Genomic DNA, 138859 nt, shown 5'->3' on the forward strand with positions numbered 1-138859 from the left:
TATTTTGCTAAAAGTTAGTCAGAAGGGTTTTGTTAAAAGCCCTTGTAAACGTAGTAGAATCGATAGACTCCCACGCCTTGATGGCACGCTTGATGGTTTCCAGCCTTTTCTCTTTTGCAGTCTTTTTCGGTCGTTTTTCATCTTCTTTTAGTGGGGGCGGTCGTTCTTCCATCCACAACGCCTTCAACTTGGCCTTTAAAGAACCCATGATGCCGACATCGAGCGGCTGACAGACCGATGTTGAGATTTTAGGCAGCGGCTGGAGGTGGGTCAGCATTTCGTCGGCCAAAACCTCCGCCGACTCCTCAGAGACATGGCAGTCCAGGTTATCAACGAGCAGAACCGAGGGCTCAGAAATGTGAATGTACAGCAAGGATCTGAGATAGAACAGCCAAACACGGCCATCCATCCCAGCCTTCTTTTGAACTGTGTACACGTGACCTGTAATATAGTAAAAACAACCAAATACTTTAAATTAATATATTCCATGCATAAAAAAAATAAAATGTGTACCTTTTGGGTAAGTTGGAAGCTCAGTTTGTTCGATAGTGCCGCCTGGCTCGCCTCGAACAATGAAAAGCAATGGCAATTTTCTGCCGTCTGCACATACCGTGCACACGGCAGTTAGCCTAGCAGAGTGCTTCTGCTCGGCTGTAATTGAAGCCGGCTTTCCCTTCTCAGAAAGCATTTTCGACGGCGGCATATCGAAGTAGATTCCCGTTTCATCCGTGTTGAACACAATACTAACCTCGTATCCGACGTACTTTGACTTAAACATCTCCGCAAATTCGTCGCGAAGCGCAACGAGATCGGAAAGTTTCTCCTATGCAAAACAAGACAACAATTTACACATAACAGCGTCAACTACACAAAGTAAGAGCACATATTACGTTTTAATGGCAAAAGACTACGATTTAGCAGCATAAGTACAGTTTAAGAGCATATTACCTTGAGACCGCTGGGAGTTCGCTGGACGAACCCGTGGCGATACGCGAAGCGCCTAAGCAGCCTAAGCAGAGACTCGCGGCGGGCGTCCTTCATGAACGTGATGAGCTCGCCGCTAAACGGCACCCTCTCAGGACGCCGTGGTGCGCGCGAGAGGGTTTTCTCGCTCCTCTCGTACGCGAAGATGCTCTCCTCGTCCTTCCTCCAGTCGTTCAGAGTCCAGCGCGGGATTCCCTCGGACCGAGCAGCCTCTCGTTCAGTCTTGCCCTTTATTGCCTGCAGTACAACTCATTTCTTCTTGATGGTGTGGTTCTTACGATGTCGCTTCGTCAGCACTACACCTGCCGATATCAGTTCCGATACAGCTACAAGCTGCGAGGGCGAGGCATTAGCCGTGTCCGGGGGCTCCTCCGTCGTGCTGGCTGCCTCCATTTTACTGACTCGTCTCCACAAATTTACATTTTTCAAGACCAACGACTATTGGTTATAAATATTATTTAGGAATCATTTCATTGGCTAAATATTTTGTTGCGCTGTATCTCTGTTCATAGCAGTGACAGGTGGCAGTTAGGTTGTCGGCAGTTGCATTCTGTCCGTTGCTGTAATCCAGTACATAATATGTACATATTATTGGGGCGAAGCTCATGGACTCTGTTTTATGGATTTGTGTGTGGTACATTACTCTGATTTCCATTCTGGTTTACGTTTTTACGAAGGGACTTATCAGTTTTGAGAATGGGTTAGGTGTACAGTTTAGAATCTTGTCTACAAGAGGACGTGTTTTCAAAAAAAACTATGTTTACGAACATTGTGGAGTGGGACACTTTGCTGAAAATGTTGTACCCTTGCGCCAGCTGAACCGTCGACAGTGACCAAATGACGGTAACGCAAGGTTCGAAGTTAATAAACAGGAAAACACGCCTTCACTATAGGGGTCCGCGGAAATGCCTTAAATCGCTAAGTTTAGCACAATTGAAGGTCTGTTAAGACCGCTTAATATGACCTGATTTAGCGAAAAAAACTGCAATCCTTAATATATCTCGTAAAAACGGCGCTGCGTAAGAAGTAGGTGTAAAAGTCTGCGGCAGCGACCGTCGCACTACTACGACTGAGGTGCAACCTGCTCCAGGGAGGAGAGGTTGCGGCGGAGTACTGCCTGTGTGTGTAGTAGTAGTAAACGTGGTCTCGCGTTCATTACGCTAGTTAAGAGTCAACTTATTGAGCCTCCTGGCTAGTGTAGCGTTCGCATACGTCAGATCTCTCTCTTCTGAAGGTGTGTAGGCGAGGAGGGACTGGATAAGTCGTCTCCAATTCCTTCGGGTCTTGTGCGTGACAGCGTAATAGATAAAGATCGGCAGCTCGTCGGAGGTGGTAGTTGTCGGGAAGGGTTCGGAGGTCGGCATTGAGGACCACAGGGAGCGTGGCGCGTTGACGGCCGCGGAACCTGCGGCTTTGGCTTGGCGCGAAGTATTCCTGTGCGTGTAGGCCCGCCATTTCCACCGCAACAGCACCCTGCATCAGCGAATGATTAGACCCATTAGAGAATGGTATATGGCTTGAGCGACGAGAGTAACTCGATAGTAGGAGACACTCTTCCTTGGTTACGCGCAGCGACTCCTTCTGCGTAGCACTAGACTCCAGTAGCTGTAGACAGATAGGCAGCGAAGAAGGTTTGCGCTTGAGTTGGTAATTTGCAAAGTGAGGTCTTTATTTATCAGTCAGTGGTGTTGTGTTGCACTGAGGGGAACCCCCAAGGTGAAAACCCCTCTTGGTCCCAGTAGACACTACAGGCTACTTCATGTAGCAGGGAGCGACCTTGAGCTTCAGGGTGACGCCTCGTCCCCAATCTTCTTCGGCCTTCCTTGCTCCCCATGTCCACAGCCTTAAACTCACAACCTTCACTCTCTCCTCCTTTCTGCACTTGAACCTCAACTAACTGTCACATGCAGTTTGCATACTCGAATGCAGTGATACACTTGCATTCACTATACCAACGCAGCCACAACCAAAGTGACCATCTTGCTCAACCGTTGCTGCCACTTCGCCCACGACAGCCAGCTCCCGTACCAAACAGGATCACGGTCGAACTCCAGACCACCAACGGGTAGAGTCTCGTACTCCCACTTCACTTGGTAGTGGTGTTCATGAAAATGTGAATGCAATCATTCGCCCACCTGAGGCCGTTACGGCGAGGACAGGAACGGCTACATGTCAATGTCCATGACATCGTCCGTCATCACCGCCAACGCTTGCGTTTCACTCGGCACTGCCACCCAGGCTGCCTTTGTATTCTCCACACTGAGGCCATCTCGTAGTTCATTGAAACGCGTAGGCCCCATAGCCTTCGTGAAAATGTCAGCCAGATTATTCGTTGTTGGAACATACAACATCTTCAGCCTTCCTGCATCCACGTGCTCTGCAATGTATCGAATCACTTTGGCATAGTTTCGCAAGCGGTCTGAGTTGCCATTATTCTCGATCGCTTTCAGAGTGCTTTGGTTGTCACAGAAGAGGGTTGTTTCAATCGTCTGCTTGACGCCCAACTCCTTCAGCATGTCTTGTGTCCACAGCACCACTTCCGTGCACGCATAGACAGCAAACAGCTCCGAGCTGCACGTATGCGTCGTCACATTATCCTGCTTCTTGCTCCTCCAGTCAAAAGCACAACCATTGAACTTAATGACGAAGCCGGTCACGGACTTGCTGGTCTCCGGGCAGCGTGCATGGTCAGCATCTGCAAATGCCTCCAGCTGCAACGGTCCCTCTTGGGCACGGTAAACCAAACCATAGTCCTTCGTAGTCAGTGCATATCGCACAACTCGTTGTGCTGCACGATAATTCTCACGAGTATAGGCATTTGCATACCGTCCCAGGTTGCGCACGGCATTCGCCAAGTCTGGGCGCGTGCATGCAACCAGGTATTGCAGTGAGCCCACGATCTCACGATAGGGAAGTCTCGGATCATTGATCTTTGTCAAGTCGTTCTCTACGGGTATAGTTGGGTCATGGTGCATCTGAGGGGACGAAGCTGGACGAGCATCAGCCAGTTTGAATCGCTTCGCCATGCGTTCAATGTATGCTGTCTGAACCATCGTAATCATACGACCAGGCTCATATGACACTTCCATGCCCAAAAGGTGCTTCACCCGACCGAGAACTTTCACCTCAAACTTCGCAGCCAACAGCTTGATCACAATCTTGTAGTCGTCAGGCTTGGCGGCAATGACGATGTCATCCACGTACACCGTGAGAAAGACCACCCCTTTCACGCCCATTCTCCAGAATACACCGACATCAAACGCGCACTGCTTAAATCCTAGCTCCAGAAGAAATTTCTTTAGCATATCACTCCAGATTCTAGAAGCCTGCTTGAGGCCGTACAGACCCTTGAGTAGCTTGCACACTCGTCCCGATCCGTCGTCGTAACCATCTGGTTGCTCCATGTAGATGTTCACATCCGTCAGCTCACCATTTAAGAAAGCTGTCACGAAGTCAATGTGTCTCAGATCCAAGCAATACTTGAGCGCAAGAATCATCACCAGCCTCACGGACTCGATACGTACTACAGGAGAATAGGTTGCAAGATAATCAATCCCATATTTCTGCATAAATCCTTTCACTGCCAATCTTGCCTTTAATCTTTCCACGAAACCCTTCTCGTTCCTCTTCACCACCAGCACCCATAGACACTTCAATATGTTGATGGGGTTGAATTTCGTTGACTTTGGCCTTGGCACTAGTACCCATGTTCCGTTCCGCATCTGTGAGTTGTACTCCTTGTCCATAGCTTCTTTCCAGTCCGCAGCGTGAGGCGAAGCCATTGCATCATGTACACTTGTCGGGTTTAATATCTCATTGACCACCCCAATCATCATACACTGCATCAGAGTCGCAGCCATCACGAATGTGTGTGGGCTGTACCGCGAATTCGGTTTCCGTTGACGCGTCGAACGTCTCGTTGACACTGGAGCCCGTCGACGCTGGTGGGTATCATTTCGTCCGGCTGGCGAGGCAGTAGAAGTTGATGCTGGTCCACTCAGGGCACTTGGCCCTGTAGTGCCAACAGTGCTTGAAAGCTCAACACGTACTTCATTTCCATTATCATCGTCGGTCGTGTTTGTGCTCCCACTAAAACCAGCTTCCTCCATTTCCACGTCATCGTCTTCATCCATAGAGTCATCACTGTATGCGTCCATATGCATATTTTCTGAGGCGTCCGAAGCAAGGTGCTTTTCCTCCAAATCTCCCCCCTCAATTGCGGAAGGATGATACGCAGTAGGATTTATAGGAATGGGAACGTAAGGAATCTCCGTAGGCAATTGAATCCGCTTGCTGAAATAGCGCCTGTCGATAAGTTTTTGCACGTAGTCAGGGTGTACCGACTTGCTCTCATCCAACTCCAAATTGCGGCTGACCACCATGTCACCTGTATCCAAGTCCAGCATCCGGAAGCCATTGGTGTACAGCGAAAATCCTAGCATTAACACCGGGCGTGAACGACGTTGAAGCTTATGCGATCGCTTCACAGAAGGGATGAAGCAGTATCCGGTACATCCACACACGAACAAATGCTTCACGTCTGGCTTCTTGCCCTCATACATCTCATACGGCGTCTTGTTCTTTAGCGCTTTCGTTCCACTCATGTTGTCCACTGTCACGACGTACATCAGGATATCGCCCCACAGACAGAACGGTAGTCCACTTGCTTCGTGTATGGCCCGCACTTTTGCCATTAGCTTCCCGTTCATCTTCTCAACAAGACAGTTTTCCTCGGGGGTATATGCGTTCGTAGTCAGGAGTTCAATACCATGATCATGCAAGAAGTTGACTAGTACCGTGTTGATAAAGTCACCTCCTTGGTCGCACGAAAAGGTCCTCACTGGGTAGCGTTTCTCCACCTTTCGCACTACTTGTATTGCATTGGCGGACGCTTGACTTTTCGCCTGTAACAGAAATGCCCATGTGAACCTCGAAGCCTCATCATGTACGAGCTGGAAGTACTTGGCCTTTCATGGTGTTTCGATCCCAACATAGCATACGTCGGACATCAGTCGAGCACCAACGTCTTTTTGACGCTTCCCTTGATGACGTCGATAAGCCATGCGCTTCTGCTTTGTAAGACGACACGCATGACACTTAATTGGCTTGTTGAAGTCACTCGCTGTCACTCTTGTTAGCCCTTCCACCATGTGTAGTTCAGCCATCTTCTTCAGTGCAGGTCCGTTGAGGTGAGCAAAGCGCATGTGCCATCTTAGAATTCTGTCCTCCGTGGTTACTGGCACCACCATGCACAATCTCGCTTCGACTGGTTCAACAATCTGGGCCATTAGCCAGAAATGTGCACCGCGACGCTCAAGTAATAGTCGATCTCCACCTTTGGTAAGGATCATGTTCCGCTTGTCCGGGTCGGCTTCATCAGTAAATGAAGGCATCCAGCCGTCTTGTTCCAACTTGTATTGACACAAGATATTGGTAGTTCCTTTGGGTGCGAAGCGCGAATGCTTCAACTGGATCGGTGGAGCAGCATTCGACTCATTATTCCCGACCTTGGCGCGAATCACCACTTTGCCAAAAGGTTTCCCTTTGCTGATACCACCTTCCCAGTCTTGAAAATGCGTGTCATCTTGATTGAAAGATAAGAAAGCACGCTCTTCAGTACACACATGAGTTGCAGCTCCCGAGTCCATCATCCAGGGTCCGTACGACATTGGCATTGCCACGGCATCCTTTACCTCTGCCACCATACCAATCCGTTCAACAGGGTGATCGTTGACCACCTGTACCATCTTCATTGATCCACCATCGCCACTAGCTGATGCAGGAGTAAAAGAATCTTCACCTTTCTTCTTTTGCTGTGCCAAATAGCCATAACACTCGTGGCGAAGATGACCCTTCTTTTTGCAGAACCAGCACTTCTTGTTACTGGTCTTAGCCTTTTTGTTGTTGCCAGGTTGGTCGCCGTTGCCTCGCTTCCGATTCTTTTCCGAAAGTCGTTGCTGATATGGTTGCTTTTGGGCAGACATTATCTTCGTCGCACCAGCAGTAGAAGGATCCTCTTTATTGTGTTCATGGGCCTTGTCCGTCTCCGCCTCCCCACGCAATGTGTTGAGTACACCGTCCAAGGTAACCGGTTGGCCGCCCGGTTGCTTCTGGTTGAAGATTCTCACGACATTGCGGTGAGTCTCTTCCACCCCTTGGAGTATGATGTTCACCATCTCTTTGTCAGGTATCAGCTCATTCATGTTCTCCAACTGGCGCCGAATGTCCTCCACATTATCCAACCACTGCTCCATATTACCGCCGAGAGTGAATGTGCTCGTGTACAGCTCGCGTCGCAATCGAATCACACTGGAGAAGGCCCGCTTGGTCTTGTCGGCCTCGAAGGCCCGCCACATTTCAAAGCCAGACTCAAACTTGCACACCTTCCGCGAGTCTTTCTGCAGGAGACCTCGCAGCAACGCATCACACACAAACGTATTCTTATCCTCGTAGATCTGCTGTCGGGCTGCATCATTAGGGTCAGGCTGGATACAACCACTAACAATACCCCAGCACTCTCGCTGTGTTAGGTATGAGCGTAGTTGTGCCTTGAACAAATCAAATCCGCCATCTTCCGTGTACTGCGGTGGCTTGTTAGTCCCCCGAAGCTTCGTTCGAGTGCCGCCTGCATGGACGCATACGGCGCCTTGCTGCACTCCAACAGCTTGTTGTACACCGACAGTACCTTGACCACCACCACCAGCAGAATGTCTGCCACCAGCTGCCCCTCCACTGCTTCCTCCTTGCTGTCCTACACCGGACATCTTCACTCGACTCTCCACCAGAAAGCTTTTTCAAGAAAGATACTTTACGTTGAAGCCTAGTTGTGCTTTGGGCTCATAACCTAGGAGACACTCTTCCTTGGTTACGCGCAGCGACTCCTTCTGCGTAGCACTAGACTCCAGTAGCTGTAGACAGATAGGCAGCGAAGAAGGTTTGCGCTTGAGTTGGTAATTTGCAAAGTGAGGTCTTTATTTATCAGTCAGTGGTGTTGTGTTGCACTGAGGGGAACCCCCAAGGTGAAAACCCCTCTTGGCCCCAGTAGACACTACAGGCTACTTCATGTAGCAGGGAGCGACCTTGAGCTTCAGGGTGACGCCTCGTCCCCAATCTTCTTCGGCCTTCCTTGCTCCCCATGTCCACAGCCTTAAACTCACAACCTTCACTCTCTCCTCCTTTCTGCACTTGAACCTCAACTAACTGTCACATGCAGTTTGCATACTCGAATGCAGTGATACACTTGCATTCACTATACCAACGCAGCCACAACCAAAGTGACCATCTTGCTCAACCGTTGCTGCCACTTCGCCCACGACAGCCAGCTCCCGTACCAAACAGGATCACGGTCGAACTCCAGACCACCAACGGGTAGAGTCTCGTAGATAGCAGCCGCGGTAGATCCCGAGTGCTCTTGCGTCACGCGACACCGTATCACGCTACAGCCACATATTACAAAACACGCACCACTAAGCTGTTCGCCGCCCCCTCGTTTGACAGACTGTTGACTGTGCGTGTCGTCATCATCTTCGCCATGGCGGCGATGATGTTCCAAACGTGAGGAGGCGTCGCCAAAAAGATGTGTCCACATATTTTGAGGTGTCGCCCCATCAAGCAACACGTATTATGCTTTGCAATGCGTTTGTCGTTTTCACCTAGTGATTTGCCCGAGTTATAATATCTGGCGCCCGATATAAAAACAGATGGTCATTAAATCCACCAAGTTATAATCGCCAGCCTCGATATCGATATCGATTTACGCTATCTGTGGTCGAATTGCCGATCCAAAAACGCCATTCGGGCCGATTTATTTTAAATCGCGATGGCTGTGTACGGATTATAATGCCGCGCTTTATATATATAAAATATGCAATTGGACACGTACATCTGGACACTTGACGAGTGGTCGGCAGATCGCGCTGCTGATCTGTCGAAGCACCGCAGTTTCCGAAAACCTTCACCTTGCACAAGTGCAGCATGTACTCTCTCGACCACCGTTGGCGAGCCGTTTTTCTTATGCATGTGTATGGAATATGTATGCAGTATGTTAGTGATATATTTGGGCCTAACGTGCGAACACTGCAACGTTGGTACAAGTTGTTTTTGACCGATGGTGTGGTTGATGAAGGAGATCGAACTAACCGCTCGTCGCGTTGGCCGAACGACGTGGTAACCCGTGTTCGAAAGTACGTGAAAGCCCACCCTACATTTTATTTAGAGGAGCTACAGCAGTACATACGAAACGCTTTTCCTAAAGTAAAATGGTAGCGTAGTATCGACATGCGGTCTTACATGGCGGAGTGCAGCTCGCGCGACAGACAAGCGGAAAGCCCAGCGATACAAGAGCCGCTAGTGCACTCACAAACGAAGCTAACGAGCCATCAAACACGTTCAACAGATTAATATTAGAGTCGCAAGGGCCGGAGACACACTAAGTTTCAGTATGGTAGCGTAGTATCGACATGCGGTCTTACATGGCGGAGTGCAGCTCGCGCGACAGACAAGCGGAAAGCCCAGCGATACAAGAGCCGCTAGTGCACTCACAAACGAAGCTAACGAGCCATCAAACACGTTCAACAGATTAATATTAGAGTCGCAAGGGCCGGAGACACACTAAGTTTCAGTATGGTAGTGTAGTATCGACATGCGGTCTTACATGGCGGAGTGCAGCTTGCGCGACAGACAAGCGGAAAGCCCAGTGATACAGGAGCCGCTAGTGCACTCACAGACGAAGCTAACGAGCCGTTAAACACGTCCAACAGAGCCGTACCGGAGCAACAGTAGCCGGCGACGTTACCTCGGTGTCCTGAGAACCAACGATGCGCCCGTTATGTTAAGTAGGAAGAGGTGGTGCGACTTACCTACGCCTGGAGATCGATTTACTACCGTCTCGCATTTTTATGTCTTCGAATTATTTTATCTCAGAGATCGATCTAAGCCCTAAATCCGAGCGACAAAATATCTGCAAACCACAATATTCGTGATGCTCCACTAGTGTACTGGATTATGGAAATTGCTTATTGGCTCCAATTGAAAATTATTCCTTTTGTCATGGTTTTGCGCTGAAAACGGATATTGCAATAAATTCCGGTAAAATACTGTAGCTGCACGATTGGCTAAAAATGAAGACGTGATATGATTGGCTAGCCACTCGATTGGTGCCACTTCCAGAGCATTACCAGAGCTGCTGGAAGACATGGATACCCTGACGACCGACGCAGACGCCACGGCGCCTCGCCTGCCCTACGTCATCTATGAGGGCGACACGGTCATCTGCCAGACCAGCGACGGTCGTATGTTCTTCCAGGCCGTCACGAAGGACGAGTACGGCGGCACACACCAACCATATTTTAAATACTGCTTAACCGCGGGACCCGCTAACTTGCAGCACTGTTGTGTTCACGCAGATCCATCCGCGTCGGCAAGAAAGTGGCGAGCCTCAAACCTGTCGTTGGCTCGTTCTACGGGTAAATGTCTTCTAGCTGTTGCAGTTGGGTTTCTCGTTTAACACTCTCTAACCTGGTGATGGCATGTTATTTAATTGTTGCCAACAGCGCCATTTTTGAGGAGCAGAACAAGAAGCTGGTGAAGGTGACTGGAGGTCTATTCCCCGATCCAGTGGCTCCAGGTACGGCAAATTTTTCATGGTGACAATAATTATTGCATGAACCGCTGACGGTATTGGTTATTTGACTTGCAGAGACTGGAGAGGGCTTCGTGCCCGATGGAGACAACCGCCACTACGCCGACACCAACTCGGCCCAGACCTTGAAGCAGACGGACATCGGCGAGCTCCGCGAACAGGGCGCGACCGGCAAGGAGATTATCCAGAAATTGGTGGAAAACAGCTCCACGTGGGAAACCAAGACCGAGTTCTCGAAACAGAAATACCTCAAGAAGAAACAGCAGAAGTACATGCCGCGCGTGCGGTTCTTGCGCTGCACGGCCGAGTCGCTGTGTCGCACCTACCGGTTGAAGAATCCGGCCAAGATCTGCAACCTCCGGGAGGACTCGCTGGGCCAGATTCTCGTCTACGCCAACATTTTCGCCGGCGGCCAGGTTCTGGCGGTGGACACTTGCATGGGTCTAGTGGCCGGTGCAATTGCGGAGCGGCAAGGTGGATCCGGGCGAATCATTTGTCCGTACGAGGGCCAGCAGCCGGCTGCCGATATCCTGCGTCGCTTTAACTTCGGTACGACAAACTCCAATTTGGTGGAATTTGTTTCCGTGTCTCACTGTTAGTCTTGTATCTATGTGCAGACAAGCGCACGTTGGAGTCCATCCACTACTTGCCGTTCAAGCAAGTGCGGATGCTGGAGTTGGTACGGCGTTCTTCTGACTCGCAGGAATGCTGTACAATTCTTCGAGTCCTAATGGCGCGGTGTCGATTATTTTTTGCCATTGCAGAAGGAAGAAGAGGTAGTGGAGCCGCCAAAGGTTGCTAGGGATGGGTTGACGCCGGAGGAGCGTGAGCGACTCGCAGCAGAACGCGCTAAGAACTTCACGCCTCAGCAGCAGAAGCGCTACGCCGAAAAGAAGGCGCGTCGCGCGGAAACCAAGATTAGCCGACAGTCGCCGTCGACGATCCGCCAGTGGGCTCGTGAGAAGTCGGACAGCTTGGTAATCGCGGCGAACTACGACCCGGAGGAGGTGTTGATGGCGCTGCTGCCGTACTTGGGCCGGTCGAAGCCGTTTGTGGTTTACTCCGAGTTCCTCGAGGTGAGCTTTTCTGTCAGACCTCAATGCATCCACCTGAGGCACCAGTTAACTAATCAATGTGTTGTTCATGTTTGGGACTCCAGCCCTTGACGCGGACGTTCGCCACGCTCCAGAAGATGGAGGCCATCATCGACCTCCAGCTGAACGAAACGTGGACGCGTGAGAACCAGGTGCTCCCTGGCCGGACCCACCCGGAGATGAACATGAGCGCTTGCAGCGGCTACCTACTCTCAGGAATCAAGATCCTCGACATTCCGCCTCTTGGAGAATCAGCAAACGTCTCTGAAAGTGCTTCTGCAGACATCACTGAAAACGAGCAGGCAGGTTCTACCGAGTCTGATGGGTCTCCTGCCAAGAAAAGGCTCAAGACTGAGTCGAGTTAGATATACTTTCTCGAGCACGATGCACCTCACTCCTTTAAGCCAAGGCTGGACAAGATGCGGTTGACGAAAATCGGACACCCAGGACAAGACTGCTGCGTCTTGGCGAGCAAAGGTGCTAGCCCATCACTAATAGAGATGAAGAGGCCATGCTTACTTCTGGTTCAGCGCGTAGTGATCTCTTTGCCATCTAATCGTGAATGCAACGGAGCGAGTTGAGACGGGAACAAATCAAAGAGTTCACCGGTCGGAATAAAATCACTTCGCAGTAAGCTGAGATTCATATAACGAGTCCACAACACCTGACGCACATGTCGTTCATACTCCACTCGGCCTCTAGCAACTTCGAGCAGCGGCAATCTTGTCACGGATGCAGCTTGAGCTGAGAGTACTGCTCTCCGTGCGGCGGCACGCAAAGATGTGAAGCTTGGGCAGCCCGCGCTCCACGCGGATGCTGTTGATCTTGGCAGCGCCCGCCAGCGTTTCAGTGGACACGACCATAGCCGCCGGTTCCGGGATCACGATGGCCGGGCCGAAAGGGTCTTCGATCGTCACAACGTCCACGACGAGCTGCGGGTTGAGGAAGGTCAGGTAGGCGCGCACGGCGTCCTTCCTCCTCTCCAGGGGCTGCACCAGCTCTGCGTGCGACTTCTTCTTGAGCATACTGTCGGCCGTGATGCCCACCAGGACGCGGCGCGCGCAGATGCTCACGGCCAGCGACAGCAGCTTCTTGTGGCCGTTGTGCAGGTGGTCGAAGGTGCCGCCCAGGATCACCAGGTCGCGCGGCGTCAGGTCCGCGTGCTCGTTCTCGAAGTAGCTGACGTCGGCCGCCAGCCGCCGCTCCACGTGCATGGCCAGCGGGTGGTACGTGACCGCGAACAGCCCGTCGCGCTCGAAGCGCTGCGCGTTCAGGCGCTGCACGTCCACGAGCGCGTCCTCGCCGAGCACGGCGTTGAGCTCGGGCAGCAGCAGCAGCTGCTCCCACGTGGGGCTATCGGGCGACACGCCGCCGCCCACGACGCGGACGTCCAGCAGCGGCTTGTCCAGCGCGCAGGCGACGTCCCAGGCCATGCCGTAGAGCTCGCTCACGTAGTTGAGCACCTCGTGCCTGTCGCGGCCCGACACGAACACCAGCAGCGTCTGCGCCACCAGCGCCGCCGCCTGCTCCAGCAGCACGTCGTTCTTCACCAGGTCCCGGAAGTTCTGCGGCACGTGCACGCGCAGCAGCCCCACGCGCACGCTCGGGCCGCCGGAAGGGGAGCGCCCGGCGGCGACGCGCCTGTGCAGCGCGGACACCCCCACCACGGCTGCGATGCCCGCCGCGACCGCGAGCGCCGTGCTGGCCCCGGAGAGCACGGGCGCGCCGCCCGCGACGCCCGCCGGCAGCTTGGGCAGCTGCAGCTTCTTCTCCATCAAGCGGCTCCCGAGATTGGGTCGAAGCGTCGGAATGGGTCCAGATGGGCGGTTAAAAGGGTGTGTTTGACCTTTCTTGGGTATGTGGGTGTAGTAATGGGTAGTCACGCCCATTCCAGTTGAAGTGACACCACTGACTGCGTGAGGCAGCAATTTGTTGCGCCAACGAAAGTTGGCTCGAGTGCATCCATATCTGGATCGGTTGCGGTGACGACGGATTCCAGCCCGACAAACAGGAGCTGATTCAAATCGCCTTCAACTTGCTCAAACAGGTGCTTCAACCTGTTTGCTTCAACCAGTTCGCCAGTTTGCTAAACCACCTTTACTCTGGCATTTTGCGTGCGCCGACGCTGTTGTCGTGTGTGCACTGTACTTGCGTACTACATAACATGTAGAACCAGCATTCGGGCGTCATTTGTGACCACATTCTGCGATCCCGGTCTCGGGATCGAGATGGCCTCGGCATTCGTTTGACCTCACAGCGACGATTCGAATCCTGAGCAAGCAAACATTACGCTGTGGCTGTCACGACTGCGATGCCGCGTCTCGGTTCCGGTGCTCCCATCCGGGACTTCATCGTGCTGGCGGCCAATTTCACCGCTAATCGCCATGTTGAGCGGGGCCCGCCGCAGACAAACCGCTTGGTGGTGCCGCGCCACCGAGCTGTGAACGAACGATCAGCGTGATCGCCGCGGACGGACACTCGGAGATTGGCGTGGTAGTCGGCGCTGGAGATGCTTCTAGGTGACGAGGCAGCGGATGACCAAGCAAGACGCCGCGGCGAGATCGGCAAGCGCGAGCGAAGCCAACTCGCGCGGCCTGCACCATCTGAGTTCATTGCAGGGGATCTGATTCGCCCACGTCGGCACCCGTCATGGTGGTCAACGGCAATGAGTCGGACGAGAGCCGGAGCGATATATTAGCGAGAGTCTCATCAGCGGAACGGTCAAGTCGCGCATGGCGAAATGCGATGCGTGCCTGCAGGTGGAAGGATGTGGGCTCGAAGCGGACATCGGACTGCAACATCAACATCAACGCTTTGCGGCACCGGCGCCGCCGTCCTGGAACGAAATGCGTGCGCCCATTCCGCAGTGGAGTCCACTGCCGCTCGCTGCGCGTTGCCGGTGCTTTGGCGGCGAGCGGCATGAAGGGAACGCGCCCACCTCATGATAGATTCGGCTCGACGAGGATGCGCCGGCCCTGGCAGCGCATCCTCCTACCGCGGCACGGAAGCGCCGGGGCCTCGCCTCGATCGGACGCGCGCTGGAGCCCTCCCGCGAACCCCATCCTCGCAGGTCTGGCATCGGGTAGCCCTCGCTCCTCGGCTGCAGGAAGAAATCCGTGCGCGCAACGCGGCACTTGCCTGCGTAACGTTAGTCGCACCTCAATAATCGTGCCATACAAAACCCAAGTCATCTGCGCGAAAAGAGCAGGTTTTCGTCGACGGACGGCGCATCCTTCCTACGAGGATGCGCCTGCGGATGACTGCGACGAGTATGCAGCAGATCCCGCCGTGGCACGGCGCCGCTCGCCGCTTTCGGTAGTTGCCGCATATGCAGCGGTCACTTGCCCGTGTCCACCTGCGAGCTCGCTCACCTTGCAGGGGGTAAATGTGAACAATCTGCCGGGGATGTTTAACCGAGAAAATAAAATCGACACTCGAAATCGCCTCGCAAGTTGCCGTATCTTTTCTGCCGTCGCACGGTATCAGTAAAACAACTTCAGTTTGAAGCGAGTTGCACCCCTTCGCTGGTTTCGCAACCGTATCGGCACGAGGAGCTCCATAACTCGCAGGCCGCAGTGCGTCGGTAGATGCCGGCACTGTGTGCCTGCCTTCATGCCGTCGAGGCCTGCGTTTACATTTCCGATTGCCTGCCAGGTGCTCGCGTGGGTAGGCGTCCGTCAGCTGGCCAACATGTGAGCCGTGTGGGTTGGCCTCCGCGCAGGCGAGAGAAGCGGCTCCTTCATCAGGCCTCGGGTGGTCCATCACCTTCACAGCAAAGACGCGTCAAACGGAGCCGCTCGGCAGACTCACCCTCAGCAATAGAGACGGACGAACACAAGTCTCCCGAAGTGCGCTCCTTTTGAGCGCCCGCTGCACTCCGCTCACTCTCCAATTCGCCGTCGAAGCCGCAGTGGGCGCACTCCAATTCGCGCAGTCCAGTCGAAGCAGCAACCATGGAGGCCCAGCCCACGTTCATGCAGAACGTCCTGCGCACCAAGCCGCTGGCCGTCATCAAGGCGGAGGAGGCCGCCGAGGAACTTCCCCGCCAGCTCGGGCTCTTTGACCTGGTGTGCATCGGTGTGGGCGGCACAGTCGGCAGCGGCGTGTTCTCCACGACGGGCGAGATCATCTCGGGCACGGCCGGCCCCGCCGCCTTCGTCAGCTGGGTCATCGCCGGCGTCGTGTGCTGCATCAACGCGCTCGCCTACATGGAGCTGGTGACCCGCGTGCCGTCCTCGGGCAGCACGTACGCCTACTCGTTCTACGCTCTCGGCGAGCTGCCGGCCGTGGTCGCGGCCTGGCTGCTGACGCTCGAGTACGGCATCTCCGGCTCCGGTGTGGCCCGCAGCTGGGCCTCCAAGGTGCAGGAGTGGCTCGTGGAGGAGCACCCGGAGCACACGTACCAGTGGCTCAACGAGGACTACACCAACCTGCTCGGCGCCGTGCTCATGGCGCTCTGCGTGGGCGTGCTGCTCATGGGCGTGCGCTTCGGCAAGCTGTTCGTCAACACCATCACGTCCGTCAAGGTTATCGTCGTGCTCTTCATCATTATCGCGGGCTTCGTCTACATGGACCCGAGCAACCTGTCGCCGTTCGTGCCGCCTCGCCAGGACGTGGACGGCACCATGGCGTTCGGCACGCAGGGCATCATCACCGGCGCGTCGTCGGCCTTCTTCGGATACATCGGCTTCGACGAGGTCTGCTGTCTCGCCGCCGAGGCCAAGAACCCCAAGAAGATCATGCCGCTCGCCGTCATCAGCGTGGTGCTCGGTACGATGTTCCTGTCGTGCTTCGCATCGCTGGTGCTGTCGGGCATGATCCCGTACCAGCAGGCCGAGAGCTTCGGCGCGGGTTTCGATTACCAGGGCCAGAACTGGGCCGCCCAGATCGTGCGCGCCGGTGAGACCTGCACCATGCCCGTGGTGGTGCTGGTCAGCTTCCTCGCCCAGCCGCGCCTGAACTACGCGCTGTCGTGCGACGGCCTCATGCCGCGCATCTTCGCCAAGGTCGACGACAAGGGCAACCTGTTCGCCAACACGCTCATCTCGGGCATCTTCTTCACTGCGGTGGCCTTCGTCGTGCCGTTCAACACCCTCTGGGACATCGTGAGCTTCGGCATCCTGCTGTCCTTCAACATGTCCATGTCGTCGCTGCTCATGGTGCGCATGCGCAAGGAGTCGCCGTCGCTGGCCCCGAAGCTCATCGGTCTCCTGGTGGCGTTCGCCTGGCTGGCCGCCTTCTTCTACCAGATCGGCTACTCGAACCAGAGCCACACGTGGTGCCTCGTCCTGGGCATCATCTTCCTCGTGCTCACGGTCGTCGTGTGCGTCGTCATGTTCTTCAAGTGCCCGCAGGAGGCCGCGAGCGGCGACAACTTCACGGCGCCGCTCGTGCCGTTCCTCCCCACCGTCGCCATCCTGGCCAACTTCTACCTGGCCGCGCAGATCAGTTACACTGGCATCTACACGAGCTGCGCGTGGCTGGCGGCGAGTGTCATCTTCTACTTCTGCTACGGCTACAAGCACTCGGCCGGCCGCACGGGCTGGAGCGCGCTCATGAGTCTGCCGCGCGACTCCACCATGCGCTCGCCCATGATCTCCGACAAGAAGCAGCTCCAGGAGTAGAGCGCGCCCTCCCTTAATCGTAAATACAGTTCTGTTAGCATGTTATCCATACCTTGAAGTTGTCCCCCATCCATCCGCTCACACGTCACAGATTTCAGCTAAGTGCGACTTTTTTCCCGGCAAAAAGCAAAAAAAAAACTTTTTCACTTGACCTTTTCGTCGAATCTGCACCATGTCGAGCATCGAGAAGCTGTCGATCCGCGGCATCCGCAGCTTCAGCCCGAACCGCGAGGAGATCGTCGAGTTCTACCACCCGCTGACGGTGCTGCTGGGCGACAACGGCTGCGGCAAGACCACGGTGATCGAGTGCCTCAAGCTGGCGACCACGGGCGGGCTGCCGCCGGGCGCGCGCAGCGGCCAGAGCCTCGTGCACGACCCCAAGATCGCGGGCACCAACGAGGTCAAGGCCAGCGTGCGCCTGCGCTTCCGCAACCGCGCGGGCAAGGCCATGGTGGTGCAGCGCTCGTTCCAGGTGCGCCAGACCAAGAAGAACCTGACGTTCAAGGCGCTGGACGGCGTCATCCGCGTGGTGAACGAGCTGGGCGAGAAGGTGTCGCTGAGCCACAAGTGCGGCGAGCTGGACCAGCACATCCCGGACATGCTGGGCGTGTCCAAGGCCATCCTGGAGAGCGTCATCTTCTGCCACCAGGAGGAGTCCAACTGGCCGCTCAAGGAGGGCGCCGAGCTCAAGAAGCGCTTCGACAACATCTTCGAGTCGGCCAGGTACACCAAGGCCCTGGAGGCCATCCGCAAGCTCAAGAAGGCCCGGCTGGACAACGCCAAGGACTACAAGAGGGACCTGGACGTGCTCACGGTCAACATGAAGACGGCCGAGAACATCCGCGAGAAGATCGAGCTGGCACAGGAGAAGCTGCGCGAGGCCACGGAGGAGGGCCAGCAGGCCGAGGACAAGATCGCGCAGGCGGAGGTCACGCTCAAGGAGCTGCAGCAGCTGCAGGAGGAGGTCCGGAGGCTGCACGGCCAGCTGCAGAGGCGCCAGGACGAGGTGGTCACCAAGGAGCAGAGCGTGCGCAGCGCCTACGGGAAGATCGAGAACATCATGAGCGACACGGACGAGGAGCTGCAAGGGTTCTTGAACGACTATGACGCCATTATTGATGACCACCGCAGGGCGTTCAGCAGACTGCGGGAGCAGGAGGAGAGGCTGCAGGCGGAGCAGAACAAGGCCAAGGAGGAGTACGTCGCACTGCGTGCGTCGAAAGCGCGCGTGGAAACGAATATCGACATGTACCAGAAAATGATCGCCGACCTGATTGATTTGGCGGCGAAGTTGGGCACCAAGTATCGCTTCCACCTGCAGCCGCTGTCGTCTCAGCAGGACGATATCTCGGCATTTGTGGCGGAGTTCAGGAATGTTGTGAAGGACAAGCAAGAAGCAGTGAACGCACTGGACGCGAAGCAACGACAGGAGGATGATAAGCTGACCACGGAGTTGTCAGAGCTAACCTCGCAAGTGAAGCATCTGAGAGACGATCTGAATACAAAGACCCGGAACCTCGAGACACTCAACCAAGATAAGAGGGTCATTGCGAATCGGCTGAGAGAGCTCGGTGGCGCTGGCCTCCACTCCCAGCGCGAGGCAGAAGAAATGAGTACTCAAGTCGCCGAAGCGGAGAAAACATTGGAGGACTACAAGCAGAAGAACGACGTAATGGCTTTAAAGAACGAGATCCAAGGCTTCAATCGGCAGGTTAACGATATCAACAACGTAATCGACGAGCTGGGACAACAAATTAGCCAGCTACGTCTTTACGCGCACAAAAACTCCGAGCTCGAGTTCAAGCGCAATGATTACCTCAAAAAGAAAGAAGCCTTTCAGGCCATCCTAAGCGAAAAGGTCGCAGATTTTGAGGAAATCCTTGAGGGTGGCGAAAAGCCAAAAGACCGAGACTCACTTATGTCGGCGGTTGGTCGCATTGATAACCTTATTGCAGAGCGTAAGCGGGGTTGCGATACGAAGAAATATGAACTATCGGCAGCCGAGAAACGCCTGATGGAAAACACCACATCATCCAAGCTTGCCGAAAAGGAGTTGGACTCTTTGCGCCACAAGAAGAATGAGCTGGAGAGGCAACACATGACTGGATTGAAAGCACTCCTCGACAAGGTTATTCCCGGTGAAGATCTGAGGAATGCTGAGCTCGGAGTGAAGGAGGCAGAGCAGGCATATGGTGATGCGAAAGACAAGGTTGTGCGTCGCAAGAACATGGTAATGTTCCTCAACATTTACAAGAAGAAAGGAATCAAGGATCACTGTTGCCCGCTGTGCGAGCGTGATATGACTCCTGAGGAAGAACAGGCTTTCGAATCGATACTGAGTGAAAAGACGGACGACGGGAAAGTTGCTGACAAAATCAAGAAAGCCGAAGACCTGGAAAAGTCGACGCTTGAAACGCTGACGGGGATTAAGCAGAAGATGCCAAGCTGGCGTAAGTGGCTGGAGCTGGAGGCCACGATTCCTCAGAAGGTAACGGATCTGGAGGAGATTTATGCATCTCAAAAATCACTGGAAATTGACGTCCAGGACAAGAAAGCAGCACTTGAGTTGGCCCAAGAAAAGTTCGATGATGCAAAGGTAGCAAAGACGGAGCTTGACAACTTGCGCAAATCTGCTGACGAGCTTCACGTATCTGACACGAGTATTTCGAGAGAGGAAGAGCGCATGAAGGCAAGTCAAGGCATGGGCGGCCAATCGCTGTCAGATGTGGAAGCAGAAAAAGATACGAAACAGGCTGAGCTTCAGGAGCTCAATCGTCAGGTTCAGCGCAAGCAACGAGAGCTGGATCACATTAGTGAAATGCAGCAGCAGTTGCAAAACGATCTGCACAACCGACGGGAAGAGAAGCTCCGGATGGAGACTCAGCGCAAAGAATATGACGAAGCTGTGAAAGAGCAAAACAGATTGCGTGAACAAGAAAAGACTTTGAAGGATGCCTGCTCTAAGCTCAAAAAGTCGGAGCCCGAGTTAGAGCGTGAAGCTCGCTCGAAAACGACGGAACGTGAGATGCGCCGTGCCGAGGCAAGAGAGCAAATGCGGGTTCAACGGACAGAACTTCAAGAGCGCCAAGGCGATTTCCGTGTGTTCAGCGATAAATGCAAGCAGGTTCAACGTGGAGAGCTGGAGAAGTTGGAACGGGAAGTTCAAACACTAAGTGACAATATCGCGCATACTAAGCAGCGGGAGGATACAGCAAACCAATCGCTGGCAGATCTGGCACCCCAGATGAAGAGTGCAGAGAAGAATCTCAGTGAGAATGAAATCGTCAAGCGGCATATCCAGGACAACCTGGACTACCGTGCGCTCCAAAAGGAACTGGAGAAGATGCGCGCTGAGGTTGAAGATCTTAAGGCGCATGTCGGGAACCTTCCAAGCCTGGAGGATGTGAACGACCGAGTCGAATCAGCTAGTATGGGATTGATTGCAGCAAAGGAGTCACGTGCTGTAGTGACAGGAAAGAAGCAGCAGTTGATGGCGCAGATTCGCGAGAATAAGGTCGAGCTTCGCGTGCCGAGTTTGAAGGATGTCGAAGAGAAGTACCGACACAAGCTGATTCAGTTTGAAACCACGCAAATGGCTGTGGCAGACCTAGATCGCTATTTCAAGGCGCTAGACGAGTCCCTGTTGCAGTATCACTCGAAGAAGGTGGAAGAGATCAACACGATCATTCGTTCGTTGTGGCAGATCACGTACAAGGGGCAAGATATTGACACAATTGAGCTGGTGAGTGGACAAGAACAAGGTGTGACTGCGAAGGCTGCACGCTCGTATGACTACCGCGTCGTCATGAAGAAGGCCGGCGCAACGATTGATATGCGTGGCCGCTGTAGTGCTGGACAAAAGGTCTTGGCAGCTTTGGTCATCCGTTTGGCTCTAGCTGAAACTTTCTGTTTGAACTGCGGCATCTTGGCACTGGACGAACCCACAACGAATCTCGATACCGAAAACAAGTTCGGCCTTGCGCAGGCGATCACAGAGTACGTAGTGCGTCCGAGTGGTTGCAAAGCATTTCCTCGCCATCTAACGTGTGTTGTTTCAGTATTTTGAACGCGCGCTCGCAGCAGCAAAACTTCCAGCTTGTCTGCATCACGCACGACGAAGAATTCGTGCAGATGCTCAGCCGCACGCAGACAATGGACGGCACGCGTCCAGAATTCTACTGGCGCATCTCGAGAGAGGACATGTACGATCAGTGTTGAGTTGTCGATGTGTTGTTTTGCAATGCTGACTTGCTGTTTTTCTCTCTCTCTCTCTCGCATGTGCAGTGGTGGCAACCGCTTTGTGAGCAAGATCGAGCGCCGCGAGTGGGAGGAGGGCATCTAATTGTCCGCTTAGCAACTGTCAAAGCAGCGTGCTCCACGATACTGGACCTATGACACGTTGCTCTCAATGGTGGTGCATTTCGTATTGACTAGCCTGCTATTTCCTACAAAGCATTCGCTATCTTTGTTAATCATCTAACGAACGAAACTTCTATCTAGCATTCGCAAGCTTATTTGCTCGCCTTCGCATCAAGCTTCTGCTTTAACTGAAGCTGCACATCGAGGTTGCTGCTCTGTTTGAGCAGCTCACGAACTGCCATAGTCGCATACGAGGAAGGGCCCAACTGGAATTCGAGGCACAACGCACGGGACTTGCCATCGGGGATGGAGGCTTGAGCAGCGCGGCCTGAGAGTCGGTCAACGTCCGTTTCCAACAGCGGCACGGTCGGGTCGTTGAACCGCTTGAGCTCATGCTTCACGTCTACAGGCTTCCTGAGAACGTGGCGGTAGGAGCCTGGAAGATGGTACTCGGAGTTGGTTGCGCGCTCCAGAGCTTGAAAGTCCACGCCATCCGCCTTCAAGATCTCTTCATAACGCTGCTTCAGCGCGTTCTCCGGGTATGTGATGCTGTAGCCCGGCAGCGGAAGGACAACATCACAGATGCTGTACTGGCTTAAGTTTTCGGCAGTGACAGTGGTAACATTGGCCTCGGGGCGAGAGGCTTCAGCGGATGTGCGGGGCTTCTTGTTAGCGGGACCAGCTTCATCCTCGTCGTCATCCGCACCGCCGATCTCATTGTCATCAACATACTCCTCGGTCATCTTGTCATGCGGAATCACGAGATCGCCCACCACGGGCATCTCCCTTGAGAACTCCGTCAAGCGCTCGCTTGCGATAGTGTTCCAGACGTAGCTCTGGTACGAATGCGTGTACATCATACGGAGGTGACGCGGGATACCTTGGATAGCAGTGGCGTACGACGTCAGACCGTGCGCACGGAGTCCTTGCAGTACAGCACGCTCAGCGATCAGGTATGGAGGAAGTGCCTTCAGCGCAGCGCCAACATCTTGGTTGTCCTGGAAGGCCTGACGGGCTTCGCGAATCTTGGTCGCATCGCCCTCCTGCGGAGACAACAGCAAGTCCACCACACGCTTGTGGTCGCGCTGTAAGATAGCGCGTCCGATTTCGTGGGTAGCGATGGCCTTGGTGCCGAATCGCTGCAGGCCGAAGTAGTTGATGAAGCCATGCTCGCTCCAGCTCTGAACCGCCTCGTGGATCTTGTCGTCCGAAATGGTTTCGTCGTCAGGCAGGTCGCGGATAGCCAGCGAGAAGCGGTTGCCACGCAGGTCGCCAAGGTTAAGACGATCAGGTACATACTTGGCATCACCCACGAGGAAGTTGAACGAGTCGAGCTCGCGACCAGCGCGGTTGAGCGTCTCCAGCTTCTCCTTCGATCCGCGGTACACCGTGCAGAGCTGGGTGGTGATGCCGCGCTTGTCCTTCGTGCCAGCGTAGGTGAAGTTCGCCACGTTCGTGTTCATCGCCTTGGCGAGCTGCATCATGATGCTGTTGGTCTCCATGTTGCGCTTGTACAGCACGAACTGCAAGTAGTCGGGGCGGTTCTTGGGCCAAGGCGCGCGCGCGTTGTTGCCGCCGCGCTGGTCCATGTCCTTCCGCTTCTTGCCGCCCACCATGACGCGCCGGATCCTGATCACCGACACGCCGTCGCCGTTGTTGGTCGTGTCGGACACGACAATGCCGCTGCCGAACTTGCGTACCACCTCGTGCACGGCCGCGCGCGTGTCCTTGGCCTCGATGGGCGGGAAGAAGAAGGCCGCCTCCGCCTCCTTCTTCTCGTCCGCCGGCTTGGGCTCCACCTCCAGCTTGTGCTCGTCCGCCGCCTTGTTCTTGTTGACGGTGTTCGCCAGCCGCTTGGCCTCGTCCTGCTGCACCTGCGCGTCGATCAGCTTGAGCATGAACTCCTGCAGTCTGTCGGCCGTGTCCTGGCCGCAGACGTCGGCCACGGCCGCCCCGAGCCTCTGCACGTCCTCCCGCTCCTGCTTGAGCGCGCGCGCCCTCTTGTTGGCGTTGAACAGGCCCAGCAGGCGGCCGGCCAGCTTGCCCACCAGCGCGTGCACGGGGGCGGGCACGTCCATCTTGTCGTTGGCCGCGTCGTTCAGCAGCGCGAAGAGCCGGTGCTTGAACAGCTCGCTCACCTTCTGCGGCTTGGCGGCGGGGGCGAAGCGCCGCACGTCCGAGAGCGCCGCCACGCGCCCGTCCAGCGCCACCTCGCGCACCACGAAGTCCGAGTAGCGCTGCTTGGTGGCGCCGTGGAAGCCGCCCACCTCTGGCCGCAGGAAGCGCCGGATGCCCACCACCGACTCGTCCACGCTGCACGCCGAGCCGTCGTTGTAGCCGGCGGCGCGGAAGTCCGGGCCGTCGTGGCGCCGTCCGCCGCCGCGGCCTCCGCGTCCCCCGCGTCCCCCCCGACGGCCGCCGCCGCCGCCGCGGGACGAGTAACGCGCAGAGCCCCGACCCATCGCAGACTGCCGCACAGCACGGAGCAGCAGCGTCGTCGTCGTCGTAGGTGGTGGAGCAGATAATGAGCGGATCCGCTGGTGGAGCGGACGCAGTGGACGCATTTTTGAGTGGCTGTCGGCTAAAGTACGATATTCTCAGGCGGAATCATTACTAGTTGAAGGAACTGCGACGTGTGAGAACGAGATGTGGACTCCGGTGCTGCTCGGCGGGGCGATCGCGGCCGGCGCGTGGCTGCTGCTGCGTCCGCTGGCGCAGTATCGCGGGAGCGGCGGGCTCTCCGACGTCCCCACGCTGTCGCTGCTGCGGTTCAGCTGGCAGGTGCAGCTGCAGTCGCTGGTGCTGTGGCTCTCCGGGGTCTCGCGCAGTCTCCCGACGATCCCGGACGTCGAGCAATTAGCCGGCACAGTGCTGCGCGTGCTGGGGAACAACCCCAGCCGCATGACGCTCAGAGGCACCAACGTGTACATGGTGGGGGCTGGGTCCACACGGCTGCTGGTCGACTCCAGCGACGGCAACGCCGTTTTCGTGCAGACGCTGCTGGAAGTGTGCGACCGCCATGGGGTGGAGGAGATCTCGGATTTACTGGTGACTCACGGCCACCTGGACCACGTCGGGGGCCTGCTGCAGCTGAAGAAGAGGTTCCCCGGCATGAAGGTGTGGAAGTATTTGCCTAGTGCAGGGAAGGAGGGTGACGGGGACGGAGATCGGCGGCTGAGACTCAGCAACCAGGAGAGTCGACGACTCGGGATTCGAGCGCTGCAAGACGGGCAGGAATTTCGGGTGCCAGGTACTACGGCGGGGGTGATGAGGACGCTGTACACTCCGGGACACTGCACCGACCACGTCTGCTTCCTACTGGATGGAGTGGAGGAGCTTGACGCCCCCGTGCTGTTCTCGGGAGACTGCGTGTTGGGATTCGGCAGCTGCGTGTTTGACTCGCTGGCGGATCTTATGAAGTCGCTGACCAAGTTGAAGGCTTGCGGTGCTGCCACGATTTACCCTGGGCATGGCCCGGTAGTGAAGGACGCGCCTGCCAAGATCCTCGAGTACATTACGCACCGCCAGCAGCGCGAGGACGAGGTGCTGGACGTGCTCAAGAAACACAACGATCGCCAGGAAGGGTTATCGATGTCGGAAATCGTGGATGAAGTATATGAGCCACTACCGTACTTCCTGCAGTTCTCCGCCAGGAAGGCCGTCGACAAGCACCTCCAGAAGCTCCTCACGGAACACCGAGTCCGGCAGGCTCGTCGAGCGGGGTGGTTCCAGGCCGCAACGTACAGTTTGAGCTAAGTTGCCATGAAAACGCAAGCATCAAGAGGTGTTTTTGTGGTGATATTTGGCTTATAGTGATGGCAGCTCTGACGAGCAAAATAAATGACGCATGGAACCTGGTTTGCTACTTGACAAACGCATATGTACAACCGCGGAACGTGCTCGTTCCGATTCAGCTTCCACGCAGGGTCTGGATCAGTTTATGAGTGAGTGCTGCTGAGTTGGCGTGCCAGCTTGAGGTTGTCCTGGATCTGCTGTCGGGACTGCTCGGCGATAAGGTTCATTTTGATGATTTGCGTCATCAGTGAGTCCGTGGAAGCGTCTATGCTGGTGCGCTCATAAGACACGGGGCTGTTCAAGTTCCCGCCGTAAGAACCAGCGCTGGGGATTGACCGAGTCCGGGTCAACGGCGTCTCCGAGTCACGGCCCCTATAATAGTTTTCCTCTGGGCTGGGTGGCGGCGATCGGCTGTGGCGGCGTTGAAGATAGGCACCATCCATGCTGCGACTACTCTTCTGCGGCACAGGGCCATCGTAGATAGTTACTGCAGGCATTGACGACGAAGCAGCCTTCACGTAGTCGCTGTGAGTCGGTCGCCCCGGGTGCTTTGGAAGAGGAGCAGCAGCTCCTCCCGACTGCGTATAATAGGGAGCTTCCTCTTCCTGGTCCTGGCCATTCACGCCAATTTGAGGCTGCGGGATCGCGCGGAATGAACCGCTGCTGCTGCTGTGGCTGCTCGTCACGGATGTGGCCTTATGACGGAACCGGTGGTCGTCCCCGCTGTCGTCCGTGAGCCGACTCGTCGCTCTGCCGCGCGAGCTCATAAAGCTGCTCTGAGAGCTCTCTGGGCCGGTCAGGGACGCGGCGGCGTACTCGACGAGGTTTTGCACGCTCTCCGGGGCGCGCAGATCCACCTGGTGAATCAACCGGATACACTTCTTACAGAACAGCTCGTGGTGCGGCACGCGAAAGTCGTGAAAGCTGAGCACGCGTACTTTCGCGACGCAGCTCGAGCATGTGAGACGGTGGCAAACGGCGCACTGTTTGGACGAGCTGAGGAACCCGGACGCCTTGGCGTGGCACACCTCGCACTTCTTGTGCGTGATGAAGGGGCGCACCGAGTGCTTGCCGGCCTCCACGAGCGCCGTGGCGATGACCGCGTGGGCCACGGGCATGGCCAGCTCGATGCGCAGCCAGAGCTCGGCCGACTTGATGTCGGCCACCCAGTCCACGACCTTGCCCCCAGCATCGTTCTTGCCGCGCATGTAGACCTTGACACCGCCGCTCTTGTTGCGCTTGTACAGGTAGCAGATAGAGAACTTGGCGCGCACGCACTCGTTGAAGGTGGGGCACGTGGGCAGCTCCACGGACTCGGTGAGCGTGTAGCCGATCTCCTTGCCGTTGCGGTCGCGCGTCATGCCCACCTGCTCGTACCAGCACACGTCGCGGTTCTTGACGAGGCCCTTGCCGGGCGACTCGACCGTCATCCACTTGAAGCAGGAGAGGAAGAACGGGTCCTCGGGGCTGCGCTTCTTGATCACGCCCAGCACGGCGCAGTCCACGATGTCCTCGCGGTAGACGCCCGAGATGCGGCGGAAGTCGGGCGTGTTGTCGGCGTAGCGGCCCATGACCACCTCGTCCAGCGTGCCGTCGATGCGCCCCGTGCACAGGTACTTGTAGTCGCCGTCGTCGCCCTTGAGCCGGCGCCGGCGGTAGACCGTCAGGTCGCGGCGCTGCTTGATGGGCTTCCACTTGCGCTCGCGCGTCTCCTGCGTGTCGAACTGCTCGCGGTGGTACGCGTCGATGGTCTGCTGCAGCAGCGAGTCCCCCCACTGTAGGAAGGACTGCGCCTCCTGCTTGCTCAGGCGCAGCGGGGGGAAGAAGTCCAGCGGCAGCGGGAACATCATGGCGTCTGCGGCCTAGCGGAGCTGCTCGGAACTGACGGCGCCGACGAGCTCATCAAAGCGCAGCCAGCTCTCGAGCGGACGACTGCATGAACGCGAATAAGAGCAGCTCGGTTTAGGTGGCGTTGCATACGAAAAGCCGGTCGAGCGAATAAAGTTGCAGCTGCACAGCATTGCGACCTAGTGGCTGTGAGTAGCCACTTGTGCTGGGAATTGTATGCCGGGATAGCAGATTTGCAGCTGGGAGGTTGGTAACGCCGACCGCGGACTCGCTCCATGCAACGCCGGACGCGGGCATTCGCGCTGAGCTGTGCGCGACGCGGGGTGAATTATCGCGCCGGTGTTACCAAGCTGGAGCGAATCCAGGTGGCCTTGTGTTAAACACGCGAGATATCGGACAGCAACATGGCGTGCTCGCTCGCTGCTTGGGGCTTTTGGTACGCGTGGCAACTTGATGCGCATCCTACAGGAACTGCAAACGATTACCCTCGGGCATTCGACGTGCTTTTTGCCTGTAAACAAACCTCGGGCACCAGTAAAATAACGCCCCACTTCAAGGTGTTCTCGTTTCGAGGGACTCTGCATGATATGCACGGCAAAACAGAAACCAGAGTTTGCAAGGGACGTTGCACGGAGCAGCGCGCGTGCGTGCCGAAGAAGTTTCGTCACAAGCAAGCAGCGTATGGCTCCCCGAGTACCCAAGATCCCTGCCGGCTGGAGCATGGAGCGCGGCGCTCTTGGGCATTTCACTTTCGCCCGCGTTTCAATGCGCGCTTGACCTAGAGAAAGGCGCCTGGGCACATGACGGCTAGCTGGCAACGACATCGCTGTCCCCGGTGGCTTGACAGTGAAGCGAGTGGCTGGCCGCCAGCGAACAGCGATCTTATCGTGGACGGGCGCAAATATGCTAGCTCATCAAGCTTCGCTCCGTCACGGAGTCCGTGGTCCCTCTCGCCGCAGCTGCTCAGTAATAGCAGGCATGGCTGATCTTCGCGCGGCGGGCTCAGTTGAGGCTGAGTCAGCAGAGAATCTGCCTGGACCAGTTACTCTGTCCGCGCTTGTTGTTCAGCATTCAGGTGCTGGTAAGCATCGCTGGCAAATGCCTGTCTGACGAGAGGATACATTGCGGCAAAATAAATCTTGTAAAGGCGCTTCGAGATGCAAACCATTGCTCACATCAAACTTTTGAGCGCTCTGCTCTCTGCAATGCTGCCCTTGGCGTTTGGCTGTCCGTCTTCACTCTTCCGGCGGCCCCAGTGGGGCCCCCACCGAGTTTTCTGAAGCACCGGGACAGACCCGCTGCGCAAGTGGACCAGACAGACTTCACGCTCATCTTCGCTCAGTGCAAAGCAATCGACCGCCAAGCGTGTGGCTGCGGCGGAAGTTTCTTGGTGAGCTGTTGCATCCTGTCCAGGAGCGCATCATCACTAGGGAAAAGGCACGCTTGATTCCTGTCAGCCGGCATCTCCGTCGACGTAAGGACCCATAAGTTACGAGACTCACTGCTGTGAGCACCGGGCAGCTACTGCCGCTTGGTGTCCGTCGTTCAACCAGTGTATAGGTACAGCATAATGAGCCACCTCCGCTGTCATCATCCTCAGTAGCGAGATCTTTCCCCCCTCGGTGGGCATCCTGAAGAGCGGCAACAGGCTTTTGACGTGATATGTTCGTGTTGACAGCATGAACGAGATCGAAGATCCACGCAAAGCATTGCAAGCACTGTGGTCATCTCGCAGCTACATGTAGAGGAGGGAGGCACGAAGGAGCCCAGGAGCTTTAACCTCGAATCATCAACACCAGCACTACGAGCACGCAACAGCAAGAGAGCGTCATGGAGCAATGACGTGCTGCCTTTCAAGACCAGTTGTAAACCGCGCCTCAAGAACGTCCTTAGTAGCATGCGCAATACTGTAATCGTCTTCAGAGCTAGTGCATTCACATTTCACGAATGACACCGCAAGTTACGACCCGAAAAGGGGCTCGCGACGAAACGACTTAGTCCGCAAGCTGTCGCCCTTGAATCGTTAGACTAAGATCGACTGAAACGACTTGGACGTTGTCCCTCCCCCAGCGCTACCCTTCACAACCAATCCCGGTGGCGGCGGGGCTTCTTCCCTAGCAGCAGCATGCACCAAGTCCGCATCCGTCCATTTCGACTTCCACGTTGAAGTCGCGTGTGGTGCCAGGGCGAATGGGCTGTCGCATAGACACGCCATATTCGTGTGCGCCACACCGGTCTCAAAAACATGTTCAAAAAGCTCCATTCAAAGCGCGCGCGCACATCGGCAGCAGCGAGCGAGCGAGAGGTTCCGCCCTTCCGCGTCTCTCCGCGTCCTCCCCGACCTCCGCCTCCCTCCCGCTCGACGCTCCTCGAGCCCGCCCCAAGCCGTAACGCGCAAGCTTCGACCCCCGCCAGACATGCACGCCGCCTCCAGCCTGGACGGCAGCGACCCGCCGGCCTCCGCCTCGGCGTCGGACGAGGCCGAGCTCAAGTTCGTGGCCGAGCGCGCGGACGACGCGGGCCCGGACGCCTTCCCGCAGAACGAGGAGTGCGTGGCCATCCTCACCATGAAGTGCGGCGAGCCGCTCATGGCCGTGCGCAAGAAGCTGCACGACGAGATCCCGATCCCGTTCATCCCGGACGAGGGCTTCGGCGTGTTCCAGAGCAAGGTGGAGCGCCACTACACCAAGCTCGGGCCCAACTACGTGCAGGAGCGGCGCGCCATCTACCTCAAGCCCAGCAGCAACGCCACCCAGTCCAAGTACGTGCAGCTCACCAAGGAGAACTTCGACCCGCTGCTGCGCGTGCGCTGGAAGGTGGCGCGCAGCATGAAGGTGGAGCTCAAGTACGAGGTCTTCTGCTACTTTGTGGACATCACCACCAAGAAGGAGAAGAAGCGGCTCAGCATGAAGATGTTCCAGCAGCAACAGCAGCAGCAGCAGCAGCAGCTCGCGGACGGCGTCGAGGCCATCGTGGCCAACGGCGCCTCTGCGGCCACGGCGTCGCCTAACCCGTCCTTCTTAGCGTTTGGCCAGCCGGGATCGGCTGGCTTTCCGCTCATCCAAAGCTACGCCGACATGTCTATTGACGGCTCGCTTACGCCCGGCAGTAGTGCTACCAAGACCACCGTCGTAAGGACGGGGGTGAGTCACAAGAACGGAGTGCGCGACGAAGCCATTCAGAGCAGCGACCGTCCTAGGAAAGTGGCGCGTGGAAAGCAGGCGGCTGCTACTGCTGCGGCAGCCGAGCAACTGCAGCTGGACGGAACCGCCGAGGACGCAGTGTTCCACACGATCCCGTTCCGGATCAACGGGTTCGTGGTACCGTTGGAGGTGGACATTATGGCTCTCAAGCGAAGTCTTGGGTTAATACAGCCGTCCTCCGACGCGCCTGGCAGCCTCGATCCCACCTCGCATTTATAATAGGATACGCAGCACGGGACACCACCCCACCGGCAAGCGATGACGGACGGAACTGGGGAGTTGAAGCAGGATCAGCCAGTAAGTAAACATGTAATGCATGGTGGACAACGAAGACTGCAAGCAGGTAGGCTGTCGAACTAGCAGTACTAGTGTCAGGTAGTGGTCAGAGTTGTATGATCTACAATCAGCCAAATGGTTTAGTTGCTGAAGTTTGTTACATATCGAAGGCGTCGAGTCTCACTCGTGTGACTTCAAACCTCTGAACATTGGCAACCGTCGGCATTTGACCGACTTGACATCGATATTCAGGCTTGGCTCGGCAGACATTGATAGCGGTCGAGCGAAATTGTGTCAGCCAGTCCCGAAGATACATCACGATTGCATATTGCCGATATGAATATGTACCACTCGCAGTCCGGGGAGATGCTTCAGAGTTCTCGTCTTGGCCGCCGTGACCTTGCAAATGCTTCCGGAGTTGCAAACGATTCGCAACACCATCATCGCGTGCCTGCCTGTCTAGCACTTTAGTGTATATGGATCGGGACTGGCAAGTCTAAGTGGACACCGGGCTTTACCATATTGAATGACCCGAATCTACGATATTAGGCGAATCAAACGCGTATAAACTCGTAGCAATCGGCGCCTGTGCACAGGACAAACTAAAACATAACAGTAAGTAAAGTTGAGTAAGTATAAGTAAGTAATAAGTAGATATCGAAGTGGTCAAACAAGCGCAATGTCGACGGCCACCATCGAGCTGCCGCCTCGGGATCACCGGGGAGGTGATCTCGTATGCACTGTTGCCGCTGTCCACGGCACTGGGAGTTGGCGGCCGACATAACCACAACAACATAAACATTCAAAACTGCTACCACCTGTTCAAGCAGATGTGCTGCAAATTCGTTTGCTTCTGCGAGAAAGTGTCCACAGGGTGTTCCAGATGAGTGTATTCGCAAACCCGATCAGCGTATCAATATAAGATCCAGTCCACATATAATAAAGTACTAGCCAAGCGCTAGACATTGATAGCACTGCGATTCCTGTGGATACTCGTAAAACATGTAGACAGCAATTTATGCCAGAGAGGCGGAAGCTGGTATACGCGTCGCGGCGAGCAACAGGTCGAAGAGTCGATAACAGCGGGCTTAGTGGAGCGGATAAACAACGAGATACGGAACCCGGGACATTCCAAAGGCGCAAGTGCAATTGTGTTTTGACCTTGAAGGACCAGGGTAATAATAGCCTGGAACATGTGTTTCGCTGATACCAAAAGTCTTGCTGCCACAATGCTGGATGTGAGGGCCACAGGGCTCGCTAGAGGCACAATACTGATCCAGCATTGATATACGTTACTCTTCCAAGCTCTTAAAGGTACAACGCAGTGCGTATATTGCGCGCATTTCGCGCGCTCCCATCTAAGTCTTCATCATGCCATTCGCGTTTCCACTACGCCCTCGACGTACCAGGATACACAAGTTTGTTTGTAAGATCGTCGTTACGGATGTATCCAAGTCAGAAGTACGCAGAGTAGGAAGAGGAAGCACTAACCAAGACGACTGAGATCTATTTGCGGGTTTCGTAACACGGCGAAGGAACCTGGCGCCTCCGTAATTTTGCCTCTAAACCAACAGCAGGTTTAGGGGTAAAATTCACAGTGATATCGGTGGCGAGTGCACTACAGATACTGGAATGTTAAACATCGAAAGTATTTTGCTGAACAACTAGCGTTTTGTATCACGAAAGACTATCGTGGCTCGACATGCGAGGCAGTTCATTGGATTTAGCCACACTGCTAACAGTCTGGCTTACATTAAGACAAACTTCAGCAACAATGAAAACCGGTGATGGTAAGAGCCACGACCAGATTTAAACTGAGTAAAATCAGTTTAAACCTACCCAAAAGCCAAGTTGAAGTGCAGTAATATCATCTTACGGAGGTCTAAAATCTGATACAAAAAATGAACCTTGATGTTTCGATACCCTACCGAATCCGCATAGTTGTCGCACTTCAAGCAGAACCCGTGGAGGGGGTTAACTTAACCTGTCGGCTATTTATAATTCATATTGAATCCATACATGGGTGCAAAACAGATTAAGATTCTCCTCCTTGCAGCGCCTTCGTCTCGGAGGCTAGGAATGACTGGCCCACAACCTGCGTACGCGGCCCCCCGCTCACCCTCTACCTCCGCGAGTGAATCTTCGCGGCACCACAACCGTCAGCTCTCGCGGTATTTTTCGCGGCGTTTATGTCTTGCGGTACAAAGCGTGAAATATCCGCCAAACTCGCTGATACGTATTCCCGAGCCCCAGCCCTACATAACTTACGTACGACACATCAACAGCCAGTGCTTGAGACCAGAGGAGGAGGGGGAGAGAATCGAGCAGCTCCGCTCCGTCGTCGTCGACTGCATTCCCCTCGTCGCGCGCTCCGGACGAGAGCATGCAAGCCCCCACGCCGCCCGGTGCGCTCCCCCCTCAGCCGTGCGCTCGTTGCCCGCCGTAGACTGACCTCCCTCTCTCTCTCTCTCTGCAGGCTCGGCGGATGGCGCGTCGCCCGTCCGCGCGCACAGCAGCAAGAAGCCGTCGCCCGCCGACTTCATGTTCGGCGCCACGCTGGGCGAAGGCGCCTACGCCCGCGTGCGTGCAGTTGGTCTGTGGATGGGCGGGTGCAGGGAGAGGGTGCTGACGTGGACGTTGCTGGTGTTCAGGTGGTGCACGCGCGCATGAAGGACACGGGCGTGGAGTACGCGGTCAAGATCATGGAGAAGCGCTTCATCCGCAAGGAGAAGAAGGTCAAGTTCGTCATGATGGAGCGCAAGGTCTTCTCCAAGATCTCGCACGACCGCGTGGTCAAGCTCTTCTTCACCTTCCAGGTACGGCGGGCGCTGTGCTGCACAGCAGTTGGCTGCAGTGTTGTTGTTGCAAAGTCTTTTTATTTTATTTTATTTGTTGTTGTGACGTTTTACTGACGGTGGTGGTGCTTTGCTGCTGCAGGACAACAGCTACTTGTACATGGTGATGGAGCTGTGCCGCGGCGGCGAGCTGCTTGATGTGATCACGTACGTGGCTGGTCGTCGTCACGGTGATTTTTGTGGAAGAAAACTGACCTCTGACTGGACTGCGTGCTTTAATTTGTGGTTAGTAAGCACCAGAAGGCGCAGGCCGCCGCGGGGTACACGGACCGCGCGTGCTCGCTGGAGCTCACGCGGTTCTACATTGCCGAGGTGGTGGTGGCGCTCGAGTACCTGCACAAGAACGGCGTGATCCACCGCGATCTTAAGCCCGAGAACATTCTTCTTAGCGACGATGGCCACATCAAGGTGACCGATTTCGGTACCGCCAAGGACGAAACGGAGGAGAGCCGCCACAACACGTTCTGCGGTACGGCGGAGTACGTGTCGCCAGAGGTGCTGCGTGACCAGGAGGCGTCTCGTGGCTGCGACCTGTGGGCTGTGGCGTGCATGGTGTTCCAGATGCTTGTGGGCCGACCCATGTTCCGCGCCGAGAACGAGTACCTCACTTTCCAGCAGATTTTGAACCACCCCGCCGAGGACTTTGCGTACCCGCCAGGATTCCCGCCCGTCGCGAAGGATCTGATTGACCGCATTCTCCTGCAGGAGCCGAGTGAACGTCTTGGTGCTGGCTCGGACGAGGAAGGAAATGGATACAACGCGCTGAAGGCGCACCCGTTCTTCGAAGGAGTGGACTGGGACTCGGTTGGGTACACCCAGGCGCCGTACATGCCGGAGATCGGCCGGCTGCCGCCTACTGAATACGTAAGTTGGTTTCGTGTTCTGTGGAATACTAGCGATGGTTGCATGCACGATAGTGATGCGTTTGCTGTTGATGTTTGTAGGATGGCGCGACCGAGGACTGGCTGTTCGCCGGTGTTGCGACGGAGCTGCAGGTTTCGTCGGGACTTGCGCTGGACCCCCCGCCTTCTCCGTGCGTGCCGTGCTGTGCCCTATCGTGAAGGCTTGAAGGAAGAACTTGTCATGCTCACACGCGCCTGGTTCTGTCTCTGTCATTCTGCAGGGCGGAGCACGTTAACGTAGTGGAAGTGGCCCGCCAGAAGGCAGCAATACCGCAGGCAATGCGGCGTACGAGCTCGCTTTGGAACCGATTCCTTCTGGATGACGAGCTGATTAAGATGGGCGGGCTCATTAGCAAGCGCAAAGGGCTTTTCTCCAAGAAGCGACAAGTGCGTCGGCCTGTAAAACGGGATATGTATGCGACGCGATGTGTGGATACTAAGTTCCTTTTTCCCGTGTTTTGCTCTTGTTTTGCTCGCAGTTGATTCTGACATCGAAGCCCCGATTGATCTACATTGACCCCATTAGAATGAAGCAAAAGGGAGAGATCCCATGGTCCGACAACCTCTACGTGAATTCAAAGAGCGCGACCGCCTTTGACGTCGTGACGGTAAGCGATCCGTCCACCAAAATTCCACAAGCCCTAGACCAGCGACTGACGACTGCGATCGATGTTTTGTTTTCTTCTTTCTCTCTAGCCGAACCGGGTGTACCATCTGAACGACCTCGTCAACGGGTCGAAGAAGTGGATCGAGGCCATCAACGCGGCGCTGGTGCGTCGGATGTAACGACCGATCCCGCTCGAACCCTCTTGCCTACAGTAATGCTTTGCGAAAATGGATTACGTGTTGAGTAGACAGCAAACCCGCACTGTTCCATTCTCCAAACCAAAATCACACCACCAAAACGCAAAAAACATACTGTGCACCACACCACAACAATACAAAATGCAACACCAACTCGTGCATAGATAGATAAACGATTCTCCGTGCCGAAACGAATCTGCATTGATCGATCAACAAAGAGCGGCGGAGCCCCCTAGACTACAGTAGCGTGGCCATCGCGAGCACTTTACTCGTCGTCCTCGTCGTCGGCGTTGCCGGCGTCGTGGATGTTGAAGTAGCGCAGCTCGTACGTGTTCTTGTCCGAGGCGATGACGTGCAGGTAGTCGCGCAGCTGCTGCTTCTTCAGGTACTTCTTGGTCAGGTACTTGAGGTAGCGCTTGCTGAAGGGCGGCACGGCCACCACCTGCAGCTTGGTCTTCTCGCGCGTGATCTTCACGGCCTCGCCCAGCACGCCCGTCTTGCCGCCCACCTTGATGCGGTCGTGCAGGAACTTCTCGAACGAGGCGGGGTCCAGCACGTGGTCGTCCACGGGGATCGTGCAGTCGATCGTGAACTTGAGCAGCTGCTTCTTGCTGACCTTCTTTCCCTTGTGCTGCAGGGGGTTCATTTAACGGCAAATTAGCACTTCGGAACCACACGTGACAATAGTTATTGTCCGTGGGCGAGTGGCTAAGTGTTGCGTAATCTGTTGCATCGTCCTCTTCTTCTCTCCCCTCTCGCTTAAAACAGTGTTATATGTTCCCGTCAAGTGGTTGTGCGGCGACCGACTCGACGAGGAGTCGTTCGCCCACAGAGAAGGGAACTCTGTTTGTTTGCCCGAGCAGAGAAGGAGGACTCTGCAGCTTAGCAACTCAACCACTCGCCGCTCGGAGAACCGGCAAGGCGCGGGAACTTACAGCAGGAGCCATGATGTCTAGGTGAGTGAACTGCGGAGTCGTTCGGAGAATGGCGGCGACAGCGTAAAGCGAGAGGGCGGCTGCCCCGCGTGATTGGCTGGAATCCGGCAGCGCCAAACCACTGGCTCGGAGCCGCTTGGTGTGTGCCCCCTAGCCCCGTCGCGCGGTGATTGGCGGAAAATGATGACTTGCGTCGCTGTAGAGGGAGGAGCGAGCTCTTGTACAGGGAGATGCAAGCGGTTGGTCCCGTGCCATTGCTACGCCTGTGCGCGCGGGCCGGACGAGCGCCATCTTGTATCTGGTAGACTCCAAGAAAACCTTAAAGTGATTCAAGGTGCGACTCGGAGGCTGCGATAACACTAGTCTAACCGTGTGCAAAATTGACTAACGTTGGGACTATTGCCTGCTCCAGATGCGTTACATTGCTGCTTACCTGCTTGCCGTCCTGGGTGGCCACGAGCACCCCACTGAGCACGACGTCGTGCGCATCCTGCACTCGTGCGGCGTGGAGACCGACGAGGCCCGCGTGGCCGCCGTGGTCAAGGCCATGGAGGGCAAGAGCGTCGAGGAGGTGATCGCGGCCGGCAACGGCAAGCTTGCCTCGTTCGGCTCGGCTGCTGCCGCCCCCGCCGCCGCTGGTGCCGCCGCTGCTGGTGGCGAGGCCGCCAAGGAGGAGGAGAAGGCCGTCGAGGAGGAAGAGGAGGTCGACATGGGCGGAGGCATGGACATGTTCGGCGGAGACGAGGACTACTAAGCTTGTCCGCCCTCTGTCGTTCGTTCGGATCAACCTTTGTCAACTTGTGCCGGTCTGGCTGAGTGAGCGCATTGTCCGATCTACCAGAGTAACACATCTAATCAATGGGACACTTTGTTAGGGGATCTCCATCACAAGAGTTTAAGCTAGTGCTAACCGGTGGTTATGGTAGTGCTAAACGATGTGTGGTGCAGGAGGTTGCAGTCTTTTTCGCCAAGAACTTGGTACTACTGGATGCTGCACTTGGGGTTCTGCGCGGCGCGGATGTCGGGCGTCTTGACGTCCGGGTCGTGCTGCTCGTGGTTGACGATCTGCGCCTTGAGCACGGGCGCCTCCACCTCCAGGTCCGTTTTGGTGAGGGAGACGCCGGCCAGGTCGGCCGCCACCTGGCGGAAGGTCGTGTTCACCTGGTCGCCGGTCTTGGCGGACACGAAGAAGCTCTTGAGGTCGTTCTCCTCCGTGAACTGCTTGTGCTTGGCCACTTTGACGGCGCGCAGGTGGTTCAGGTCCGCTGCCGCGACGCAACACCAGAGGAAAAAAAATTAGAGACAAGTTGCAAGTTGCACTGGGAAGTGAGGCAACACGCACTCTTGTTGCCGACGAGCGCCACGTACGGCATGCGCTCGTCGTCGAAGGTGCGGCGCACCAGGCGGTACCAGTCCTCGAGGTTCTGGAAGCTCTCGTAGTTGGTGATGTCGTACACCAGCAGCACGCCCTGTTGGCACCACGAGTTACCACCATGTCGCCACTCACGCCTCGATGCTCGACAGCGCACCTGGGCCCCATAAATATAATTCTTGAGCATCTTGCCGCCGATGCTCTGGCCACCGATGTCCCAAATCTGCAGCGTCACCTGCGTGTCACCTGTGCAAATGCAAAGCTGGACACGTCAGGTGGAGATATCATGTTATCTTCTCAGCGCCAAAGTGACGGGGATTTCTTCACCTGGCAGCGCCATGCGCTTGAGGAAGAAGTCCAGGCCGATCGTCTGCTTGTACGTCGTGGAGAAGTTGTCCTCCGTGTGGCGCATCGCGATGGACGTCTTGCCCACGGCGCCGTCCCCCAGGATGATCACCTGCGCACCACGTCGCCATTGGTCAGGTGGCCCATCCACCTCTCGTGTGTGGGCTCAGTCTCACCTTGTACTGGAGCTGCTGTGGCTCCGAGTCGCTGTCCGTCTCCTTCGACATGCCGCTTATATCTTGGAGCAATGTTGCAATAGCACCTTATCCTTATCCTTCAAGATCGCGTCGTTTCGCGAGCTTAGGTGCACCATCAAACTGCGCGGTTAAAGTTTGAAAAGGATTCCTGGACAATGACAACGCAGCGATGGACAAATTTACAGCAATAGCAATGGACACAAGCTATCGTGAAACTATCACTCAGCTTGTTCTTGGAGAGGTTGGTCGATTCCTAGAGATGGAGGCGAAATCCTCGCTTTTGAGGTAAACGACAGCTTCTGGTCTTCATTTTCATTTTCCCCATGGACATCCTAACGCGGCAAGAAAAGACCCAATATGGATACGTAGATCCATCCTCTTGGCATCACAAGAAGCACGGGTCCGGTGGCTTCTGTACGAAGATGGGGAACTTCTACGCTCGTTGTAACCTTTTTCGATGCTTGCAATGGATGCTTGCCAATTGCGACGAACCACTGTCCACCGATGAAGTTGATAATCTCTTATCTTGCGGACACTTACCCAACGTCATTTGGTTCCACGAGAACCGGTTTGAAGAATGCACCACTACAGCCATGGACCAGGCTTCACGCAAAGGTTATCTGAACAATGTCAAGTGGCTCCAAGATAATCGTTCCGAAGGCTGCACCACTGCGGCGATGGATGATGCGGCAACAAACGGCCACCTCGAAGTCGTCAAGTTCCTGCACGAAAACCGCTCGGAGGGTTGCACCACCGCAGCGATGGATGGCGCGGCAAGCAGCGGTCACCTCGACGTTGTCAAGTTCCTGCATGAAAATCGCTCTGAAGGCTGCACCACTACTGCTATGGATGATGCGGTGGCCAATAACCGAGCGAATGTAGCCCGATGGCTGCATGAAAACCGCTCGGAAGGTTGTTCTACAGCGGCCATGGATACTGTCGCGGGGCGGGGATATCTCGCCGCGGTCAAGTGGCTGCATGACAACAGAACGGAAGGGTGTAGCTCCGCAGCCATGATCAACACTGCGTCGAAAGGATGCTTGGATGTCGTCAAGTATCTGCACACGGAGGTTGCTCAACCAGCCGCCAACGCTGCAATCGCTGCCGCCGCGGAAAACGGCCATCTTCAGGTTGTGGAGTACCTTCATGAGAATCGAATGGAGCCTTGCGCTGCCGACGCCATTCTACGCGCCAAAAAGAACAAACACACTGCAGTTGTCAAGTACCTGCTCAAGCACGACGAGTGCCACGCAGCACACGAGGCGGAGAACGCGAAGATTTTAGGTGAAGAAAGATTTTCCACGGCACGGAAGGCGTGGCGCATCATTTGTCTCGTACTGTTGGCATTCCGGTTGCTCCCGCTAATGTTGATAACCTGCTCCAATCTGGGGAGTTGGCGTCGAGTGGCTGAAGCGAAGGTTCGCACTGAACTGGAAGAGCGCATTCGTGCCGAGGAGGAAGCAAGCATTCGTACCAGCGAGCAAGCGAGAATCCGGACGGAAGTGGCAGCGAGTATCGGTGCGGAAGGGAAAAAGGCTCAGGACGAGAAGCAAGCAAGCATTCGCGCCGAGCAGCAAGAGATGCGGGACCGAATTCGCACGGAGATCCAAGAGGAGGTCGAGAGGAAGATGCGTGCCGAGATTCGAGCTGAACTGCTTGGAGGACTCGAAGCAAGTCTAACCACCCGTTTGCTGGTGTGTGGCCAACATGGACTTATTGTTTGCTGCAGAAGAAGAGGAAGACGAACTTCGCCACAGCCAAAACAAAATGTCTTTTTCTTGAGATAGCCTTGGTTGCGTAGACTTTACTACCGATACAGACAGCCTTTTCCCATTCGATAAACTAACGCTTTGGCTTGCGTAGTTGTTTCACAAGAAAAACAGTCGAGCACAGAGTCCTAGGGAGAATTTCCTGGGTGTTTCATCCCGATAGTCGGAGGTTTTCATGATATTGTCCGAGGTACAAACCAAAGAGGGTCGAGAATGAAAGAAGCCAGTAGACCTAGGAAGAGAACTGTTCTAGGTGCTTCACTTTCGTTTTGGAGATTACTTACTTGGTATGTCTGCTTCGCCGCCCGACGAGTGTTATGAGTACTTTTGTCGTGAACCGACCACCTGGCATCAGCAGAAACATGATGCCAACGATTTCTGCAAGCGGATGAAGAGCTACTACGCTAACCACGGCAATCTTGATCGCTTGAAATGGCTGCAAGACAATTGCGACGCAGGTTCAGACGAGGTGATGGATGGCGCGGCGACAAATGGCCACCTCGCGGTGGTCAAGTGGCTGCATGAAGTTCTCTCCGTGGATTCCGCGGCGATGCGCAACTCTGCAAATACTTCTACCAGGTTGTGGAGATTCGACGGCTGGAACGGTAGCGACTCGGCAGCGAAATGTACTACTGCCGCGATGGACGGTGCGGCGATGAACGGCCATCTCAATGTAGTGAAGTGGCTGCACAAGAACCGAACGGAAGGATGCACGACGTCAGCGATGGACGAAGCTGCATGCAACGGCCACTTCAGCGTGGTTCTGTGGCTGCACTGCAATCGTAAAGAAGGCTGCACTACCGCAGCAATTGATGGTGCTGCGAGCAACGGGTATTTGCAAGTTGTGGAGTGGCTGCACAAAACTCGCTCGGAAGGGTGCACCGATGTGGCGATGATCAACTCCGCGTCAAAAGGGTTCTTGGAAATTGTGAAGTACCTGCACGTCAACCTTAGCCAAGCAGCTTCTAACGCTGCAATCGTTGCAGCCGCACGCAATGGCCACCTTCCCGTTGTGCAGTATCTGCAAGAAAATCACTCGGAACGCTACACGGCGGACCCCATCGCCATCGCAAAGGAGAATGGGCACGGCACCATTGTCGAATTCCTTCTCGAGCACGAGGGATGCCGCCGTGCGTACGAAGAAGGACGGTTCATGCTTGATGCTGAAGAAAGCGGGGAAGCGGTCTATTTAGACGCTACTACTCAAACACTCGACGGTGATGCTGTTGGTGGTGGTGATACGACCAATACAGCATTGAAGTTGTCTGCAGATATGGCCGATGCTACTGCTCGCGCAGAACTTGAGGCTCGACTTCGTATCGAGGTGGAAGCAAGCATTCGTGCTGAGGGAGAGGCGAGAATCCGAGCTGAGGTGGAGGCAACTATTCGAGCTGAGCAGGAGGAGGCCATTCTGCGTGCCAAGATTCGAGCTGAAATCCAGGACGAGGTGGGGGAGAAGATGCGAGCTGAAATCCGAGCCGAGTTGCTCGCTCAAAAGAAGGCGCAACCGTGCACGATCTGCTTCGGCAAAATCGACGACCCCATCACGATCACGTGCAGCCATACTTTTTGCGTCGGTTGTCTGGCCAAGTGGCGCTGCGGAGGGCACGAATTCTGCCCCATGTGCCGATCGAGTCTCGAGTGAACGGTATCAAGGAAGAGTTCTCCGCAGACAGCTTTACATTTTTTCCATAGGTTTTGGTACCGATTCCGCGCTTGCATAGTCCATTTTGATTCTGCACAACGTCTTTTGAAGATCGCGTCGCTTCATTCCGAGAGGGCTGAGTGCAGATGCTGGGCCACCGCTTTCTACTTGTATCCGTTGTGTCCGCCCTTGGGCTCTTTCAAAATGTTTCGGGGACCTTTAGTACTGTATTTGCGACCCCACCACCCATCAAGATGGCCAACAGCAACCCCGTACTCGAAATGGTGATCGACGGCACCCCCATGAGGCTTATACTCACTACAGGTACTTCCTGACGTCAATGAAACATGATCTAGCAAAATTAGGTTAATGCCGATCGTGGTGGTGCGTAGATCTGGATGGTGTCGTGGTGTGCGAAGACGCGAACACGCCACGTCGCGAGTGGCTTATGACTGATTCGGAGTTCGGTGGGTAGAGTGACTCGCTTATGGCTGAATATTTGCCTCTCACCAGTAAAATGTTTCCCAGACAATGCTCGAAAGCGATTGCGTTACGAGTTGCACTGGGTTTCACCACAAGTCAGGGAGCACGAGGTGCAAGTCCCGGCGCTGGCCTTCAGCGGACGCATCGCTGTTGGATTCTTCAAGCAGGACAGCCAACAAATGCGGATGGCCGCAGTGGCGTACTATCTGGGCAGCTTGGGCGCCAACGGCTTCATTGGCGCTGGTTTCGTATTCCACCCAGGCCAGTCTTCAGTTTGGGAAGCGGTTCAAGAAGCAACGACAGACTACCACGGCTACATGTATCATGGCCATGACCGCTCGGAGAAGAGAGGGGCGGTGCATATCGACCCAAGTGGGGTAAAACTAGCTGAAACCAGCGTCATTACAGAAGATTTCGACCGTGACAACTACATCTGGAGCGAACCGTTCGTATCACTTGGTGACGACAGCGATGGTGTCACACATGCACAAGGGATCTCGTTCATGAGTATGGCGAAGCCTAACTATTGAGATTAGACAAGTTATCTGCGCTAATTTGGCGTTGTTGTGGGTTTCTTTCCGTGACCAATAGTTCACGAAGCGCGTTTTATTTGCAGCCTGCGATCGGATAGTGGCAACGAAGCTGTAGGTAGTCTTGCTTCCGAGGCGAGTGCACAGTCCGTCCTGCTTTTCGGCGAGTTTTCAAGTTCTTGGGACGTTGTCGTGGACTTTAATGTTCCATGTCTTGAGCTTCCGAAGGAATTCTATGACTCCGTACGTTCCATTCGCTGCTGATCTGTACAGATTAAAAAACCTAACTAACTTCGCTGTAGTTGGCAGGGGGGATTGGACTTCAACTCGATTCCAGACTCGGTCTCTCAGAAATCGCCGCCCCAGCCACCGCTCTTCCTGATCTGCTGTTTTCTTTGTCATTCAATGGCCCTCAGATCACTCTACCACTGCAGGCACTAGTTCTACCAGAGCTGTCGTCGTCGTCGTTGTCAAGCGATGTAAATTCCACCAAAATCTGCATCCAGCGCTCTGGGTCCATGGTGCAAAGGGGAACTGCCGCCTACGCTGCAGCAACCACCTCCGCAGCGGAAGTCGCGCGTCTACAGCGATTGCATGGAGCGACGGGGATTCCCGTGTACAACATGATCGACTCGCCTATCATTTTTGGCGCGATGGTCCTGAATGCATTGGGATCTGTAGTGTTTGATGGCGTCACAAAGCGAACGGGTGTTCTAAAGCGGATGCTAAATTCCCCGCCGGACAATGCTAGTCAACAAAGTGCTATCTCCTGCTTGCAGCCGCCGCTGTGTAAGGGCCAACAAGAGTACAGCAGGCACTGGAACACTTGTCAAGGTACGACTCAATTCCCATTCGGTTGCATTTGATAACACTTACTTCTTGGATCTACAGACCCGGACTGCTCTCAGTATTACTTTCACAGGCTGGATGAAGATACAAAAGAGTGTGTGATTGTACGTACACATGCCATGGATAATTTCAGTCGTTGTTGTGGCTTAACTACATACTTACAGCTCGTCGTTCTAGGACTCAAACTGGACGGTGATGCTAGCTGTGACGATAACGGTTTTCGTCATTGCTGAACTCTTCTTTTCCCTTTCACTGCGAAGTCTCGTTCGTCAGTCCCAGCAACGGAGACAAACGATTTCTAGTTGATACCGTTAGGGGATCGCGAATCGCTCGGAAGGCTGCAGCTCGGCAGCGGTAGAGAAGGCGGCGCCAAACGGGCACATGGAAGGGTCAAGTAGATGCACGCAGTACTGTATCAACCGCTGTCGAATGCAGCGACGCATGCTAGTGCAACCCGTGGTCACTTGAAGGTTGCCAAATATCTCGAGAGAATAAAGCTGAAAGATGCTCGGCCGATGCCATTCTCACTGCGAATAAAAACGGCCAAACGGCTGTCGTGATAGCTTTACTCAAGTGTGAAGAGTGTCGGTGAGCATCGAACGTTGCATCTCAAGATTGCAAGCCGAAAGGAACCTCCATGTGGAACTGGAAGTTATTTTGCTAGGAATGAGCACCCAGCAATCCGATCATGTTATATTTTTTTTGTCAACTTGTTATCGAACGCTTCTCCTTCTTACTTCACCAACATGTTTTGGAGAGCTCTCAGCCACGTCAGTGTGGGCTACGAAGAATCGTGCCGGGGAAGGAATTTGCGGAGACATCCAGAGCGCGTACAGCACAAAGTAATGGATAACGCTGCATGCCACGGGCAAGTTGTACGCTGGGTGCGCCACTACTGCGACGTCGAGTGCACACCAACGCAAGTGGATGACGCTGCACGCTGTCACCATTTTGAAGTTGTGAAGTTCGACCACAAGAATCGCTACAAAGGGTGCACCCCGGCAACGATTCAGCATATAGTCGAGTGGATGAGCAAATATCGCAATGAAGGGTACACCGCAGTAGCTATGGACGGCGCCGCAGGTGATAGAAATCTGGAAATGACGAAGTTGCTCCATGCCGGACCTTGCTGCAGGAAATCGGTCCGAGGGATGTAGTCCTCATGCGCTACTGCGTGCCACGTCGCGGGGCCCCAGTATTTCCGTACTCAAATACCTTCAAAGGAGTTTTAACCGAATGCAGCAATTGCCGCGTGCGTTAAGACGGCGAGCGCTGCACCGGTGCGGTATATCCACGACAACCATTGCGAGCTGAATAGCTCAGCCGACGCCGTCATCCAAGCGAAAAAGTGTGTCGAAACTACATTGATAACCTTTTTTGCATGTGCTCCACATCAAACATCGGCGGCCCATCGACTACAGATTTCTCAGTAGTCTTCTGATACATTACGGGCGCATAGTTGTCACTCACCTCTCGATAGAGGTGAGTGACAGCGATGTGAAGAGAGAGGCCCTCCCTCTTCACATTGCTTCCCGTCCGTCAGCTACGCCTTCCCTGGATTTGCCATACTCGATAGAGAAATATTGACAAGCAGTTTCAGCACCTTCATGGTTCCTCACCTTCACTTTTGCACGGAAGAGATCACATGGATATCTTCACGTCAGAAGAGAAAATCGAGTATGGGTCGGTGGAGCCGTCCACTTGGCATCACAAGAAGCATGGTTCCGATGGCTTTTGCACGGAAATGAAGAGCTACTACGCCACCTTCAACAATCTGCGACGTTTGCGATGGATGATCGCCAATTGCGACGAACCACTGACCACCGATGCAATGGACTGTGCAGCAGCAAGCGGACACTTGCACAATGTCATTTGGTTTCACAACAAACGGTTCGAAGGATGCACCACAGCAGCGATGGATCGCGCTGCAAGCAGAGGCTTGATCTCTATTGTCAAGTGGCTTCATGTGCATCGGTCTGAGGGCTGCACCACCGCAGCACTGGATGGTGCGGCAACAATCGGCCACTTCGAAGTCGTCAAGTTCCTGCACGAAAACCGTCCCGAAGGCTGCACTACTGCAGCGATGGATAGAGCCGCCAGCAATGGCCACTTACACGTCGTTAAGTTCCTGCATGAAAATCGCTTTGAAGGCTGCACCACTGCTGCTATGGATGGTGCGGTGGCCAATAGCCACGTAGATATGGTGCGATGGCTGCATGAAAACCGCTCGGAAGGTTGTTCGACTGCGGCAATGGACAATGCGGCAGGACAGAACTATCTTGCAGCCGTCAAGTGGTTGAATGACAAGCGAGAGGAAGGCTGTAGCCCTGCTGCGCTGACCAATGCTGCGTCGAAAGGATACCTGGATGTCGTCAAGTATCTACACACTGAGGTTGGCCAGCCAGCTACGGACGCTGCAATCACCGCCGCCGCGGAAAACGATCATCTTCAGGTTGTGGAATACCTACACGAAAATCGCGGCGGAGATTGTACAGCGGATACTATCAATCAAGCGAAGACGGACTATCCGCAAATTGATGGCGAGTGGCAGCAAGTTCACGACGAGGAGGAGGGTTTGGACGACCTTGCGTGAAAAGGATGGTGAGGCTCCGCATTTTAGCGTCGACGTCGGCAGCATCCAAGTTGGTATTTGAATATGGCAAAACTAAAATCAAAACAGTTTTATATGTTTCATCTCGAACGTAGCTTGTGCCAACACTCGAGCCAAAATTTTTATGAATTCGACTACCTGTAGAGCTGCAGTGTCAACAGACTGGATAGTCGACAAGCTTACCGCCTTGATGAGGTGCAGCGCGACTACTATATTGGGGAACGCAGTCGCGGAAGGGAGCTTTTCGAATACCTCACATGAATAGCACTTTCAAGAAACTCACTTCTAGAAAGGTAAAGATACAACACACGATCTTGGTCATCGCTTGTCATTGCTGCCTTAACGTTAGGTTTATGTCTTAACTTTTCCAAGAAACCTCTCACCGCTTCATTTTCACTTTTTCGGTCTACTAAAAGAGCCCCCGAGCGATGCCGACATTGTCCCCCCAAGAAATACTCCGCTACGGAGAAGTCGACCCGTCTTCGTGGCATCAACGCCATCACCAGCCGGGCAACTTGTGCAAGAGAGTCAAAGAATATTACTGCAGCCACGGCCACTTGGAGCGTCTCCAGTGACTGCACGCAAACTGCAAGGCGGAACTAATCACGAAGGCGATGAATGCTGCTGCCAGGAATGGCAGACTGAATTGTGTCCAATGGCTCCACACGAATAGCTACGCCGGCTGCACTTCGGCAGCGATGGATGTCGCTGCTAATACTGGACGGCTACATGTTGTGAAGTGGTTGAACGAGAACCGCTCTGAAGGATGTACCGCCGCGGCAATGAACGGCGCTGCGAGGAATGGCCATCTCGCTGTTGTCATGTGGCTGACCCAAAATCGTCGAGAAGGATTGTCAAGCCCACCTCTGGCCTGCTGAGCAAGCAAGCCAGAGCGATGCGGCGCAAAGACTCTGGCTTGCTTGCTAGCGGCCAGAGGCTTGAAGTTCCTGTGGCAGCTACCCGAGAGGGTCAGCCGTCACAGTGAACATGGATTTTGTAGGAAAAACATGAAAAAGAAACATAGAACATGCATTTAGTAGAAAAGAAATGAAAAGAAAACAAAAAGACGCAGGGTAGCACATAGTCAAGGAAAACCCCAGAAATACGCAGAGAGCCCTGTGCTCGCGTAGGAGCACAGCGAGGCATGCATGTTAGGCTAGCAGTAGCAATTCAGTATTAAATAAACCGTCTACCCCGCACATCGACCACAACTACCGCGCTTCTCGACAGGACCAACACTCGCACCCACTTCAACGACAAACACTCTTCGGGCCCAACGCGACATCTGGTAGCACTTGCGGGGGGAAGGCTCGCTGCTGCACGGCACTCAAGGGGAGGCTTTTTCACTATGAGGTGTATGTGTCACGTCAGCGTGACCAACCCAGCTGTTGGGAGACTTTGGTACATTAATAGGGCAACCTATTATTGTACGCTGACCGTGGGAAATAACTGGAGGGCAGCCGTGGTGCAAATTTGTTTTGCATCTGGCCCCGGTGACAGCCCATTTGCCAAAGTAGTTACTGTTCTCAAAAGACTGCACCGCACATAAATCGAGCACTATAAGTCTCGAAGCCGGTTAGTCAGTTTTTGTTCTTGGTAGCCCGGCACAGCAAAATTTGGCGAAGCGAAGACCAGGACGACAACCGTCACCGCTCGACCTCTCACGCGTCATCGACCTCTCACGTGTCATCGACCTCTTCAAAGGCATCGAAGAAGTCCAAGACCTCCCACAGCGCATAACTCGGCCAATTTTAGGAAGTAGCATAGGCTATTTTCTTTAACAGGTTTTCTCTTTTACTTTCTTTTAGTCAGTGCCCCTAAAAGTAGATTGCTCCCACCGGTATCAAGTTTCAAGGGTGAACACTCAAAGTACGAAGTTTTCGCGTGTTCAAGATGGCGGATCCGGCCCAACTAATGCATAGTATGTTGGCGGCCATGGAGAAGCAGACAGAATTGATCGACGAGCTGCGCAAGTCAAGGCAGCTGTCGCAACTAAAGCTGGATGGGATAAAAATGCCCAGCTACGGGGGAACACTCAAGGAATCGTTCCAACTATACCGGGAGCAGGTGGAGCAGTACTTTTTAGCTAAGGGCATAGACTGGAAGGATAGTAAGTTGAGTAGACGCATTTTGGCTGTGTTAGCGGGATCGCTGAAGTATGGAGCCGCGCAGTGGTACATCGTCAAGAAGGACGATGTGAAGAGTGTGGAAGACTTCTTTTTGAAGCTGGAGGAAGAGTTCGTGCCTCTGGATCTGCAAGAACGTCTTCGGGACCAGATGAATGACTTGAAGGAGCGTCAGTGTCGAGACTTGCCCGATTATATCGGCAAGTTCAGGCACTTGATTACTCAAGTCAAGGAGATGAGCGAACTGGACAAGATCATGTATTTCTTGCGTGGTCTGCCGTCAAGTATTCGGGAGGAAGTCCAGTATCGCAGGAGTGCAACGTTGACCGACGCTATTACCGTAGCGCTCGACTATGACCGGTCTCACGCGCATCGTGGACGCTCGGATGGAGCACGCGACAGACCGAGGTACCGATCGTACGACAACAGACGATCGAAGAGCAACAACGATGGACCAGTGCCGATGGAGATCGACAACGTAAGGGTACCGTCGAAGGAGGAATGCATGCGCCGAAACCTGTGTTTCCGGTGCGGGAGTAGCGCCCATCGGGCTCGTCAATGTCCGATACAGCCGCAGCAGACACAAATGGCTAAGCGGAATGCGCCGAAGTACAACAACTCGGGCAGTAATCAAGGGCGTAAGCCGAGGATGAACATGGTCCTCGAGGATGACGAACAGGTTGATACTGTCGTCATGGATCGCGTGACTATGAGTGTGGCTGACATCCAGGAACAAGCGGATGAGTTACAGGCATTCATGGACAAGGCACGTGTACAAGTGGAAGAGACTGTCACTGCAGCGTCAGAAATGACGGAAGATGCTGGCTCGTGTGGACTACAGCCAGTTGAAGAACCGAGTTTGCATGCGATGCAACCGGAATTGGAGTCTGGTGTGTGCGGATCGCCGCCAGAGCAGGAAGCTGAGTTGCATGAGAAGCAGCCAGTGAAGTTGGTTCAGCAAGGATCGCAACCAACAAGTACAACGGAGACCTTGAAGGTGAACGCAGTGAAGTCCGAACGTACGAGTAACCTTTTCATCAGGAAGGGTCGCATCAATGGCAGAGATGTCCGAATTCTGTTGGACACGGGTGCAAGCACGAACATGATTATGCCAGGTTTGGCTAGTAATATGCTTCTGTCAAGACGACTTCAAGCTCAGCGCTTTGATGGCACGTTGACACCGGCGACGGATGTCAAACACGTGGAAGCGCCAGTGAGCATGGATGGGTACTTCTTTCCAGCGATCGAGTTCGTGGAATGGAAGTTGCCGGAGTCGCACGACGTCATTTTGGGGAAACCGTGGTTTAAGGACTACAACCCTCAAGTGGATTGGCAAAAGGAGGAGGTTGTCATACCTGACCGGATGCAATTCATCGACGTCGATGCACCGTCGTTCTCGCACAACTTGAAGGAAGGCGAGTATGAGCAGGTGTTTCGGGTAAAGATACAACTTGTGCTCGAAGTGGAAGGAATTCCAGAACCGATCTTCAACGTAGTCGGTAAGGAGTTCAAGGACGTGTTTCCGGAGCAATTACCAGACGGATTGCCTCCGATGCGTGAAGTCAACTTTGAAGTGACGTTGAAGAAGGGGGCTCAACCAAGCTCTCGTGCACCGTTCCGCATGTCGAAGATGGAACAGGATGCTTTCGAAGAATTTGTCAAAGACAAGTTGAAGAAAGGATGGATTGAAGTGTCGAACTCGCCGTGGGTTTCGAACATCTTCGCTATCCCGAAGAAGGACCCAGTAACAGGTCAAATGCCGAAAAGGGCTGAATGGTTGCGTAGCGGCAATTTGAAGATTCCGTTGCGTTGGGTGTTCGACTACCGCTATCTCAACAGCGCGACTGTCATTGCCAAGATCCCGTTGCCATTAATCGAGGAGTTGTTCGATAAGATGGTAGGTTGTGTCATCTACACGTTGATCGACCTTGCGCAGGGATATCATCAAATGCTGGTGGTGAAGTCAAGTCGTCCGTACACTGCGTTTCGAACACACAAGGAAACGTATCAGTGGTGTGTAGCACCCATGGGAATGGCTGGAATGCCAGGGACATGGTCTAGGCTCATGCACAAGCTGTTCGACAAGTACGAATTTGTCGTCGTGTATCTCGATGACATCTGCGTCTTCTCGAAGGGTATGGAGGAGCATGTGGAGCATCTGCGTGCAGTTTGTATGGTACTGCGTCGCGAGAAGCTTTTTGCGCACATGGCAAAGTGTTCGTTTGGTCAGTCCGAAGTGGCTTTCCTAGGACATGTTGTCTCGCAGGCAGGAGTAAGCGTTGATCCGCGTAAAACGGAAGCGATAGCCAAGTATCCGACTCCGACGAATCGAAAGGAGTTGTTGAGTTTCTTGGGTTTGGCAGGATATTATCGCAGATTTATCTGTGATTTTGCCGAGATTGCTCGTCCGTTGAGGGATTTGACGAAGGGAGATGCGCCATGGAATTGGACGAAGCCTGTGGAAGACGCGTATTTGCATCTCAAGCTCGCACTTCAGCAAGCGCCTACGCTGAAGTTGCCGGACTTTGAGCGACCGTTTATCGTGACGACGGACGCGTCAGGACATTGTATTGGTGGAGTTCTGTCACAGAAGTATGATGGAGCAGATCATCCGATTGCCTTCTATTCGAAGAAGTTGGATAAACATGAGCGTGGATGGCCTACGCATGAGAAGGAGCTACTAGCTATCAAAGTGGCTACGGAGAAGTGGAGACACTATCTGCATGGACGCCCATTCGACGTCTACACGGATAACGCAGCGTGTTCGTGGATGTTGCATCACCCACGAGTGTCACCAAAGATGGCTCGCTTTTTGACGCACTTTTCGCAATACACGTTTACTTTGCATCATGTGCGAGGTAAGATGAACGTTGTAGCGGATGCGCTCTCACGGCCTCCACCGGATGGACTGAAAGACGAAGAGGAGAAAGAAGCACCTCTTCCGGATGTGACGTATACGGTTCATGACTGCGACGACGAATGCGCGAAGAATGCCGCACCAGTTCATGACCACCGTATTAAGTCTGCAGTGTTGCGCAACTTGTCAACAGATGATACTCACCTGTTACTCGACGATGTCGACTTACGGGGGGAGGGTCGCCCGATTGGCGTAGCACAGCAGCAAGTCAACAGCGTCGACTATCATTTTGTAAGTCCGCACTTGGCCCCTGAGACGAAAAGAGCGTTTCAGGAAGGATACGAATCAGACCCTGCTTTCAAGCAACAGTGGTCTAATGGAGCTGGAAAGGAGAAGTTCGTCAAGCACAATGGGCTTCTGTTTTTCAAACAGACGAAAGGCGAAACTGTCTACCGACTTTGTGTGCCGAAGGTAAAAGAGCTTCGCACAAATGTCATGATCGAATTTCATGATGGAAAGACGTCCGCGCATCCTGGAAGTCGACGTACGTACCTGAAAGCAGCGCAATGGTACTACTAGCCGACTATGGACCGCGACGTAAGGGAATACGTTCGCACATGTGAGACTTGTGCACGATGGAAGTCCAGTAGCCAGAAGAAAAAAAGACTACTGATGCCGATACCAGTGCCAAAGGAATGCTGGGAAGTGGTGTCAATGGATTTCATCACGGGTTTGCCAGTGTCGGAAGGGTTTGATGCAATACTAGTTGCAGTGGACAAGTTGTCCAAGCGAGCGAAGTATGCACCAACGTATTCGACAGCTGACGCGAAGGACACGGCTAAAGTGTTCTTTGATGCAGTTGTTCGGCATCACGGATTGCCGAAGGTCATCATCAGCGATCGCGACTCGAAGTTCATCTCGGACTTTTGGAAGTCATTGATGAAGTTGATGGGTATCAAACTCAGCATGACAACTGCGCACCGAGCTCAGGCAGATGGCCAGACAGAGCGCCAGAACCTCGTGCTCGAAGATGCATTGAGATGCATGATCTCGTATCACGGTGACGATTGGGTTAAGCACCTAGGGACTATCGAATATGCGCATTCGACCCTCGTCAACGCGTCTACGAAGTTCGCGCCATTCGAACTTGACACAGGACGTAAGGTGTCAAACATTGTGGCAGAGGAGATGAAAGACCTGCTGCAATCGGAGAATGATGTGACGCTCGCGGAGTTCGCGAAGAACTTTGCGAAGGAGCGACAGGAGATCGTAGAACATGCTCAGAATAATTTGGAAGAAGCTCAAGCAAGACAATAGGAGTACTACGATCGCAAGCGCAGACAAGTTGTCTTTAAAAGAGGTGACTTAGTGCTACTCGACACGAAGAACTTACCGCTGAAAACCGTAAACAAGAACACGGAATTGAAGAAAGCGAAATTAGCGGCTAAGAAGGTTGGACCGTTCGTGATTGAACATATGGTGAACGACAACGTGGCGAAGTTGATACTTCCGCGCACGAAGAAACGTCTTAATCCGACATTCAACGTGGAGTTACTGACCCATTACCAAACGAATCGTGAGGATTTTCCGAATCGACCGATTCCGAAGGCTGTACCTCTAATCTTGGACGAGGACACTGGAGAAGAACTCTACATTGTGGAGAAGCTGCTCAAGAAACGAACTAGACGTCGCAAACGTCAATGGCTCGTGAAGTGGCATGGGTTGACGGAGCATGAGGCAACCTGGGAAGCGAAGCGCAGATCAAGCACGTTTCGCATTGGCGTCAACTCCTGGATGAGTATCGACTCCGCCAACGCGAAGTCAACCAGGGGGAGATGTCAGGCCCACCTCTGGCCTGCTGAGCAAGCAAGCCAGAGCGATGCGGCGCAAAGGCTCTGGCTTGCTTGCTAGCGGCCAGAGGCTTGAAGTTCCTGTGGCAGCTACCCGAGAGGGTCAGCCGTCACAGTGAACATGGATTTTGTAGGAAAAACATGAAAAAGAAACATAGAACATGCATTTAGTAGAAAAGAAATGAAAAGAAAACAAAAAGACGCAGGGTAGCACATAGTCAAGGAAAACCCCAGAAATACGCAGAGAGCCCTGTGCTCGCGTAGGAGCACAGCGAGGCATGCATGTTAGGCTAGCAGTAGCAATTCAGTATTAAATAAACCGTCTACCCCGCACATCGACCACAACTACCGCGCTTCTCGACAGGACCAACACTCGCACCCACTTCAACGACAAACACTCTTCGGGCCCAACGCGACAAGGATGCACCCCCGCGGCAATGGATGACGCAGCGAGGAATGGACACCTGGAAGTCGTCACGTGGATCCACGAGAACTATCGCGGGCTGGCCAACTCGGAACTTAAGGGCAAAGCGCCTAGTAGTGGCTGGAACAATGTTGCCCAGTGGCTTTTTCTGAGCCATCGCAAGGCTTGCACTACCGAGGCCATGGATGGACCTGCCACGAATGGACATTTGGAGATTGTCAAGTGGCTGCATCACCATCGATCCGAAGGCTGCACGATCGCAGCAATGGATGGCGCTGCGAGGAACGGATACCTGGACGTTGTCAAGTGGCTGCACCACAACCGCTCCGAAGGATGCAGCACGGCGGCGATCGATGGCGCCGTGAGCAATAGCCACGCCGATATTGTTCACTGGCTCTACAACACTGGTTTGAACGGTGCACGACGGCCGCGATGGGCACGGTGGCTGCCCAAGGCCAACTGGACGCGGTGAAATGGATCCACCAGAATTGCTCGGTCGGCTGCAGTGCCGCAGGGATGACCGAAGCAGCTTCGAAAGGATTTCTGGAAGTCGTGAAGTACTTCACACGAATGCTAACAGACGCATTCCAAGCGCTGCAATTGCTCAGCGGCGCAAAATGGCCATCTGCGAGCTGTGGAGTTTTTGCATGACAACTGGTCGGAGAAATGCCCGGGCGAGGCTGTTCTTGCTGCGGAGAAGAACGGACACAGCGACGTGGTTGAGTTCCTGCTGAAGCACGAAGAGTGCTACACAACTAGGACAGTGAGAGTCGCCGGATTAAGTAGCGTCACAAGCAGGATGAAGTTACGGGTGCTTGCATGTTTTAGCAGTAGGAGACGTTTGTGTCGCGTTTACATTAATTCATATGCAAAATACTTTGTTTTTAAAAGATTTAAAAATCTATAATTTGAGTCGTGGTTCTTAAGTTATTCCAAGGGATCTGAAGTTTTCTGAAGTTTTGGAGTACATCTTGACGGAATTGAAGACTGGTAGTCCAGGTATTCCCGGCAAGATCTCTTCCTGGCATACACTATTGAGGGCCTTTGTAAGAAAATAAAGGAACCTATCCTGGACGGCGTGGTAACTTAACCAATGGATGCACAAGAACTGTGATGCCGATTTTACCACCAACGCAATGGATAATGCTGCGAGCAGTGGCGACTTTGACATGGTGAAGTGACCGTACAAGAATCTCAAATGCGTTCAACACCAAACTCTGGATTCACCAAATTGAAAATGTGTATGTCAAAAGCCGAGCAGAAGATCACGGACGACGTCGTCTTGGGAAGGATGATACGAGAATGCACTGAGACATCGATAGTTGGAGGCGGTTTTGATATGTTTGGTAGCCCCAGTACTGCGCTAGTTTTCGAAAATGCATTCAAGATCGAATCGCATGGCAAACCCGTTCAAGGCTGGGTACATGTACTTCGAGCGCGTCGAGTATAAATTGGGACCACGGGATTCAATGATTTCCGTCCAAAGACCAAATGTCAGGGAGTTTGATACAAAAAAAAGTATGGCCAGGCGATCAAGAAATCAGGATCGATGCTATGTTGGTGAAATAAGGTTGATGTGGGCAGCACTCACTCACGTTCTGAGAAAATATGTAGATCCATTTGTGAACCGTGAGGGTATGTCGCCATCAGTGACGGACCACCCCCCTCTGCGCAAAAAATGCGGTTTTCCTTTCGTGCTGAAACACAATGTTCCTATGTATGTACGGTACCTATTGTATTTGGTGATTGTTATTCAGCAACTTCTTTCAGTTTACCAGGACCTCGTTGCGCGTTTTACACACGAAGACATGAGAAACAGGGGACGTTAAAAATAGAGGCTAGACGAGTTGATTTGCGTGGAATTCTTATCAACCATTGAATCCTCAGACTGTGAGAATAAAAATCAACAAGAAAATGATGATGTCAACGAGGCTCAAAACCCCTTGAATTTCTTCCTACCAACTTATCGATAATGCGGACGCTGTGGAACCAGGCGTCATCCGATGAAGGTGTAAGACCAAATTACTGGGGGAACTCCTCCTCGGGCGATGACAATTCAAGTGACAATTCAAGTAACGGCGAAAAATTCTACGATGGTACCAGTGAAGAATACCTCAGCGCCGATGAAAAACAAGCTGACGACGAGGAGATTCGAATGTGCAGAGCAAACCATTCGTCTACGTGGCACGACGAGAAACACGAGTCGAGGGGGAGGGGGTCTTTGCAGCATGATGATGGATTTCTATTGCAGTCATGGCAAACTCAACTCCGCCAATTGCCTGCACAGAAATTGTGGCATTTCACCCCAATGGACGACGCTTCGACCAACGGCCACCTTGATGTAGTGAAGTCACTTCACTGAAGTGGCTGCACACGAAGTGCTTTGGGGAATGTCTAGAGTTTAATTCGTCTGATAACTCGATTTAATTTCGTGTGCAACAGCAGCAATCCATGGAGCTGCTATGAACGGGCATCTAGGTGTCGTACTATTGCTGGCTCGAAACAGGGAAGAAGGGTGCACCTTGACAGCGCTAGATGATGCCGCAGCAAACGGCCATTTTGACGTCGCCCAATGGCGCTACAAAAACCGAGAAGAAGGCTGCTCCCCGGAAGCGATGAACGGTGCGTCATCTCCACGTAGTGCAGTGGCTGCATCAGTTTTCCATGTAGTGGGACTAGCAAGGCTGTGGACGCAAATCGCTCTCAGAAATATCCGTAACGTGCGTCACCGGATTCGATCCAGAATGACCTTCGCCAGTTCGACAACGCTATCATAAACACAAGCGAGAATTCCTGTATAACATGTCCAGATCTAGATACAAGTAACAACTTGTATCTAGATCTGGACAATGCCACAGTACTCGTACCTACTTAGTAGCAGGTCGAAGGTGCGAATCAAACAGGAGGCCCCCCATTTCGTGGTCGGTGCCGCAAGCACCATGAGTGTTTCAGGCGTCTTCGTGAAGAGGCATGCTACAGGCGAAGGCCGTCTGTGACGCGCACTCTGAGCCACCTCCATGATGTCGGAGGCTGGTAGCATTCTCTGAGTGAACCAGTACTCGGAAGATTAGTGTCCACGTCGATACCTAAAGAGACGTGTATTACCCGTACCAGCTCAGCCAAACCAACGTCAATGAGATAGTTCATGGCTGAAGGTTGTGCCTAATGGAGCGCAGATCGAACTCACTCACAAACAACCTGTTACTCTTAGGGGAACTTTCGGACTGAGAGCACGACTCTCTGCTACGGCCTTTCTACCATCACTCTGCCAGCTAGTTCCAGAAGATGGCTTCAATTTCACTCGTTGTGACAAAAGATGATGCGGTTTCCAACACGCCCTCCTCCGAAGTGAAACTCGTCACAGAGGAAGATGCTGTTTAGACTAGTGGAGCATCACGAATACGTGTTGCTTGATGGGGCGACACCTCAAAATATGTGGACATATTTTTGGGCGACGCCCCTCACGTTTCCTGGAACTAAGCCGTGCTAAAGCACGGAGAAGCTCTGGATTTTATCATGAAGCAAGTGCTGCTTCTTAGCTACACAGCCCCTCTATTTGTACTAGTACATCTTGAAGCATCGTAGGAAATCCATTCCGTTAGATAGAGTTCTTTCATCGTCTTAACTGGGGTCACATTACGGCGCCCGAACCACGGTGCCTATGTCGGACCACTATGAACAGAACCTCGTACGAATGAGAAGAATGTCACCACGCTGTCAAGTGAAAGGAAGACAAACAGCCAGAGTCGATCATAGGTAGAGACTTCGCTATAATTATGCAGGGGCTGGAACAATACATATTGAAAATTGTATTGTCGCTGTCGGGCATCAATTTTTCAATCTTTGCAATCTATCGAACAATCCAACATAGAATACACATCCGCAAGATGTACAGCAGTCTAGTCGTCAAACTCATTGTCACTCTCGTCGGACTCCACATCTGAATTGTGCCTGGCCTCGATGGTGGCTCTCGAAAGCTCGTGAAGAGAGAAGACCTTCTTGTTCTGCAGCATGACGAGCACGTGCTCGAATATCGTCGGCTCAACCACGTTTGCGTTTGCTCCGAGCTGCTCCTTGGGACTTCCATGCTGGACTATCAACATATCAAACAGGTCCCGTACGTCTGCGACCGTGAGGAGTGGTACCTGAAGTTGGTGGGTTGCATACGCAAACACCATGAGATCCTCATGCAGTTCGCACGAGAGACTCCATGCAATCTCAATCTCGCTACCGCAGCACAATCAATATTTTCATCTAACGATCACAATATATTGATGAGTGCAACAATTGTTTTTCCAGGCGCAGGTTCAACTGCATTTATTGACTAAGATACCGTACACTCGCCCTAGTAGTTGGTCACGTTGAGGTGGTCGAGTGCCATGACCTTGGCTCACGCCGAATTTAACAAGTGCCTGAAGATGCCCTCCTCCGAAGCGAACAGTTGCACCGCCTCCTTCAGCTTGGGCGCCGCCAGCAGCGCTAGGTCCGTGTCCATTGTGTACACGCCTTTCCCTCAGCCTTGTACTCCTTCTCCGGCACCTCCGTCCACGTCTCGTTCATGAGCACATGGAATTACTCGTTCGACAGCGTGAGCGAGCCGTTGCTGTACGAGCCGCTGTAACCCTTCGCCTTCTGCTCCGTGCGTTTCCGTTGTTGGCGTTCGTGCGTCCGCCCAGGAAGTCGATGGCCACGTTACCGACCAGGTCGGCCGGCGACAGCGTTGGGTACGACTCCTTCACAGACTCCAGCGCGGAGATGATCTTGTCCACATCGCCGTTCACCGTCCAGTTCTTCTGCGGCGAGAAGCATCGTGGCGTTGCTGGGACCTGGTAAGAAAGCCTAGATAGCTGAGTCCTGAGACGCGTTGCTGAGACTTGGCGAGACAGCCTGGATAGCTAGATGGGTCCTGAGACGCGTGATCATAGCCACACAATTCTGGTGTTGCTGGGATTTGGCAACAAAAACATAGATAGCTGAGCCCGGAGACGCCTGCTTGCAGCTACGGGTGCACAGGAGATCATATACGACCGAATAACGTAGCCTCGGTTAGGGAGCATGGAATCGTATAACTGAGAATGACATCGATCTATTTATAGTCGGGCGGATTTCTACTGCCGGGCGAGCCTCTCATGAAAGTTTAGGCTAAGTGACTACAAACAACGTCCAGATTATCTTGTCACGCGAATGTCGCCCCTAAAAGACTCAGGCAACACGCACTGGATAATATACTATCCGCCCATGTATAAAACCTAACAGGTTCGTCCCGATACATTATTTATTCTTTTGTCATCTTATAAGTGATTCAGGGATCTGTGTTTGTATAGGGACTAGTACGCGCACTTGTATCACCCCAACTACTCTGGATAAAATCCAGAGAACATCATCCCCGCCATGGCGAAAATGATGACGACACCGACAGGCGGAAGCAAGCAACGGTCTGTCAAAGGAGGGGGCAGCGAACAGCTTAGCGGTGCGTACTTTGTACTATGTGGCTGTAGCGTGATACGGTGTTGCGTGACGCAAGAGCACTCGGGATCTACCGCGGCTGCTATCGAATTACTCTCGTCGCTCAAGCCGCATTCTAATGTCGTCTCTAATGGGTCTAATCATTCACTGATGCAGGGCGCTGTCGCGGTGGAAATGGCACGCCTACACGCACAGGCAGTACTCCACCGCAACCCCTCCTCCTGGAGCAGGTTGCACAGTGGCGCACCTCCGGCTCGCAGCAGCCAGCAGTTTACGCCTACTTCTTACTCTGCGCCGTTTTTACGATATATACTAAGGATTGCAGTTTTTTTGCTAAATCAGGTCCTATTAAGCGGTCTTAACAGACCTTCAATTGTGCTAAACTTAGCGATTTAAGCCATTTCCGTGAACCCCTATAGTGAAGGCGTTTTTTTCTGTTTAATAACTTCGAACCTTGCGTTAACGTCATCTGGTCACTGTCGCCGGTTCAGCTGGCGCAAGAGTACAACATTTTCAGCAAAGTGTCCCACTCCATAATGTTCGTAAACAGAGTTTTTTTTGCAAAAAACGGTCTCTAGTAGACAAGATTCTAAATTGTACACCTAACCCATTCTCAAAACTGATAAGTCCCTTCGTAAAAACGTAAATCAGAATGTAAATCAGAGTAATGTACCACACACAAATCCATAAAACAGAGTCCATGATTATACGGGGGCTTCGCCCCAATAAACCGATCATAGCACTCAATGTTTCGAGCCTATCGCTGGCCAGTGGCTTCGTCATGAGATCGGATGGATTCACGTCAGTCATGACCTTCCACAAGTCCACGGTCTTCTTCGGCACTTGGTCACGCACGTAGTGCCAACGTAGCTCGATGTGTCGCGTCCTGCGACTGTAGGTTGGGTTAGTATCCATTACGTAGGCTGCTTGGTTATCGATGCCCATTCGAAAACTGGACTCCAAACCTGAAAAAACTTGGATCAGCATGTTGCGTAGCCCTTGGCTTCCATGCATGCTTCGCATGCCGCAACATACTCCGCCTCAGCGGTCGATTGCGCCACGATACTTTGGCGTCTTGACGCCCACGAAACTGCACCACCAGCCATGCAGTCCCATCAATAATTAACTCGAGCTTTTGCTCTGCTGACTTGTTCCGGGTGTATACAATTCCTTGTGTCTTGGTCCCAACTAGGTACCTCAGCACTCTCTTGGCGGCGCCAATGTGCTGCTGTGCAGGGTTTTGCACGTATCTGCTAAGCTGTTCAACGGAGAACGCGAGGTCTGGTCTTGTACAGGTAGTCAAGTACATGAGGGATTCGACCAGCTCACGATACGGGAAGTTCTTGCCGTTCACGGGGTTTTCTTTGCGTCGATCCGTATCAGTGTCTTTCACAGTCAAACGCATGTTCGTCTCCACAGGGATCCTACTTGGGTGAGCGTCCACAAAATGGAACCGCTCGATTATCTCTTCGCAGTACTTCGTCTGGTGAATTTTAATGGAGTCTGCGTTCTGTTCTACCTGCACACCGAGGTATGCGTTGAGAAGACCTTGGTCGTTTGGTCCATAATCCTGGTCTAACTGCTCAAACATTCTCTTCTTGAACTCGACGTTGTTCGTTGCGCACAGTATGTCATCAACGTACAGAAGTACGATGGCGAATTCGCCGTCTTGATCGTAGAAGTAGAGGCACGGCTCGGTCTCACACTGCTTGAGCCGTAGTCCACAAACCAGCAATTCACCTCGCTGTTTCATTCTCTGCCGGACTGGCGCAGCCCGTATAAAGCCTTTTCGACGATATATATCATTCCGTCATCTTCACACGGGTGGCCTTCAACCTCTTCCAGGTACTGTTTTATACCTAACGTAGCGTTAAGGTATGCCGTGTTAATGTCTCCTTGGTAGATCATCAAGTTCAAAATGATGCACACAGCAACAAACGTCCTGAATGTCGCCATTCGTGCCACCGGAGAAAATGTCTCTGTGAAGTCAATACCAAATCGCTGTTTGTCACCACGTGCAACTATGCGTGCTCGGTACCTCACAATGTAACCTAGATGATCTGTCTTCACATCGAAGACCCACATGGTCTTGATGGTCTGCTGCCCGCTAGGCAATCCCGAACGTGGAATCTGCCTTAACACTCCTTTGGCTTTCAAGGCAGCCATCTTCGCGTCCATAGCTTCACGCCAAAACTTAGCTTGCTTGGAGCGTATCACTTGCCTATAGTTCTTAGGAATCTTGATGTCACTAGCACGTAATCTACCATTGCCACGGCGATCTGCGTGTAGTGCTTTCAACACTGAGCACACATCGTAGTCCTCGAATCGTTCAGGTTTAAAGTTCTTTGGGACTTCACGAAGTTCTGGGCGCCTTGTTGCCGCTCAATGCTGGGCCCTCAACTTTGTGCGCTTCTTGTCATGCGTGCGACGAATACCTTCGTCTCTTGGATGCACCTTTCCGATTAGCATCTGCGTTGAAATTGCTAGAACACCATTTCCAGCTGGCGCTGGCGGTTCACTCCCGTCATCACTTACGCCGTTATCACCCCGTGCCTCGTGATCATCGCTTGGGTCGAACAAATAATCGTAGTCATCGTCGCCACCAAGCTCCCACTCATTCTCTTCAGGAACATGAGTCAGATCAGACACATGGCTTGCCAGTTCATCAATTAACTCGCCAACACAATTATCGTGTTCATCAAATTCACTTTCTGCATCATCACCGACTTCGCTCTCAGCTTGGACAACAATGCTAGCTACGCTGTCGACAACGTGAACTGCTTCGGCATCCTCGTCCTCCTGCGTTTCACACGCATTTTCGTCCTCCTGTGTTGCACACGCATCCTCATAGTCGGGTAGAGAGCTGTTCTGCAGAATATCATCCCATAGATGCTGGTCATTTTCCGCTAATTCACTGGTAGAGCTGCTCCTGTCTCCATTAGGAAGGGCGCTGTTGCGCACCATATCATTCCACAGCACTTGCTCAACTTCGTTGAGGTTGTCCATGCTTGCAGCAACGCTTTGCATTTCGACATTGCTATCGTCACGCACGGATTCGGCGTCACACTCTGCTCGTTAAGATGCTTCACTGTCACTTTCTGCGTCATCGAAGTCTCCATCCCGAAGAAACTCGTCGAACGTCTGTAACCATCTGTTCACCTTTGTCTTGAATCCGCTGTCGTAGCGATCTTTGAACTTAATCACCTCGTTCACCTTCACATCAGCCACGAAGCCCTTTTGGTGCTCGGTAGGAAAATATACCTGGCAGCCAATAACATCTTCTTGATAGCCAATGAGAAAACCCACCTTGCAGTTCACACTCAGTTTCTTGCGTTTGGCCGCCGGCGTGTGACAGTATACCAATGACCCAAATGTACGAATGTGATGAATGTCCGGCTTAGTACCGTACATCATCTCGTATGGGGTTCGTCCGGCGCCCTAGTAAAATACTCGGTTCTTAATGTAAACAGCAGTTTGCAATGCATGCATCCAAAACGATCTCGGTAGCCCCGAGTCATGCATCATTGTCTTTACCATTCCATTTAAAGTCTGGTGCGTTCGCTCCACGACGTTCAACTGAGACGACTTCGGACCAATCTTGGTGTGGACTATGCCCTTCGTAGCATACCAGCGCTCAATAGTCTTGTTGCAGAACTCTGCATCCTTGTCGGTTAGCACTTGCTTCACCGGTCCGATAGCTTCGTCTTGCTCATGACTAGACTCTTCCTCAGCACACCACCGACGGGTCACTACCGTATCAACTTTCCGTCGGTGCTGCCGTTCAGCCCACACAACGTACTGCATCATGTACCCGTTCACCTCATCTTCTGTCTTCGAATTCAACAGGTACGTGGTCACAAAACGCGAGAATCCGTCCATCACAACTAACACAGCACTGTATTTCGTACCATTGTGTAGTCCAGGAATCAATAAGTCGGCGAAGGCCATTTCATTCATCTTCACTATGTTGCGATCGAGGCTCTTCTTGAATGTCTTGCGTCGCTGCTTGCCAAAATGACAGTCAGTGCAATCCATCTTGCCGCCTCTTCAACATGATGCCCTTCGCCATTCCGCGATCGACCATTAGGCGAATATACTCTGGGCAGGTGTGCCCCAAGCGCGCGTGCCAGACGTCAATATCTTCGACACCGTCTGTCACCGCAAAATTTGCCACTATTTGTTTCTTCACAGCAGTGGTCTTCTTGTCGACCTTAACGCCACCAATATTGTGCACGTTGAAAGCCCACAATCGATGTTCATGCACCACACGAAGCACCTCTGTGCCATCTTTCGTCATCCCAAACAACATTGTTTCCTGCTCCCACGACATCTTGAAGCCTTGCTCCAGTGCTTGTCCTGGTGAGAAGAGGTTACATCCAGCTTTTGGTACGTATAGCACGTCTTCGAGGAACACGAACACCATCTCTTCATCAACCATAGTAGCTAGAAGAATTGTCCCAAAGCCTTCAGCCTTGGCGTCAACACCATCTGCGAATCCCTAAATATTTCGATTCCAATCACTGTCCTCCATTTTGTTCAGCACAGTAAAGTATTCTTTTGTCGCTACAATGTGTGCGTTGGTTCTGCTGCCGAAATACCAACGACTTGCGTCGCAATCCTTTGCGACTCTCTTGACAACTTCTCCCACGACAACGTCACGCTTGTGCACCCAGTTGGCGTCGTCATCAGTCCTCTCCGATGAGATCTTCACGGGTTTCTTACCCGAGCGTGCCATCTTCGCGCTTGCCTTTCTCTCCGCGCTGAGTTTCTCTTCCAAGTCGGGGCAATCGCTCTTGTAATGGCCCTTGCCACCACAGTTAAAGCACTTGACGTCAGGCCTCGACGTCTTCTTCTTCGATCCATCACCAGTCATTTTGCCCTTCGGGCCACTTGAAGCATTGCCTTGCTTCTTCTTGCCTTGGTTACTGCCAAAAGCATTCTTCTCCCAGTCCTTGTTGCGAGTCTCAGCCGTGAGAATCAATTCTCGCACTAGTTCTGGTGTGTATTTACTCATGTTGGAGCTAAATAACACTTTTACGAAGCTCGTTGTAGCACACCTGCTCCGGCAGGCTGCGCAGCAACATGTCCACCATCTGAAGGTCACTCAACGGTGATCCCAGCTCCTTAGGGAGATGAAAGTGCACGCTGACCACCCATTGCCGTACGAATACTGACTGCGCTGACATTGGAAGGCTTTTCACATGAAGTTAGCAGGTGCGATTAGGTTGTTCATAATATGTCTATGATAGCGATACCATGTTGGCTCACCATTTTCAGGGTACCGAGAATTTGAGAAATGATCTTTCAAAGTGGCAAAGTGGGTCAGGTGCTCCCTCGCTTCTGCAGTTCATCAAAAGGTAAATAGACCAAAAACAGCCAATAACCTGCACGTTTGTGGACAGATGCGAGACAACTCGGGAGTCTGACCAGCATATCGTCCTGATTCTCTGATCTGACCAAAGTGCTCTATCGCGAACGTGGTTCAAGCATCGTTCTTAATACACCAACACGGATAATTTTGAGCAAATTCAATGTTGAGTCTGCAGAAACAAGTACAATTTTTTTTTATGGGTTGATGAAATTCCAATATACAAAGTGCGCTGGTTTTTGTTTCTAACCCCGGTGTTCTTCCAGAGCGTAACAGAATTTTCTTTTAGTTGCCATTGCGCTCCGCCCATGTTTGACCGTCCCATTGTGGCCAGTCTGAAATGTTTGGAGAAAACCATTCACACTGAGGGCAGTTGTTGCTGATCTTCGCCCCCCCCCCCCCCCCCCCACGAACCTCTCCTTGATGAGTCTGTAGGTTGCTGCAAAACCCATGAAGAACTGGCCCGAATCCGCAGCGACCGCACATGTATACCGTGCCCTGGAAAAGCTGGCGCAGTTGCTCTGGCTGAAGTTCGTTGTCCTGAATCTGTTGCCTCACCTGCTCGCAACTTCGTGCCACTCACGCCTATTGCACGTCACGCACCTCTCGGCTCGACACGAAGCGATCGGGCAGCGAAAGTAGGTGTCCGTTCCGTTGAGCACAGCCACACCCTGGCAGCCTTCAACGAGGCACTTGTGCGTGTCGGGGGCGTCGTCCGCACCAACGAGCAGCGACAATTTGTAGTACTGCAGCATCTCATCATCAGTTAACACCATGCTGATGTCGGCGTCCGATATTGGAACAGTGCAATCAGGACACCGAGGCCGCACGTTCTGCTGATCAATACATTGGAGGAAGTGCAGCTTGATCATCTCACGACAAAATCTGTGTTCGCAGGGCCTGACAATGAAGATTTCGGCCATCGGGTCGTCGTCCTGACACAATGAGCAATAAAAGGTAGTATGAGCGGGAGGAGGTGGAGGAGTTGCTGCAGCACGCTGTTGCAATTCTCTCCACCGATTGTCTGTCCCCCATTTTCACGTGCAACATTCATTTCGTTGTCGAGGAAGGTGATTATCAGTGTTCGCTTCATTTCAGGGTCGAGATTTCGGATGGACTCGGCGGATTGAGGACGGGACTGGCGAAGTAAATTCAGTGCGCCCCCCACGTACGTATGACCGCTCGAGCGATGTCGTAATCACAGCATTCGGTGGACAGACTGGGCTTTGCTGAGCAATCGGGGTCACTGTTAGCGCTTCCAGCCTCTGCGCAACCATTTGGGCAGAATTCTACTTGTGTGACTTCGGGAGTTGTGTCCGCGTTGGTCGTGAACACTACCGGACCAGTAAGCTTGGCTTGATGGTGAGAACACGACCACCTCCATCAACAGAAGTTGACCGAGGTACGGCAGCGATGGGTCAACGTGGGACTGGCAGGCAGAACACACACAGCTCGACCTTGCCCAAGTTGATCCCAATCGCCTCGTCATAGTACACGCAGATCCCACTGAGTTGCTTTGTACTTCGGGCTGATCCGAGAGCGACGAGGCTGCCCGCATCGTTGGCGGAATCACCGGTGCAGCCGATAACAAAGAGCTCTACGGATAGGTTGTCCGCGTCGGATTACCTGGTGTGATGTTCGTGAGCTCCTATCATAACACAGTGCTGAGGTCGGTAAAATGGTAGTGTGAAGCGTGCATTCTTGGTTGACTGTGCTCAAGATCTGTGTTCCTTGCCCTCCATACGATATCGCAGTTGCTTAGCTGCTTGGATCAGCAGGTTATTCGAGATTGAGGTTCTGAACCGTCTTCGATGGACTTCGCATTTCTTAGCAAACTACATAGCGGTGGGTATGGCACTGCGAAATGAAGTGTCTAATAAGAGTCATGAAAACGATTCACAATGCCAGCGCACCAGAGTGGCTTATGTTGAAGTGTCTGAGGCTAACTAAACATCCAAATTGTAAAATCGGGGTCTGCTCAACCGTTTGATGTGTTTAGAATCTATCGGTCAGGGCGGGGATGGCCTGAGGGTCCGTGTTGAACATCTCGTTCGGGTCGTACTTGGTCTTGATCTTCTGCAGCTTGGCGAAATTGCCACCACCGTACAGGTACTCGGCCATCTCCTTCACCGTCCACCTCTCGTCACGGTAGGTCGTGAAGCCGCCGGGATCACCACCCGACGCCTTGTAGGCGTCCACGAACTTGTAGAAGTTGCTGCGCATGGTAGTGATCGTGCTGTCGGCGAACTTGACGTCGAACGACGGGGTACGGATGTCCCAACGGATGAGATGCAGCCTGTTGTCGTGCTTCCAGGCCGACGCGTCAGCCTTGACGCCCTTGGCGTACCTGCCTCCCCAGATGTCCACGAAGCCCGAGGCCGAAGCATCCGGAAGAGCGGGGGCGTACGCCGTGCCGGAGAAGAGCTCCCAGGCGGTGGCGTTGGTGAGAGGGGCAGAGCTAGGGATCGTCACCGACGAGATGTAGAAGTAGCGGCGAGGAGACATCGTCTGCTCCACGATGCCGGGGGTCGAGATGGCCTCCGACGCCCAGAAATCCGTCTCGTTCGTGGTGAGCACCATGGAAGGCGGCAAGTTTTTCATCAATGAAGCAAAAACAGTTTTGGCCTTCCTGGACGAGCCGTAGAAGAATCCCTGCAGCGTGGACTTGGTCTTGAGGCTGAAACGGATCGAGAGCAGGTCGTTGTTGTCCGCGCTCTGAGCCCACTTCTGCGTACCAAGGAAGGCGTTGACGTTATCCTGCTGGGTCGGCTTGGCGCTCTTGTTGAAAGCGATGGTGTAGTTCGTTACGTGCTGCGACGGAGGCGCGAGCGTCTTGATCTTGAAGTCCAGCACCACACCCATGGAGCTGGCGGCACCACGCACGCCCCAGAACAGGTCCGAGTTCTGCTTGGCGCTGGCGTCCACGATTGAGCCGTTCGCCAGGGCCACACGCACAGCTGCAACGTTATCCAGCACGGTACCAGCAGCGCGTGACAGGGTACCGAAACCCGAGGCGGCGACACCGGTCATGCCGACGTCGGGGCATCGACCGTGGGGAAGCGTGCGCTTGAATCCCATCCACAAGTAGTTGGCGGTCTCCGAGATCATGACAGGGCCACCATACGACAAGAGACCAGTGGCCGCATCGTACTTCATGTGCTTCATGTACTTCAGGTTCATGATGAGGGCGCCGTTGTTGCGGCCAAAGCCCATGCTCGAGAACGAACGGTTTCCACCTAGAGTGGTCACCTTCATGTGGGCAGCAGCGGCGCACTTGAGAGCGGCCGACACCTCTGTCTCCGTCTTCGGGAACGCAACAGCCGCAGGCACGGGGTTCACACGCGAGTTCCAAGGCTGGATGTCCATCGTCCAGGTCGTGGTCTTGGGCACGGAGTTCTCGATACCGGCCTTGGTGAGGCACGAACCGATGTCAACCGGGGGAGCGCCGGCCGCAGCAATGCCGCTCTGGGCAGCGACGAGCGAGCAGAGAGCGATGATCGCGCTGGAGATCGAAACGACCATGGTTTGCCTTGCCTTGAGGACTAGATGTGTTGGAGACTTGGGCGCTTGGAGGCAAATGCGGAAGTGATCACATGCTCTTGCTCTGCTTGTTCTCAACGAGTCTGTCTGTGGTTCTCAACCACATCCATGGTCCATCTGGAAGCGAGCGGGCCGAGCCCAGGATCGTGAAAACACCGCTCTATAGCAACAGCGGATACGGTTTTTAATCATCCCCATCGCACATTATTACATGTGTTTAACTACCTGGCTGGAGGTGTTTTTCAGCATGTGTCGTAGGAATGCTTACAAGATATTCGCCACTGCTTTAGCTGAGAACCACAAGCCTGCGAGCCTCATGGGAAACATTTTTTTTCTAAGGCATGAAGGCTCCCGTGAAGTAAATGCTGCTTGTCGCTGGCCGAACAAACCGGGGCAGACTATGCTAATTTTCATGTACACAGCTGGAATGGCGGAATGGCGGCAGTACGATTACGAAGAAAACTCGTCCGTTGGTGTAATACATGTTCAACATGGGGTTGTTCTGCAATACAGATTCTGCATGTGACCGAGCGGTGAACCCCACAAAGCTACCCTGGCAATGCGAGGACTTGCGAAACCCACAATTCGAAGTACGGGTGAGTCTAATCACGTGGAGCAGGATGGGATTCGGGACGATTTTGGTCAATGCCAGGACCCCCAGCAGCCCGGCAGCGTGCCAGAGATGTGCTGGCTCAAAGGCACCAACGGGATGCCCTGGCGCACCAACGACCAAGGCACATCACAGTGGTACAACAAGTCCTTTGATGTGGGTCGGAGCTTGCGGAGCAAACTCTGCGCATTTGGAGGAATTTGACTGGACAAAATCCAGGTGCTACTAAGGATATCTCCGCCGGGGGTGCGTAAAACTAACGGATTTCACGGAATAGTACCCGGGTCACTATTTTCTTTTGCACACAAAAGCTATCACATTTGGGAGGGGGGTCTAAACTGTGTAGGGTTACTAATTGACAGGCCCCTCAAAATTAGGCAGAAATATCTACCTACCTAATTTGACCTCGATTAGGCATTTTGGAAAAAGTGTGATTAGGTACAGTACGTGTAGTTCGATACAAATGGCTCAAAATCCAAATTAGGGATACAGGTGGTATACTTTATTCAAGTGAATTGTCTTAGCTACGTGCACTCCTAGCGACGCGTTCAGCTATATCGAGCAAAAAGAAGTACTGCAGCGACTGGAGTTGGCCTCCACTTGCATAGTTGGTTAAAGCGGTTCTCTGCGGGTTCTTGACTTGCTTCAAGACGCTGAACTCACTCTCAACTGAGTGAGAGCCGGGCGATATCACCGCCACTCCAGCGACGAATGCGAACAGTAACCTGTAATTGCCCTCGCAGTCCACATCAGACCACGCATCAAGAAACGAAGATCGATCAACACTGTCAACGCGGCGATGAAAAGAAGTGTCGACCTTGTATCGCTCGATCATATCATGTCTCTGCTTCCAAATGTCATGACTCGCTGTCGGACCATAAGCAGCGGTCAACCGAGCCTTGTGCGTCTCAATGAGATTGCGAAACTGGGGATCGTTGCAATTCATCACATCTGTTGGCGTTTCTGGCACGCGATCATTAGTTTCCTGGTCAATCTCGATTCTGATGCGGCTGCTACAGAGGGGTGATTTTAGTTTGCACAAGGGCAGTGTTGACACAGCGGTTTGCACCAGTGTCACGAGTATAACCCGTGCCCGCGCAATCGCAGACAAGAATGCACTCAGCACAGTCCCAGCCAGACAAGAAATCTACGCGATTCATCGCACACACCTCGCATCGAAACTCATCGCACAAGAATAACTACATCTTTATCTACAACTAGCCGTAAGCAGCTCTAACTCTGCGCTACTGGCACCTTTATAATGACCAGTCTTCATTTTTCCTGCTAGTTCACAAGCTCCTAGTCAAGACTCAAGCCTCGCTCCACAGAGTGCAAGACAATTTCGAAATTAGAGCGAACCTCTGTTCAAGAGACTTTGAAGGAACCGTACTTTATCTACTAAGTACGATCTTCGTTAAGTGCGTCTGCTAAGTTCGTTGGTTGCATGGGCCGCAAGAAGTCACCTCGCTACACCGAAGTTGAGTCGCCCAACCTGCGTCCCCGCCAAGAACCTCTCACTGACGACGGCAACGCTGATATGGCCTCCCAGAACGCGAACCAGTCGTCGCATACCGATGCTGTACAAGAACAAGCTGCTGGTGTAGGATACGCGCCCTCCTCGCTACCTGTCCACGCGGCTGGGCCAGCCCAAACTCCAGCTCCACCACCATCACCGACCGATCACATCCTTTCGGAGCTCGTGCGAATGATGGGAGTGCAGCAGGCGGCCATTCAGGCCAGTAACGAGCAGATGCAAGCGTTTATGGCGCAACAAGCCCAGTTCCAGCGGGCTATGTACGAGCAGCAACTTCGTGCTAATGACCAGAAGCAGAAGGCTAATCCTCCTCGGTTTTATGGCCGCCAGGATGAAGATCTCGAGCTGTGGCTGTTCCACATTGAAGAGCACTTTGCAGTGTATGCAGATCTCAGAGATTGCGATGACTCACGATTTGTAGACATGGTTGTCCCCTTTTTGAGCACCGATGTCATGTCATGGTATCGCGAATTCAAAACAGCACTCGGCGACACGCCCCGTACCTGGCCGCTGTTCAAACAGCAGATTAGGGCTAGGTTTAAGGACAGCGACTTCGAGTTCAAGCTGCTGACCAAGATGTACGAGCTCCAACCCACCGGAACCCAGCAGGAGTACACTACCAAGTTCATGCAGCTCATGTCACAGTCGAGTGTCGAAATGCACGAGGTGGTCAAGCGCTGGTTCTACCAGCAAAACCTGAGAGCCGACACAAGCGCCTATGTCTCGCAGAGCATACCCGAGACTCTACAAGATACGATCGAGTATGCTCAGCGTTTCGAGGACCCCCGGAAGCAGGCGCGCCCGAAACAACAGCCGGTTCCCGACCCCACGTCGCAAACGCGCTCCGAAGGGCGCAACCAGAATGGCCGTGGAAGAGCTCATGCAGGCGCCTCGGGCTCGAGGGTAACGACTGCAACAACTCCTGCGACCAGGGCACCCACCGGTAATTTACCGACGTTTGTACCCACTTGTCATAAATGTGGTATACTCGGGCATAAGTCGCCAGACTGCCCCACTCGGGGTGCTGGCGCAACTAAAAAAAACTAGGTGTCTCGGCGGGCTGGCGCCCCGCCGAGAATGCCGTTGCTACTACTTACCATACGGTAGCACGGCCAGCCACCGGCAGTCGCAGACGTTTGGCTCATATCAAGGTCAAATTTGGGACTCCCAAATTGTATGGTTACTTAGACCAACCGGCCCGTGCAAACGGCCGTGAAGTCTCGACATTTATCGATTCCGGCGCTTCATTCAACGCAATTACTCCGGAGCTCGTCAAACACCTTGGTCTTCGCGTCGTCGAGCGACAACGACCTCTCCAAATTACTCTGGGCGCAGGCAAACAGTGCTTTGTGCCTCGCCGAGAGAATACTATTTCAATTGCGATGCCCAACTTTCCTGTCTATGAAACTCACGTGACGGTGATGGAAGTACCTGAAAGCCGCGATATCCTGCTAGGTATGCCCTGGCTAGTAGATATTAATCCGAGCATCAACTGGGCAGCTCGCACTATCTCGTGGCGGTCGCCCTCGCACCACGACGGGAACAAAACCGTTTCCTTCCACCCCTGTGTGCCTGCGAATAAGTCTCGCACAGTCGGAGGACGTCGCGTAGACAATCTAGCACGACGACACACCGAGGACGGCAGACTACAATATTACTATCATCACGGACATCATAGTGAATGCGGTGCGACTCGCATAGTCGACACGCGCAAACTTTTGAGGCTCCTTCGCGAATCAGACAACGAATTTTGTTTCATTATGGCCAACAATCCATCAGAGGATAAGGCAGACGCAGCCTGGAAGAAACTCGAAGGGACTCCGGTATGGCCACTATTGCAGCACTACAGGACCCGTGTATTTCGATCAGAGCTGCCGGATGTGCCACCGTCGCGTCATAGAGGTGGCCGACTCCATCCCGGTACACCGCAAGCAATTCCCGCTGTCAGCGGAGCAGAAAGCGGCGATACAAGCATGGACAAAAGAGATGCTCCGAGCTGGCATTATACGACCTTCCTCTTCACCCTACTGCTCTCCAACTTTTTGCGTGCGCAAAAAGAACGGAGAATGGCGCATTGTCCATGATTTTAGAGGCCTAAATGCAAAGGTGCGAGTTCCTGCGAACCCTATTCCTAGAAAAGATGATATTCTACGTGACATGGCTAGCGGTCGACTGTTCTCCTCAATGGACCTGCTCTGGGGGTTTTTCCAGGTGAAGCTGCGCGAAGATTCGATCCCCTACACAGCGTTCGCTACCCCAGACGGTCTATTCGAATATCTAGTCACGCCGATGGGGGTGGCGAGTAGTCCGTCCTGCTTCAATCGTCTCGTACAGTCTATCTTCTCTGACTATGGCGACTTTTGCAAGACCTATTTCGACGATTTGTTTGTCTACACACCGTCTGATGATGTGGACGAACACCTCGCTGCCCTCGGGAAAGTTCTGCACCGCTGCGCTGAGGAGCAATTATACATCAAGATCGAGAAATGCGTGTTTTGTTCTCCCGAGATCCCTTGCTTAGGGGATTTTGTTGGACGCGGCGGCGTCCGCGTGGACCCCGCCAAGTCTGAGACCATTCGCAATTGGCCTCTTCCCTCAACCAAGCGCGAACTCCAGTCTTTCCTTGGAGCATGCGTGTACTTGATGCGCTTCTGCAACGGATTTGCCGATCACGTTGCTGTGCTAACAGAACTTATTAAGGGCAAGAGACCACGCGATGCCGTGCAATTCAATGAGCAGCAGTTATCAGCTTTTACGACACTCAAAAGCAAGCTCGCTGCACCCCCGGTCCTCGCCCACCCCGACTTTGCCAAACCTTTCCACGTCAGCGTTGATGCATCTGACTTTGCTGTCGGCGGGTATCTTTTTCAACTTGCAGATGATGGTACAGAACGGATCATTGCCTATGGTGGACGGAAGTTATCTCTCGCCGAACAGGTTTACCCCACACGAGAAAAAGAATTACTTGGCGCACTACATGCTATGAGGACCTGGAAGGTCTATTTGATCGATAAGCCGTTCTTTATCAACACCGACCACCACACTATTGAGAATATTCTGCAACAACAAACCTGCTCACAACGACTTGCGCGCTGGCTCAATGAATTAGCCCTTTTCCAGCCTCTATTTCGCTGGGTAGCAGGCGCGACCAATGTAGTGGCTGACGCTATGTCGAGGCGACCCGATTGGGACGATGGAACCAGCCGAGCTATCAGCCTCTCTGCGCTGATTCATTCCATTGTGTCACCAACTGACGCGGAACCTGGTAGATTGCTGGTCCACCAAGCCACGACTCTAGATATCCCTACTCTATGTCGTCAGAATTACGAGACCGACCCCATCTTCGGTCCGATAATCCGCGATATTCGCGAAGGAAAAGCAGCGGATGCGCGACGTCTTCGCCGCTTTAACTTATCCGATGGGCTACTGTACTTTCAAATTTACCCAAGTGCCCCACGACGCCTCTGTATCCCTGACATTCCTGACCTGCGCAATGGAATTCTCTACGAGGAGCACGACGCGCTCTCTCGGGGGCACCCCGGCCAAGCAAAGACCTTACTACTACTCCTTGCAAAATATTATTGGCGCGGGATGGCTACAACGGTGGAGAAATATGTGTCGTCTTGCGAGCAATGTCAGCGCAACAAATACCTGCGCGGAAAACCCGCTGGCCACCTACATCCGCTTGATATTCCGGATGGGCGATGGCGGGACATTAGTATTGACTTCAAAGGACCACTCCCTACAACTACAGACGGTCACGACACTATTATGGTGATCGTGGATCGTCTTACAAAGAGAGCTCACTTCTTGCCGACAACAGATGCTGCATCCGCCGAAGACACAGCTCGCCTTTTTTGCAATTTTTACCAGCGTTTGCATGGTTTGCCGCTGTCCATCACGTCAGATCGCGACTCGAAGTTTACATCTAAGCTATGGACGCATATCATGTACATACAGGATACTCGACTTAACCTCAGTACCGCATTCAAGCCTTCGACCGATGGTCAGGCAGAAGTGACGGTGAAATTTGTGAACGAATATCTGCGGCACTTCATTAATCCGCACCACACTGACTGGGACAGGCTGTTGCCCTTTGCTGAATTTGCCTACAACTCCAGAATGCATAGCTCTATCGGCATGTCGCCGTTCATGGCGGACCTGGGATATCAACCTCGATCTGTCGCTGATTGTGTCGTTCCAGCGTCAAGACCCACGCGCGCTTCCCGTTTCGTGACTCACCAGCAAGCTATACTTGCTGAAGCTCAAGACGCTATGTCAGCGGCCCAGTTGAGTTGGCACGCGGCATATGATCGTAGTCGCCCTCATGTCGAATTTGCTGTCGATGACTCTGTGCTTTTGGATACTAAGCACCTCGATCTCGCACACTTAGGTACAGACGGAAAGCGCAAACTTACGGCTCGCTATATTGGACCCTACCCTATTACCGCCGTTGTGGGCCCCGATACCTACAAGCTCGGTCTGCCTCCAGGCCTCCGACTGCACCCGGACTTCCACGTGTCTCGCCTGCGGAGATACAATCGAGATGACCAAGCAGCCCGTATCACTCGGGTACCTCCGGTCCTCGTCGCAGATGGCTCTGAAGGTCATTTAGTTGCAGCAATCCTTGGCCACCGTACTCGCCAAGGAACGCGCCAATTTCTCGTTCGCTGGCTGGACACAACTTTGAAACCTTCGTGGGAACCGCTGACGAACTTAGGCCAAGTGACCGGTCTTATTCGTCAATACTTGGATAGCCTTCGCCCAACTCGCGCTATCGCGCGTCTAAGGGGGGAAGTGTCACGAGTATAACCCGTGCCCGCGCAATCGCAGACAAGAATGCACTCAGCACAGTCCCAGCCAGACAAGAAACCTACGCGATTCATCGCACACACCTCGCATCGAAACTCATCGCACAAGAATAACTACATCTTTATCTACAACTAGCCGTAAGCAGCTCTAACTCTGCGCTACTGGCGCCTTTATAATGACCAGTCTTCATTTTTCCTGCTAGTTCACAAGCTCCTAGTCAAGACTCAAGCCTCGCTCCACAGAGTGCAAGACAACCAGTGACAGCCTAAAGGCTATGGTGCGGTCTGTTGGTCTCCACAAGCATCCTTCTTAGACCCTCGCCTCGATCCTTTTGTCTTCCCCGTTCGTGCTAGCTGCTGGAGAGCTCCGAAAGGTGGAATGTACAGGCAGCGACGCGAATAGACTGCGAGCTAGGGTGGATTTAAGGCATGCCCGGAATTAGGTATTTTGAAAAAAAAATAGGATTAGGCATTTTGCACTTTATCTCCACATACTACCTAATTTTGAGAGGCCTGCTAATAGAGATCTTCAGAAGAACTGCTACAGTTCACTTGGTGGGTTTCAAACTGTGTAGGTTACACATCTATTTTAAATGAACTGAAAAAAGTCTATCGCCATTTAGCCCAGCTTGCTTAAGAATTTGCACAGCGAGAGAATATGAGTGCTTATCGCTTCAACGAGACCTACGATAAGGTGCTAGTGAGAGAAGTTGTCCCTGCGAAACCTTTCCGTGCGAAGTACGGTACCGTAGGACAGGCATGGGAGCAAGTTGCATCAAGTGCGTCGCTTCTACGAGGACGATACCCCAGCCTGGGGACATGTAATTCGTGAAAGCGTCTATTTGGGTTTCACACCTATGTATTAGTACCGGCTTGGTTGATCGCCGTCAACTTACTTCATATGCCAACATAGGGGATACGTCCCTAGCTCAATTACCGAGACAGAAAATCCACTCAGAAGCTCGCAGTCCGTGGCAGGGGCGGATGGAGCGGGCGTCACCGAAGTCCCCTGCTGCTGGGGAGTCTAGGGCTCACCCTGCACCTCCTCACCAATCGTCGGGACCGGCGCCACAGGCGCCCCCTGCTTCTGAGTCTCGTCCGCGGTCGTCGGGTCCAGCGTCGGGGCCTCAGTGGCGGGCGCCACGGCGCACTTCTTTAGGTTCGCGTAGAGCTTATGTTTTCGCATAAGCTCAAGTAGCTTCCGGAGATGCACCTACTACTACTGTTTCTAATCGCTGATTTTAGAGGCCCCATTACACCCACATCAAGCGGCTGACACAGTGCGGTGCTATTGGGTGGTAATGGGACCACCGTAGCATTGGCTTTCTCGGCCATGATCCGCTGTCCTTCTTCCGAGACGTGGCATTCAAAGTTGTGAAGAAGAAGGACGGCGGGTGCATCTATTTCAAACTTTAATAGTTTTTCTACATAGAATCTCCACACGGAGCTGTCCATCCAAGCTTTTTCTTGAACGGTGTAGAATTGTCCCTCTGGGTATTTTTCGAGCTCGCCCTGTTCGAGTCGTCCACCGGGAACTCCACGGATAATGAAGAGAATTGGCAACTTTATTCATAACAATACAGATTAACAGTGAATATATAACATTAATACACAATAACATATATGATAACAGATAGAGAAAAGCTTACCGTCATCCCGCACGGTCAAAACTGCCGTCATACGGCCTGCGTGTTTGTTAGCGCCCAAAATACGCGCCCCGAATCTCTCCTTCCTTTGCCAGCCCACGACTTTATCGGCGGTATGTCGATTATAATCGCCGTTTCGTCCACGTTGAGCACACCGCCGCCTCCGAATGCCTCGTATTTTGCCCAAAACGAGAGAGCGAATTCAGCACGTGTTTCGTCAAGCTCCTTGTGAGATTGTTTTTAGCAGATTGGGGCTTCTGTGACGAGAATCCGTTGCTGTCATGCCATAAATTACAAGACAAATTTAAATACATCAATACACAGAACAATATAACAAATATCATAGTATATTACCGATTAGCCAGTCGCTGGACCACGCGCTCGAGCGCGAGCGTACCCGTCTCCTTCTCATTCAAATAGCAGGTCACCCACTCCGGCTGAATCTTCCACATGAACGCTATGATTCCAGCGGCAGACAGAACCTGCATAATATACATACCTTTAAAATATACAGTCCGTAGTGTCGTGTAGGAACACGCGCTAAATTATATATGGCACACGTTCCCCACCAACAACACCCACCGAGTCACCGAAGACTCAATGGGCTTGTTAGGGTTAGAACCTGAAGGCTCAGGAACTTTCCCTTGCACCGGGTTGATGTTTCCCCTGTGTACCGAGTTTCCGCTAGTCGACCGACGGAAGACTCAGCTTCACTAGCCACGAGCAAAGGCTAGCACGCTCTCACACACAAAATATACCTCGCAGGCCCTCAGAAGGAATGGTCCCGGCCTTTTACGGCGTGATACGAGGGTGCCGGAGCTATACTCCGGCGGGAAGAAATAAATGGAGTGCGCTCTCGCTCCTCCAGTTCCTGGCGACGACTCGTCGCTACCAATGCACCGGCCACTAACTCTTGGCCCTGCCAGGGATGAACACACGCTACACTAGTAGATGTGCCCACCGACAGTCATAATCCTACCTACCAGGTTTACCTTGAGCTGCAGGTCGTTCACTGCAGGTACCGGTGTCGCCCTTGCGTGGTTGGGAGGAAAAGCTGTTCTGTTATTGTTGCCCGACGGCTTATCTTGTCTTCTCTTAAGTTTCCTATCGATCAATACAAATATCAAGTATAAACGCGTCCGTTTTTGGACCGCCAGTTGTAACTCACGACTCTTCGGCGCTTTCTCTGCGACGTGGCGGCGTTACCGACGACTCAAACGGCCGCTGAAACGCCACCGACGACTCGGGACAGGCGCCGACGACTCATAGGTTCGGATCTTGCCAGTAGGTTCGCACCGTACTTAGCGAGCTGGAACCGCCCGCGCTTGACTTGGGACCGTCGACGAGTCATCGTCACCGGCCTATTTAGGCCAATCAGCGATCAGGGAGTTTAGTCCAATGACTGGCGATGGGTTGTGACTTGCCAGTTAACGCCGGCGCCTCGAGTCTTCTTCGTCCCTCGTCCCGCCTTTGGGTTTTGGCTTCGGCTTCATTTCCCGATACCACAACTGCCCCCACCGCGACTCGAGCCGCGTGCTGGTGAGCGTCGGGGTGCTCCTGTGCCATGATTGGTTCTTCGCGCGCTGCCCAGTCCGCCGTGAACTCGGCCCTCAGGGCTCTCGGTGTGTCTCGGTCTTCGCTCCAGGTAAGCCGTCTTCTTCTTGTTCTCTTGCCGTCTTCACTCCTAACCCGGATCTTGGTATCTTGGTCAGTCTTCGCCAGGTCGAGGAAGCTCGCTTGGTGCTGGTAGTTCGCCTGCTGCTCCTGCTCCCTCGCAGTCGGCGGTGTCTGAGGATGAGAGCGCTGCTGAGTCGACGGCCAGTTCGGCCACGGTGAGTTTCCTGCCGTCTTCTCGCTTTCTGTTAGCTTCACGTGAGATGCTGATGCTTGGCGGCTTTGTGCGTCTGCTCCCCAGGTTGTCTTGTCATCTCCGGAGTTGGGCTCACTCGCTGTTGGCGATGCGCCGAGCCAAGCTTCGCTGGACGCTTCCGCTGAGTCGTCCGCGTCTCTGGCCACCTCTCCGGCTGTTCCTTCGGTACGTCTCGTTGACTGGCACCTTGATCTTGAGCTGCTCTCGCTTACCTTCACGGTTATTGCCTTCGTTTCTTGTCATTCAGGATACTTCCCTGGTTGATGTGCCTGTTGGTAGTGCTGCCGGCGACTCAGTTTCGATCCAGTCGTCGGAGCTGGCTGCTCGGTGCTTTACTTTGAGCGCTGAGGCCAGTCGTTCCACCACCGACGACTCGCTGATCACGGTGTCGCGTGAGGCCCTTGAGCAAATCGTCATGGAAGCCAGTGCTGAGGCGTCGGAGCGCGTGATCGCGGTGTTGGGTCCTCGGTTGGATCTCATCGGTCGTCTCAATGTCACTCTGCACCAGGGTCCCAACATTCGTGGGGACCGCCACGTGGGCTCTCGCTTGGCCGCTGCTCGCTCGCTGGAAGACGTGGTGGCGGCGGCTCAGCCCAACATGGGGGTCCACGATGACATCAACTTGGACTTGGCTGTGATGCGAGGCCAGGTGCACTCCGCTGAAGCTGCGCGTGCTGCCGCCGAAAACTCGGCGATGAAGGAATCGTTCAAGCACGAGAACACCATGGTGTTCCTCAAGCAAGCGCGGACAGAGCTCGAGCACGCCAAGAAGGAGGTCAAGCGTCTGCGGGTCTTGGAGGCTCACTACCTCCAGGAGATGGAGGGTCTTCGTGGAGCCGTGGATGCGCACACCGAGACGGCTGCCCGCTTGGAGAACCGCGTTAGAGCTGCTGACGACGAGTGCAAGCGTATGGTTCTCCAGCTCACTCGCGAGCAGACGGCGCTCAAGGCCGCCGTGGCGTCGTCGACTGCACAGAGCAAGCGTCTTCATGATCATCTGGCTCGTTTGGACACCGGCGATGACTCGTCGTCGACTCGCCTCCAGCGCCGAATGAAGACCTTCAAGAACAGGTGAAGCGGCTAACCGCGCGCCAACCGGACTCTTCGGGCGCACGTCAAGTTTGAAGACATGGACCCAGACGTCCTTGTGCTGATCTCTGAAGGTTCGTGCTGGTTGTTGAGTTGCTGCATGTGCTGGCTTGTGTTCTGATTCTGGGCGATGACTCATGCTTTACAGGTTTGTCGACTGGCGAGTTGAACTGGGACCTGCTGGACATTAGCCACGAGACTCGGCGGGTCCTCAAGGACATGCTGGCCAATGCGGATCCGTCTCGAACCGAGGATGCCATTGCCGTTGACTTGGCCCGTGCTGCTTTCCTGGAATCGGACTCACATGTTGAGTTGTCGTCGGAGGAGCGGTCGGCTGAGGCAAACAAGACAACGCCGGGAACTCGTGCTGCCGATATCGAAGCGGACCGGGCTGTACGCGCTGCGCAGATTGGTTGCTCACGCAAGCGTTCCTCGCAAAGGGAAGCCGGTTCTCATAATGTTCGTCGTCGGTCAAGCTCAGTTTCTCGTCCGGCGTCGCAAAAGCGGGTTCGTTCCTCGTCACTCCGTCGCAGTCCGTCCGCCAGTCGCCCGGGCAAGAAACCTCGCCGCCCCGCCGAAGACTCAGCTTCCGCTGTCCGTGGATCTCGTACGTCTTCTTCCCGTCGAGGTGGTAGCCGTGAGTCTTCGGTGACAGCTCCTGGTGGTTCTCGGGCTCCTTCTCAAGATGGTGAGCGCTTGGAATTGGAGGTGGAGGTTGTCGAGTCTTCCGGAAGTGTTCCTGCGGCCGCAGAGTCTCCGCCCGCGTTGGCAGTGCAAGCCCCGAGTGCTTCCAGGGCGTCGTCGTCCAAGGGCAAGTCGAGGCGGAAACCCAAGGGGCGATGGGCTCGTTCTCAGCGATCTACTGGTCCGCCCGCTCGTGCCGCCTTCTCCGGGGCCGCTGCCAAGTCTTCGTCGGACAGCTCACCCGTTGTTTCTTCCCGCAAGCCGTCTCGTGTGGTGGAGTCATCGGATGAAGATGCTGTTTCGTCGAGCACTATTTCTCCTCCTTCCGAGCAAGTTCACGTTGATTCTGGCGCTTCTCTCGAGTGGTTTCCGGACACTGGTTCGGAGGCGGAGAATTTGGTCGTTGGATCAGTGATTGAGTTATCGGTGGGCGTCCCTCAATCCTCTTCTCTCTTGGAGCTCCCAGGTTCCGAGTCGTCGGGAGCTATCTCAGGTGCTGGTGTGGAGCCTAAGAAAACACCTCCTGTCCCACCGAAGACTCACACGAGTCACCGTCGACAACCCCGTCGTTCTTCCGTTCCACGCCAGTCTGCGTCTTCCGGAAGCAGCCGAGTCGTCGCCACTTCGTCGTCCACCCCTGGGTCAGATTCCAGCCCCGACGTCATCCGGTGGTACCGTCGCCGGCGCGGGGTCAGTTACCCCTCGTCCGATTTTCCAAGCAAGTGGCCAAGTGGGCTGTGCCGTACATCGAGCCGCCTTTTACGCGTCCTGGGGCTCTCAAGTGCTGGACCCAGATGCTGAATGCTCGGTTGCCTGCACCGGTGCCCCGGGATCTCCGAATTATTTCCAGTCCTGAAGGCATCGCGGCATTCGCGGACTACAAAAACCCTGATCATCCGTGGCAGAAGCTTCGCCGGTGACTCCCGTCTCAAGCGTGTCTTTTTGACACTTCAGAGTTTGATCCCGACTCCAAGGTATCCCAGCGGGCTTCGCCGATGACTCGAGTGATGGGGTACTGGAGCAATTTTCGTGGGAGCGGCGACTCGGACAACGTCGACGTTGGTTTCTCGCTTTGGGAACGTGATCACTGGATCCTTCCGAAGGCAGTGGAGACTACGTTCTCCGCAGTTGCCGCTGACTTGGACATGATGGACTGGACTGCCGCGCGGAAGACTCGGACGAGGAAGGACTTGGATGCTTTGAAAGCCGCCTGGTCGAGGTACGTGGTCGAGCGCAACAAACGTAGCGACCGTCTCCGCGCCAAGGTGGTCCCGTACATCTGGAAGTGGGCAGCAGCCAGGATCCTGGCTTCTCGGAGGTGAAGCCCGAGTTCATGCTCGAGCCGACCATGCCCGGGTATTCTCTGGAGTACTTGCATTGGGAGCCCAAGACTGTCGACTGGTTGAGCGAGGTCGCGGCCCTGGACGCTGCGGAGCCTTGGCGGAACGGCTGGATCGATGTGCCGGAGCAGCACCCCTACAACACCACGTTCGTCCCATGCAACCCGTCGGCTCCGCTCTTTGTCCCGGCTGGTTCTTCGCGCGCCAATGTTGGTCGTCGAGTCGTTCCGAGTCCGTCGCTGCAACCGGGTGAATTGAGCTCAGAATGGGTGGCCGAGTTTGGTGGTGCTCGCGTTCCTGCTGCGTCTGAGTCTTCGCCGACTGCTGCGTCTGTTCCGGGAGGACCAGTTCTGGATGTTGCTGGTGGTTCCGATGACTCGAGCTTGCTTGGTGTCTTGGCTCGGGCAGCCGTTGCCTCCGATCCTGATTGAGTTGAAGTCGGGTTCAAGCGAGTCGTCGGCAGCGTCTTCTATCCATTTGGTTTTCGTTTCCAATTCCGCTTCTGAGTTGCCGTTGAGTTTGGCTGTCCGTCTTGGTAGCGTTTAATTTTCAAATGCAAAATGGTAGTACTGCAGTAGCTGTTTTCGTCTGTGGTCTTGGGCTGCGTTGCCCCAAGTACAGGTCGTCATGGCAGTGACTCATAGCCACCTAGTCTTCGTCGGCGACTTGAACCATCTGCAGGCGCTGTTCACTTCGTTTTCGCCGTAGGTAATCATAGAGGAGCCCTCCACAAGAAAGGTTAGCGGCTGGCTCCCACGTTGGCTCATCGTAGCCGACCCATTTGACTCTAAACTCGCGCACTGCTCTTTCAGTTCCCGTGGACAACGGCACACGGTCGTCGAGGATGGCTTCAACTTCATACTCTCCTGCCACGTGATCTGGCTCCCAACTATCTTCAGGGAGCAGTTCTTCGTCAAAGTCTAGTCGCGTGTCCTCGACGAGTCCGGGCGCGAGGCGAGTCTTCGGTCGATCTCCAAACTCATCAACCAGCTTTAGTCGGGATATATGGACGACTGGGTAAAATCGGTATCCACTGCGGTCCGGTAACTCGAGTTCGAAGGCGTAGTCTTCGATCTTCTTTTTTATCCGGAAGGGTCCATGCCACCGGTGTGCCAGTTTCTTGGTAAGGCCGGGCTTGACTCTCTCCATGTACAACCAGACCCTGCTGCCGACATCGAACGGGACCGGTAGCATTGATTTTTAGCCTGCAATCGGCTCAATTCCGCCAGTCTTCGGTGGATCCACCCTGTCCCGAGAGACATGTCCCCCCTGTCCCACAAACGGTTGGTGTGGGGCACCCGCCGACGACTCGCGAGTCGTCGGTGGCAAATGCGTACTTGGTTTGAGCGACAGGTGACTTGGGACGGGGGTGTCTTGTCCCGTAGACGGTTGGTCTTGTGCCGCCGCCGATGACTCGTGATCCCGAGTCTTCGCCAGTATAGTCTTCTCTTTCCTGCTGAGTTTGGCGTTGTGTTCCCGGGCTCTGCGAGTCTTCTCGGTGGCTTGGTATTCCTTGGCCATTTCCATAGCAATCTGCTGTTGTCTGTTGACTTCGCGGCGCCACGCCAGTGCGTCTGACTGCTTTGGCGTGCCGTGTCGGAGCGAGGATGACATGGCTTTCAGCGTTGACTGGGCATCCCACCCGTGCACCAAGTAGAATGGTGTTTCCTTCGGAGTCGTGTCTTGTGAGTTGTTGATGGCGAAGACTAAGCGCTCCACGATCTCGTCCCAGTCTTGTTGGAGCGGGTCTTCGGCGTATACCTTGACGGATTGCATTACAGTCTTGACTGACCGTTCTTGCTGTCCGTTGGCTTGCGGCCGGTAACTCAGCGTTGCTCGGGACCTTGACTGCATCATTTCTGCAAACGCTTGGAACACTTCGCTCATGAACCGTGGGTAGCGGTCATGGTGGATGAGTGATGGCGCACCGAATCGTCGGTATATGCATTCCTCGAATGCTTGTGCCACCTTAAGTGCGCCCGTATCCGCCATGGCTTTCGCAATGATAAAGCCGTAAAAGAACATTGAAAGAGCAGCAGGGCTGGGTTGCCCCTCCGAGTCTCCGGCAGTTGTATCACGAAGTCCATAGACACTATCTGGAAAGGCTGTTCCGCCAGCACGTTGCCAGGAGAGTATCCTTTCAGTTGGGGGCGGCTTTTGCTGGTGCTGCAGTCGGGGCACGATCTCACGTGCTTCTCCACGTCGGTGTAAAGTCCCAACCAGAAGTAATCTCGCTTTACTCGCTAGTAAGTTCTCACCACACCTTGATGGCCACCTTCCAGCGAGTCATGACATTTCTGGCGTACTTCTTGAATCATCGTGGTGGGTACCACCAGACGTAGCGAGATCTCCTCTTGCGACTCAGCGTCACGCCGACGACTCGTTCCCATGTAGTGTAACAAATTGTCTTCCGACAACACGAACTTATCTGCGATTTTCCATGCATCTCTGGCGGCTCGGTATCCAAGTTTCTCCACATCTCCGCGTAACAGGGTCTTCAGGTTAGCCCATCGCAATTCTTCGTCCTGAGCGGCAGCTATTCGTCGTCGTCTTTCTTCTTGGACTTCCACAGGATCAACGTCTTGTGCGTTAGGAGCTGCTGGTGGAGCTTGGGTCGTTTCCGGGGGTTGAATTTCAGGAGGTTTCCGGTTAGGTCGAGTCTTCGGCGGTGACTTCGGCTTATCGTGTGTGAATCGGACATGTTTTTTCTTGCTCTTGGTCTGCGCCCGAGTCATCGCCAGTAGCATTCCAGGTTCTGGACGTACGAAATCAGCAAATGTCTTGCGTTTCACGGTCGAGACGCCGCTCAGAGCTTGAATAGAGCCTCCTGGAACCAGGTTTTGTGCTTCTGATCCTTGCGGCGGCGACTCGTAGATCACTTCTTGTATCCGATTGAGTCCGGCCAACTCTGCTTTCCGGGTTTCACTCCGAATGACCTTGGAAACTTTTGACTCCAAGGCTTCTGTTGCCAACGAGTCCGCGGCAGCATTGTATTCGCGTACCACGTGCAGGTATTTGACTGACCGCAACCGTGCTGTGACCTCCTTGTGATGATTCAGCTGTGCCATCAGTGATTCCTTCCGGCAAGCTATCACCCCTAGGGATTGCTGGATCGCGAGTCTCGAGTCTCCCACGATCACTAAGTCTTCGGCGCCGTGTTCGATCGCGGCGAGAACGCCGTTGTTCATGCCGGTGTACTCGGCGGTGTTGACCGTGGTTTTCTCGAGGTAAGCGTTCGCTGCAATAACTATTTTCCACTCCGGAAGGCTCCACACGATCCATGAGCAACTGCCGTAACCACCGTACTTCTCAGTCTTCGCTGACCCATCGAAAGAGACCACGAAGCCTGTATGAGTCGTCGGTAGGCGTGCATAGAGCAAGTTTGGGTCCATGCGAGTCGTCGGTGAGCCTTTAGTCGGCGGGGCAACCAGTTCCAATGCGTCATCGAGATCCACGAAGTTGGTCACCGTCGACTGGAGCAGCTGGGTGAAGGCACAGTCCTTCTCCTTGACTCGTTGGACGATCTGGTGCCACGGGTAGAGCAATACCGCGAATTGTACAGCTCTCCCAAAGAGTGACTTCGACTTGGTAATCAACTCCAAGGTGGAGAAGCGAGTGTAGACTCGTATTGTCCGTCCCGCCAACTGAGTGTAGCAAGTCTTCAGCAGTAGCAACAGTGCTAGCACCTCTTTCTCCGCCGCATGATAGTTCATCTCGGCCTCCTTCAATACACGTCCGCAGAAGCGAACAGGGTGCAACTTGTCATCATGCAGCTGTAGCAGCGTGGAGCTTAATGCCCACTCGTTTGCGAACAGCATGATGTGCACGTCCTTGGTGCGGTCGAAGTGGCGGAGTATCGGTGCTGCCGCAACCTTGTCTTGGAGAGCTTGGAAACTCCGGCGGGCAACTGTGAGGTCACCCTCCGGTGCGAAATCGTCTTCCTTCAGCTGGTACAGCGCCGCGCCGTAGACAGCGAAGTCTTGGATGAAGCGGTTGTAATAATTCAGCGCACCTAGGAAAGACTGCATTCCCTTCTTCGGTCGTGGGAAAGACAGCTTAGTGATCGCGTCCAGCTTCTTCGGATCGGGCCGAATGCCGTCGTTTGACACTTCATGGGACAGAAAGTTAACGCGTCCTTGCACGAAAGTACTCTTGGTAAAGCTGACGCTGATCCGGCACTCTTCAAAACGACTGAGGAGCCGATCCAGCGTCGCCAAACAACTGTCGAAGTCTTCGCCACGAAACAGATATCGTCCACGAAGGATCGCCGGTCGAACACAGGTACCAGCGACGACTCGTCGGCTTCGTTGGTCGTAAACATATCGGCTTCGGGGCTGTTAATGAGTCGAGTAATGGGTTCAGCTGTCTTCGAGTCATCGCGGGCGGCTGCAAACTTGGTTCGAGTCGTCGCTGTAATGCCTGGTAGGCGAGGCGACGACTCGAGTCGCCGGCAGTGTTCTGCCGAGTCTTCGGCGGCCTTCATTTTTGCTGCAAAGGCGTTCCAGCCGCCCTTAGGTTGCACAAATCCCCACAATGCGTTGTCTATCATCCGTTGGTAGATCATCGGCGCGTTCTTGAGGCCGAAAGGCATTCGTAGCCACTCGAAGTGCCCCAGAGGACACACAAATACCGATATCTTGCGCGCACGTAGAGTCATCAGGATGGCCCAAAATCCGCAGGCCGCGTCGAGCGAGCAGAACCAAAGGTAAGTTTCCAGGTCTGTGAGCAAGTCGTCGACGAGTGGCATGGCGTACTCCAGGATCGCCGTTACCGCGTTGACCATCTTGTAGTCGATGCAGAGGCGGATGTCTTGGCCATTCTTCTTGAGGACAATGACGATTGGCGAGGCCCACGGGCTGTCCGAGAACGCGATAAGCCCTGCCTTGAGCAGTCCTTTGAGTAGTTCGTACAATTTCTTGAGATGCTTGAATGGGATCCGTCGGGCCCGTTGTTTGATCGGCGCGTGCCCCTTCACATCTATGTCGCAGACAACGCCATATGCTGGCGGTGGGAGTGCATTCCCGCTTGCAATCATGATACTTTCATGGCGTCGGAGTACTTCGATCAGGCTCCCTTGTTGGTCTGCCGACAACTCGGGATTCTTGACGTTCGCCGCCGAGTAGTCGAGTGTAGTCGGCTCCGGCTCCGATAAATCGGGGAGGAACGCTAATTCACGCGCGTAGTCCTCCAGTTCGATGTCCGCTGCCGGGTGTTCCGCCGTCTCGTCGCTACTGTCGACGGTACCTTCCGTGGCCAGTACACGCATTACTGCTATGAACGTCTGGTCGAGTGTCGTTGAGATGTCTCCGGCTTCTCGGCTGGGTGCAGTCTGAGTCATCAGTGGATGCCTCTTCGGACTGCACTCTAGTCCTTGGTCTTCGTCGCGACGCACCGTCGACTCAGCAGTCTCCAGTCTTGATCCATCTGCTTCTGGAGTCATGGCTTCATCGTCAGTCGTCGTCACCCCGTCGAGTCGCCGGCAGTAGCGTCGAGTCGTCGGTGATGTTCTTCCGCTATCCATTCTGAGTCATCCGTCACCGACGAGTCGTCGGCACTGTCACGCTCACTGTTGACGGGTGGTTTCTCGGCCGAGTCTTCGTCCGGTCGCTGCAAGATACCTTTTGGGTGTCGGGTAACGCACTTGTTCCACCGCTGGAGGCTGCTTGGCCAACCATTGTTGGTAGAGTTCAGCTTCCCACTTGAGTAGTGTCTTGTCTCGTGCGGCAGCGTATGCGAGTACCTGCCACTCCTTGTACTTTGCGGAATCTAGCCGCACGTAGCCTTCAGTCTTCGGCAGCGACCCAATCGGAACTCAGACTATCACCGGGAAGTGTACCGGACAACTCACCAGCCTATCCGTGGCGCTGGTAAGCCGAATCCTGACCGGACGTCCCTTGTAGAACCTGGTGACAGTCGGGATGAACGTCTCAGTTCGGCGGATCCACGGCACGTGAGTCGTCGGCTCGGGTTGTCGCCGCTGTAGTTTGAACTCGTCCCATTCATGGCCCGGTATTTGCATTGGTTTCGTCGGACCGTACGCGACGTGGCTTCCTTCGGCCTCGTCCATCATGTTTTGAGTCTTGATCAGCGGGATCATTACCTCGTCGGGGAGCTTGGCCGTTGCGTTTAGGAGGTCCAGTCGGATACCGGCCGGGATCATAAAGTCGGTGCCAAGCACCACTTCTACCCCGGCGCAGTGATCCATTATCCAGACTTCAAAAACATAAACGCGCTCCCATCCAAGGGTGACTTTCACCTTCGCTCGGCGAGTCGTCATCATCTTGCCCTTGGTGATCCCTTGTACATCCATGCAACGTCCATGCCCCACTACTTCGCGGAGTTTCAGTCGCTTGGCAAGTTTCTCCGAGATGACACTGACGTTTGCCCCGGTGTCCAGCAGTATCATCGTGCGCGAGTTGTTCACGGCTCCGTTCACCAGTGTCCGCATCCTTACGCGCTTGTCAAATTTCTGCGCCGACCACCATCCCATCCGTTCTCCAGCTAAGCGTCGCACTTCTGGAACGAGTCGGCGCCAGTCTTCTTGTAATGCGCTTGTCAGTCAGTCTTCGGCGGTATCTCCAACCTCTTCCTTATCGTCTTTTTCACACCATACACCTCCACCGAGGCAATCGCCTCTCTCCTTTTCCAATTCCGTCGTTTTCATGTCGTTGTTTTGCTCAGTCTTCGTCCATTCGCACTCGCCCACAAATGCAAATATGCACTCGGCTTCAATTGCGGGCTCGGCTAACTGTGGCAGCCCGATTGGGACCAACCCAGTCGTAGTTGGCGGGCTGCCTAGTTTAAATGGTCCGAAAACAGGAGTTCTTGGAGCTCGGGTGTGAGGTCTTTCTTGTCCACCTTGGACTTGATGATCTTGGTGATTTCTGGGAACACTTCACATTTTCCGGAGTCGTGCACTTGTTTGCACAGCTTGCACCGACGTCGGCAGTAGTGCGCCGAGTGATACAGGCCCCCGCAGGCTGCGCACGGCCCATACTGGCGAGGTTTCTTGTCGCGGTAACCGCGGTTCTGGAACCGACTGTCCCGGCCTTGGCTGCGCCCCGCTGAGTCACCCCAGGGTTGTCGGTTGGCGGACCGGGCGTACGTGCCTTCGGCGGCGACTCGTCGTTCGTTGTCATTGGCTGCCGCAAGGTAGTGGTCGCTTCCGTCTGACGAATAGCTATCACCCCAGTCTTCGCCGCAACGTTGTGAGTCATCACTGCCGTGTTCACTTCCATCTTCGCTGTTGCTGTCGCCATCATATCTGTGGCGTTGTTGCTGCAGCTCGCTCGGCGTGTCCCGCGTGTCCCGTCCATGAAGTTCGGCGACGATGTCAGCGACAGATGCTTCAGCTAGGCTCACGCGAGGCATATTGCGTGAGTCGTCGCGACGACGCTCATAATCTCGTTCGCGTCGGTCGCGACGGCTGTAAGCATCCCGCGAGTCGTCGCGGCGGCGGTCATCACGTCGGCGAGCGTCCTCCGAGCGCTCGTGGCGGCGCGAGTCATCGCGACGTCTGTCATCACGTCGTCGGGAGGCATCCCAAGCTCGAGAGTGAGGCAGCGACGACTCGCGGGACGAATTGCGCTCGTCAATCTTCAATATCTCTTGGATCATCTCTTCCAAGTCATGTATATCTGAGATGCGCGGATGGCACAGGCGCCGTTCGAGTCCTCGGTCGCCGCAAGTCTCGAGGAACCGCTTGACGTGGTCGCGTGCCTTGCCGCCGTTGCTCTCAAACCGAATTCCGGCGTTCCTGGCATAGCCATTGAGCCGGTTTCGGTAGTCGCAAACATGTTCCTTGTCTTCGCGCTTGGCTGAGTAGTAGCGAGTCTCCGCTGACTGGCTGAACTGGGAGCAATAGTACTTGATGAAAGCTTCGCTTAAGAGGCTCCACGTTCGCTTGGTCTTCTTGGGTAGTTGTCGGTACCAATGTAGAGCGCCGTCCCGAAGACTCAGCTCGAAAGGCATGCACCAATCGTTGGGCGATGCTCGTGTTCCTTTCATCTCGTAGACAAAGGCGCGAAGCCATTGCATCGAGTTCTCGCTCTTGTTTCTGGTGCCCGAAAACGCCTTGATCTGACCCAGTGGGTGATGCGTTGCCACCTCGATCCTCGGAGTCGCGTTAAGCAACTCGGATTCGGTCACCTCACGGATTTGGCGCAGGTACTCGCCCATCTGCGCTCCTCCATCGCCGGTAAAGTCCGCTTCTTCGTCCGTCGAGTCGTCGGTGGGCCCGCTGCGGCGGATCGTGCTCCGTTTTGAGTTGCTTTTCGTGCCCCTGGCCGATTTTGAGTCATTGGTGGTGCGTCCAGCGCGGTCTGAGTAGCCCGTAGTTGGTGGACTCACCATGTGGGAGTCTTGAAAGTACGGGGATCGCTCTCCTGACGCGCTAAACACCCCTCCGGTGGGTTTTCGGCTGGGGTTTTCGCGGATTGTCCTCTTCGGAGTCGTCGGCAGCGGTACGCTAGCCGGGTCGACCACTTCGCGAGTCGCACGAGTCTTCCGCGAGTCGTCCAGAGTGAACGAGTTCACGCCGAAGGCTGTGCGGAGTCGCTTCTTCCATTTCCAGAGCTCCGCGCCTGCTTCGGCCGGCACCCAGCACTCCAGAGTCGACGGCGAAGGGTACTCCAGAGGCCGAAGACCCAATGCTTTCAGAAATCGTTCGGTTTCCTTCACCACTTGTTCGATTGTTACCGAACTCACTGGGCGAGCCAACTCGTGACACAAATCGGCCCAAACCGCCTGGCGAGTCATCGTTGGCTCGAATAGCTCACCCCAGTCGCTCTTCTTCATCTCTTCGTATAGTCGACCGAGAACCTTGTTGGCCGCCGGCGTGTCACCGTTGAGTGGCGGCAGGTTACCGGAGGTTTGCTCGGTCACTTGAGTCGTCAGGACCGGTGACCTCGAGTCGTCGGCGGCGTCTTCAAAGTCTTCCAAGTCGTCATATGCAGGCCCTGGGCCATCCACATCATCCAGTTCATCCGCGAGATTGCGCGTCACGGAGCGCGTGTCATCGTCAAGCTCAACCGCGAGGTTTCGCGACAACGAACGCGTGCCCGCGCTGCGTCCCGCAGACAGCACTGCATCTTCCGGAGTCTCGGGTGTCACCACCGCTGGCGCAGGCGCCTTCTCCTCCAGGTAATCGTCGTAGTCTTCATCCATTTCTTCGTCCTTGGCGTCGGATCCAGTCATCGAGTCGTCGAAGCTGACGGTCCGCTCAGCAATCGGGTCGAGGTGCGGCGTGATCAGGGCCGCCGTCGAGTCGTCGCCACGCGTTCCGCCAGTCTTCATCGGAGTTGCTGGTACCGCTGAACGTGATCCTTTCGCCATTTTCTTCTTTCTTCGCCTTTTCTCTTCTTTTTTCTTGTTCTTGTTCTTCTTCTTCTTGGTTGCTCGTAAAGTCGATCGACCTGCAGTAGCACGAAACACAGAAGGTCACATCAATCCCGGGTCGCGGCACCAGTTGTCGTGTAAGAACACGCGCTAAATTATATATGGCACACTTTCCCCACCAACAACACCCACCGAGTCACCGAAGACTCAATGGGCTTGTTAGGGTTAGAACCTGAAGGCTCAGGAACTTTCCCTTGCACCGGGTTGATGTTTCCCCTGTGTACCGAGTTTCCGCTAGTCGACCGACGGAAGACTCAGCTTCACTAGCCACGAGCAAAGGCTAGCACGCTCTCACACACAAAATATACCTCGCAGGCCCTCAGAAGGAAGGGTCCCTGTAGTGGGTCTAACTTGACTCACTACTTTAGCTTACACGTTGCGCAACGTGTATGAGGAAGCGTAAGTACTTAGTAATTAATTAGGTTAATTATATTTGAATACACAAATATAAGTTAAGTAAGAAAAGGATTCCAAGTGACTTAGATTAGGTAAAATGAGAACTGTATTGTTTGTAAATTGATCTTCCTCTAAAATCTGCTAAAAACTGTTTATCATCTATGAAAGGGTTGGCAGCGGCTGGCTGTCAGAGCCCCGCTAATATGCATGTCTCTGATTGGTAGAAAGATGCTGCTTTCTACCAATAGGATCTTTTGGGTATGTGTGGACCACTCACTGTGGTGGTCCACTTCAATGTATCCATTGGTGTGTCTTACACCAAGGTGAGGAAGTATCCAAAACTTTTAACAGATAACTTATCTGTTAAATTCACAAGTGGCTTGCAGCCACTTGTGCGTGTAACCCCGTTACACCATCCCCCCCTTAAGGTTAGACGCGCGGGGTCCCCGCACGTCAATCTTTTGGAATTGACCATTCGTCAATTCTCCGCGTTTGGAGAAGAAATCCGCGCTCATTCAACGATGAGCGCGCCTCAGAAGAAGTCCACAAAGTCGGTGGGGAGTCATCTCTCCATCGACGACTACTTCGAACGCCAGAAGGCGAAGTACGGCGACGTCGTCGACTTCGACGACGACGATGAAGATATGGAGGGCGAGGAGGACTCGCCCTCAAAGCGTAAAGACTCAGTGTCGAGCGAATCGCTCGACCCTCACGCCAAGAACGTTCGTCCGCGTGAAGGGGACGAATCGGACGCTTCGAGTTCGAAGCGTTCGCGTACTGAGAGCGATACCCCACTCGCTTCCGCTGGGGCGCTTAGTACTCCGCGCGCTGCTGCTGCAGCGCGTGATGTCAAAGCTCAAGGCTCTCCGCGCGATCCATGGATGCCGTTCGCGTCCGAGATCGCGGACCGGTATGGGAACTCGGTACCTCCGAATGAGGTTCCGCTGTACGTATGCAGCGCCATCAAAGATGACGCTGTGGCTGCCGAGCTGCACTTTGATGCTGAAACGCATCAAAGGCGCGATTACTACATCGGACTCTTTCATGAGCTCCGATGGTTTCAAAGCAAGAAGACATCTTCTCGCAGCAAAGTGCCCGAGTGGCAGGCACTTTGTCAAAGTTGGAACGCCTTTGTTGATAACTTCAACAAGAGGCCGAGTGCTTACCGTGATCGGATTAAGCAAGCGCGTGATCGCTTCGAGACGTACTCGAAGCGTGGAAAGCTGGAGCAACTTCATGTTGCTGCTGAGGAGGCAAATGTGCCGTGCGCTGTGCCCGAGGGCTTTCAGTGCACGAAGTGCTTCCCAGGCGCGGTCCGCTTGAGCGACCGCGACCTGAACGGGTACACGTCGTTCCGTGTGCCCGAGAGTCTCAAAGAGCTCCGTGCTAAATTCTTAGCACGTGAGGGTTCGGGCGCTAGCGATGATCGCAGCGCTCGTATTACTTCCGCTGCGCCAGCGCGTACTGCTCCTCGTACGCCCTCACCATTTCCGGAACGTCCTCCAGCAAGACGTTCCGCGGCTCCCATGTATCTCGATGGGGAGGAAATCCTCTCCAACGAATACGAAAACGAGCCCCTTGAGGGTTCGTTTTCGGGATACTATGGTCAACAATCCGCTCAACAATCCAGCGGGTTGAGCCGTGGGCGTCACGGATCGGCGGTGGCGGGGGTGGGAACACGCCCCGGGTATGATCAGCCCCGGGCTGATCAGTATGTGCCTCTCCACGACCGGGTGACCGCCGTGGAGCGTCTGCAGGGCGCTGAGTTCGCCGCCCTGAAACAGGAGCTGGCGAACCAGAAGGCTCAAGTCGCGGCGGTCTCGCAGACCGCCTCGAACATCCAGGTCGAGCTGGGGACCCAGATGAAGGGGTTGCTCCAGCGCGTCCACGCGCTGGAGGAGAGGCTGCTCGTCGCCGAGGCCAAGTCCTCCGCTTCCGCCTCGGCTCCTGCCGAGGATTCGGGTCAGCCGAGCTAGATGGCTCGTGCTGCAGGTATGGCTTCAACCGTCCGACGTAGAAGGTATGATGGAGGCGCATGCTAGACGGTATATCTAGCGTGTATGCGTTGCCGTGCCGTGCCAACACAGTGAACGGCCCGATGAAGCGCGGAGCAAGCTTGCTTGCTCCGAAATCCGAAACTGCATGTCTAGGCAGGTTTTGTGTAGCTAACAAAACTAATGAACCAACTTTAAATTCATTTGTGTTGCCTCTGCCCACGTTGTCTGCGTTCAGCTTCTGTTGGTCAACAGAAGCTGCTATTACATCTTGGACAAACCGAATTACGGCTTGTCTTTTGGTAATGAAGTTGATTGCATTCGAGCTGAAGTCATTCAGCTCGCTCTCCGCTAGAGGCCCGGCCTCTGCGTGGTTCTTTGCGGTGTCTGCGCCCTGCGCAGACCCGTGGTCGTTGGCCTTGTTGTTGGGGGAGTCTGCGCCCTGCGCAGACTCATGTGGTTTGTCCATTGTTGCAGCTGACACTGTGCAAGTGTCAGCGATTTTCTGTGGTTGCTGTATTGCAGTCGTAGATCCTCCCCCACTTAAAGTGGAAGCCATCACTCAGAGTAAACTCGGTAGACGCGGATGCCGCATGGCATTCACGTAGAACGGCGTATGCCCGGTCGAGGCATGCACTGAGTTGTTGATGGCGAACTCTGCCATCGACAAACACTCGCTCCAGTATTGGAACGAGTTAGCGTAGCTCTTTAACATATCGACGAGCACGCGATTCACGCGCTCGGTTTGACCGTCCGTCTGCGGATGATCCGCAGTCGACATGGAAAGCTGGCTCCCAAGAAGTGTAAACACTTCTTGCCACAGGTGCGCTGTGAAGCGTGGGTCTCTGTCCGACACGATGTCGGTGGCATGCCATGGTGTTTGAACACCATGTCGACGAACAGACGGGCCGTCTACTTCGCGGTTACCTCTACCGGCACCGCAGCAAGATGTACCATCTTGCTGAAGCGGTCTACAAAGACCACAACACCAGTATTCCCTCCGCTGTCCGGGGGAAGACCAAAGATGAAGTCCAATGACATGGACTTCCAACACTCCGACGGAGTCGGTAGTGATTGCATGGAGCCTGCGCAAACGGCGCAGGCTTTACGCGTTGGCACACCTCGCAAGCACGGACGTACTTGCGCACCCACTTATACTGGTGGTGCCAGTAGAAGTCGCGCGTGAGAAGACTTACGTCCTTCTCACGTCCGAGATGTCCCGCAGTCGGGGCATCATGATACTCGTACATGATCCTGAGTCGCAGGTCATGGTCATTTGGCACGACAACGCGATCCGCGTTGTCGTCGACTGCATTGTAAAGCAGTAGTCCGTCGTGCACTCGAAAGCGGTGTGCACGCGCTCGAAGGTGCTTGGGCAGCTTCTGACGGGACTTGTCAGAAGGCGCTGTGCCATAGGCCAGCAAGAGCTTCGCGTCCGCGTCGTGCGCGTACGCGGCCTTCACATCATCCAACAGAGATGATGTGGGTTTGCTCGATCGCATGGCGTCAATGGCATTGACGTCAACAGCTTCTGCATAGTCCGGCCGAGGTGATAACGCGTCGGCCACTACATTCAATCTTCCGGGTTTGTATTCGACCCGGAAGTTGTACTCCGCAAAGAATGAGAGCCATCTCGCCATTCTTTGTGATATGTGTGGCGACTTCACTGCGGTGCGCAGTGAAGCATGGTCGGTGTAGACCACAAATGGTCTACTTCCAAGCAAATACACTGGGAACTTTGCGAGTGCGTACTTCATGGCAAGGAGTTCCTTGTCATGCACCGGATAATTGCGCTCAGCTGGCTTCAGCTGACGCGATTGGTAGTAGACGACACGATCACGGCCCCCGTGATCGTGCTGCGTCAACGCGCATCCGATCGCAAAATCGGATGCGTCACATACTACGTGAAATGGGCGATCTTGGTCAGCCACTGCCAAGATCGGTGCCTCAGTCAAGCCCCGCTTGACTGCATCGAATGCCTTTTGGCAATCGGGTTTCCAATTCCACACAGCTTCTTTCTTAAGAAGCTGCGATAGCGGGCGGATCTTGCCCGCATAATCCTCCACGTACTTGCACAAGTACGTGGCCAAGCCAAGGAACTGCCTCAGTTCCTTGACACTTGAAGGCGTTGGCCATTCGTTAACCACTCTGACCTTTTCTGGGTCAGGGCGAACACCATTCTTCCCTACGAGACACCCGAGGACGGGTATCTCGCTCGCCCCGAAGATACACTTCTTCAGGTTCGCGTAGAGCTTATGCTTTCGCATAAGCTCAAGTAGCTTCCGGAGATGCACCCTGTGCATCTCTACGTCGGTCTTCCCGTCCACAGCCCGGCTGTGGATGAACACATCGTCGAAGTAGCTCGGTGCGAAGCCGCGCACCGAGCGCAACAAGTGCGTCACGCACCTGTTGAAAGTCGCAGGGGCGTTCTTAAGCCCCTGCGGCATTACTAGCCATTCCCAGAGCATGCCGCTTGGCGTGCTCACTGCCGTGAGAGGGATATCGCTCTCACGCATTAGGATTTGACAAAACCCATCTCGCAAGTCGAGAGCACTGTAAACGGTGCTCCCGGCCATCGAATCGATGATAACATCTTTTCGTGGTATCGGCGTCTGCGCCGGTACCGTCGCATCGTTCAGCTTGTTGTAAGCATGAACGATACGCCATCCGCCCTGTGGCTTTTTGACACAGAACGTCGGAGCACTGTGCGGGGACTTCGATTCCCGCACTTGTCCTGCTTTGCGACGACTTTCAAAGAAGTCGTCGATCGCCTTGACTTGCTCTCGCGGCAGTGGCCACTGCCGCGTGACACAGTACTTCGTGCCCGGCACGAGATCAATCTCGTGCTGAATGCCCTTATCCTGCGGAAGCTCCACAGGAATCTCTTCCGGGAGTACGTCTTTGTACTCCCTCAACAATTTGTAATAGGGACTCGACTTCAGCGAGTCCCAACCTTGTTCCTCGAAGCGCTCTCGCTTCGTCTTCGCACAGAGAGTGTCTTCACTCTCAGTGGTACTTCCCATGAAGTGCTGCCTCAGCTCTTCGCTCTCGCTCGCCGTTCTTTCGCTGTCCGAAAGAACGCAGACTTGCTCGATGCGTCCATCGTGCAAGTCGTGCGTAAAGCGCTTCCAGCTCATGGCTGGAAGCGAAGTCAACTCCGACGCCGTCGTCGGAGGACTAGCGAGTTCCATGTCACGATACTGGAATCCAGTATCGGTGCGCGTCAAGACGCTTAGCGTCTTGACATTCGGCGTCACCGCCGCAGTCTGCCCAGCAGACTGCTCTTGTTGCGTCTCGGTCCCGGACCGAGACTTGCGCAGCGTTTTCCGCTTGCGCCGTCTTCTTGTTGTGCGGAGCCCGGCTCCTCACAGTTGATCTTCTTGTCCAGGCCCGGCCGTGGACAGTCGTTCGCCGGCGGATCCTGTCCGCGGGCGCGCGGTATCAAGCCCGGCTTGACCGCATTTTCCTTCGTGCAGCCCGGCTGCACGGTAATGTGTCCTTCGCCGGCAGACCCTGTCTGCGGGCGTGCGATATCAAGCCCGGCTTGATCGCATGAGCGCTTCGTCGTGCAGCCCGGCTGCACGACAGCATGTAATTGCGTCAGTGCGGTACGTTTGCAACCGCCCGCACTGTTTGCAGCGTCAACTCCCGGAGTTGACACGCCTTCTTCACCTCGACGCCATTCATTGGCGGAGCCCCTCATGACCGAGGGTGCGTCGGCTCCCGGAGCCGACGCGTCGTTGTCGACCTGACCTCTTCGGGTCAGGGACTGTCCCTTACACGCTTGAACGTGGGTGTTTGTTCCCGGAACCAACACATCTTTTTCTTCCGACGTCGGCAGCATTGCCAACGTGGGTCTTACTTGTGCGCGCCCTCGCGCACTTCTTGGGCACTCCGGGACAGCGGCATAAAGCGCTGTCTCGACTGGTAAGCCGCGCGCACCTGCTGGTGCGTGCGCTGCGGTAACAGGGCCATCGCTCTCTGTTCCGCTGTCGCGTCCGAAGCGCACGAGCGTGCGCTTCTTCCAGTCTATCACCGGATCATGCCGTGCAAGCCACGGCATGCCCATTATCACGTCGAACTTATCGTCCAGGTCCAGGACGATAAAGCGTTCGACAAACACTCGTTGTTTGTACGAGAAGCGCACGTTCACGACGCGCTTCTCGGTCTTTACGATGGCACCTGTTGCCAGTCGTACCTCCAGAAGACTTCGAGGTACATGTACCTCCTCGAAGTCAAGTCTCGACAGGCTTCGTAGTCGAACAAAGTTGTTCGACGCGCCTGAGTCTACCAATGCTCGAAGAGAGTCACTCGCTCTCTTCGAGTAAACCTTCAAGATGACCAGGTTTGGCCTGTCATCTTGTTTCTTGCAGTGAGAGCTGGTCTCACTGGGGGCTGCAGTCCTCAGTGTCGCGTGCCCGATATCGGCACGCGCGACTGCATTACCAGTAGGGCGCCCCGCACCTACTGGATGTTCGCGTTTTTTGTTGGTCCGCGGCGATGCCTAGCATCGCCACGACGGCCACCTCCAGGGGGCATGGGAGCTGTGCACTCCCGTGCAAAGTGACCGATCCTTCCGCAACGGAAGCATCGCACGTTACCTCCCTGCTGCTGGTAACCAGCAGTTGTTGCGCTCGAGAGGTCCATTGGCTCCGGACCTCCCGTCCGCGCTACCGGGCGCGGTTGCGGCCTCGGTACGTTTACATGGAGTTTAGCCTGCCGTAGGCTAAACTCTTCTTGCATGGCAAGAGTGATCCCAGCTTCGAGAGTCTCGGAAGAGATAGGTCTTCACAGGCCCATCTCTAAGCCCTTCATGAACGTGACGACCTTGGTCGCCTCGTCAATCGGAGTTAGTCACGATATTTGATACCAAATATCGTGCGCGCTGTGCGTAAGCATGGACGTCATGCTTACCCTGCTGAAGGTCGAGGAACTCCGCCCTCGACCGGAACTCGTTTTTGCGGGGGCTCAAACGCTTGTTTGAGCTCCTCTTTGAACACTTCGTACGTGCTGAAGCACGTAGGATCGGAGAGTCGGCGTCCATACGCCCAACTCCTTGCGCGTCCGCCAAGGCAGGACATGGCGAATGCGACCTTCGACAGCGGGTCGACGATGCGTCGAGCCGCTATGGCTGTGTCGAGCTCGACAAGCCATCGGAGGAGAGGCTCGCCCTCTCTTCCCACGTAATTGCTTACGCTCAATTTTAATGGTTGAGCACGCGGTGTCGTCCCTGACGACGCCGTCACTGAGGAAGCAGCATCACGCTGCTCCTTCATGATGAAGCCCAGAGCAACACCATGTTGCTCCGTCGGCGATAGCGTACGCAGCATCATGGCTATCCCCGCTTCTCCAATGACTGTTGACAGTCGTTGGAGGGCCTCCCACTCTGGGTCAGACAGGTGGGGGTAGTCAGCGCGTGCAACATGCGTTGCAGGCGTGTTGGAGCTCTCCATGGGCACCTCCGTGCTCATGTGGTTCTCGGCTCCGCGTTCGTACACCGCGTACGAACGTCAAGCAGTCGGTCGTTGGACGGACTACAAAGTGCTACCAGGTGTAGTGGGTCTAACTTGACTCACTATTTTAGCTTACACGTTGCGCAACGTGTATGAGGAAGCGTAAGTACTTAGTAATTACTTAGGTTAATTATATTTGAATGCACAAATATAAGTTAAGTAAGAAAAGGATTCCAAGAGACTTAGATTAGGTAAAATGAGAACTGTATTGTTTGTAAATTGATCTTCCTCTAAAATCTGCTAAAAACTGTTTATCATCTATGAAAGGGGTTGACAGCGGCTGGCTGTCAGAGCCCCGCTAATATGCATGTCTCTGATTGGTAGAAAGATGCTGCTTTCTACCAATAGGATCTTTTGGGTATGTGTGGACCACTCACTGTGGTGGTCCACTTCAATGTATCCATTGGTGTGTCTTACACCAAGGTGAGGAAGTATCCAAAACTTTTAACAGATAACTTATCTGTTAAATTCACAAGTGGCTTGCAGCCACTTGTGCGTGTAACCCCGTTACAGTCCCGGCCTTTTACGGCGTGATAGGAGGGTGCCGGAGCTATACTCCGGCGGGAAGAAATAAATGGAGTGCGCTCTCGCTCCTCCAGTTCCTGGCGACGACTCGTCGCTACCAATGCACCGGCCACTAACTCTTGGCCCTGCCAGGGATGAACACACGCTACACTAGTAGATGTGCCCACCGACAGTCATAATCCTACCTACCAGGTTTATCTTGAGCTGCAGGTCGTTCACTGCAGGCACCGGTGTCGCCCTTGCGTGGTTGGGAGGAAAAGCTGTTCTGTTATTGTTGCCCGAAGGCTTATCTTGTCTTCTCTTAAGTTCCCTATCGATCAATACAAATATCAAGTATAAACGCGTCCGTTTTTGGACCGCCAGTTGTAACTCACGACTCTTCGGCGCTTTCCCTGCGACGTGGCGGCGTTACCGACGACTCAAACGGCCGCTGAAACGCCGCCGACGACTCGGGACAGGCGCCGACGACACATAGGTTCGGAACTTGCCAGTAGGTTCGCACCGCACTTAGCGAGCTGCAACCGCCCCCGCTTGACTTGGGACCGTCGACGAGTCATCGTCACCGGCCTATTTAGGCCAATCAGCGATCGGGGAGTTTGGTCCAATGACTGGCGATGGGTTGTGACTTGCCAGTTAACGCCGGCGCCTCGAGTCTTCTTCGTCCCTCGTCCCGCCTTTGGGTTTTGGCTTCGGCTTCATTTCCCGATACCACACTACCAATACACCGGCCACTAACTCTTGGCCCTGCCAGGGATGAACACACGCTACACTAGTAGATGTGCCCACCGACAGTCATAATCCTACCTACCAGATTTACCTTGAGCTGCAGGTTGTTCACTGCAGGCACCGGTGTCGCCCTTGCGTGGTTGGGAGGAAAAGCTGTTCTGTTATTGTTGCCCGAAGGCTTATCTTGTCTTCTCTTAAGTTTCCTATCGATCAATACAAATATCAAGTATAAACGCGTCCGTTTTGGACCGCCAGTTGTAACTCACGACTCTTCGGCGCTTTCCCTGCGACGTGGCGGCGTTACCGACGACTCAAACGGCCGCTGAAACGCCACCGACGACTCGGGACAGGCGCCGACGACTCATAGGTTCGGAACTTGCCAGTAGGTTCGCACCGCACTTAGCGAGCTGCAACCGCCCCCGCTTGACTTGGGACCGTCGACGAGTCATCGTCACCGGCCTATTTAGGCCAATCAGCGATCGGGGAGTTTGGTCCAATGACTGGCGATGGGTTGTGACTTGCCAGTTAACGCCGGCGCCTCGAGTCTTCTTCGTCCCTCGTCCCTCCTTTGGGTTTTGGCTTCGGCTTCATTTCCCGATACCACACTACCAATACACCGGCCACTAACTCTTGGCCCTGCCAGGGATGAACACACGCTACACTAGTAGATGTGCCCACCGACAGTCATAATCCTACCTACCAGGTTTACCTTGAGCTGCAGGTTGTTCACTGCAGGCACCGGTGTCGCCCTTGCGTGGTTGGGAGGAAAAGCTGTTCTGTTATTGTTGCCCGAAGGCTTATCTTGTCTTCTCTTAAGTTTCCTATCGATCAATACAAATATCAAGTATAAACGCGTCCGTTTTGGACCGCCAGTTGTAACTCACGACTCTTCGGCGCTTTCCCTGCGACGTGGCGGCGTTACCGACGACTCAAACGGCCGCTGAAACGCCACCGACGACTCGGGACAGGCGCCGACGACTCATAGGTTCGGAACTTGCCAGTAGGTTCGCACCGCACTTAGCGAGCTGCAACCGCCCCCGCTTGACTTGGGACCGTCGACGAGTCATCGTCACCGGCCTATTTAGGCCAATCAGCGATCAGGGAGTTTAGTCCAATGACTGGCGATGGGTTGTGACTTGCCAGTTAACGCCGGCGCCTCGAGTCTTCTTCGTCCCTCGTCCCGCCTTTGGGTTTTGGCTTCGGCTTCATTTCCCGATACCACAACTGCCCCCACCGCGACTCGAGCCGCGTGCTGGTGAGCGTCGGGGTGCTCCTGTGCCATGGTTGGTTCTTCGCGCGCTGCCCAGTCCGCCGTGAACTCGGCCCTCAGGGCTCTCGGTGTGTCTCGGTCTTCGCTCCAGGTAAGCCGTCTTCTCTTGTTCTCTTGCCGTCTTCACTCCTAACCCGGATCTTGGTATCTTGGTCAGTCTTCGCCAGGTCGAGGAAGCTCGCTTGGTGCTGGTAGTTCGCCTGCTGCTCCTGCTCCCTCGCAGTCGGCGGTGTCTGAGGATGAGAGCGCTGCTGAGTCGACGGCCAGTTCGGCCACGGTGAGTTTCCTGTCGTCTTCTTGCCTTCTGTCAACTTCACGTGAGGTGCTGGTGTTTGGTGGCTTTGCGCGTCTGCTTCACAGGTCGTCTTGTCCTCTCCGGGGTTGAGTTCACTCGCTGGCGGCGATACGCCGAGCCAAGCTTCGCTGGAAGCTCCCGCTGAGTCTTCCGCGTCACTGGCCACCTCTCCTGCTGCTCCTTCGGTACGTTTCGTTGACTGGTACCTTGATCTTGAGCTGCTCTCGCTTACCTTCACGGTTATTACCTTCGTCTCTTGTCATGCAGGACACTTCTCTAGTTGATGTGCCCGTTGGTAATGCTGCCGGCGACTCGGTTGCGATCCAGTCGTCGCAGCTAGTTGCTCGGCGTTCTACTTCGAGCGCTGAAGCTGGCCGTTCCACCACCGACGACTCGCTGATCACGGTGTCGCGTGAAGCTCTCGAACAGGTTGTCATGGAAGCCAGTGCTGAGGCGTCGGAGCGCGTGATCGCGGTGTTGCGTCCTCGGCTGGATCTCATCGGCCGTCTCAACGTCACCCTGCACCAGGGTCTTAACATTCGTGGGGACCGCCACGTGGGCTCTCGCTTGGCTGCTGCTCGCTCGCTGGATGACGTGGTGGCGGCGGCTCAGCCCAACATGGGGGTCCACGATGACATCAACTTGGAATTGGCTGTGATGCGAGGCCAGTTGCACTCCGCTGAAGCTGCGCGTGCTGCCGCCGAAAACTCGGCGATGAAGGAATCGTTCAAGCACGAGAACACCATGGTGTTCCTCAAGCAAGCGCGCGCAGAGCTCGAGCACTCCAAGAAGGAGGTCAAGCGTCTGCGGGTCTTGGAGGCTCACTACCTCCAGGAGATGGAGGGTCTTCGTGGAGCCGTGGATGCGCACACCGAGACGGCTGCCCGCTTGGAGAACCGCGTTAGAGCTGCTGACGACGAGTGCAAGCGTATGGTTCTCCAGCTCACTCGCGAGCAGACGGCGCTCAAGGCCGCCGTGGCGTCGTCGACTGCACAGAGCAAGCGTCTTCATGATCATCTGGCTCGTTTGGACACCGGCGATGACTCGTCGTCGACTCGCCTCCAGCGCCGAATGAAGACCTTCAAGAGCAGGTGAAGCGGCTAACCGCGCGCCAACCGGACTCTTCGGGCGCACGTCAAGTTTGAAGACATGGACCCAGACGTCCTTGTGCTGATCTCCGAAGGTTCGTGCTGGTTGTTGAGTTGCTGCATGTGCTGGCTTGTGTTCTGATTCTGGGCGATGACTCATGCCTTACAGGTTTGTCGACTGACGAGTTGAACTGGGACCTGCTGGACATTAGCCACGAGACTCGGCGGGTCCTCAAGGACATGCTGGCTAATGCGGATCCGTCTCGCACCGAGGATATCATTGCCGTTGACTTGGCCCACGCTGCCTTCCTGGAATCGGACTCTTATGTTGAGTTGTCGTCGGAGGAGCGGTCGGCTGAGGCAAACAAGACAACGCCGGGAACTCGTGCTGCCGATATCGAAGCGGACCGGGCTGTACGCGCTGCGCAGATTGGTTGCTCACGCAAGCGTTCCTCGCAAAGGGAAGCCGGTTCTCATAATGTTCGTCGTCGGTCAAGCTCAGTTTCTCGTCCGGCGTCGCAAAAGCGGGTTCGTTCCTCGTCACTCCGTCGCAGTCCGTCCGCCAGTCGCCCGGGCAAGAGACCTCGCCACCCCGCCGAAGACTCAGCTTCTGCTGTTCGTGGATCTCGTATGTCTTCTTCCCGTCGAGGTGGTAGCCGTGAGGCTTCGGTGACAGCTCTGGGTGATTCTCGGACTTCTTCTCAAGATGGTGAGCACTTGGAAATGGAGGTGGAGGTTGTCGAGTCTTCCGGAAGTGTTCCTGCGGCCGCAGAGTCTCCGTCCGCGTTGGCAGTGCAAGCCCCGAGTGCTTCTGGGGCTTCGTCGTCCAAGGGCAAGTCGAGGCGGAAACCCAAGGGGCGATCAGCTCGTTCTCAGCCGTCTACCGGTCCGCCCGCTCGTGCCGCCTTCTCCGGGGCCGCTGCCAAGTCTTCGTCGGACAGCTCACCCGTTGTTTCTTCCCGCAAGCCGTCTCGTGTGGTGGAGTCATCGGATGAAGATGCTGTTTCGTCGAGCACTATTTCTCCTCCTTCCGAGCAAGTTCACGTTGATTCTGGCGCTTCTCTCGAGTGGTTTCCGGACACTGGTTCGGAGGCGGAGAATTTGGTCGTTGGATCAGTGATTGAGTTATCGGTGGGCGTCCCTCAATCCTCTTCTCTCTTGGAGCTCCCAGGTTCCGAGTCGTCGGGAGCTATCTCAGGTGCTGGTGTGGAGCCTAAGAAAACACCTCCTGTCCCACCGAAGACTCACACGAGTCACCGTCGACAACCCCGTCGTTCTTCCGTTCCACGCCAGTCTGCGTCTTCCGGAAGCAGCCGAGTCGTCGCCACTTCGTCGTCCACCCCTGGGTCAGATTCCAGCCCCCGACGTCATCCGGTGGTACCGTCGCCGGCGCGGGGTCAGTTACCCCTCGTCCGATTTTCCAAGCAAGTGGCCAAGTGGGCTGTGCCGTACATCGAGCCGCCTTTTACGCGTCCTGGGGCTCTCAAGTGCTGGACCCAGATGCTGAATGCTCGGTTGCCTGCACCGGTGCCCCGGGATCTCCGAATTATTTCCAGTCCTGAAGGCATCGCGGCATTCGCGGACTACAAAAACCCTGATCATCCGTGGCAGAAGCTTCGCCGGTGACTCCCGTCTCAAGCGTGTCTTTTTGACACTTCAGAGTTTGATCCCGACTCCAAGGTATCCCAGCGGGCTTCGCCGATGACTCGAGTGATGGGGTACTGGAGCAATTTTCGTGGGAGCGGCGACTCGGACAACGTCGACGTTGGTTTCTCGCTTTGGGAACGTGATCACTGGATCCTTCCGAAGGCAGTGGAGACTACGTTCTCCGCAGTTGCCGCTGACTTGGACATGATGGACTGGACTGCCGCGCGGAAGACTCGGACGAGGAAGGACTTGGATGCTTTGAAAGCCGCCTGGTCGAGGTACGTGGTCGAGCGCAACAAACATAGCGACCGTCTCCGCGCCAAGGTGGCCCCGTACATCTGGAACTGGGCAGCAGCCAGGATCCTGGCTTCTCGGAGGTGAAGCCCGAGTTCATGCTCGAGCCGACCATGCCCGGGTATTCTCTGGAGTACTTGCATTGGGAGCCCAAGACTGTCGACTGGTTGAGCGAGGTCGCGGCCCTGGACGCTGCGGAGCCTTGGCGGAACGGCTGGATCGATGTGCCGGAGCAGCACCCCTACAACACCACGTTCGTCCCATGCAACCCGTCGGCTCCGCTCTTTGTCCCGGCTGGTTCTTCGCGCGCCAATGTTGGTCGTCGAGTCGTTCCGAGTCCGTCGCTGCAACCGGGTGAATTGAGCTCAGAATGGGTGGCCGAGTTTGGTGGTGCTCGCGTTCCTGCTGCGTCTGAGTCTTCGCCGACTGCTGCGTCTGTTCCGGGAGGACCAGTTCTGGATGTTGCTGGTGGTTCCGATGACTCGAGCTTGCTTGGTGTCTTGGCTCGGGCAGCCGTTGCCTCCGATCCTGATTGAGTTGAAGTCGGGTTCAAGCGAGTCGTCGGCAGCGTCTTCTATCCATTTGGTTTTCGTTTCCAATTCCGCTTCTGAGTTGCCGTTGAGTTTGGCTGTCCGTCTTGGTAGCGTTTAATTTTCAAATGCAAAATGGTAGTACTGCAGTAGCTGTTTTCGTCTGTGGTCTTGGGCTGCGTTGCCCCAAGTACAGGTCGTCATGGCAGTGACTCATAGCCACCTAGTCTTCGTCGGCGACTTGAACCATCTGCAGGCGCTGTTCACTTCGTTTTCGCCGTAGGTAATCATAGAGGAGCCCTCCACAAGAAAGGTTAGCGGCTGGCTCCCACGTTGGCTCATCGTAGCCGACCCATTTGACTCTAAACTCGCGCACTGCTCTTTCAGTTCCCGTGGACAACGGCACACGGTCGTCGAGGATGGCTTCAACTTCATACTCTCCTGCCACGTGATCTGGCTCCCAACTATCTTCAGGGAGCAGTTCTTCGTCAAAGTCTAGTCGCGTGTCCTCGACGAGTCCGGGCGCGAGGCGAGTCTTCGGTCGATCTCCAAACTCATCAACCAGCTTTAGTCGGGATATATGGACGACTGGGTAAAATCGGTATCCACTGCGGTCCGGTAACTCGAGTTCGAAGGCGTAGTCTTCGATCTTCTTTTTTATCCGGAAGGGCCCATGCCACCGGTGTGCCAGTTTCTTGGTAAGGCCGGGCTTGACTCTCTCCATGTACAACCAGACCCTGCTGCCGACATCGAACGGGACCGGTAGCATTGATTTTTAGCCTGCAATCGGCTCAATTCCGCCAGTCTTCGGTGGATCCACCCTGTCCCGAGAGACATGTGCCCCCCTGTCCCACAAACGGATGGTTTAGGCACCCGCCGACGACTCGCGAGTCGTCGGTGGCAAATGCGTACTTGGTTTGAGCGACAGGTGACTTGGGACGGGGGTGTCTTGTCCCGTAGACGGTTGGTCTTGTGCCGCCGCCGATGACTCGTGATCCCGAGTCTTCGCCAGTATAGTCTTCTCTTTCCTGCTGAGTTTGGCGTTGTGTTCCCGGGCTCTGCGAGTCTTCTCGGTGGCTTGGTATTCCTTGGCCATTTCCATAGCAATCTGCTGTTGTCTGTTGACTTCGCGGCGCCACGCCAGTGCGTCTGACTGCTTTGGCGTGCCGTGTCGGAGCGAGGATGACATGGCTTTCAGCGTTGACTGGGCATCCCACCCGTGCACCAAGTAGAATGGTGTTTCCTTCGGAGTCGTGTCTTGTGAGTTGTTGATGGCGAAGACTAAGCGCTCCACGATCTCGTCCCAGTCTTGTTGGAGCGGGTCTTCGGCGTATACCTTGACGGATTGCATTACAGTCTTGACTGACCGTTCTTGCTGTCCGTTGGCTTGCGGCCGGTAACTCAGCGTTGCTCGGGACCTTGACTGCATCATTTCTGCAAACGCTTGGAACACTTCGCTCATGAACCGTGGGTAGCGGTCATGGTGGATGAGTGATGGGGCACCGAATCGTCGGTATATGCATTCCTCGAATGCTTGTGCCACCTTAAGTGCGCCCGTATCCGCCATGGCTTTCGCAATGATAAAGCCGTAAAAGAACATTGAAAGAGCAGCAGGGCTGGGTTGCCCCTCCGAGTCTTCGGCAGTGGTATCACAAAATCCATAGACACTAACTGGAAAGACCGTTCCGCCAGCACGTTGCCAGGAGAGTATCCTTTCAGTTGGGGGCGGCTTTTGCTGGTGCTACAGTCGGGGCACGGCTTCACGTGCTTCTCCACGTCGGTGTAAAGTCCCAACCAGAAGTAATCTCGCTTTACTCGCTAGTAAGTTCTCACCACACCTTGATGGCCACCTTCCAGCGAGTCATGACATTTCTGGCGTACTTCTTGAATCATCGTGGTGGGTACCACCAGACGTAGCGAGATCTCCTCTTGCGACTCAGTGTCCCGCCGACGACTCGTTCCCATGTAGTGTAGCAAATTGTCCTCCGACAACACGAACTTATCTGCGATTTTCCATGCAACTCTAGCTGCTCGGTATCCAAGTTTCTCGACATCTCCTCGTAACAAGGTCTTCAGGTTAGCCCATCGCAATTCTTCGTCCTGAGCGGCAGCTATTCGTCGTCGTCTTTCTTCTTGGACTTCCACAGGATCAATGTCTTGTGCGTTAGGAGCTGCTGGTGGAGCTTGGGTCGTTTCCGGGGGTTGAATTTCAGGAGGTTTCCGGTTAGGTCGAGTCTTCGGCGGTGACTTCGGCTTATCGTGTGTGAATCGGACATGTTTTTTCTTGCTCTTGGTCTGCGCCCGAGTCATCGCCAGTAGCATTCCAGGTTCTGGACGTACGAAATCAGCAAATGTCTTGCGTTTCACGGTCGAGACGCCGCTCAGAGCTTGAATAGAGCCTCCTGGAACCAGGTTTTGTGCTTCTGATCCTTGCGGCGGCGACTCGTAGATCACTTCTTGTATCCGATTGAGTCCGGCCAACTCTGCTTTCCGGGTTTCACTCAGAATGACCTTGGAAACTTTTGACTCCAAGGCTTCTGTTGCCAACGAGTCCGCGGCAGCATTGTATTCGCGTACCACGTGCAGGTATTTGACTGACCGCAACCGTGCTGTGATCTCCTTGTGATGATTCAGCTGTGCCATCAGTGATTCCTTCCGGCAAGCTATCACCCCTAGGGATTGCTGGATCGCGAGTCTCGAGTCTCCCACGATCACTAAGTCTTCGGCGCCGTGTTCGATCGCGGCGAGAACGCCGTTGTTCATGCCGGTGTACTCGGCGGTGTTGACCGTGGTTTTCTCGAGGTAAGCGTTCGCTGCAATAACTATTTTCCACTCCGGAAGGCTCCACACGATCCATGAGCAACTGCCGTAACCACCGTACTTCTCAGTCTTCGCTGACCCATCGAAAGAGACCACGAAGCCTGTATGAGTCGTCGGTAGGCGTGCATAGAGCAAGTTTGGGTCCATGCGAGTCGTCGGTGAGCCTTTAGTCGGCGGGGCAACCAGTTCTAATGAGTCATCGAGATCCACGAAGTTGGTCACCGTCGACTGGAGCAGCTGGGTGAAGGCACAGTCCTTCTTCTTGACTCGTTGGACGATCTGGTGCCACGGGGAGAGCAATACCGCGAATTGTACAGCTCTCCCAAAGAGTGACTTCGACTTGGTAATCCACTCCAAGGTGGAAAAGCGAGTGTAGACTCGTATTGTCCGTCCCGCCAACTGAGTGTAGCAAGTCTTCAGCAGTAGCAACAGTGCTAGCACCTCTTTCTCCGCCGCATGATAGTTCATCTCGGCCTCCTTCAATACACGTCCGCAGAAGCGAACAGGGTGCAACTTGTCATCATGCAGCTGTAGCAGCGTGGAGCTTAATGCCCACTCGTTTGCGAACAGCATGATGTGCACGTCCTTGGTGCGGTCGAAGTGGCGGAGTATCGGTGCTGCCGCAACCTTGTCTTGGAGAGCTTGGAAACTCCGGCGGGCAACTGTGAGGTCACCCTCCGGTGCGAAATCGTCTTCCTTCAGCTGGTACAGCGCCGCGCCGTAGACAGCGAAGTCTTGGATGAAGCGGTTGTAATAATTCAGCGCACCTAGGAAAGACTACATTCCCTTCTTCGGTCGCGGGAAAGACAGCTTAGTGATCGCGTCCAGCTTCTTCGGATCGGGCCGAATGCCGTCGTTTGACACTTCATGGGACAGAAAGTTAACGCGTCCTTGCACGAAAGTACTCTTGGTAAAGCTGACGCTGATCCGGCACTCTTCAAAACGACTGAGGAGCCGATCCAGCGTCGCCAAACAACTGTCGAAGTCTTCGCCACGAAACAGATATCGTCCACGAAGGATCGCCGGTCGAACACAGGTACCAGCGACGACTCGTCGGCTTCGTTGGTCGTAAACATATCGGCTTCGGGGCTGTTAATGAGTCGAGTAATGGGTTCAGCTGTCTTCGAGTCATCGCGGGCAGCTGCAAACTTGGTTCGAGTCGTCGCTGTAGTGCCTGGTAGGCGAGGCGACGACTCGAGTCGCCGGCAGTGTTCTGCCGAGTCTTCGGCGGCCTTCATTTTTGCTGCAAAGGCGTTCCAGCCGCCCTTAGGTTGCACAAATCCCCACAATGCGTTGTCTATCATCCGTTGGTAGATCATCGGCGCGTTCTTGGGGCCGAAAGGCATTCGTAGCCACTCGAAGTGCCCCAGAGGACACACAAATACCGATATCTTGCGCGCACGTAGAGTCGTCAGGATGGCCCAAAATCCGCAGGCCGCGTCGAGCGAGCAGAACCAAAGGTAAGTTTCCAGGTCTGTGAGCAAGTCGTCGACGAGTGGCATGGCGTACTCCAGGATCGCCGTTACCGCGTTGACCATCTTGTAGTCGATGCAGAGGCGGATGTCTTGGCCATTCTTCTTGAGGACAATGACGATTGGCGAGGCCCACGGGCTGTCCGAGAACGCGATAAGCCCTGCCTTGAGCAGTCCTTTGAGTAGTTCGTACAAGTTCTTGAGATGCTTGAATGGGATCCGTCGGGCCCGTTGTTTGATCGGCGCGTGCCCCTTCACATCTATGTCGCAGACAACGCCATATGCTGGCGGTGGGAGTGCATTCCCGCTTGCAATCATGATACTTTCATGGCGTCGGAGTACTTCGATCAGGCTCCCTTGTTGGTCTGCCGACAACTCGGGATTCTTGACGTTCGCCGCCGAGTAGTCGAGTGTAGTCGGCTCCGGCTCCGATAAATCGGGGAGGAACGCTAATTCACGCGCGTAGTCCTCCAGTTCGATGTCCGCTGCCGGGTGTTCCGCCGTCTCGTCGCTACTGTCGACGGTACCTTCCGTGGCCAGTACACGCATTACTGCTATGAACGTCTGGTCGAGTGTCGTTGAGATGTCTCCGGCTTCTCGGCTGGGTGCAGTCTGAGTCATCAGTGGATGCCTCTTCGGACTGCACTCTAGTCCTTGGTCTTCATCGCGACGCACCGTCGACTCAGCAGTCTCCAGTCTTGATCCATCTGCTTCTGGAGTCATGGCTTCATCGTCAGTCGTCGTCACCCCCGTCGAGTCGCCGGCAGTAGCGTCGAGTCGTCGGTGATGTTCTTCCGCTATCCATTCTGAGTCATCCGTCACCGACGAGTCGTCGGCACTGTCACGCTCACTGTTGACGGGTGGTTTCTCGGCCGAGTCTTCGTCCGGTCGCTGCAAGATACCTTTGGGTGTCGGGTAACGCACTTGTTCCACCGCTGGAGGCTGCTTGGCCAACCATTGTTGGTAGAGTTCAGCTTCCCACTTGAGTAGTGTCTTGTCTCGTGCGGCAGCGTATGCGAGTACCTGCCACTCCTTGTACTTTGCGGAATCTAGCCGCACGTAGCCTTCAGTCTTCGGCAGCGACCCAATCGGAACTCAGACTATCACCGGGAAGTGTACCGGACAACTCACCAGCCTATCCGTGGCGTTGGTAAGCCGAATCCTGACCGGACGTCCCTTGTAGAACCTGGTGACAGTCGGGATGAACGTCTCAGTTCGGCGGATCCACGGCACGTGAGTCGTCGGCTCGGGTTGTCGCCGCTGTAGTTTGAACTCGTCCCATTCATGGCCCGGTATTTGCATTGGTTTCGTCGGACCGTACGCGACGTGGCTTCCTTCGGCCTCGTCCATCATGTTTTGAGTCTTGATCAGCGGGATCATTACCTCGTCGGGGAGCTTGGCCGTTGCGTTTAGGAGGTCCAGTCGGATACCGGCCGGGATCATAAAGTCGGTGCCAAGCACCACTTCTACCCCGGCGCAGTGATCCATTATCCAGACTTCAAAAACATAAACGCGCTCCCATCCAAGGGTGACTTTCACCTTCGCTCGGCGAGTCGTCATCATCTTGCCCTTGGTGATCCCTTGTACATCCATGCAACGTCCATGCCCCACTACTTCGCGGAGTTTCAGTCGCTTGGCAAGTTTCTCCGAGATGACACTGACGTTTGCCCCGGTGTCCAGCAGTATCATCGTGCGCGAGTTGTTCACGGCTCCGTTCACCAGTGTCCGCATCCTTACGCGCTTGTCAAATTTCTGCGCCGACCACCATCCCATCCGTTCTCCAGCTAAGCGTCGCACTTCTGGAACGAGTCGGCGCCAGTCTTCTTGTAATGCGCTTGTCAGTCAGTCTTCGGCGGTATCTCCAACCTCTTCCTTATCGTCTTTTTCACACCATACACCTCCACCGAGGCAATCGCCTCTCTCCTTTTCCAATTCCGTCGTTTTCATGTCGTTGTTTTGCTCAGTCTTCGTCCATTCGCACTCGCCCACAAATGCAAAGATGCACTCGGCTTCAATTGCGGGCTCGGCTAACTGTGGCAGCCCGATTGGGACCAACCCAGTCGTAGTTGGCGGGCTGCCTAGTTTAAATGGTCCGAAAACAGGAGTTCTTGGAGCTCGGGTGTGAGGTCTTTCTTGTCCACCTTGGACTTGATGATCTTGGTGATTTCTTGGAACACTTCACATTTTCCGGAGTCGTGCACTTGTTCGCACAGCTTGCACCGACGTCGGCAGTAGTGCGCCGAGTGATACAGGCCCCCGCAGGCTGCGCACGGCCCATACTGGCGAGGTTTCTTGTCGCGGTAACCGCGGTTCTGGAACCGACTGTCCCGGCCTTGGCTGCGCCCTGCTGAGTCACCCCAGGGTTGTCGGTTGGCGGACCGGGCGTACGTGCCTTCAGCGACAACTCGTCGTTCGTTGTCATTGGCTGCCGCAAGGTAGTGGTCGCTTCCGTCTGACGAATAGCTATCACCCCAGTCTTCGCCGCAACGATGTGAGTCGTCGCAGCCGTGTTCACATCCATCTGTGGCGATGCGGGCTCCAAAATCAGGGAATAGCCTCGCGGCTAGACCTCGATCTCAGACCACTCAACTCAGAATCTGAGATTAGATCTCAGATCCCAAGCTGGGTGAGGCGTGTGTTCCTCACTCTTGCAATCCTTTGACTTGGTTCTTCCTAAGGCTACGCTGTGGGCCCATACTTGTGTCGGCCACACCAGCTGCCTCCGAACTCGACAGTTCCCAGATGCCCCCAGACGAAGCTTGCTCCTTGCTTGGAAGGCCCTTGTACGCACGTGCTGAGTCCGCTGTGCCCCGTTTTCTTGAATATAAACACGTTCACTCCACACACACTTAGTCCACTTCTCTTCTCAGGCCCTTGGACTCTGGGCCTTAACAGCCTCCCCCTTGCTCAGCGACTCCGGCTTCGAGTCGCTTCCAGTCACGACACTTCCTCCGGCGGCTCAGACTGAGAGCCGCACAACGGTCTTCACTCGCCCCTCAGACCAGAGTGGCCCCGAGAGTTGGCTCGGTCTGAGCCTGCCTTGATCCAGGGTTCTCGCTCTGAACCCTGGGACTTCCGCGCACCACGCCGTGATGTAGGCGACACAGCGAAGCTGGGAACCACTATCCCAGACTATTCGCGCCACACGGATACCACTAGCAACCCCAGAAACCACTATCCCAGGTGTTGCTCTGCCGAAACCTCAGAGCGGAGCACCTTCCGCCCGAAAATATGAAGCACCGCCAGGAAACCAGCCAACCAGCACGAAAAACCAGCAAAAACAATGTCCTGCGTGTGGAAATACAACAACGAAGGCAAACCGGGCCGAAACACGAAAAGGCTTGGTTGTTGAACTTGAATTTATTTGGAGTTAGCTGATCTTGACCGTAGAACACTCGTAGCGACTCCACTTGACCTTGCGCGCGCCGCTGGGGGCAGGGACTTGGTCCCTGTGTAGCAACACTCCCGTCGGCGCAAGACGAACTCCGCAGCTTGCGGTCTTCGGGGCAAAACAAACTCTGATTATTATCATGCACATGCACATACAAAGGGCCTATCAAGTAAGGGTGCAAACATCTCCTGGGTACACCTTGAACAAGGGTGAGACACCCACTAAGCTACTGGCTTGGCGGCGCCCGTGAATGCGCGTCGGCCCTTCCATTGGCCTGTCTGTGTCAGTCATCACTTGATTACACTGATTACACCTGGGTGCAAATCAGTGATATCCTGATTACGCCAGGATCTTGTGGCCGGGATTGGGCGGACTTGGTCTGTCATCACCTGATTACACTGATTACTCTGGGTACAAATCAGTGTGTAATCAGGATGACGCCAAGATTCTGTGGCTCCCGTTGGCCCAAATCCATAGGCGACTGGTCGGGCCGAATCTTGTGTGCCCGACACCAGGGGCCGAAAAGCCATAACGGGGCGACCCTTCAGAGCGACCTTCCAAGCGGCAACCGCCAACTCCAAAGAGCAACTACCGCAGCTCCCAGACCGGCAATGTAGCCATCGCTTGTGTACCCACTTCATATGCGAGGCCACGAAATCATACTTCAGGCTCTGCAGGCACGCCGTAGGCTTTTAGTCACGTCCTAGGCTTGGAGCGTCAGCTGTCTTTCACCAGTTGCAACTTATCCTCACGAACATCGTGCATCCAGACACCAACTTGCGCCCACAATCACCGTGTCTCAGTTTTGGCACAAGTTGAGGGACTGCCGGGCTGAAAACCTGAGCTGGGGGCAAAAATACGATGTTGATTCCATACCCCGGCTGTCCAACCGATTTGACATGTCTCAATTCTGGCTCGAATTCTGGGACTCTGAGGCCGGGAATCTGAGCTGGGGGCAAAATTACGATGTTGATTCCATATCCCGGCTGTCCAACCAATTTGACGAGTCTCAGTTTTGGTGCAACTTCTGGGACTCTGAGTCTGGGAATCTGAGCTGGGGGCAAAATTACGATGTTGACTCCATATCTCAGTTGTGGCACCCCAAAGCCGAGATGAAATCAGACGCCGCACGCCACGCCCTCTTCTCAGACCCCAGACTGCACATATCAGGGTCTGGTCCACAGGCAAACCTCAGACCGAACTCCAAATCACCAAGTCTCAGACTTTTGCCACCACTCTCAGGTCTCAGAACTCCGGGCATTCCAAACTGTGAGGTCACCAATCTGAGACCTGGGGTCTCAGACTTCAGCAACCATGGGGCTTCAAATCACAGACCCAGAAGGCCAGGGCTCAGCTCTTCGCCCAGAGTCCGATTCAAGGCCTGGAACCTCAGATCTGTGGTCTCTAGAGCGATTCTCAGACCTCAGACTCCAGACCGAATTCAAATCTCACACCTGGGGATTCTGGGGTCGCCGCAACTCGACGTTCGCAGAGCTCAGTTTCCAGATGTAGCCAGCACAACTTGAAGTATGTACAAAAACCAGACTTGGGTCAAGAAATATCCACGTTTCAAGTGACATGTGGCCGGTACGTGGTAGGGTTTGGGCCTCTGACTGATGGGTCCTGGCCAAGAATTGGCTCGGACCTCGTCACAACCGTCCCTTATGTGCGCTGGGTCCAAAGAGATCATTCTCGAGTTGGCCCCAGCGCACATAACCGGAAGATGCCCACACTCGCCCCGTCCCGGCCGCGAAATCTCTTGCCGCGGCTCCCGGGTCTCGGGCCCGGCCGTTTCGTGAACAGTCCGGAGTCACAGAACTTCACATTGCAGCGCTGGCACGCGCAGCACATTTTTCGGATGACCGACGACCACGCGGACGACCAGCGGCTCCCCGCGCCATCGCAAGGTGGCGGCGGACAAGACGCGGGGTTGCGGGGCGCTCCTGCGGCTCCCACAACCTCCGGCAGCGTGTCCACGTCCACCAGCAGTACGTTCACGGCCTCTGGCAGCACTCCCACGGCTTCCGCCTCCTTGTTCACGGCGACGGCGACCTCCACAAGCGCGTTTGCGTCGTCGGCGACCTCCACGAGGGCGCACACGGGCTCCACGACATCTTCGGCAGCTTCCAGCATGTCTCCAGTGACTCCAGCATCCGCCTCGACGGTCCCGCGCTCTGCACCGGCACTGCCGGCTTCGCAGCCACTGTCCGGCAGCACCACGAGCTCCTGCACGTCGATCACACCGCCATCCGCATCCACGACGCTCGCATCAGTGAGCACGGCAGCTTTGACGCCACCGCCAGCGTTGCAAACGCCTTCGGCGACGTCTCCGGCGGGTCCACGGCGGTCGTTCACGCTCTTCAGTCCCTCGCAACGCCACCCGTCGCCCGTGCCGTCCACCATTCGGGTCCCCGCGACGCTTGACGACGTGGAGAACCGCGAAACCTCGTTGATGGGTTGGATGGGGTCGCGCGCATCGAAGATGTTACGCGCTTCTCGAGCACCGAGTTGGCGTGGTTGAGCAGGATGGCACACGTCACCGCTTCGCAGGACGTGATCCAGCCAGTCGCTTCCGTGCCGCTGAACTTCTCGGATCCAAGATCGCGTATCCGCTTCGAGCGAGAGACCGTACCTCTGGTGCAATGTTTCGGCGTGGAGCACTTCGCGCGCCGCGTTGTCGGTACGGCCCAGCGCTTGCAGCGCGTGCTGAACTACGCTCAAGCACTCGAGCGTCCCAGTCCCGGTGGTGCGGCCCACATTCAAGTCGGGCAGCTCTCGGCCGAGATCAATCGGCTGACCGTGGAGCTGAAGCGCGAGCGCGAGCGCCACGCTCAGGAAATGCGCGACTATCAAGGCTCTCACCAGTACGACGCTGCCGCAGCCGGGCTAGAACAGGTGGTCCGTGGTGAGCTCCAGGCCGCTGAGGCTCAGCTCAATTTCCAGCTGTCCGAGAACAAGAAGCTTCGGGCTCAGCTCAGGGCACAGCCACCAGCCCCGCCTCCGACCAGCAGTCCGGATCGGCTACTTCGAGCTGAAGTTCAAGCGCTAACCAAGAGGCTGGACGACGTGCAAGCTGAGAACCAAGCGCTTTGGGGGCAGCTGAAGAAGTGCGGCAGCGACCTCGCCGCCTGCCAGAGCACCCTACACGCCAGCGACGTCTACACCACGCAGCTCAAGCACCAGCTACTAAGAGCGGTCCCGTTCTCAGCTGAGGCGCTGATGAACTTCCTGATGGCGAACTGCAGCGCTTCGGGGCACTGGGCGCGCCTGTATGAGCTGCTTCAGCGTTTCCAGAGCCAGACGGACGTCCCAGCCAGCTTCACGACGACGCTCCAAATCTCGGCGCGGGACCAGACTTCGGATGACTGTGGGCCCTACGTTCCGCTCCACACCGTCGACCCAGTTCCAAGCCCAGCGTCCGCGATCGTTCTCAGCGCTGCGGCTTCGACGCTGACGTCTCTCCTGGGTTCGGCTGTGCCTCCGGCGGCGTCAGCGACATCGGCTCAGGTTACCACTTCGGTCCCGATCCAAGCTCAAGCCTCAGCTCAGCCCAGCAGCACGTTAGCTCAGCCCAAGGCCACGTCAACAGCAAAACCGAGCAAGAAGAAGAGCAAGAAGCCAAGCTCCGCCCAGACTCCTTCGCTGAGCAGCGCTCGAAAGGCTGGTGGCAAGGTAGCCAAAGCTCCAGCCCAGCCAAGCAAGTCTTCAGGTCTTCTCGCCGCTTCCAGCACAAGTCCATCCAAGCACCTCAGGATCAAGCGTATCAACGATCGGATGAGTCTGCCCGGCTACCCTACGTCCCATTCGCCCCAGAAGGTTCGCGCCTCCAAGGAATCTCCGTCCCGGGTCTCAGATCGTCTGGCAGCGCTCAAACTCCCCCGACATCTGCCGTGGGAGCATGTCCGTGGCGACGTCAGCGAGTTGATGCGCGCCGGCGTCGACTTCTGGGACGCCGTGGACCAAGCCGGGAAGTCGCAACTCCTGCATGACCAATTTGGGAAGAAGGCCCTCGTGAGCATGCTGGTCTCGGCGATCTACTGGGAGCAATTGGACTCCACGCCTTGGCTGGCGTACGTGCCGTCAGCGTACTACGAGGCAGCGATCAAGCGGGTCCGCGACGTGCACTTGAGTCAACGGCCGCCCAACTGGGATCCCTTGCCTGAGAAGCCCAGCCCGGAGGACGAGGACGACGACTCTTCAATCGACACTGACTTCTCAGATGTCGACGACGATGCCGATGACGATGATGATGAGCTGGGCAGTGGCGGGCACTACCAAGTCAAGAGCTCCAAGTCAGGTGCCGCTTCAGGGAGAAGCTTCAGTGGGGGCAAAAGGATACGCGACCCAACTTCGTCCGCCGGTGGCTCAACTTCCAAGCGCGGCAAGACTTCGTCCCGTACAACTTCGCATGGTAGGTCCAGTCCTGTTGATCTGCAGGTTCCAGTGTCTGACCAAGCGATTGACCCAGCTCGTACATTGGCTCCGCAGCAGATCTCAGCTCGCTCGAGTGGATGCTCTAAGGCAGGACTCGCAGCGCGCCCAGATGATGGAGTTATTAAAGAACCGCAACCGGGCCAAGGTAGCTGGCTGCATTATGGCATCAGAGTCCAAGACCTTCCTCGGCAGACGTTTGGCTTCCCCAGATACGCGCCGTGCAAGAGCCATATTCAGCACCTGCACCAGCGCTGGGAACCGGTCGAGTACTTGGAACTTCTCAAGACAAAGCCCTGGGATGCCATGTGGAATCAGCGAATCCAGACCCTGGTGTTCTTTTGATGTCGCGACTTGGGCCTGGTTATGGTTCGCGCTCTGAAGCGCGTGGTCAACTTCATGAGCCTCTGGCGGCGAGCTTACTGGGAACGCTTGCACTGGGTCACGATGGATACACGTTTTGATTATGAAGCCATGACTGCACTTCTGGGCATTCCTGAGCTTGTGGATCTCTACCGTGACCGCAAGGAGCGCAGTGCCGAGTTCGAGGTTCGACGTCGGGAGCTCATGGATGATCTGGGACGCGTCAAAGGCTACACGGATGATATCTGGTACGAGCCTGGACTCTGGGTCGTCCCTCACGATCCTTGTCATTGGATCCTTCGCGACCCAAGTCGCCAGATCTCGCTCCCGGATCAACTCGAAACTTTGGACGATGCTGAGCCGGCTCGCACGCAATTCGCCACTCGCAGCTCGGACGACGCGTTTCTGGACCTGGCCCCTGTCGAGCTCCAAAGAGACCCACTGGACGATGAAGAGCGAGCCCAGAATCCGATCGACCCAAGTATCATCTACGATCAAGCTGAGTTGGAGAGAGTTTTGGAGAGCCTTCGGCGCCACCGAGGAGAGGAGGATGAGTAGTTCACTGAGATGTAGCGTTTTCAACTTAATATGACGTCCTCACAATTTTGCATTGCGTGTGTCACTTGAGTTCTTATGCATCTCAGCTTGTTTTCACTTCCTCAGCTAGAAACCGCTTCGGCTTACTCCAGGCATATTCAGGATAGGGTAAACATGTAGAACTTCAACAAATTTCAAACACAAAGCAACATTAACACATGCACGGTTTAGGCTGAATACCTCTACTGAGCCTCAGGCTCAGGAGGTTCATCACCAGCCTGCATAGCTTTAAACCGTGCCTGCGCTCGCGTGCTCTTGTTGAATTCGTAAAGTAAAGCTCCACAGTTCAGCTGCGACATCGGCAGCCACTCCAACTCCGAATAACCCTTCCACTTTACCAAATACTCTCGGACTCTTCTCGACGTCCGGGTTCTCTTGACCCAGCGGACATCTCGGATGGCCTCAACCTCATAGACATCCTGAGTTTCATCGGGCTCGTCAATATCCTCGGGCAGTAAGGCTGCATCTAGATCATCTTCCTCAGAAACTTCAATCTCAGCTGTGGGTCGGTCTGGGAACAGCGCTCGTGGCTTGAGTCGACTCACGTGGACCCACGGGTAGAGCTTGTACCCAGTCCCTTCGATTTTCAGCTTGCACCGATAGTCATCTGAGACTTCCAAGATCCGGAACGGCCCATGCCAGAGATGAGCGAATTTCTTGCTCAGTCCAGGTTGCACTCGGGCCAGATATAACCAAACAGCATCACCGACAGCAAACCCTGACTTCAGCCTCTCAGAGAGTTCAGCCCAGACCTTAGGCGTACTCGTATTGCCTCTGTACGTTCCGTCGCCACTCATAAGCAGTCCTTTGATCCAGCCCAGCGGGGGGAGATCCCAGCATAGCTGAGACTGTGCTTTTCGGGTCCCAACCGTGAACCAAATAAAATGGAGTGTCGAGACGAGTAGCGTCGAAGGACGTGTTCAGAGCCCACATCAACTTCTCCACTTGGTCGTCCCAGTCGCTTTGGTCAGGTTCGGAGACATAATCTCGGATAGCTCGGACTACGGTTTGCACAGAGCGTTCTTGCTGGCCATTGACCTGAGGGCGGTAGGCTAGGGTCGCACGCTGTCGACTTCCCAGCATTTCCCGGAACTTGGTGAAAACCTCACTCATAAACCGAGGATCTCGGTCATGACGCAGCATTTCACTCGCTCCAAACCTCTGAAAGACATATTCCATGTAAACCTCAGCCACATCCTGAGCTGTAGTAGAACTCATAGGCCGCCCAATAACATACCCTGAGAAAGCACACTGGAAAAGCAGCAGAAATACATTGCCACGGTCTGACTTAGGAAGATGTGTCACAAAGTCCATAGAGACCACCTCAAAGGGCCGAGACGCCAGAATATTTCCGGGTGAAGGCCCTGGGTTGGGCGGAGCTCCTTTAGCAGTGACAGAATCTACACATTCCTTGACATAGCGTTCCACATCTGCATACATCCCAGGCCAATAGTATTCTTGGCGAAGTCTCTCGAAGGTACGAGTAATTCCCTGATGGCCGCCTTGATAATCTTCATGGCTCAGCTGCAACAGATCGTCCCTGAGAGCGGAAGGTACTACCAATCTCAGATTCCCAGCAGCGTCCCTGGGTCGACCTGGGGTAGGACGGCTCAGATAATACAGGATATCCCGAGAGTCTAGCACGTAACGATCTACAACCTTCGCCACATCTTCAGCTTCGGCCGCGGACATGTCTTCAAGTTCACCTTTAAGATAAGCTCTGAGCTGTTTTGTCCAGGGCTCAGCTTCTTGCTGCACGAGGATTCGTCGCCACCTTTCGGCTATTGATGCGGCGGGTGTCGTCATCTCAGGTACATACCTGGGTTCTGCTTCAGCCTGGATTTCTGAAGTCTCAGTTGGGGGTTCCCCTGCATCAGCGCCCGCTTCTTGGCGCCGGGCTTGATTACGAGTGACCACAAAAATCTTTGCGTCGGGAGTCAATGGTTCAGCCGCAGCTTCGAGAGAGGTTGGTTCTGTCTTGGGTCCGGGCGCAGTTTTTGTGACAACTGAGTGTTCCGCCGAGGAGTTAGCAGGTTCAGGTGCCTCAGATTTCACCAATTTCTCAGGGATTCGATTCATCTGTCTGAGCTGACTCAGCTCCACCGGGTCATCAACCACTACTGGGCCCTTAGCAAGGAGTGTCTTTGAGGTCAAATAATCTGCGGCAGCATTGAATTCTCGCTTGACATGTACTAGTCTCAGCGATTTAAACTTGAGGAGGGTAGACTCGAACTGAGCCAGCAATAATTGAAGCCCAGGGTTCAAACATTGAATCAAACCCTGTGCCTGCTGAATAGCAATTCGAGAATCTCCAACTACAACCAAATCTGAGATTCCACTTCCAAAGCCATGCGAGTGCCCTCGATTAGACCATGATACTCGGCTTCATTCACCGTGACACCTTTGAAATGAAAACCTCGAGCTTCTACAACGTCCCAGGACGGCAACTTCCACAGGATGCACCCAGAACTGCCTTGCCGATCTGAAAGTTTAGCTGCTCCGTCAAAACTAAGCAGCCATCCCTCGTAATCAGCTTCAAGCATCTCCAGACTGATGGGCGGAGCTCGGACTACACGTCCCTTACCTGGGATCAGGTTCTCAGCGATTTCATCAAGCTGCTCCCGGGGGGTAATCCCGGCTCCTAGAATTGCAGCGAGTCCGTCTTCATCACGCTCTACTCTGTGAACCTCCAAGGCCCATGGAGCCAAGCGAGCAGCCCACTGCTCACAGCGACCTTCCAGGGACTGAGACCTGAACAACCACTTCAGAACTGAATACCGGGTGTAGACTTTCAGCAATTTGCATCCAACCAGCATTGTGTAGAAAACTCTGAGAACCCTGAGTAGGGCTACGACCTCTTTCTCAGCTGGGTGGTATCTGAGCTCCTGATCATGAAGCACCCTTCCGGTGTAACGCACCGGATGAATTACTCCATCGTACTCTTGTCCCAGCACGGCACAGACAGCCCAGGGATTAGCGTGAACTATGATCACAAACGGCTTTTCCCTGTCTGGGTGTCTGAGCAACGGCGTCGAAACAATATTCTCTTTCAGGATCCCAAACGCCTCCTTAGCTCGACTGAGATCTCGGCCTTCCCGGACTTGATCGTCGGTCAACTCGTAGAGGACAGAGGCTACAACTGGGAGGTCTTCAATAAACTTGTTGTAGTAATTGAGACTTCCCAGAAAAGACTGAACTCCCTTCAAAGTCGACGGGAACGGCAAATCTCGGACTCCCTTGGCGATTTTCGGCTTAGCTCGGATCCCCTCAGCCCCAATTTCGTGGGACAAGTACGAGATCGTCTTTTTATCGAATTCACTCTTGGGTAGGCTCACAGAAATTCCCCAGTATCGCAGTCGGTACAACAATCGATTCAGGTCGACACACAGTTGATCCCAGGTCTCAGCTCCATAAGCGATGTCATCGATGTACGAACTTCGTCCCAGGACTGGGTTCAGCTGAGGAGGGGCTGGTATGTTTCTCCGAAACACCGTCAGCTCTGCACACAACACCGGCAATTCATTCTCAACTCCATCTGAGCCCTTTGGCTTAATCCCCAGAAACCTCAGCACATCTGGGTCCACCTGAGCCTCTTCCGAGGCTGGAAGGCGGACAAATCCCCACAGACAATTGTCCAACATTTGTTGGTAGATCAGCGGGGCATTTTTCAAGCCAAACGGCATGCGGGTCCACTGATAATGGCCTAACGGGCAAATAAAAGCTGAGATGAGCTTAGCTCTGATCGTCATAGGCACAGCCCAGAATCCACTAGCCATATCCAAGCTGAGAAACCACATCGCACTCTCAAACCCAATCAATAAGTCATCGATCAAAGGCAGAGGGTAATGCATTAGCTTGATCAGCTGGTTCACCAGTCTGTAGTCAATGCAAAGTCGAATATCAACTCCATTCTTCTTCATCACAATGACAATGGGTGATGCCCAATCTGAGTGTGAAGTCTCGATCAGTCCAGTTTCCAGTAACTTCTTGAGAAGATCGTACACCTTCGGCAACAGATGCGGATGAATCGATCTCGAGCGTTGAGCTATAGGCTTGGCGTCACCAACATCTAAGTCACAGACAACACCTCGCGCAGGGGCTGGGACTGTATACCCATCTCCCAGAAAACTTGCGTGATGGCTTTCCAAGATCTCCCGGATCTGGGAGTCCATCTCAGGTGTAGTTTTACCAACTTCTCCGATGTTAGCTGAGTTCAGGTCCGCTTTGGGGTTCAAGTCCTTCAGTTCAGGGAGAGCCGCTAGTTGATCTCGGAGATCGCTCAGCAGCGCGCTTCCTTCGCGATAAAACACCGTAGCTTCTTCATCTATCTCAGCCTCCATGCTCAGACATCGAGAAAACGTCTCGTCCAGCTGAGATCTGGGGTTGCCCACAAAAGTCTCAGATTGTCTCGAAAAAACTCTCTTCAGTTCCTGATCAGCATTCTTAGAGGTCTCTGGCTCAGATTTTCGCGCAAATCTCGGGTTCGTTAGGATCTTCTGAGGCCAAGGATAAGAATGCTTCTCAACGGCAGGGGGTTCGTTCAACTCCCGGAGTTTCTCAGCTTCCTCTTCTCGCCTCAGAAAATCCTCAGAGGGCTCAGCTTCAAAAATCAACTGTGCCCATTCCCGATACTTCCGAGATCGCGGCCGCACAAAAACGTCTCCATGTGGCAGGTAATCCTTCTCCACCAAACAAGCAACCACCGTGTGTTGATATACTGGGGTCAACCGGTCTGAGATATTGACAATCTTGATTGCTTTCGGTTTCCGCCCAGCTCCATAGATGAATTGTGTCACCCATTGTTTGCCCCTCCCAGCCCATTCCTGGACTTTCTGAGGGTCGGCACGGTCATACTTCACAGGGCGAATCACAGATTCTCCTGGTTGTAGCCAGGCGGTCTCCAACATTCTGACTCCGATTTCCAAACCAATATGATCCACCTCAGGTCCTCCAACCAAGAAAAGACTTTCCTCATCTGGGAGTTGAACCATGCCTTCGCGTGCACAGAGGCGAACCCCAGCAGCAATCATGAAGTCCATTCCCAGAAGACAGTCGACACCTTCTCCAACATTACCAACCCAGATATCCATGATGTAAACAACCCGAGTTCCGAGCGTCAACTTGATCCTAGCTTGTGCTGAGACATAGGTGGGAACGTCCCCGACCCCAGTTACTTTGAGTCTGTAACCACGTCTGAGCTTGAGCCTTAACCTGCGTGCAAGGTCTAAGCTCATAAAACTCGTAGTAGCCCCAGAATCCAACATAATCTGTAATCTGTGATCGAAAATCGCTCCATGCACCTTTGCCACCGCCCGTTTTTCACCAAGTAAAGTGTGATTGCTCCACCAGCCATATCTCTGACCTGGGACTAGGGCAAACTCGAGATGGTTCTCAAGCTCAGCCTCAGAGTCTGGGTCTTCGAGGTCAGCTCCAACGGAATAAACACATCCTTGCTCAGATGAAGACATACATTTGGGGTTATTACTGCGCCAACATGGAAGGGCAGAGCCCACATATGCATATGCGCAGCATGCTTGGGACTTCGGCTCGTCACGCACTGGTTCCCAGACCAGCGAGCCTAGTGGTTTAACGGCATCCCAGACTCCGGGCCATCCAATAGAGCTTGGACTACCTCAGGAGCGAGGCCCTCGATGGAACCCCCAGCACGGATGACATCCTGTACTGCTTTCAGAGCCGACCACATGTCGCATAAACCCCGGCGATGGTATTCGCCGCACTTGGAACATGGTTGGCGTCGAAGAACTGAGTCGGGTGACCCTCTTCGTGACAACGTCCACAGATGAGCTTGCTCCAGCATTTCTCCGTAGTATGGCGGCTGCTGCCGCATTCTCCACAAGTCTCAGCATGCTAGTACTCATCACTTCTGGACTGGGATCTGGGCTTCCAAGCCAATTTCTCAGCAACTCGGTAAATCTCCTCATCCAGCAGGGCTGTTGTACAGCTGAGCTCAGATGGTTCTGTGATCTCCTTCCCGGACATCTGTGCCTCTTTGGAGCTCAGATTCTCAGCTCCGGTCTCAGTTTCGGTCTCAGCTTTATTATCTGAGGGAATCTCAGTGTCATCCTTGAAATGGACATGTCGTCTCAGATCTGAGTCGAAATTCCTCCATCAGCCAAGAACGCCCGGCCCTCAGCTCGTCGTTGCTGAGGCTTAAACCTGCCAAACTGCACAGTCTGAGATGGGCTTCGCTTTTGCTGAGCATCCCGGCTTTCATCTTGCTGCAGAGCTTCAATACGTTTCAAAGTCTCCTCCAGCTCGCTCAGGGTGTCAAACTTCTGACCTTGCAGAGTGGTTCTCCGCCGAGAATCACCCACAGCTTTGATGAAGCGCCTAATATGCGCCTCACGGTCTGGGGTTGGCTTCAAATAAGCGATGTTGGCCTTCTTTGCAGCACGGTTGAGGCGGTAGAAGAACATTCTGGGGGTCTCCCGGTCTCGGATCCTCATCTCGTAGTACCGCTCAGCCTTGGAACCAATGCTTCGGCACCATTCCTTCTTGAAAACGTGAGAAAGCTGTTTCCAGTCTGAGCGGACATCATCTGAGAGCTGAGTACACCAGTCTTTCAGAGAACCTGAGAGTCTCATACGAAGCTGGACAATCCGAGTTCGTTCATCCCAGGGTGCCATGGTGGCGTAGTACATGAAACGCTCCCACCAGTTGACTCGGTCTTCCAGGGGTGCATATTCATTGAACTTCTCCAGAGCATCATGGGGAATCATCGCTTGGACGACCACTCGAGTCCCAGAGCTGGGGTCAGCACTCTTGGACTGGGCCACAGCTCCAAACTGATTTTCGAGCTCGTCCTGAGAAGAGTCACTTGAGCTGGAGTCGTCTGACTCAGATCCGCTATCATCTGGGCCTTCTGGCGGCGACGTCCGAGATTTCTGACTTCGGCGAGACGCTGAGCCTGACTTCATCTCAGACCTGGTCTCAGATTTGGTCTCAGAAGTCTTGGTCCTGGTTGAAGCCTGGGCTTTCCCAGCTGAACTTGACTTGCTTTGATTGGCTTTTACCAATTGTTGCACAATACTCGTCAGCTGAACGAGCTGGGCCGTCACACAGTCTCCAGGGGTCTGAGATGTAACCGGGATAGCTGGGATAATCTGAGCTGGGGTCTCAGACTGAGATCGAGAAGCAGCGGTTTGGCGAAGTTGGTCTTGAGCCGCTTGGAAGCGGCGGATTTTCTCTTCTTGGATCGCCACTGCCTTCCTGTGTTCGATCTGAGCTTGGGCATATGTCTCATTCATCATTCTCAGCTCAGATTCGTATTCGGCTCGAATGCGGCTAGCTTCAGCTTCCTCAGCTTTCTTCCGCTCAGCCTGCCGAGCTCGATCCTCAGCTTCTCTGAGACTTTGTTGCACACCCAAGAGATACCGAGCTCGGGTTTCGTCTTCCTTGCGTTTCTGAGACTCCTCCTCAGCCCTCAGCTTGGCCAATCGCTCGAGTGCTTCCAACTGAAGTTGTTGCTCTGACTTCTGAGATCTGGGAGCTGAGTTTAAACTTGTTTGGGGAATGTAGTGCTGAGCGCGGTGATCAATCGACTCAGCTCCTTGCTCCACAAGTAAAGTTCTCAGCTCAGCCTCCAGCTCAGCTCGTCTTGCCTGAGCCGCAGCAATTCTGGCTTCCGCCTCAGCTCGGACTCGAGCTATCTCGCGTTGATACACACTCTCCAGTTCAGTGTCAATCATAGGAGACTGAGAAATTTCCGGAAAAGCATATTGCGCAGTCTGACGAATTTCCCCGGTCGGCTTCACAGTTGGGGTCACAGTTCTCTGAGGTTCCGCGTCATTCATGCCGCTGAGAGCGTTCTTCTCAGATTCTGGTGTGCCAGGCAATGGCACTTGCGTGGGGTTCACGTCCCTGGCCGTCCCAGTCTCAGACCGAGCTGAGGCTGAAGTAGTCTGGGGTGTAACTGAGACCATTACAGCTGGGAAATTACTCCGCGCGGCTGAGGTCACAGATCCCATCATCACCGTTGCACTTGAAGTGGGTCCAAACGTTCCTGCTCCAACACCATAATCTGAGAAAGACATCAGAGACGATCCCGAGGAACTTAATCCAGACAGGTCCGTCCCTTGGTCATTCCCAGCCATGGAGGCATCAGAACCAGCTTTTGCACCAACCACACTTGGAACTGTGCCCGATCTTGTACTTCGCATAGCATCCGAATCACTCCCAGACCCGTGCCAGGATAGCAGAGATGTTGAGGGGATCGAAGGATCTGAGCGCGACGAGGGCAGCGGAATCTCAGTCGGTTCATGGCTCAGCTGGGGTTTCTTGCGAATTGGTTCTTCATCCAAGCTCGAAGCTGGGCTTCTCGGCCGAAGACCAGTCAGCTGAAGACGCATTACCACTTCTGGGCCAAGGAAAAGCTGGGCATCCTCACCCATAGCCACATCTCCATCTCGATCAACTGGGAATCCGAGTTGGGTCTCAGATCCCTGAGCGGCAGACTGGGTCTGAAGAGAATCTGAGGTTAGTCGAACATAGTATGCTGTAGTACCAACCACAAATTTCCAAGTCGCCAGCTCAATACCGAGGAAATGAGCGATTCGCTCGATCTCAACTCGGACCCGAGAATCTGGGACCCCAGACACTTCATCCAAGCTGGGCCAAGCTGGGACTCGGTTCACAAATTCATACCCAGCTTCCCAGAGCATAGTCTGCAACAGCGCTACACAGGCAATCGGTGGAAGCAATTTTAGCGAAACTTTCACAGCTCTCAGGTCTGAGATGACCGGGAGTCGACGTCGCTCAGCTCGAAACACGTTCAGCCACCTAGCGGCAGGCGACCGGGTCACAGAAAACAAGTGTCGACCGGTCGACTCAGCAGCTTTGATGAATCCCCACAGGTCGTAACCACCTTGACACGGGTTGTACGCGATGTCGACCGGGTGAACAGTCTCAGCTGGGACTTCCATCCACATCTCAAACTGGGATCGCGCATAGCTCAGCATTTCTTCGTCAGTCATCTCTGGGAGTGGGGCTAGCGCCCAAGTTTCAGCTTCTCCCTCAGGCACACCTTGCAATCTGCGAGTGGTTCTCTGCTCAGGCCACAGAGTACTTGACCAAGCAGCGCCACCACTTGCATAGCTGGGAAGTGTGACACCAGGCGCATAACTCAGCCTTGTAGGGGTCGTCCCAGCCCCAGAAACACTTTTCGTTCTCAGATGTAGCTCGCGCTTACCCAAAAGGCTGAGCGCACCACCCTCGGCTTGGCTACCAGGATTACTCCCAGTAGTTGGCTCTGGGCTGAGACTCGGCGCTTGAGCAGTGGTCATCTCAGCTGAGAAACTTCCTCGATGTGTCGAACTGTGACTCGCTGGTGGTAATCCCAGACTCGGACCATCATTTCTCGGAACATCTTGCCTTGGATCCGAATCTCGACCAGTCTCAGCTTGCTTCTTCACAGGCGAGCTAGGCGGCGGCTCGGCATCCTCAGTTTTGGGCGCAGCTTCAGGTTCAGCACTCATCTCAGCCTCTTCCTCAGCAGATACGCTCAGATCATCACTTTCTGGGGCCCTTTCCGACTTCCTGGACCTGAGCGTCCCAGCATTTTCCGTCATCACTTCAGCCGGCAAACCAGCAACTCTGAGACTTCGCCGAAGCGAAGACTCAGGCATCTCACCACTTGTCTTGGAAACTTTCGAGTCGGGAGCAGTCGACATGACTTGCACACGTCCGTCACCAAAGTCGTTTCCTGATCCGGGCACGCGCACCAGCTGTGGCGATGCGGGCTCCAAAATCAGGGAATAGCCTCGCGGCTAGACCTCGATCTCAGACCACTCAACTCAGAATCTGAGATTAGATCTCAGATCCCAAGCTGGGTGAGGCGTGTGTTCCTCACTCTTGCAATCCCTTGACTTGGTTCTTCCTAAGGCTACGCTGTGGGCCCATACTTGCGTCGGCCGCACCAGCTGCCTCCGAACTCGACAGTTCCCAGATGCCCCCAGACGAAGCTTGCTCCTTGCTTGGAAGGACCTTGTACGCACGTGCTGAGTCCGCTGTGCCCCGTTTTCTTGAATATAAACACGTTCACTCCACACACACTTAGTCCACTTCTCTTCTCAGGCCCTTGGACTCTGGGCCTTAACAGCCTCCTCCTTGCTCAGCGACTCCGGCTTCGAGTCGCTTCCAGTCACGACACTTCCTCCGGCGGCTCAGACTGAGAGCCGCACAACGGTCTTCACTCGCCCCTCAGACCAGAGTGGCCCCGAGAGTTGGCTCGGTCTGAGCCTGCCTTGATCCAGGGTTCTCGCTCTGCACCCTGGGACTTCCGCGCACCACGCCTTGATGTAGGCGACACAGCGAAGCTGGGAACCACTATCCCAGACTATTCGCGCCACACGGATACCACTAGCAACCCCAGAAACCACTATCCCAGGTGTTGCTCTGCCGAAACCTCAGAGCGGAGCACCTTCCGCCCGAAAATATGAAGCACCGCCAGGAAACCAGCCAACCAGCACGAAAAACCAGCAAAACCAATGTCCCGCGTGTGGAAATACAACAACGAAGGCAAACCGGGCCGAAACACGAACAGGCATGGTTGTTGAACTTGAATTTATTTGGAGTTAGCTGATCTTGACCGTAGAACACTCGTAGCGACTCCACTTGACCTTGCGCGCGCCGCCGGGGGCAGGGACTTGGTCCCTGTGTAGCAACACGCCCGTCGGCGCAAGACGAACTCCGCAGCTTGCGGTCTTCGGGGCAAAACAAACTCTGATTATTATCATGCACATGCACATACAAAGGGCCTTCCAAGCAAGGAGCAAGCTTCGTCTGGGGGCATCTGGGAACTGTCGAGTTCGGAGGCAGCTGGTGTGGCCGACGCAAGTCTGGGTCCACAGCGTAGCCTTAGGAAGAACCAAGTCAAGGGATTGCAAGAGTGAGGAACACACGCCTCACCCAGCTTGGGATCTGAGATCTAATCTCAGATTCTGAGTTGAGTGGTCTGAGATCGAGGTCTAGCCGCGAGGCTATTCCCTGATTTTGGAGCCCGCATCGCCACACATCTACGCTGTTGCTGTCACCATCATATCTGTGGCGTTGTTGCTGCAGTTCGCTCCGCGTGTCCCGCGTGTCCCGTCCATGAAGTTCGGCGACGATGTCGGCGACAGATGCTTGAGCTAGGCTCACGCGAGGCATGTTGCGTGAGTCTTCGCGACGACGCTCATAATCTCGGTCGCGTCGGTCACGGCGGTTGTAAGCATCTCGCGAGTCGTCGCGGCGGCGGTCATCACGTCGGCGAGTGTCTTCCGAGCGCTCGTGGCGGCGCGAGTCATCGCGACGTCTGTCATCACGTCGTCGGGAGGCATCCCGAGCTCGAGAGTGAGGCAGCGACGACTCGCGGGACGAATTGCGCTCGTCAATCTTCAATATCTCTTGGATCATCTCTTCCAAGTCATGTATATCTGAGATGCGCGGATGGCACAGGCGCCGTTCGAGTCCTCGGTCGCCGCAAGTCTCGAGGAACCGCTTGACGTGGTCGCGTGCTTTGCGGCCGTTGCTCTCAAACCGAATTCCGGCGTTCCTGGCATAGCCATTGAGCCGGTTTAGGTAGTCGCAGACATGTTCCTTGTCTTCGCGCTTGGCGGAGTAGTAGCGAGTCTCCGCTGACTGGCTGAACTGGGAGCAATAGTAGTTGATGAAGGCTTCGCTTAAGAGGCTCCACGTTCGTTTGGTCTTCTTGGGCAGTTGTCGGTACCAATGTAGAGCACCATCCGGAAGGCTCAGCTCGAAAGGCATGCACCATTCGTTGGGCGATGCTCGCGTTCCTTTCATCTCGTAGACAAAGGCGCGAAGCCATTGCATCGAGTTCTCGCTCTTGTTCCTGGTGCCTGAGAACGCCTTGATCTGCCCCAGTGGGCGGTGAGTTGCCACCTCGATCCTCGGAGTCGCGTTAAGCAGCTCGGATTCGGTCACTTCACGGATTTGGCGCAGGTATCCGCCCATCTGCGCCCCTCCATCACCGGTAAAGTCCGCTTCTTCGTCCGACGAGTCGTCGGTGGACTGGTAGCGGCGGCGGTTGCTCCGTCTTGAACTGCTTTTCGTGCCCCTGGCCGATTTTGAGTCATTGGTGGTGCGTCCAGCACGGTCTGAGTAGCCCGTAGTTGGTGGACTCACCATGTGGGAGTCTTGAAAGTACGGGGATCGCTCCCCTGACGCGCTAAACACCCCTCCGGTGGGTTTTCGGCTGGGGTTTTCGCGGATTACCCTCTTCGGAGCCGTCGGCAGCGGTACGCTAGCCGGGTCGACCACTTCGCGAGTCGCACGAGTCTTCCGCGAGTCGTCCAGAGCGAACGAGTTCACGCCGAAGGCTGTGCGGAGTCGCTTCTTCCATATCCAGAGCTCCGCGCCTGCTTCGGCCGGCACCCAGCACTCCAGAGTCGACGGCGAAGGGTACTCCAGAGGCCGAAGACCCAATGCTTTCAGAAATCGTTCGGTTTCCTTCACCACTTGTTCGATTGTTACGGAACTCACTGGGCGAGCCAACTCGTGACACAAATCGGCCCAAACCGCTTGGCGAGTCATCTTTGGCTTGAATAGCTCACCCCAGTCGCTCTTCTTCATCTCTTCGTATAGTCGACCGAGAACCTTGTTGGCCGCCGGCGTGTCACCGTTGAGTGGCGGCAGGTTACCGGAGGTTTGCTCGGTCACTTGAGTCGTCAGGACCGGTGACCTCGAGTCGTCGGCGGCGTCTTCAAAGTCTTCCAAGTCGTCATACGCTGGCCCTGGGCCATCCACATCATCCAGTTCATCCGCGAGGTTGCGCGTCACGGAGCGCGTATCATCGTCGAGCTCAACCGCGAGGTTTCGCGACAACGAACGCGTGCCCGCGCTGCGTCCCGCAGACAGCACTGCATCTTCCGGATCTCGGGTGTCACCACCGCTGGCGCAGGCGCCTTCTCCTCCAGGTAATTTTCGTAGTCTTCATCCATTTCTTCGTCCTTGGCGTCGGATCCAGTCATCGAGTCGTCGAAGCTGACGGTCCGCTCAGCAATCGGGTCGAGGTGCGGCGTGATCAGGGCCGCGGTCGAGTCATCGCCACCGGTCCCGCCAGTCCTCATTGGAGTTGCTGGTACCGCTGAACGTGATCCTTTCGCCATTTTATTCTTTCTTCATCTTTTTTCTTCTTTTTCTTGTTCTTCTTCTTCTTGGTTGCTCGTAAAGTCGATCGACCTGCAGTAGCACGAAACACAGAAGGTCACACCAATCCCGGGTCGCGGCACCAGTTGTCGTGTAGGAACACGCGCTAAATTATATATCGGCACACTTTCCCCACCAACAACACCCACCGAGTCACCGAAGACTCAATGGGCTTGTTAGGGTTAGAACCTGAAGGCCCAGGAACTTTCCCTTGCACCGGGTTGGTGTTTCCTCTGTGCACCGAGCTTCCGCTAGTCGACCGACGGAAGACTCAGCGTCACTAGCCACGAGCAAAGGCTAGCACGCTCTCACACACAAAATATACCTCGCAGGCCCTCAGAAGGAAGGGTCCCGGCCTTTTACGGCGTGATACGAGGGTGCCGGAGCTATACTCCGGCGGGAAGAAATAAATGGAGTGCGCTCTCGCTCCTCCAGTTCCTGGTGACGACTCGTCGCTACCAATACACCGGCCACTAACTCTTGGCCCTGCCAGGGATGAACACACGCTACACTAGTAGATGTGCCCACCGACAGTCATAATCCTACCTACCAGATTTACCTTGAGCTGCAGGTCGTTCACTGCAGGCACCGGTGTCGCCCTTGCGTGGTTGGGAGGAAAAGCTGTTCTGTTATTGTTGCCCGAAGGCTTATCTTGTCTTCTCTTAAGTTTCCTATCGATCAATACAAATATCAAGTATAAACGCGTCCGTTTTGGACCACCAGTTGTAACTCACGACTCTTCGGCGCTTTCCCTGCGACGTGGCGGCGTTACCGACGACTCAAACGGCCGCTGAAACTCCACCGACGACTGGGGACAGACGCCGATGACTCATAAGTTCGGATCTTGCCAGTAGGTTCGCACCGCACTTAGCAAGCTGCAACCGCCCATGCTTGACTTGGGACCGTCGACGAGTCATCGTCACCGGCCTATTTAGGCCAATCAGCGATCGGGGAGTTTGGTCCAATGACTGGCGATGGGTTGTGACTTGCCAGTTGGCGCCGGCGCCTCGAGTCTTCTTCGCCCCTCGTCCCACCTTTGGGTTTTGGCGTCGGCTTCATTTCCCGATACCAGAGTAGCAATTAACAGCATTGTTGACTTACTTGTACTTTATGCCGACTTGGTCAATCACTGCCATCGCCTCGCGCTTCTTCTTAATGAAGTAGCTCCGCTCGATGCGCCTCATGACGCATAATAGTGTGCGGATTTAGCGTGATTTTGGGTCCCAACCAGTCGTTATTTTTGCTAGCGATTGGCCCAATATCTCGTTTCTGTCATATTTGATTGGATAATAATATATTTTGCTTTACTATCAGATCAGATGAGTAACACTGTACAATGCCGGATTTTTATGTCGACCGGATTTCTGCGTCGTTGTCTGTATTCAAAATGAAAGCGCGAACGTGTGAACGCCGGGGTAGCTCTGCACCAGTGGTCGGACAGGCAGGTGAGTAAAACTAACAGCTCCCTGCTCGCTATCAACCATGCTGCAAGGGTGTGCTGCAGCGTCAGCGTCGGGCCTAGATGCAGAGGCACACGTTGAGGCAGAAGCAGGGGTCGATGGAGTAGGTGAAGCTTTGAGCACGGCGTAGCAGGAGGTGACAACATGACGATTGGGCTTCGCGAAGAGAGGTAACTTGAGTGAGTGAAGTGGCCAAAATGCGCTCGCTGAACGTTGTCCAACGATTTACTCAATGCCCCCTCTGTGAGCAAACTTAATAGCAAACTCAATAGCTACACAGGTCATGGATTTGAGCAAATCGCACGCATTTTGTGTGGAAATGACAACTGCTGGCACTATCCCAGAAATGTTTCCACATTCTGCCCGAGATGACAAATGCTAGCACTCAGAGCTGGAACAGCTAAGCCACGGTATTGCGCGCCAGGTGGCAACAAAAGCACAGCGAAGTGCGAGCCACCGCTGCTGGCGAGCACCAACGTGGACGTTGACAAGTTGCTGCGCTGGAGCCATGCCATAGAGGGTACGAGGCTGAGGCCAATCTCCTCCATGGTGGCCTTCTCCGCGGCGCCGGCTGTTCCTGCACGCGCGCCTTCACAGCAGGTACAGTATTCACCAGTGGTGAATCACCCCTACCACCACGATCCCTTGGTGCTTGTTACGGAGCAGGCGCATGGTTCTCATGTGGTGCGGGGCCCTGGTGATCTTGTTGCACTCTTGTCGACTGTGCTGTTGTTGCTGGTTCTGCTCGTTCTGTTGATTCCTCCTATTTTGACAGATATCTTGGCTAGTGTTTGCATAGCCGCTTGCTCGGTGGATTTATTTGTGCGGACTTCCTCGGAATGCCGAGGTTGGAGCTGGCATTTCGGCCTATTTAGAGACCAAATCGATTCCGACTCTAAAATAGCTTTGACGCGATGCTGCATAAGACCGATTATAATTAGGGGTACTCAATTCTAAATAAGGGATGGGTCGAAATAAATAAGGGTTCCCGTCTCTAACTAAGTCACTAAATCAGTCGATTTACTATCCGATTAGACATTCTGAGTGCTTTTCACAATATATTTACTGATAAAAGATGTTTCGATACTTTTGAAGTGTTTAAGGGCGTGTTCGACTTCAAAACGTCAAGTCCAGGTATTATCAGTTGTGTTGAACGGACTGGTAGACTGGAATACAGAACCAGCAAATGCAAATCCGATCGCTTCATCATAAATACCAATCTGTTATATTAAAGAGAGGTATATATCCTCCAGGAAGTAGCATTTTGCAAAACCGCTATGGACAGTGGTGACGACAACGACTTGTGGTTGGGACAGGCCATCGCTGCCTTGCTACAGAGAAGTCAAGGTGGTGTTGTCGGTTCTTAATGACGCATGGTTGCGCGCGCTATATAGTACTGAAGAAATTGGTTCTCCCCTCGGCCATGTTCAGAGATAGCGACTTCCCCTCGATGGAAGCCGGCGCGCTGATAAGGAAACGTGCGGCGGAGAGTGACGTGGCACAGTCGCAGCCGACGAGTGCAGGGGCGGCACAGGCGAAACAACGCGCGCACACGTCGTCGGCGTCGCAGCCGACGCCGGTAGTTGCAAGCGGGCTCTGTGTTTCCGGGGCAGTGGTCGACAGGTCATCGTTGGTGGGTCCAAGAGCACTGCTTGCTTCCCACTGTGCAAGATGAGATGTGGACTACAACTCATCATGTGGTCGCTACTGACAGGAGATTGAAATGACTGCTTTGAAAAACAGCCCTACCCTGTTTTTCGGAACCCGTCATTTTGGGATAAAGCAGCTCTTTGCGCATATTTGTGTTCGACTTTCACGCTTACCGTTAAATGGCTATTTTGCACCTGAAGCAGCTGGTTACGCCCCAATCCAGTGAAACGGACCTCTTATCTTGCCCGGTCGTGGGGCAGATCGTATAGCTACGCTGCGGTGATCGTTTGTCCGCTGCTGCTTCAACTTAACACCGTCGATGGCCGTCAGGAACCATTTAGTTCCCCCCTGCCGGAGCGTCCGCTTGCGCTGCGTCCGCTCCAATTTTGGTATTACTCGTTTAGCAAATAGACGCTAGCCTTAGCCAACGATCTACTCGTTCGCAACTCATCTCACTGTCTTAGCAACTAGGCTCTCAACTGTCCCCAGATCCCGCATCGAGACGCTTCTGGAACAGCCCCGGACCGCAATTGTCCGCCGTTGCTCCCACCCACGTCCGATACCGCCTGGAACCCAATCGGTCGCCCAGCCACATGTCCAGCAACAGTGCTCAGTAGTGACTTAGCCACCACTTCGCGCGCTGCGCTCGTCTCGTTCTCGTCACGCAGCCCTCAGGAGCTCGTCTCCTGTGGTCAACTCGTACTCGTGCTTGTCTCGCTCTCGTCTCGTTCTCGTCTCGTCATAGCTCGCTCGCTGTCGCTCCGGTGTCCTCTGTGGTCTTCGTGCGTCGGCTGGCGCATACGCGCTCTCCACTTGCGTCTCACAGCGCAAATTTCGTTCTTCTTGCGTCTTACCGCACAAATTCGGTTGTGCTTGCGTCCTACGCCGCAAACTGGGTTCTCTTTGCGCTCCGTTGTGCGCCACCATCGTTCCGTGCAGCAGATATGGCCTCCACGAGGTACTTCAAGGTGCCGTACCCGCCGGATCCAGCGTACACTGACTTCACTCCGGTCGCGCTCACGTTTGCATCCCGTCGTCCACGTCGACGTTTGTCGTCAGCGCATTCACGGCTAAGCGCATGTGCTCCACATTGGCCGGATTGCACCACCACTCCATTACACGCCTTCTTCCTCCCCAGAACCTTCCACGCCTCTGACGGACTCGAAAAGCCGATCATAGTCTGCTGCGGAAACCCATCGTCGTTCGTCCTGCGCTGTGGCGTGTTGTCCTCTCCTCGCGGGCCGTAACTCGTACTCGAGGACATAATGCCCTGCTCGGTTTCGTGGTCGGCGTCGTTGTATCTCCACCAGCCGCTCACTCGTTCGCTCATTTGCATTCGCGCCGACCGTTGCGCGTTGGCTGCGTTTTCGGCGTCGTCACGCAGTTGCTGCGTTAACCGGTGCCGCCGCTGCTCGTATAGCCTCCGGTTCCGCCTCGACATGCTCTTCATATTCAAGTTGCTCGGCGATGTCAGTCGTCGTTCGTTTTAGCAACTCCGTAGGATAATAGTAGGTCACCAGGAAAGACACGTGCGCAATGTGCCTCTCCGGTTCTCCTTCCGCCTCCTCGTGCTCAACAAGAAAATTGTCGTACCCTGCTGGCTCAATCACCCGCAGTGACCCAACCCATTGGTGTACGAATTTAGATGCTTTGGGCCCTCTCGGCGGCCGATACATACAAACCCGGTCGCCCGGTTTCAGCGTCCGTGTAACGGGGTTACACGTACAAGTGGCTACAAGCCACTTGTGAATTTAACAGATAGGATATCTGTTAAAAGTTTTAGATACTTCCTCACATTGGTGTAAGTCACACCAATGGATACATTGAAGTGGGCCACCACAATGAGTGGTCCACACATACCCAAAGATCCTATTGGTAGAAAGCAGCATCTTTCTACCAATTAGAGACGTCCATATTAGCGGGGCTCTGACAGCCAGCCGCTGTCAACCCCTTTCATAGATGATAAACAGTTTTTAGCAGATTTAGGAGGAAGATCAATTTACAAACCATACAGTTCTCATTTTACCTAATCTAAGTCACTTGGAGTCTTATCTGATTTAAATTATATTTGTGTATTCAAATATAATTAACTCAAGTAATTACTAAGTACTTACGCTTCCTCATACACGTAGCGCAACGTGTAAGCTAAAGTAGCGAGTCAAGTTAGACCACTACACCTGGTAGCACTTTGTAGTCCGTCCAACGACCGACTGCTTGACGTTCGTACGAGGTGTACGAACGCGGAGCCGAGAACCACATGAGCACGGAGGTGTCCATGGAGAGCTCCAACACGCATGCAACGCATGTTGCACGCGCTGACTGCCCCCACCTGTCTGACCCAGAGTGGGAAGCCCTCCAACGACTGTTGACAGTCGTTGGAGAAGCGGCGATAGCTACGATGCTGCGTACACTATCGCCGACGGAGCAACATGGTGTTGCTCTGGGGTTCATCATGAAGGAGCAGCGCGATGCTGCTTCCTCAGTGACGGCGTCGTCAGGGACGACACCGCGTGCTCAATCATTAAAATTAAGCGTGAGCAATTATGTAGGAAGAGAGGGCGGGCCTCTCCTCCGATGGCTTGTCGAACTCGACACAGCCATTGTGGCTCGACGTATCGTCGACCTGTTGTCAAAGGTTGTGTTCGCCATGTCATGTCCTGGCGGACGAGCGAGGAGTTGGGCGTACGGACGCCGACTCTCAGATCCTACGTGCTTTAGCACGTACGAGATATTCAAAGAGGAGCTCAGACAAGCGTTTGAGCCCCCGCAAAACGAATTCCGGTCGAGGGCGGAGTTCCGCGACCTTCAGCAGGGTAATCATGACGTCCATGATTACGCGCACCGCGCACGATACTTGGTCTCAAATATCGTGACTAACCCGATTGACGAGGCGACCAAGGTCGTCACGTTCATGAAGGGATTTAGAGATGGGCCCGTGAAGACCTATCTCTTCCGAGAGTACCCGAGTACTCTCGAAGCTGCGATTACTCTTGCCATGCAAGAAGGGTTTAGCCTGCGGCAGGCTAAACTGCATGTGAACGTGCCGAGGCCGCAACCGCGCCCGGTAGCGAGGCCGGGAGGTCCAGAACCTATGGACCTCTCGAACGCAACGACTGCTGGTTACCAGCAGCAGGGAGGTAACGTGCGATGCTTCCGTTGCGGAAGGATCGGTCACTTTGCACGGGAGTGCACAGCTCCCATGCCCCCTGGAGGTGGCCGTCGTGGCGATGCTAGGCATCGCCGCGGACCAACAAAAAATGCGAACATCCAGTAGGCGCGGGGGCCCTACTGGTCACACGTGCAGATATCGGGCACGCGACACTGAGAACTGCAGCCCCCAGTGAGACTAGCTCTCGCTGCAAGAAACAAGATGACAGGCCGAACCTAGTCATCTTGAAGGTTTACTCGAAGAGAGCGAGTGACTCTCTTCGAGCTTTGATAGATTCAGGCGCGTCGAACAACTTTGTTCGACTACGAAGCCTGCCGAGACTTGACTTCGAGGAGGTAGATGTATCTCGAAGTCTTCAGGAAGTGCGACTGGCAACAGGTGCCATCGTAAAGACCGAGAAGCGCGTCGTGAACGTGCGCTTCTCGTACAAACAACGAGTGTTTGTCGAACACTTTATCGTCCTGGACCTGGACGATAAGTTCGACGTAGTAATGGGCATGCCGTGGCTTGCACGGCATGATCCGGTGATAGACTGGAAGAAGCGCACGCTCGTGCGCTTCGGACGCGACAGCGGAACAGAGAGCGATGGCCCTATTACCGCAGCGCGCGCACCAGCAGGTGCGCGCGGCTCACCAGTCGAGACAGCGCTTTATGCTGCTGTCCCGGAGTGTCCAAGAAGTGCGCGAGGGCGCGCACAAGTAAGACCCACGTCGGCAATGCTGCCGACGTCGGAAGAAAAAGATGTGTTGGTTCCGGGAACCAACACCCACGTTCAAGCGTGTAAGGGACAGTCCCTGACCCGAAGTGGTCAGGTCGACAACGACGCGTCGGCTCCGGGAGCCGACGCACCCTCGGTCATGAGGGGCTCCGCCAATGAATGGCGTCGAGGTGACGAAGGCGTGTCAACACCGGGAGTTGACGCTGCAAACAGTGCGGATGGTTGCAAACGTACCGCACTGACGCAATTTGTATGCTGTCGTGCAGCCGGGCTGCAGCTCTACGCGAACCTGAAGAAGTGTATCTTCGGGGCGAGCGAGATACCCGTCCTCGGGTGTCTCGTAGGGAAGAATGGTGTTCGCCCTGACCCGGAAAAGGTCAGAGTGATCAATGAATGGCCAACGCCTTCAAGTGTCAAGGAACTGAGGCAGTTCCTTGGCTTGGCCACGTACTTGTGCAAGTACGTGGAGGACTATGCGGGCAAGATCCGCCCGCTGTCACAGCTTCTTAAGAAGGAAGCTGTGTGGAATTGGACAACCGATTGCCAAAAGGCATTCGATGCAGTCACGCGGGGCTTGACTGAGGCACCGATCTTGGCAGTGGCTGACCAAGA

General features: G+C 54.5%; 20 protein-coding genes across 20 annotated transcripts; 10 read left to right on the top strand and 10 right to left on the bottom strand.

Moving 5' to 3' along the window:
• Positions 1-9269: 9269 nt before the first annotated feature.
• On the bottom strand, positions 9270-9798 carry IUM83_03140 (uncharacterized protein; the record flags this gene model as incomplete). The annotated part of the gene is made up of 4 exons (XM_067927124.1): positions 9270-9351; positions 9456-9533; positions 9638-9715; positions 9779-9798. 4 exons carry the CDS (start codon positions 9796-9798, stop codon positions 9270-9272), a joined length of 258 nt encoding a protein of 85 aa, XP_067791917.1.
• Positions 9799-10177: 379 nt separating this feature from the next.
• On the top strand, positions 10178-12083 carry IUM83_03141 (TRNA (adenine-N(1)-)-methyltransferase non-catalytic subunit trm6; the record flags this gene model as incomplete). The annotated part of the gene is made up of 7 exons (XM_067927125.1): positions 10178-10305; positions 10389-10448; positions 10536-10609; positions 10682-11173; positions 11242-11303; positions 11389-11700; positions 11784-12083. The coding sequence occupies 7 exons, from the start codon at positions 10178-10180 to the stop codon at positions 12081-12083; spliced, it is 1428 nt and encodes a 475-aa protein (XP_067791918.1).
• A 333-nt stretch (positions 12084-12416) lies between these two features.
• On the bottom strand, positions 12417-13493 carry IUM83_03142 (Cytidylyltransferase (predicted); the record flags this gene model as incomplete). The annotated part of the gene is made up of 1 exon (XM_067927126.1): positions 12417-13493. The coding sequence occupies one exon, from the start codon at positions 13491-13493 to the stop codon at positions 12417-12419; it is 1077 nt and encodes a 358-aa protein (XP_067791800.1).
• Positions 13494-15671: 2178 nt separating this feature from the next.
• IUM83_03143 (Amino Acid-Polyamine-Organocation (APC) Family) lies at positions 15672-17342 on the top strand (the record flags this gene model as incomplete). The annotated part of the gene is made up of 1 exon (XM_067927127.1): positions 15672-17342. The coding sequence occupies one exon, from the start codon at positions 15672-15674 to the stop codon at positions 17340-17342; it is 1671 nt and encodes a 556-aa protein (XP_067791801.1).
• Positions 17343-17514: 172 nt separating this feature from the next.
• On the top strand, positions 17515-21684 carry IUM83_03144 (dna repair protein rad50; the record flags this gene model as incomplete). Its single annotated transcript, XM_067927128.1, has 3 exons — positions 17515-21338; positions 21401-21544; positions 21627-21684. The coding sequence occupies 3 exons, from the start codon at positions 17515-17517 to the stop codon at positions 21682-21684; spliced, it is 4026 nt and encodes a 1341-aa protein (XP_067791749.1).
• Positions 21685-21853: 169 nt separating this feature from the next.
• IUM83_03145 (putative tRNA pseudouridine synthase D (TruD)) lies at positions 21854-24265 on the bottom strand (the record flags this gene model as incomplete). The annotated part of the gene is made up of 1 exon (XM_067927129.1): positions 21854-24265. One exon carries the CDS (start codon positions 24263-24265, stop codon positions 21854-21856), a length of 2412 nt encoding a protein of 803 aa, XP_067791750.1.
• Positions 24266-24347: 82 nt separating this feature from the next.
• On the top strand, positions 24348-25457 carry IUM83_03146 (beta-lactamase-like protein; the record flags this gene model as incomplete). The annotated part of the gene is made up of 1 exon (XM_067927130.1): positions 24348-25457. The coding sequence occupies one exon, from the start codon at positions 24348-24350 to the stop codon at positions 25455-25457; it is 1110 nt and encodes a 369-aa protein (XP_067791996.1).
• Positions 25458-25639: 182 nt separating this feature from the next.
• Positions 25640-27346, bottom strand: IUM83_03147 (Zinc finger, RING/FYVE/PHD-type; the record flags this gene model as incomplete). Its single annotated transcript, XM_067927131.1, has 1 exon — positions 25640-27346. The coding sequence occupies one exon, from the start codon at positions 27344-27346 to the stop codon at positions 25640-25642; it is 1707 nt and encodes a 568-aa protein (XP_067791889.1).
• Positions 27347-29761: 2415 nt separating this feature from the next.
• Positions 29762-30766, top strand: IUM83_03148 (Alcohol dehydrogenase 2; the record flags this gene model as incomplete). The annotated part of the gene is made up of 1 exon (XM_067927132.1): positions 29762-30766. One exon carries the CDS (start codon positions 29762-29764, stop codon positions 30764-30766), a length of 1005 nt encoding a protein of 334 aa, XP_067791813.1.
• A 2440-nt stretch (positions 30767-33206) lies between these two features.
• Positions 33207-35366, top strand: IUM83_03149 (AGC/PDK1 protein kinase; the record flags this gene model as incomplete). Its single annotated transcript, XM_067927133.1, has 9 exons — positions 33207-33228; positions 33300-33403; positions 33475-33639; positions 33761-33825; positions 33909-34542; positions 34623-34711; positions 34802-34967; positions 35060-35188; positions 35277-35366. The coding sequence occupies 9 exons, from the start codon at positions 33207-33209 to the stop codon at positions 35364-35366; spliced, it is 1464 nt and encodes a 487-aa protein (XP_067791919.1).
• A 283-nt stretch (positions 35367-35649) lies between these two features.
• IUM83_03150 (60S ribosomal protein L22) lies at positions 35650-36331 on the bottom strand (the record flags this gene model as incomplete). The annotated part of the gene is made up of 2 exons (XM_067927134.1): positions 35650-36015; positions 36320-36331. The coding sequence occupies 2 exons, from the start codon at positions 36329-36331 to the stop codon at positions 35650-35652; spliced, it is 378 nt and encodes a 125-aa protein (XP_067791978.1).
• Positions 36332-36499: 168 nt separating this feature from the next.
• Positions 36500-36790, top strand: IUM83_03151 (uncharacterized protein; the record flags this gene model as incomplete). Its single annotated transcript, XM_067927135.1, has 2 exons — positions 36500-36653; positions 36732-36790. The coding sequence occupies 2 exons, from the start codon at positions 36500-36502 to the stop codon at positions 36788-36790; spliced, it is 213 nt and encodes a 70-aa protein (XP_067791932.1).
• Positions 36791-37300: 510 nt separating this feature from the next.
• On the bottom strand, positions 37301-38263 carry IUM83_03152 (Ras-related protein Rab-28; the record flags this gene model as incomplete). Its single annotated transcript, XM_067927136.1, has 5 exons — positions 37301-37584; positions 37662-37788; positions 37849-37937; positions 38019-38148; positions 38213-38263. The coding sequence occupies 5 exons, from the start codon at positions 38261-38263 to the stop codon at positions 37301-37303; spliced, it is 681 nt and encodes a 226-aa protein (XP_067791878.1).
• Positions 38264-38826: 563 nt separating this feature from the next.
• On the top strand, positions 38827-41647 carry IUM83_03153 (uncharacterized protein; the record flags this gene model as incomplete). Its single annotated transcript, XM_067927137.1, has 2 exons — positions 38827-39927; positions 40358-41647. The coding sequence occupies 2 exons, from the start codon at positions 38827-38829 to the stop codon at positions 41645-41647; spliced, it is 2391 nt and encodes a 796-aa protein (XP_067791933.1).
• Positions 41648-41901: 254 nt separating this feature from the next.
• Positions 41902-43815, top strand: IUM83_03154 (erythrocyte membrane-associated malaria antigen-like; the record flags this gene model as incomplete). Its single annotated transcript, XM_067927138.1, has 7 exons — positions 41902-41971; positions 42040-42114; positions 42176-42637; positions 42722-42903; positions 42963-43494; positions 43552-43613; positions 43687-43815. 7 exons carry the CDS (start codon positions 41902-41904, stop codon positions 43813-43815), a joined length of 1512 nt encoding a protein of 503 aa, XP_067791721.1.
• Positions 43816-53390: 9575 nt separating this feature from the next.
• IUM83_03155 (uncharacterized protein) lies at positions 53391-53849 on the top strand (the record flags this gene model as incomplete). Its single annotated transcript, XM_067927139.1, has 1 exon — positions 53391-53849. One exon carries the CDS (start codon positions 53391-53393, stop codon positions 53847-53849), a length of 459 nt encoding a protein of 152 aa, XP_067791879.1.
• A 3427-nt stretch (positions 53850-57276) lies between these two features.
• Positions 57277-61849, bottom strand: IUM83_03156 (catalase/peroxidase HPI; the record flags this gene model as incomplete). The annotated part of the gene is made up of 3 exons (XM_067927140.1): positions 57277-57470; positions 58074-58203; positions 61379-61849. The coding sequence occupies 3 exons, from the start codon at positions 61847-61849 to the stop codon at positions 57277-57279; spliced, it is 795 nt and encodes a 264-aa protein (XP_067791992.1).
• A 69-nt stretch (positions 61850-61918) lies between these two features.
• On the bottom strand, positions 61919-62878 carry IUM83_03157 (Integrase, catalytic core protein; the record flags this gene model as incomplete). The annotated part of the gene is made up of 2 exons (XM_067927141.1): positions 61919-62104; positions 62378-62878. The coding sequence occupies 2 exons, from the start codon at positions 62876-62878 to the stop codon at positions 61919-61921; spliced, it is 687 nt and encodes a 228-aa protein (XP_067791934.1).
• Positions 62879-63341: 463 nt separating this feature from the next.
• Positions 63342-65083, bottom strand: IUM83_03158 (Copia type Polyprotein; the record flags this gene model as incomplete). Its single annotated transcript, XM_067927142.1, has 2 exons — positions 63342-63864; positions 64815-65083. 2 exons carry the CDS (start codon positions 65081-65083, stop codon positions 63342-63344), a joined length of 792 nt encoding a protein of 263 aa, XP_067791993.1.
• Positions 65084-66206: 1123 nt separating this feature from the next.
• Positions 66207-67733, bottom strand: IUM83_03159 (Berberine-like protein; the record flags this gene model as incomplete). Its single annotated transcript, XM_067927143.1, has 1 exon — positions 66207-67733. The coding sequence occupies one exon, from the start codon at positions 67731-67733 to the stop codon at positions 66207-66209; it is 1527 nt and encodes a 508-aa protein (XP_067791935.1).
• Between the last annotated feature and the right edge of the window lie 71126 nt (positions 67734-138859).

The sequence above is a fragment of the Phytophthora cinnamomi genome (assembly GCF_018691715.1).
Source record: "Phytophthora cinnamomi strain GKB4 chromosome Unknown Contig38, whole genome shotgun sequence".
NCBI lineage: Eukaryota > Oomycota > Peronosporomycetes > Peronosporales > Peronosporaceae > Phytophthora > Phytophthora cinnamomi.